Source organism: Pelophylax lessonae, assembly GCF_965119305.1.
Source record: "Pelophylax lessonae genome assembly, chromosome: 4".
Taxonomy (NCBI): Eukaryota; Metazoa; Chordata; class Amphibia; order Anura; family Ranidae; genus Pelophylax; species Pelophylax lessonae.
The window spans coordinates 501,456,677-501,600,855 of record NC_138771.1 but is presented as its reverse complement, the minus strand read 5'-3'; the positions used below and the strand labels follow the sequence as shown (position 1 = coordinate 501,600,855).

Below are 144,179 nucleotides of genomic sequence, written 5' to 3'. Positions count from 1 at the left end.
CCAATGCTGATTTTTTTTAATACTAATTTTGATATGTATGATATGTTAATAACCTTTTTGTGGAGGTAATTTAAGGTATTAAGGTGTGTATATCCTTTCTTTTTTTGTTTTATTATTTTTTATGATGTCTGAATTTTGATTATACACCCCCTGTATTATTGGTGGAGTACCTTGCTCTTGTTTGATTGCCCAGAGCTCCCAGATTCATCTTTTTTCCTTTGTCACACATAGTTTAATAACCCTCAATTTCCACTGGGGATGGAAATCAGAGGTTTTCAATGATGGCTGGAGAGAGGGTTGTATAGGATCGGGCATTTCTTTACCTCTAATGGCTCGCTCTCCCTGAGCTTTTTTGAACAAACTTTGGAGATGTTGTCTACAGAGTGCTTTCATTTTTCCTAAATTTCCCATTACTGGCACTCTCTTTGGGATGTTAAAGCGGAGTTCCACCCTCAGAATAATTTTTTTAACAAAAATAGCACATTAATATTAATACATCTCGCTTCACAAAACCGCTATTTGCATATTTATGAGTTGAACAGTGTATTTGTTTAGTGAAAATCTTACTTTTAAAACTGCTGCCTGTGCATTGTCATCTTTAATAAGGGCGTCTGAAGCAGCAGTGTAAGACTTCCTGACCTTCTTCCTCATTGCTGTTCATTCTGGCTACCCAGAATGCAGCAGGAAATCCCGCACATGGGCAGTAATGCAATCTCTGCTGCCTCTATCAGTGTACATTCCAGCGCTGCATAAATCACAATTGTGACATGTCATTCACCCACCCATCCATCCACATTGCTTGCTGCAAAGCGCTGATCGATCAGCAAATCACTCCAATCCGATATTTGGGACGAAAAGGGTAACACTGGCAAAAAATAGCAGTGTTTCCCTTATTAAAGATGGCGCCGGACGCGCTTTACTCCGCCTCTCTCGCGTAATTTCCTGTTTTGAAAAAACGTGAGATGAGGAGAGGCTGATTGCCCATTGCCTTCTGGGAGTTATTACAAACAGCTCCCATGAGGCAATGCGAACCAGGAAGTGACGACAGAGGCCACGGCCGAGGAGGGGGGAGGAAGGAAGAAGAAGGAGGAAGTGGACATTATCATGAAGTGAATATAAGGTAAGAAACTCCTAAAAAAAAAAAAAAAAAATGCCCAATTGATCTTGAGAATGCACAGCCCGAACTAAAACTGTAAAGTTGTGAAACAGGGTGGAACTCCACTTTAAATCCACACCCCCTAGTCCTACGGTTTGTGAATAGTGGTGTGCTCAAGATGCAGATTAGGGGGGAATCTCCCTTATCTATTAATTGTTAATGGAGGATCAGGATAAACTCCCTTACATGGTGGATTGGGAGAAGGATTTATCCAAAGAATGGGATTTAGATACACTGGACAATGGTTTTGCTCACTCCTACAAGGGGATCATGAATGAATGTGCTGATGGAAGCAAGTTTAAAATTAAACACTAGATGGTACCTGGTTTCCATTCAGTTAGTCAAAATGTACTCATCCTTCTCTCCTCTATGTTTTAGGGGGTGTAGACTCCTGGGATCTATGTTTTGTGATTCATAGGAGCACCCTAGGTTACAATCTTCTGGAACTGGATTTTTGCTTTGCTGCGGAGAGTGACTGGGGCAACAATTCCCAAATCCCCACAGTTGGCTCTACTTAATGACAATCCTACATGTACCCAAGCACACGCAACGACTGGCTACATTTATTTTTTGGGGGGGCCAAATTGTCTATTGCCTGATGCTGGAAGAAGCAGACTGTCTCTCTAGTCATAATGAGCAAAAAATCTCCTGGATCATGATGCAGGAGCGGATGAGCAGTATTTTGCAGTATTCGGTCAATAAATTTGAACTAACTGGGAGCCCTGGGCGAAATACATGAATATCTCCCTGTGTGACAGGAAGTCAGGTAAATCTGTGGGTGTTGTCACAGACGGGAGATACATTTCTGCCTTGTTTAGACAATTCACCAATTACTATCAGGTGTCGGCTGCAGAGGTAGCCAGAAAGGTTTAAGGACGTTGGAAAGCTTCAGCTATTCAGAATGAGGCAATTAAGGCCTCTATAAGTTATCCAGAGGATGACTACTGATTGCTGCATCCTGAGGCTTTGTGCGTTAAGGAGAGCAGTGAGCTGAGAGACTTCTGAAGGTGAGGTGGTGTTGACTTTTTCCGTGTGAAAAGAAAACAAATAGACTATTGGTTTTCTGCTGTATGACCAGCAGTGTCTGCCCAGCAGTAGGTTGGGACAGACACCATAGGTAGCTTCCTGTGTTGTGAAGGTAGACGCCCCAAGTGGCCAGGGTTTATTTTATGTTTGTTTGATTTATGCTGTTTGGATGCTTGCACTTTGTTTCCAGCAAATTGGAAGAATAAACCATAGACCGTTGTTTTCAACCACTCCTCGGCTGTCTCTCTGTGTAACGAACCCACCCAAGGGGTCACCCACACCCGCTACTGAGCCAACCCCTTACACCTGATTTAACGGGGGGGGGGGGGCATATTTGTCCTTGTGATTGACTGGATCAGACCTTTTCTATGTCCTTGATATTTAGATCCTAGTTTCTTCTTTCCTACTTTTCTACTCTTTTCTTTCTCAGACCTAATGTGTTTATGCAGCCAACCTGGTGTGCTTAGAGGGAGGGGTTAGTTGGGGTCTTTTTATTGTCTCCTTTCTGCAATTATGGCCGTGGTACTTAGTAGTTTGCTTTGTTTACGGTACGATTTGACCACTTCTGGTTTCCATACAAAGGCGATGGACTATAGGCCCTTTATATAACTTGCTTGATAATGGACAATTCCTTGTACCAAGCTGTTATAACACTTTATATTTCTATAATACATATTCTGTACCTACGCATTCAGAATGTCTTTTGTATATTCTTTATAATACCAATAAAAAACAATTGAAAAAGAAAAATGTATTTGGAAGGTGTGGTTTTTTTTCACTCTTTTTTTGTGTGTATTTAATCGTTAGTTTTACACTATCACTTTAAATAGGTACACAGTCACATTTTACTTTTGTCACTATCTTTTTTTTCTTTTTCTGTAAAAAATATTGTAAAATTATGAGGCCAATGAGCGGCCATTTTATCCACAAGAATAGGTCCAATATAGAAGCTTCTGTAACCCTTCATAGCCCATTGCACTCTTCAAAAACACCAGAAGTGTATCTAAATCCTTTGTTTTTGCAAATCTCAGACATGAAATATGAACAAAGCATATCCTCTATAGTGAGTATTTGTCTCAATTAAGATCACTAAGTGTCACTTTTGTCTGCTGCCTCCTTCCTCTGCTATTAGCATGAATCACTTCTGCCAGGTTTTCCTGACACCAAGAGAAAAAAGGTGACAGGGGAGGTAAAAAAAAAAACGCACTGGTCTGCATGTGGTGTGAACTGGCCCATAGGCTTTTTGTATACATTTTCTCCTGCTGCTGATCACATGTTCATGTGAAATAGGGAGGATCCCCACCCCTCATATTAGGTGAGTTGGTACTCCTAATGTGCTCGTACATTACTAACCTTAGCAGTGAGATCCCGATGATTTGCTTTTATCGCAATTACTAAAGGGGGTAGTGTCCCTACCCTGCTATCAGCGGTCAGAACTCTCCTCACTGAGCTCTGCAGAGTATAACTTTAGCTCTCTGCCCCCTTTTTCATGACAGCTCAGACAACCTTTATAAATCCTGGGCTTTTAAGGATGTAGAGAAGAGAAGACTGCAGATGAACAGGTACAACTTATGCAGGAGAATTTGTTTCATCTCTGTGTATCACCTGATGTCAGTCACTGGGTATATGTAAGGGGTTACAACAACTTTAAAATGTAAACCGCTGCTGTGTCTCAGTCAATTAGGAGGGAGAATCTACGATGGCTGAGACATTCGTGGATGTTGTTTGACAGAGAGGGACCTCAGGTAAGTGTTAGGGGGGCTGCTGCACACAGAAGGTTTTCAAGAAGCTATATACAATACCCTGCCAGCCCCTCCCACCAGCGATGAGGTGCTTTCACTGCATAGAGAAGACCTGAGACCCAGTAATGATCACTGGGTCTAAGATAAAGCATTTCATCATAATATAAATATTTCCTTTAAACATGTCATAAACATGTTGTTGAGGGTGGAGGGAGGAATCATGGAAGGCAAAATATAAGTAGATTAGATTAGCCTATTTGTCAGTGTTTGCACCTAAGTTTCACACAAGGTACAGAATGGGAGCTACCCCTTGAGTGCCATAATCCTAATAGTTACAGAAAAGAAAAAGGATGAATGGTGCAACCTGGGTTGCCCAGACATGTGTTGGCGGACTTTAAAGGCACAGGCTGAGTAAGCACAATCAATAGTTTAAAATTGTTACATTTATTGAAAAATTTAAAAAGAACATAAACAACAACATATGAATAAATATTTCCATGTAAATTCAAAAGAAGTATGCAAGCATTGTATATAATTGATTAGTGAGAGTTACAGCTGTTGTACGAATCTGGTAAGGTCAACGCGTTTCGCATTACGCTTCCTCAGGACCCCAGATGATTGGGTAACCTCTTAATAAAACAAAAATACATGCAATACATTACTTTTTTATGCATACAGCGTCTCCGGCGATGGCCTTTCCTGTCATTTTCCGCACGTCCTCCTCTGGCTCCGCTACATAGACGATGTGTTTATGTTGTGGTCGGGGCCAGAGGAGGACCTGCGGAAATTCCTAGGTACACTAAACACAAACCAATACAACCTCAAATTTACCAACCAATGGAACTATACATCTATACCCTTTTTGGATATTACAATATCAATCACAAATACTGGGAAAATAGAGACAACTTTATACCGCAAGCCAACGGCAGAAAATACTGTGTTACATGCACAGAGCTTCCACCCAAAACAATTGCTGAGAAGCATACCATATTCCCAGTATTTGCGATTACGGCGCATCTGCTCAAGTGAGGAGCAATTCCGCCTTGAGGCCAACAATCTACGCACTAGATTGTTGGCAAGAGGTTACACAACTACCACATTACGCAAAGCATTTAATAGGGCATGCCAAAAAACTAGGGAGGAAATTCTTTTTGACAAAAAAACAAAGAACACAGAGGAAAATGTCCGTATTATCACTCCATATCATAGACAGCATCAAACAGTCCGAAATATTTTGCAACAACATTGGTATCTATTAAAAAATGACAACATTTTAAGTAAATACCTAAAAGATTACCCAGAAATAATGTTTAAAAAGGCAAAATCAATTAGAGACCAAGTAATTAAAAGCCATTTTGTGGATAAAAGGGACATAGAGGAAGAAAATATAACAGGCACATGGCGATGTGGCAGTTATGATTTTTGTGAATGGATATATGAAAATCAATCCTTATATTTACCCAATGACCAATTACACGCGATAAAACATTATGCTTTGCGAATGCGGTGCCTATTATATAGGTAAGACCAAGAGACAATTTTGGCGCCGCATAAAAGAACATATAGGCTATGGGAAGAACAATCTCCTCTCAACGCCCATTGGAAGACACCTGGGTGTCTATCACAAAAACAATACCAAGGTGGTCAAATTCGCTGCCCTCGAACGGATCTTAGAAGATCCCAGGGGTGGAGAATTTGACAAAACCATACTCCAACGAGAGGCCAGATGGATCTATATCCTTCGAGCCACATCAAGCCCAGGCCTAAATGAGGCCCTCAGCTTTAAACCTTTTCTCTGAGAACCACAAATTTTGGTAGCTGTCATAAAAATCGGGGATATTACAGAGGACTAATGTAATGTCTAATGACAACCTCAAAAAAATGACTAATGACAACCTCAAAAAACCTATCCCCGTCTGCCCCTCTAAAAGATTGCCCTTATTACATTTTATAACTCTATATCATGGGGGGGGGACCCTTCTTGATTGACTTCCTTGTCTCCCTAAATGTATCCATTCGGCTTATCCTGTTCTTTGGCCAAGGTCGCAATACTAGATACATGATGCGACATTTGAGCATTTTTCTCTAATAACCCTTTATAGGCAGGTACTCCTTTCCGAATAGGTATCTTTTCCAGTCGACTACACATATAGGTATCATACCCCAACTAGGGCCTATAATACGTCCGCCCAAATGCTCATAGCATGAGCATTTTTTATTTATTTTATTTTATTTCTTTTGAAGAAACATAACTTATTGTATACCTTCAATAAAAGAAGTTTATGATATAGATGAAATTAAAATGAAACACATGCATAAATGACAGGATTGTAATGTTATGACTCCTGTCCCCTTTTTTATGACATGTAGGATAATGTATCATTGTACAGCAGTGGAGGCTTTTGTTTGCATAGATCCTCACTCTTGCAGCAGTGTGCGATACCTCTGCTGGGTACACTCAGCAATACCGAAATCGGGGAGGGCCCATTTGGAGGTGACAGGGCGGCGATGACCCACCCCTTCCGGGTTGATGGTGAGCACCCAGCACTTCCTTTAGGCCCCTTCCGCTTCCGGTTGAGATGCGCTCTGACGAACGTCATCTCCGGCGAAGGCCGATGACGCACTTCCGGTGCGCCGTGGCCGACGTGTAAACACCTGTGCTGATTAGCAGCCAGTGTGTGGGGCCTGTTTAGGCCACTATACCACCAAGGAAAAAATAGGATGGCTGGGATGCGAGGACAGACAGAGCCACATGTGAGTACACCGCCTTTCTGTGAAGATAGCCAACACATAGCATGACTGAGGATAAATTTAAAGCTCCACAGGATACTTAATATCTATATGCTATCTCTCTACCTTCTACCCCCAGCATTAGAGGATTACCTCACCATCAATAGTGGGACACGGGTTTGCCCATTCTCTGTTACAATAAACCTTTGGTGATATTCCAAAACAAGGACATCTTATATTGTCTAAGTGGGATCATACAAGCTAATTGTAAGTATCTGGGACATAATAACCCCCTAAAAAAGAGGGCTTAAGGGGGACATGCACTTAGATGCAAGTAATATTCTTACATGCTATTTTTCTATAATTCCCCTATTATAGATCTCACGGAGACAAATATCCTAAAGAATACACTTATGTAATACCGTTTGTCTGTGGCTACATATATACACACCTGTCACCCTTTCCCCCCTTTTTTCCCCTCCCTTTCCTCCCTCTCCCCCTTTTCCTCCCCCCCTCCCCCTTTTCCCCTCCCCCATTTTTCCTACCCTTTTTCTTTTTTTCCCTTTCCCCTCCCGCTTTCCCTCAACATTCCTCCTTTTCCTTCCCTCTTATGGTGTGGCATATGTAACCCACAAAACAACTGCACCTTAATCCTCTTCTACGTAAATTTCAGGTAAATAAAAAAGATACATCACACTATGAGTAAATCTAAGAATTTGTGACAATAAAAGTTTACAAATATATTATCTATATTCAGGTGTAAAGCGCTCAACTGACCCAAACAACATCATCTGCTACCCAGCCGTCCCCTTTTTTCCTATATCCACCCAATTTTTTAGGTAATTACGATATTGCTACATATTACCATATATACCAGGGGTAATGAATTAAAATTCATGAAGGTCCAGTAGGTAAAATTTTCTTCCAACCGAGGTCCGAATCATATGTTTGGCTCTCAAGAACCTCTGCACAATGCGCAAACATGGCGCGTCTTTACGAGTGTCACATCACATGATGCCACAGTACCATGTAGCTTGGTACGGCGCAATTAAAAAGAAAAAAAAGGTCAGGGACTTATTTTTCTGCGTTTCTGCTTACAAGGCAGCCCACTGAAATAAATGGGCCGCCTACACGCGTTACGCAACAATGTGAACCTAGTCCACAATCCTTCACACCACAATCCTTTTTATTACATCAGTGTTCTCAGTCCCCCTGTACATCATCCCCCCTTCACATTACAGTCCTCAGCCCTTCACATTTTTGTCAGTGGCCCCCCTTTATATCACCCCCTACTTTAAATTGCAATTCTAAGCCCCTTTCATATCACCCACCCTTCACATTCCTGTTCTCGCCCCCTTTATAGTACCCCTCCTTCACATTGCAGTCCCCAGCCCCCCTTCACATTCCTGTCCTCATCCTCTTTATAGCACCCCCCTTCACATAACATTCCTCCCCCCTTTATAGCACCCCCTTCACATAATCATCCTCCCCCCCCTTTATAGCACCCCCCTTCGCATAACTGTCCTCACCCCCTTCATAGCACCCCCTTCACATAACTTTCCTCCCCCCCTTTATAGCACCCCCCTTCACATAACTGTCCTCACCCCCTTCATAGCACCCCCTTCACATAACTGTCCCCCCCTTTATAGCACCCCCTTCACATAACTGCCCTCACCCCCTTCATAGCACCCCCTTCACATAACTGTCCTCCCCCTTTATAGCACCCCCTTTACATAACTGTCCTCACCTCCTTCATAGCACCCCCTTCACATAACTGTCCCCCCCCCCTTCATAGCACCCCCTTCATATAACTGTCCTCATCCCCTTCATAGCACCCCCTTCACATAACTGTCCCCCCCCCCTTCATAGCACCCCCTTCATATAACTGTCCTCATCCCCTTCATAGCACCCCCTTCACATAACTGTCCCCCCCTTTATAGCACCCCCTTCACATAACTGCCCTCACCCCCTTCATAGCACCCCCTTCACATAACTGTCCTCCCCCTTTATAGCACCCCCTTTACATAACTGTCCTCACCTCCTTCATAGCACCCCCTTCACATAACTGTCCCCCCCCCTTCATAGCACCCCCTTCATATAACTGTCCTCATCCCCTTCATGGCACCCCCTTCACATAACTGTCCCCCCCTTTATAGCACCCCCTTCACATAACTGCCCTCACCCCCTTCATAGCACCCCCTTCACATAACTGTCCTCCCCCTTTATAGCACCCCCTTTACATAACTGTCCTCACCTCCTTCATAGCACCCCCTTCACATAACTGTCCCCCCCCCCCTTCATAGCACCCCCTTCATATAACTGTCCTCATCCCCTTCATAGCACCCCCTTCACATAACTGTCCCCCCCTTTATAGCACCCCCTTCACATAACTGCCCTCACCCCCTTCATAGCACCCCCTTCACATAACTGTCCTCCCCCTTTATAGCACCCCCTTTACATAACTGTCCTCACCTCCTTCATAGCACCCCCTTCACATAACTGTCCCCCCCCCCTTCATAGCACCCCCTTCATATAACTGTCCTCATCCCCTTCATAGCACCCCCTTCACATAACTGTCCTCCCCCATTTTATTGTGCCCCTCCTTCACACTGCAGTCCCCAGCCCCCCATTAACATTCCTGTCCTCACCCCCTTTATAGCACCCTCAGACATTCCTGTGCTCATCTCCTTTTTTTTAAAACCCCCCTTCACACTGCAGTCTCCAGCCCCCCTTCACATTCTAATCCTCACCCCCTTTGTAGAACCCCATCCCCCTTCATTCCGTATCACTCCTTTACTTTTCTGCCTCTTTGATATCACCCCTCTTTCCCCCTTTACATTATTAGTGCCTCTTCCCTGTCCTACCTTAAACAGGGCAGCGTGGCTGACATCGGAGGCACAGCAGCTTACATCGGAAGTGCTCAAAGGGATTCACGGAGGGCGGGACCTGCCCCAGGTAACTGATTGGTTGCTACAATACAGGGCAGATCTAGCTACCAATCAGTTAACTGTACCAGCCCCCGTCCTCCGTGAATCACTGCGCTGCTCCTCCGATGTCAGCTCTGTAAAGACAGAACTGCAGCGGCGGCGGCAGAGGGAAAAAACAGATCCTAAATGGCGTGACCGCTGCGGGGCCGGACGGAACACTGATTGGGTCCGGACTTGGCCCGCGGGCCGCCATTTAGTGATGCCTGATATATACTATATGTTAGAAGTTACTGAACCAAAATAATCTAGAAAACTTACATAGTTTAAATAATATTTACTAACCTAGGTGGTTTTGGTCTGCCCCCCATCGAGCACAGCTCCCGGTGGACAGTACGGCGCACTGCATTGTGAGGAGGTGGGTTTATGCACTCTTTTAGTTGCCTCCACGGCTACAAAATATAAAGAATGTTTATCTATGTAACTATTACCATAAATGTATGCATAAAAAAGTAACGTATTGCATGTATTTTTGTTTTATTAAGAGGTTACTCAATCATCTGGGGTCCTGAGGAAGCGTAATGGGAAACGCGTTGACCTTACCAGATTCGTACAACAGCTGTAACTCTCACTAATCAATTATATACAATGCTTGCATACTTCTTTTGAATTTACATGGAAATATTTATTCATATGTTGTTGTTTATGTTCTTTTTAAATTTTTCAATAAATGTAACAATTTTAAACTATTGATTGTGCTTACTCAGCCTGTGCCTTCAAAGTCCGCCAACACATGTCTGGGCAACCCAGGTTGCACCATTCATCCTTTTTCTTTTCTAAGTTTCACACAAATTTCAGCCAAGATTCAATAAAAAAATGTATGATTCTTGGACGAAAACATTGACACTAAAGGCCCGTACACACGTACCGATCGTCGGCATACAAACGTCGGCGGACGAAAGATCTGCCGATTGTACGCTTGTTAGTATGGTGCCTCCGACAGCTGTCTGCGCACATTCTGCGGACAAGAGTCTTTCTTGCAAGCGTTTACATTTTTGTATGCCGACACCAGAACGGACGATTGTTCGCCAGTCAGTACAGAATTCTGCCGACAGACCGCAGATTTGCAAGACTGGCCATGCTCAGAGAAGAAAAAACACAGGGAAAGTTAACCATTACATGACATCACTTCTGCAGTCAGCTGTAGTCAGCGGACAAAATTCTTGGGCAGTCTTTGCACTTTTCAACAGACACCGACATCCCGGGGAGAAAAGACGAACGTTTGTATGCCGACGATCGGTACGTGTGTACGGGGCTTAAGGCTGGGTTCACACTGATGAGATGCGATAACCACAGCGATTCCTGTGCGGGTTCCCACACTCGCTGGCAGTTCTGAACATGAGTCTAAACACCCATGAGATCCTTTACCAGTGGGGACCAAAAAAAAAGGTCCTGCACAATTTTGGCTTGCATGCAATGTGATTTCAGCCAATTTGTATGGCTGAATTTGCATCGCTCGTGATGTGCACAGCAATACAGTGCGGTGCGCATCACTTGCAATGTCTGGCATCGCATTAGTGTGAACCCAGCCTTAGGCTCGGTTCAAACTGCCGCAACTTGGGATCCAACTTGTGAGACCCTAAGTCGCGTGACATGTGAAATCTCATGTTAGCCAATGAGAGCTGTCTTAATTAGTACTAATGAAGTCTCTTCGACTTTAGAAAAGGTTCCTGTACTACTTCAAGGCTACTTCTATCCTTGTCTTGTGGCCATAGACATTTCCCTCTTGATGTTATGATGTTATGCTGAGTAAATAGATACTCAACATGTCATGCTTTAAAATTGTGCACAAATGTGGAATGGCGACAAACTGCTTGCCGACCGCCGCACGACTATTTACGGCGGCGGTCAGCCCCTCACAGGCAAAGTAACATAGTACTACGTCGCTTGCCTGTGAGGCTCCCGCCCCCGCTCGTTCCCTAAGCAGTCCGCGCGAGTGATCGGTCCCCCCCCCCCCGTGGAGAGGGAGAAAGGCGCAGGCCGCTAATGTAAACAACGCCGCCTGTCATTCTCCCCTGTGTAAGAACACAGATCATACGGTCCTGCTATGTAGGATCGTATGTCTCTGTTGTTGCACCACTAGCCACACCCCTTTACAGTTCAAAGCATGCCCCTAGGGACACACTTAACCCCTTGATCACAAATAAAGTTAACCCCTTCCCTGCCAGTGTCATTTTTTACAGTAACAGTGCATATGTATAGCACTGATTACTGTAGTAATGTCACTGGTAACCCCAAAAGTGTCAAAAATGTCAGTCAAGGGTCCGATCTGTCCGCCACAATGTCGCAGTTTCGCAAAAAAAATCGCAGATCGCCGCCATTACTCGTTAAAAAAACCCACCAAAAATGACAAATCTTTCCCTTAGTTAGAAAACGCAATAACTTTTGCGCAAAACAATCAAAATACGCTTATTGCGATTTTTTTTTTTACCAAACATATGTAGCAGAAAACAAAAATGTTAAAAAATTTGATTTTTACATTTTTTTTTGGGGAATTTCATATAAAAAATGTGAAAAATATTGTTATTTTTTCAAAATTTACGCTCTTTTTTAGGTAGGTGCTAGAGAGAAAGTATGGTTTTGAGTCCTATTTGCTTACCAGAGAGATTGCAGGTAAATCTATATTGTTCTCTGCCTACCAGAGAGCAGGATCTGTTAGTGAGGTCTGCTCATTGTGCTCAGGTGCAACTCGTTCTGTCTGCAGAGTGTTTCACACTGGTCCAATAGGGAGGCATATTGGACAGTGGGAGGAAACCTGACAAATCAGTGCACAGGCGTTTCATACAGCCCTGGTGATTTGGCAGAGGAAAAGTGCCTCGGTGCATGCTGGGATAGTGCTATTAAAGCCAGGAGCACATGTGCTCGGGGTCTTTTGGCTGGATAGCGGAGTCCCGGAGAGGGGACGGCTGCCTCCTGCTCTGTAGAGGTGCCATGTGGCCTCGGGTAGTCAACCTGAGAGCCTAGAGAGTGCTAGTGAGGAACTGAACCCAGAGGTCCGGTGAAGCTGACTGGAAGGGGAGACACTGGAGGATCTGATTCTGCAGTACAGATCTATGTCAAGGGGCCTGACCTGATGGGGGCCACCCCTGCAGCTAGAAGAGTCAGTGGACGGGTGTCAGTAAAGGGGATGCTAGTGAGTGTCCTGAAGATAATGTAGTTCACAAAGTTTATTGCTGGAGAGAAAGAGCAAGGAGACTTAACCCTTTCTATGCATGTGGCAGTATGGATTAAGCAATGCAGCTACTTCCACATGCAATTTGGGGAGGCCAAGTGAGAATCGTCCTTATCCATTGAGAATAGGTACAGTTGGAGTATCCCACTATTCCCATCCAAGTTCCAAAATAAACACTAAAATCCAATACCTTTGGACTGTTTATTGAGTGATGAGCCATTGGGAGTGAGGAGGGATGTGTGAACTGTACCCTAAGTGACTGTTTGCTGGTAATCAGAGGAGGCCCAACAAGTCATCATGCAGCAAGCCCTACAGGGACAGTGCTACATGTGGGTTGCTCCCCGTGCAGTGGCGTATTTAGGTTTTGTGCTGCCCTAGGCCTGACTAAACTTGTGTACCCCCTAATTTAAATATGACCCACCCCTTCCTGTTTATGACACGCCCTGTCATCTGTAAACCACAGACCACAACCAGTCTATTAATGCAGCCTCATCAGTTCCCATAAGTTCAGCCTCATCAGTGCCCATCGGTGCAGCATATCAATGCTGCCTTATCAGTGAAGCCTTGTTAGTGCAGTTTATCAGTACCCACCATTGCCGCCTCATCAGTGGACATTAAAGCAGCCTATTAGCACCCATCAGTGCAGCATATGAGCGCCAATCAGTGCCTGGGGGCGGAGGAGGGTAGGCAGAGCATTTGGCTGCAGTGCCACACTTATCAGCATTGGCGGCCGTCAGGCCAGTTGTATTAAGTGTGGTCGGCGGCCTGCGGTCTGTCTGAATGTCCTCACCGGCCGGTATTATCATACTGGTAGGTAGCAGTGTGACCGCTTTATGGGGGTACCAGACTGATTTGCCTCCTGGACCCTGCCCTCCAGCCCAATTCACCACATAAGACTGGCACTATACAAAAAGTGTAGCGTAAACCGGCGGGGACCCTTTTCGTGCCGCGAGGAGACTGTTTTTTTTCGTGCAGGGTGCAGCTTTTTGCTGCCCCCCCTGCAAAGTGCCGCCCTAGGCCTGGGCCTTGTTGGCCTAGACCAAGATACAGCACTGTCCCCGTGCATGTCCTTCTTAGCCAACTGCCTGCAGCCGTGTGTAGCCAACATGCTCTGAGCCAGAACTGGATTACCGGGGATTAGGACAGGACTGTGCACTCCTCTCTGCCCCGCACTCTTCAGGAGAAACTTCCATCGACTGCGTGTCTTTGCAGCTGTGCAAGTCCTGCAGGCTCTGCACATACAAACTTTATCATAGACAAATGCTGGGCTGGGTGCACAGGGGCAAGAGGCATGGAACAATCACAGCACACTTCTTCTAGGGGCTTTCTAAGGCTTTGATTGTCCCTAAAAGATAGGAGCTGTCACCTGCAGCCCTTCAGTCCCGGTTCACATATGTGCAATGACAGACATCGCATGTGATCCAGATCGCACTGCTCTACAAATCACATGCGATGTCTGTGCGATGCAAATTCAGCCATATAGATTTTATGGCTGAATTTGCATCACATTCGGACACAACTCGCACAGGACCCCTTTTTGGGTCCGCACCAGAATCGGATTGCATGGGTGTTCACACCTATGTGATCCAATTCATACCCGAACTGAAAGTTCGCACTGCAATATGCAAACTGATCTGGGAGTGTCGTTAACTTTGTATTGACACCCCCAGCGATTCCGATATGGCAGTGTGAACTGCCTGCGAGTTGAATGCGATGCGGGAACCCGCAGTGGATTTGCAGGGAACCTGCATCACATATATGTGAACCGGCACTCACTGAAGTCCTATCTCCATGAAGAGATTCTTTTCTTCGATTAACAATGCAAACCCTTTCCTTTGGAAAATGTATTGGCGCTTAAGAATGTATTATTAGCCTTGTGTTATTCAATTTTCTACATTGTTATGTTTCTGTGAAAACTTTCAATAAAAAAATATTGAAACAGACCTTCACTGAAGGCTTTCCTTTCACTTTAGGCTATGCAGTGCCCTGCTGAAGTCCACGCACACCCATGGCTAGTTCTCCTTAGTTTTTTTGCACTGGGTTTTTTATTTGTTGAGATAAAATTATATCATTTTTTTTACACAAATAGAGCTTTCTTTTGGTAGTATTTGATGACCACTGGGTTTTTAAGCCAAAAAGTATTCTGCTACATGTCTTTGGTACAAAAAATCCCAATAAGTGTAAACTGGCGATAGGGGTATCGGTAATTGGTATTGGTGAGTATTTAAAAAAATATATCAGTACTCGTACTCAGTTTTAAAAAAAATGGTATCGGTGCATCCCTACTTCAAAGTCACATCAAGTTGTACTCAAGTCCCCAGAAAATCGCCTAGAAGTCGCCTGGCAAAGTCACACCGTAAGTCGCGGCAGGGTGAACTGAGCCTTAAGCCTCGTACACACGATCAGATTATCGAGCGATCTGCCATCCGTTTTTTGTTGCATGCTAGTCTCATATAGAAAGTGAAGAGGTTACTTTCATACAATAATTCCCGTACGACAAAATTAAACTTCAGAAGTGATGTCATGTGTTGGATTGCTTTGTGTGTGTTCTTTCATCTCTGAGCATGCCTAGTCTTGCTATTACGATTTTTTTCGGACGAAAACTGAACTGTTTGAACGAAAATCGGACGTCATGTTGACGTACGATAAAAATTTTATAGCCTGCACATCCAGTTTTTGTCGTCCCAAAATTCGTAATCGGCTGTCGAAAGCACTATACTAACAATCCAAAATTCGGCAGATCGTCCATCGGATGAAATTTTACTTCCGATTTTCGTATAGTGTGTACGGGCCTTTAGGGGGAAATTTACTAAAACTGTGAACTCAGAATCTGGTGCAGCTGTGCATGGTAGCCAATCAGCTTCTGATTTTAGCTTGTTCAATTAACCTTTTGCAATAAAACATGGAAGCTGATTGGTTACTATGCACAGCTGCACCAGATTTTGCACTCTACAATAAACACCCCCCATAAACACTTAGGCCCCTTTCACACTATCTGTCCGTCGGATGGACTCCGTTTTTCTCAGCGGGGGATCGATCCGCCGATCCCCCGCTGAGCAGGAGAATGACAGCTGTTCTCCGCGCTGTGTGCAGAGACACAGCTGTCAGTTCCCAATGCATCCCTATGGGGGAATCGGATGGGAACGGACATCGGTCCGTTCTCATCCGATCCCATCAGATCCACGGGACGGATGGAAAATAGGGTTTCCACCCGTTCAGATTTGACGGATCGGATCGGATTTCAGCAGACATGTCTCCGCTGACATCCGATGCCCCATAGGGATGCATGGGGGGGACCATTCAGATCCGTCAAAAAAACGGACAGGCGGATCTGAACAGTCCACCTGTGTGAAAGAGCCCTTAGGTGTATCCTTTGCACTTCCAGAGTGATTTACTAGTACCTATTCTTTTGCCTCTATCTTTTCTTTTACCGGTACTTCTATTGCCGGCACTGGGTATAGGTTTTCTGGCCGCCACTTATGGATGCAATTTTTTCTTTATATACAGTGGGTACGGAAAGTATTCAGACCCCCTTAAATTTTTCACTCTTTGTTATATTGCAGCCATTTGCTAAAACCATTTAAGTTCATTCTTCTTCCTCATGAATGTACACATAGCACCCCATACTGACAGAAAAACACAGAATTGTTGACATTGTTGCAGATTTATTAAAAAAGAAAAACTGAAATATCACATGGTCCTAAGTATTCAGACCCTTTGCTCAGTATTTAGTAGAACCCCCCTTTTGATCTAATACAGCCAGGAGTCTTTATGGGAAAGATGCAACAAGTCTTTCACACCTGGATTTGGGGATCCTCTGCCATTCCTCCTTGCAGATCCTCTCCAGTTCTGTCAGGTTGGATGGTAAATGTTGGTGGACAGCCATTTTTAGGTCTCTCCAGAGATGCTCAATTGGGTTTAAGTCAGGGCTCTGGCTGGGCCATTCAAGAACAGTCACGGAGTTGTTGTGAAGCCACTCCTTTGTTATTTTAGCTGTGTGCTTAGGGTCATTGTCTTGTTGGAAGGTAAACCTTCGGCCCAGTCTGAGGTCCAGAGCACTCTGGAGAAGGTTTTTGTCCAGGATATCCCTGTACTTGGCCGCATTCATCTTTCCCTCGATTGCAACCAGTCTTCCTGTCCCTGCAGCTGAAAAACACCCCCACAGCATGATGCTGCCACCACCATGCTTCACTGTTGGGACTGTATTGGACAGGTGATGAGCAGTGCCTGGTTTTCTCCACACATACCGCTTAGAATTAAGGCCAAAAAGTTCTATTTTGGTCTCATCAGACCAGAGAATCTTATTTCTCACCATCTTGGAGTCCTTCAGGTGTTTTTTAGCAAACTCCATGCAGGCTTTCATGTGTCTTACACTGAGAAGAGGCTTCCGTCGGGCCACTCTGCCATAAAGCCCCGACTGGTGGAGGGCTGCAGTGATGGTTGACTTTCTACAACTTTCTCCCATCTCCTGACTGCATCTCTGGAGCTCAGCCACAGTGATCTTTGGGTTCTTCTTTACCTCTCTCACCAAGGCTCTTCTCCCCCGATAGCTCAGTTTGGCCGCACGGCCAGCTCTAGGAAGGGTTCTGGTCGTCCCAAACGTCTTCCATTTGAGGATTATGGAGGCCACTGTGCTCTTAGGAACCTTAAGTGCAGCAGAAATCTTTTTGTAACCTTGGCCAGATCTGTGCCTTGCCCTTGCCACAATTCTGTCTCTGAGCTCTTCAGGCAGTTCCTTTGACCTCATGATTCTCATTTGCTCTGACATGCATTGTGATCTGGAAGGTCTTATATAGACAGGTGTGTGGCTTTCCTAATCAAGTCCAATCAGTATAATCAAACACAGCTGGACTCAAATGAAGGTGTAGAACCATCTCAAGGATGATCAGAAGAAATGGAAAGCACCTGAGTTAAATATATGAGTGTCATAGCAAAGGGTCTGAATACTTAGGACCATGTGATATTTCAGTTTTTCTTTTTTAATAAATCTGCAACAATGTCAGCAATTCTGTGTTTTTCTGTCAGTATGGGGTGCTATGTGTACATTCATGAGGAAGAAGAATGAACTTAAATGATTTTAGCAAATGGCTGCAATATAACAAAGAGTGAAAAATTTAAGGGGGTCTGAATACTTTCCGTACCCACTGTATGACGTTGGGTCCATCAATATGTAGGAAGGGCGATATCCAAAATTTCTAAACTGTTTGCCATTCTATTCCTTTGAAAAACAGAAGATTTTCTTAAGGCCCGTACACACGTACCGATCGTCGGCCGAAAAGCTTCGGCCGACGACCGATCTGCCGATTGTAGGCTTGTTAGTATGATGCCTCCGACAGCCGACAGCGCACATTCGGCTGAAAATAATCTGTCATGCAAGCATTAAAATTTTTGTATGCCGACACCAGAGCGGCCGATTGTTCGCCAGTCAGTACAGAATTCGGCCGACAGACCGCAGATTTGCAAGACTGGGCATGCTCAGAAAAGGAAAAACACAGGGAAAGTTAACCATTACATGACATCACTTCTGCAGTCGGCTGTAGTCGGCAGACAAAATTCTTGTGCAGTCTTTTGCACTTTTCAACAGACACCGACAGCCCTGGACAAAAGACGGCCGATCGTTCGGCCGACGATCGGTACGTGTGTACGGGGCTTTAACAGCAGAACAGCATATTAATTCTGCACTGACAGGTACTCTTGACATTGGCTCATGTCACCCTTTGCAATAAGCACTGAGTAACAGTTTGATCTCACATATCTGCTCTACCGGAAAGGGGTCAGACAGACATCATAACAATGTAACTACAAGCGCCCTGACCACCAAAGAACACAAACACGGAGATCGGTCATTATTACGTTTGTCAAAACAGCCGGAGTTTGGCAGCCCCTCTGCGCTTCTTCTAGGAAACCTGGCGAAGATATTCGATAACATTCGCCTACCGCGTCTCCTGGAGGACGCTCTTCCAGATGTGAGAGGAGCAAGGCCGCAAAATCAAACTTCTCCCTAACAGATGCTGCGTGGTTCACCCAGAAAAAGAAAAAAAAAAAAAGTAGACGCTGAATAAAACAGAGAGAATTGGAAACATGTCGGTGTAATATTCATGACTGGTCAGGAAAAACAAGAGGCCCGCGGGGATTCCGCCTGACAGTAATCCACGGCGAAAGTCATAAAACATGGGATCGCGTTACATATGCGGACGGGTCCGGCCGTGGTTGCGCCCGGTGATTTTTTGAGAGATACATTTATTAAAGTGGAAATAATCTAGTTAGAATGAAAAATAGGAATTTAAAGCTGTATATAAGAAGTCCTGATGTAGATTAGGATAATAAATCCGGTGATGTGTTCTGACAGATGTCAGTTCTAGGATATCCGGACGCTGTTATGGCGATTCCTTTCCTCATGCAGAGACTAGAGATGAGAGCAATTCTATTGTCAATACAGTTTAACCACTTTAGGACCGGAGGATTTTCCTGCTTTACATCCAGGCCACTTTTTGCAACTTGACACTGTGCGACTTTAACTGACAATTGCGTAGTCATGAAGCGCCGTACCCAAACTAAATTTACGTCCTTTTTTCCCCACAAACAGAGCTTTCTTTTGGTGGTATTCGATCACCTCTGCGCTTTTCATTTTTTGCGATATTAATTAAAAAAACGATAATTTTGAAAAAATAACAATATTTTTCTACTTTGACAGTTAAAAAATATCCAATATATTAAATTTTTGTCATATATTTAAGCCAAAATTAATTTAGCTACATGTCTTTGACAAAAAAATTCTCAATGAGCGTATTTTTAACCGCTTTAAGACCGGAAGATTTTACCCCATTCCTGACCAGGCCATATTTTGCGATTCGGCACTGTGTTATTTTAACGGACAATTGCGTGGTCGTGCGATGCTGTACCCAAATTAAATGTATGTCCTTTTTTTCCCCACAAATAGAGCTTTCTTTTGGTGGTATTTGATCACCTGTGCGATTTTTTACTTTTTGCGCTATAAACAAAAAAAGAGCGACAATTTTGAAAAAATAACAATATTTTTCACATTTTTTATATGAAATTCCCCAAAAAAGAAAATGTAAAAATCAAAATTTTTTAACATTTTAGGCCAATTTGTTTTCTGCTACATATGTTTGGTAAAAAAAATCACAATAAGCGTATTTTGTTTGGTTTGCGCAAAAGTTATCGCAGCTACTAACTACGGGAAATTTATGTCATTTTTATTGTTTTTTTTTTTTTTAACTAGTAATGGCGGCGATCTGGTGGCGATCTGCGATTTTTTTGCGGTACTGCGACATTGTGGCGGACAGATCGGACCCCTAACTGACATTTTTTACACTTTTGGGGGTACCAGTGACATTACTACAGTAATCAGTGCTATAAAAACAAAAAACAAAGTGGGCGGATCTCCTCACTTGATCCCCGACGATCAGGGAAGAGCGGCGGTGATCACCGCCTCTCCACCCCTGGCCCGACTCCCGCTGTGTCTGAATACAGGGGGAGCGAACCTCCGGCGGCGCGCGCGCGCCACCCACAAGGGAAGGAGTCCAGCGACGTAGGTCTACGTCGCTGGACGATAACGAGCCACTTTGCCGCAGTACGCTCCATGTGAGCGGTCGCCAAGTGGTTAAAGTGGACCCAATGCACACACATGCATCAGTACAACATGTGTTAGCACTACCAAGGGACAAAAATAAAGAATAGGTCCTCCCATGATAAAAGAAACATCTCACTCATTTGACCTAAAGTCTAGGCAGCGCCTAATCCCATAACTGATTTACTAAAACTAGAGAATGCAAAATATCGTGCAGCTGTGCATAGTAGCAAATCAACTTCTAACTTCAGTTTGTTCGATTAAGCTTTGAAGAAAAAAAAATATGGAAGCAGATTGGTTTCCACACAGAGCTGCACCAGATTTTGCACTCCTCAGTTTTAGTAAATCAACATAGTCTCTGACTACAGTGTCTTGAAAAAGTATTCATTCCCTTTGAAATTTTCCACATTCTGTCATTTGTTACAACCAAAAACATACATTTTTTTTGTTGGGATTTTATGTGATAGGCCAACACACAGTGGCATATAATTGTGAAGTGGAAGGAAAATGATAAATGGTTATCAAATTTTTTTACAAATAAATATATGAAAAGTGTGGTGTGAATTTGTATTCAGCCCCTTTTACTCTGATACCCCTAACTAAAATCTTGTGGACCCAATTTCCTTCAGAATTTACCTAATTCGTAAATAGAGTCCACTTGTGTGTCATTTAATCTCAGTACAAATACAGCTGTTCTGTGAAGCCCTCAGAGGTTTGTTAGAGAACCTTAGTGAAGAAACAGCATCATGAAGGCCAAGGAACACACCAGACAGGTCAGGGATAAAGTTGTGGAGAAGTTTAGAGCAGGGTTAGGCTCCATGTACACGGGACGTTAGAAAAAACGTCCTGCAAAGCTATTTCTGACGCCGGAAAAAAGCAGCTGTTAAACATGCTTTCAGTAGCTTTTTCCATTTGCGTTATTGCACGTTTTGCCACGTTGCTTTTAGCAGCGTTTTTCTGCCTCCATTCAAAATCAATGGTTCCCTATGGGAGCCTATTGATTTGAATGGAAGTCTCACCGCAAGTCGGATCCGACTTGCGGCGCGACCTGCACTGTGAGAATCTTGAGGGGGAACTCCACGCCAAAAATGGGAAAAAATCCGCGTGGGGGTCCCCCCCAAGTTCCAAACCAGGCCCTTCGGGTCCGGTATGGAATTTGAGGGTAGCCCCACGCCGAAAAAACGACTTGGGGTCCCCCCCAAAATCCATACCAGACCCTTATCCGAGCATGCAGCCCGGCAGGCCAGGAAAGGGGAGGGGACAAGCGAGCGGCCCCACCCCCCCTGGACCACACCAGGCCACATGCCCTCAACATAGGGGGATGTTGGTGCTTTGGAGCAGGGGGAGCTCTGCACCCCCCACCTCAAAGCACCTTGCCCCCATGTTGATGAGGACAAGGGCCTCATCCCCACAACCCTGGCCGGTAGTTGTGGGGGTCTGCGGGCAGGGGGCTCATCGGAATCTGGAAGCCCCCTTTAACAAGGGGGCCCCCAGATCCAGGACCCCCTCCCTATGTGAATGGGTATGGGGTACACTGTACCCCTACTCATTCACCACATAAAAGGCAGTGTATGGAAATAATGACAGGAGACGTTTTGGAAAGTTTATTAAAAATCTTCATCCGGCTCTTCTTGTGTTCTCCTCTCCGGGGTCTTCTGCTTTTTTGCTGTCCGCTCTTCTTGTGTTCTCCTCTCTGGGGTCGTCTGCTCTTTTGCTGTCCGCTCTTCTGCTGTCCTCTCTTCTTTTCTTCTCCTCTCCGGTCTTCTGATCTTTTGCTGTCGGCTCTTCTTCTTCCTCCGGTCCTCCTCCTCCGACGTCTCTGGTGATTATGCCGGTCTCCGGTCTCTGCAGCTTATTATATAGCCATTAGGGGCGTGGCCCCGATGACGTCATCGGGAGGCCACGTCCCCTCGTGTCACAGATGACGTCATCAGTGACATGAGGGGCGGGGGCCTCCCGATGACGTCACCGGGGCCACGCCCCTTATGGCTATATAATAAGCTGCAGAGACCGGAGACCGGCATAATCACCGGAGACGTCGGAGGAGGAGGACCGGAGGAAGAAGAAGAGCCGACAGCAAAAGAGCAGAAGACCGGAGAGGAGAAGAAAAGAAGAGAGGACAGCAGAAGAGCGGACAGCAAAAGAGCAGAAGACCCCGGAGAGGAGAACACAAGAAGAGCGGACAGCAAAAGAGCAGAAGACCCCGGAGAAGACAAGAAGAGCCGGATGAAGATTTTTAATAAACTTTCCAAAACGTCTCCTGTCATTATTTCCATACACTGCCTTTTATGTGGTGAATGAGTAGGGGTACAGTGTACCCCATACTCATTTACATAGGGAGGGGGTCCGGGATCTGGGGGGCCCCCTTGTTAAAGGGGGCTTCCAGATTCCGATGAGCCCCCTGCCCGCAGACCCCCACAACCACCGGCCAGGGTTGTGGGGATGAGGCCCTTGTTCTCATCAACATGGGGGCAAGGTGCTTTGAGGTGGGGGGTGCAGAGCTCCGCCTGCCCCAAAGCACCAACACCCCCCCATGTTGAGGGCATGTGGCCTGGTGTGGTCCAGGGGGGGTGGGGCCGCTCGCTCTTCCCCTCCCCTTTCCTGGCCTGCCGGGCTGCATGCTCGGATAAGGTTCTGGTATGGATTTTGGGGGGGACCCCAAGCCGTTTTTTCGGCGTGGGGTTACCCTCAAATTCCATACCAGACCCAAAGGGCCTGGTTTGGAACCTGGGGGGGACCCCCACGCAGTTTTTTTCTCATTTTTTTGCGTGGAGTTCCCCCTCAAGATTCTCACAGTGCAGGTCGCGCCGCAAGTCGGATCCGACTTACGGTGCGACTTCCGTTCAAATCAGTAGGCTCCCATAGGGAACCATTGATTTTGAATGGAAGAAAAAAAACTTATAACGTTCATCACATTCAGTCACGTTTAGTCATGTTCGGCCGCGTTTCTGCGCCGGGAAACACACGTTCGAACGCAAATAATTGCGTTCTAAAAAAAGTCCCTGAACGCAACTGCCTGCAAATGACTGTAAACGACCATGTGTAGATGGACAGATAAGATAACATGGAGTTGCGTTCAGGGGCTTCTGAAAAAAAAACGCCCAACTGCTCCTAAACGGCCAATTCCAGCGTCCCGTGTACATGGACCCTTAGGTTATAAAAAAAATATCTCAAGCTTTGAACATCTCACGGAACACTGTTCAATCCATCATCTGAAAATGGAAAGAGTATGGCACAACTACAAACCTACCAAGACATGGCTGTCCACCTAAACTGACAGGCCGGGTAAGAGGCCCATTGTAATTTTGGAGAAGCTGCAGAGATCCACAGCTCAAGTGGGAGAATCTGTCCACAGGACAACTATTAGTTGTGCCATCTACAAATCCGGCCTTTATTATGTAGCACTGCCCCCTAGCGGACTGCTGAGAATTGCACTTTTTTGGATTCCCCTGGGTTACCCTTAACAACTGATAGCAGACATATAGCATTAAAAGTCCTTGGCTCAGTCAATAATCAATCCAGGGGATGTTGTTTTTTTTGTGTTTTTATTTAGAACTGGGATATGAGAAGGGATGAGTGGGATACTCCAACTATGAACTATGCACAATCTTGAGGACAACTAGCTGTAGTGTGCTGCAAGGCCGCTGCTTCACCTTGCCACAGAAATGAAGATAGATAATGTGATCCTGTTTGAGTTATTCTTCAGGGTTCTAACTTGGCACCCCCTTTCTCACTTGCTATGTGCACTGACACCTGTCCACTGACTCTCCACTGGAGCGGTCCCCTTTCCTGGTCAGACCCCTGGCAAGCTTCCCGGTACTCACGGACACTGTTTTTCCCAAGGTTGCTCTGCCTCCAACTCCACTTGTCAGCTTCCTGGACCTCCTGCCTCTGTATTACAATTTTGGCTCACTAGGCCGACTGCCTGTGACCACCTTCCACAACAGACAGGAGGAGAGACAGCTGTCACCCTCCTCCTGGGACCTGGCTTCCCGCCCAAAGACACCCTGTCACATGTGCCCGTGGCTTTTATAACACATCCCAGGATGCACCACTGTTTGTGCCAACCCACTCGGATAGTCATAAAAGCCTGTGTGTCACTGGCTGGGTTTCCTCCGCTGTACAACAGGCTCCCCTATTGGATACAGTGGGGACACTCCCTCAGACCAGATGAATCACACCCTGAGCACATATAACAGGCCTAACTACTGATTAGGCTCCCCTGATAAGCAGATGGAACAGACTATGATTTGCCTGCTACTCCCCTTTTAAGCAGGCAGAGCAAACTATTCTCCCTGCATAGCACCTATCTAGGAGGGTGCTACAGTTAAGAAGAAAGCCATTGTTGCAAGAAAGCCATAAGAAATTCTATTTGCAGTTTGTGGGAAGCCATGTGGGGGGTACAGCAAACATGTGGAAGAAGGTGCTCTGGTCAGATGAGACCAAAATGTAAATTTTTGGCCTAAAAGAAAGATGTTATGTGTGGCGGAAAACTAACACTGCACATCACCCTGTACACACCAACCCCACTGTGAAACATGGTGGTGGTAGCATCATGTTGTGGGGATGCTTTTCTTCAGCAGGGACAGGGAAGATGGTCAGAGTTGATGAGAAGATGGAGGGAGCCAAATACAGGGCAGTCTTAGAAGAAAACCTGTTAAGAGTCTGCAAAAGACTTGAGACTGGGCTGGAGGTTCAACTTCTAACAGGACAATGACCCTAATAATACATCCAGAGCCACATTGGAATGGTTTAGATCAAAGCCTAGTTATGTGTTATAATGGCCCAGTCAAAGTCCAGACCTAAATCCAATTGAGAATCTGTGGCAAGACTTGAAAATTGCTGTTCACAGACACTCTCCATCCAATCTGGCAGAGCTTGAGCTATTTTGCAAAGAAGAATGGGCAAAAATTTCCCTCTCTAGATGTGTAAGGCTGGTAGAGACATAACCAAAAAGACTTGCAGCTGTAATTGCAGCGAAAAGGGGGTTCTACAAAGTATTGACTCAGAGGGGCTGAATACAAATACATGCTATACTTTTCACATATTTATTTGTAAAAAATGTTGAAAACCATTTATCATTTATCTTCCACTTTACAATGATGTGCCACTTTGTGTTGGTCTATCACATAAAATCCCAATAAAATACATTTACGTTTTTGGTTTTAACATGACAAAATGTGGAAATTTTTAAGGGGTGTGAATACTTTTTTAAGGCGCTGTACTTGGAGCCTTGTTAGTGCTTCAGGCCATTAGAGCTTTTGCTTTAAATTAGACACACCCAACAAAGAAGACTTGTAACATAAAAAGGACCTGCATATGTAATCATTTAATATGGCTTCTCCCCCATGTAAATGTATAATTACTGTGTGGAAAACAAACCCACGCTGATAATTTTTTAGCTAAACCTTTTTTAATACATTAATTCCAGATATGTTTTTTTTTTTTTGCATTGTTACATTGGTTCAGCTTGAACCAGTGCATGTATGCATAGTCTATATCTGACTGACCCCTGTGGAAGTGGAGAATCATTGTAGTAACAGCTACTGCTTCAGTGATTCACGCTGTCTTCCGGGTCTTGGTTGCTCTAATGCAAAGTAACCACAGGGGGGCGCTGGCTTGTAACCAGCACTATTCAGGGAACACCTTGCATTTTTCTACATGAATGAAAAACATTCTCTGATTGGACAAGATGGAGAGGCGGAAAGGTGACTCCATGGTTCAATCAAAGAATGCTTTGCATTCATTGAGAAAAATGCAAGGCGTTCTCTGAATGGCTTCTGTGCCAAGCGAGCAACCTCCTGTGGATACTTAGCAGCATGGGATCCAAAAGAGACAGCAATTATCACTATAGTAGCAGAGGCTAGCTACTACCGCGATTCTTCACTTCTACAGGTATTGGCCAGGTATAAAATATACATACTTACATTGGTCCATCTTGGATGGACCAAAAAAAATACATACCTGGAACTCAGCTTCAAAGGAGATCTATGGTCACATACATTTTCCCTCTATAACATCAGCATTGTAATATTATTGTTATTATTATTATTATAATACATATCACAAACAATAGTTAGTTAGTCAGAGCCGGTTCACATAGGCGCGACCCGACTTGCCGGGGCGACCTGTGAAGTCGCGGTGCGCAGCTCGCACCGCAACCTCGGAGCGGCATGCACGGACTTTATATCATTGAAGTCAATGCAGGTCGCTCCAGGTCGCCCCAAAGTAGTACACTTGTGTCGCTCCTATTAGAACGGGTCCTGTGCTAATCTATGGCAGGCGACCCACGGCAACTTGTCAGGCGACCAGGTCGCCTGACAAGTCGCCCCAGTGTGAACCGGCTCTTAGTTAGTTAGTTAGTTTAGTTTAATCTGCAAAACTTGCACAGAGCAAGTAAGTATAACATGTTTATTATTATTATTTTTTTTCCCCTTTATTATCACTTTAATAGGAGTAGGCTAGAAATGATGGAAATACAATGTGGAAATTAATGAATGATTTTACATTTTGACCAAAGATGCATTTTAAAATAACAACGCTGCCGTTTCTCTGGGCAACATAAAGAAGCATTTTATTGTTATATTTAATGTTCACCTTGCCGAGTAATTAACAGTGGAGTTTACATTCTTATACATGAAGTTTAAGAATTAGTCTTCTATCTATCTATCTATCTATCTATCTATCTATCTATCTATCTATCTATCTATCTATCTATCTATCTATCTATCTATCTATCTATCTATCTATCTATCTATCTATCTATCTATCTATCTATCTATCTATCTATCTATCTATCTATCTATCTATCTATCTATCTATCTATCTATCTATCTATCTATCTATCTATCTATCTATCTATCCATCCCCTTCATTTCTTTCTTTCAAGCTTTTTAATAATTTCAGAACAGAAAGGCACTGATGGGTTGGATAAATCTGGAAATATGTGTGAAATAAAATAGATAAATATATAGAGATAGATAGATAGATAGATAGATAGATAGATAGATAGATAGATAGATAGATAGATAGATAGATAGATAGATAGATAGATAGATAAACACTATTATCAGCGTCGGATATTGACATACAGTAAATGCCGCTGCCAAACCGCTTACCAGCGGTGAGTAAGCACACGGTCATGACAAGGGTGGGGAACTCAGAATTATTCTGAGACAAACATCACTTGAGGGCGTAAGAAAGTTCAGTTCATCAAGGGTAAATGAGAAAGAAGAGGAAACTGGGGATTGTGGAAAAAATAAAACAATTCAAAGGAAATTGAAAGGGACTTTATCTTAAACTGAGATGGGGAAGAAAATATTAAAATCACAAAAATAGGGCAGCAAAAGGAAATGACAGCAAGGGTGGGAACTGAGAAACCAAGATACAGAATATTCATCAGAGTTTGTATGAGGAGCAGGGGGGCTCTGCAGCACTGGGGTCCAAGGTCTACTTCCCAACATGTCTACATATGTATAGAGTTTGTATTCACTTCCTACCAAAAACATACAAGTATGTGAGAGATTGAATTTAACCACTTAAGCCCCGGAAGATTTTACCCCCATTCCGACCAGGGGGTATTTTGCGATTCGGCATTGCGTGACTTTAACGGACAATTGCGCGGTCGTGCGACGCTGTACCTAAACGAATTTGGCGTCCTTTTTTTCCCACAAACAGAGCTTTCTTTTGGTGGTATTTGATCACCTGTGCGATTTTTTGATCACGCGCTATAAACAAAAAAAGAGCGTCAATTTTGCAAAAATAACAATATTTTTCACATTTTTTTATATGAAATTCCCCCCAAAAAAAAATGTAAAAATCAAAATTTTTTAACATTTTCGGCCAATTTGTTTTATGCTACCTATGTTTGGTAAAAAAAAATCGCAAAAAGCGTATTTTGATTGGTTTGCGCAAAAGTTATCGCCTTTACTAACAAAGGGAAAGATTTTTGTCATTTTTGTTGTTTTTTTTTTTAACGCGTAATGGCGGCGATCTGCGATTTTTTTTGCGGTACTGCGACATTGCGGCGGACAGATCGGACCCTTGACTGACATTTTTGACACTTTTGGGGTTACCAGTGACATTTCTACAGTAATCAGTGCTATATATATGCACTGTTACTGTAAAAATACACTGGTAGTGAAGGGGTTAACTTTATTTGGGAGGGAGGGGCTGTGTGTGTCCCTAGGGGCGTGCTTTCTACTGTGATTGGCTGTGGCTTCAGCTGTAAGGACACTGATCAACGGATCTACATAGTAGATCCATGTGATCAGTGTCTTTGCAGCGAGGAGAATGACAGGCAGCTTGTTTACACAAGCTGCCTGACATTCTCCCTCTCCCCCGCCGATCGCCGAGTGGCCGGCGGACATCGGGTCCGCTGGTCACACGCGCGGGGGGGTCCGTGACCACGCGGGAGCGCGCCTCCGGGGGCGCGCGCTCGCTCCCTAGACCCTCACAAGCAAGCAACGTAGCCCTACGTTAGTTTGCCTGTGAGGGGCTGACCGCCGACGTAGATAGTCGTGCGGCGGTCGGCAAGTGGTTAAGATGTAACAGAATTAAACTGTACTCAAGAACTGATGTGAAAGGAGAATGTATTATCAGTATAGTGTTGTGGATTATATCTAAACTCAGTATGTAATTTGGGAAGCACTTTTATTTTTATATTTGAGGGCAAGTGAGCTTCTTTGAGATCCTCATAGACTAAGACAGTGGTCTCCAAACTGAGGCCTGCGGGCTAGATGTGGCCCTTTGCTTTCCTTTATCTGGCCCTTGGGGCACTATTTTACCAATAGACACCAATAATGGGGCACCATTCCCAGTTACCCATCAACATATTCTTCCATTCTTCTTCCATTAATACCAACAATGGTGCACTATTTCTCCCAGTAAAAACTATGATGGGGCAGTGATGTTGGGGCATTTTCTACTCCCACTGGCCACATTCCAGCCCCCCTAAAGCGATAAAGCCATTAAACTGGCACTTTGCTTAGAAAGTTTGGAGACCCCTGGACTAAGACATCGGTCCACTTTAAGCTGCACCCATATACTACCATGTACCGGAAATACTCTCAGATGAGGGTTGGGTGGTATTTATTTTGCTTGCTGGGTTTCACCTGTTAAAGCAGAACTTTAGCCAACATTAACAAGATACAATGAATAGTACAAAACAAAACAAAAAAAACAGCTTTTGTTGCAATAGTCAATTTGAATCTGGAGCTCTCCCCTGCAGTACTTCTTTTCCTCCACAAGATGCCCCCAGTCTGATAGCCAGAATCATTCCTTACTCTGAACCTAGCCTGTCCTGGGCCTGCTCCTTATCTGTGACTTGACAGTGAAGGCAGGGGGTGAACAGTGATGAGCTCATATCTCTGTCACTCTGCTCCTTTCTCCTATCAGCATGCTTCTTGTCAATTCAGCTAATTGGCTACTTGTGCTGCTTTTCCCTCTTTCACTCCAGGCGTGCTGAACAGGGGCTGCAAGAGGCTGATACCAGGTCACATTCAGGTACCTACACTTAAAGCGGTAGTAAGCTGCAGCATTTGACAAAAAAAAAACCACGCCATTTAAAAAAAAAAAAACCTCTGCATGGCAATGGCATAATGTGGTCATATGCATTCTGATTGGGGGTGCTATTTAAGTGGAAGTAAACTCTCCCCCACAACTTTATCACATTTCAATCTGCAAAAAAAAACCCTAATGATCCCTGCTTGTAGATATCTCCTTACTTGCTTTGTTTTCTTGTCTGTCCCGTCTTGTGAAGTGACGTCACCAGCGCATGCTCATCTCTCCCGTTTTTCAGGGCACGCTCTGAGTGCGGGCTATTCATTGACAGGATGCCGTAGATGTGATTTCCTTTCCCAGACTGCAGATTATCTCTGAACTTCCTGCTGCATCCCATGTGACCGTGTGATGTCACACGGGGTGTAACCTTCGTCGTTCGGTTGCATACAATGGCAGTGATTAGTTGCAGCATACAGCACACAATACAAGAACGGCAAAACAATGTGTAATTCTGCACTGTCAGGTCGGCTATAAGCAGCGGAGCACGGTCGCCTTTGAAATGTTAGATGGAAAACGAGGCTTGGTTAAGACACCATCGCTCATGCACGAGAATACAGCAAGATACATGAAAGGGCGGAAGTATTATGCAGTGCAAGCTTGGGATACAATACCTAAAATGGCACAGCCTGATCCCTGGAGACACAATTTATACGTTTTTTTAAAAAAAAGTAAGTAGTATGTGAGGCTTTTTACAATGGGTAATGTTTGCTAACAACTTAATATAATGGACTAAATAAAAAGTGGCAACGGAGTGGGAAAGTTTAATTCCTTTATAGGAAGTAAACATGTCCCGCATTCAAATGGCCTACGTGCTACTAAGGGCTGATTCATACCATTGTGTTGTGGTAACACATGGTAAATGCCTGGTAGCAGCACACCCCAACCCATTCCCAAAACACAGTTATGTTCCAGCTCACCACAATGCAAACATTGTCCCTCTTTCCCAACTCAGAAGGTTGGGAATAATGATATTTGCATATGTAGCACTGTCCCCATAGGGCTTGCTATGTGTTGACTTCTTGGGTCTCCCTCTGATTATCTGCAGTCACACATCCATCCTTACTCCCAGTTGCTCGTCCAGGGGATTTGGTTTTATATTTATTGTGGAACTTGGATGGGAGGAGTGGGATACTCCAACTGAACTATTCACAGACGATGAGGACCACTCTCACTCGGCTCCACCAAGTTATTTGTGGAAGCAGACACACTGCTTTAACCATAGTGCCACTTGTATGGAATAATTAAATCTTCTTGCTCTCTTCAGCAGTAGACTTAATACAAACTCCTTGACTGCTGAGGCGCATAGGCCCAGAAACAAAGTTAATGTAGTAGCCAACATCCCCTTGCCCATTCACCATATAAAAAATCATGCTTACCACGATAAAGTTGGAAAGGGCAAGGCCACAGCTTTTATTTATTTTCCAATAACAAACCAGAATACGTCTAGACCAGTGCCAGTCACAGTTGTACTGTGAGCATTCTTAGTCCTTAACTTAACTTCCAAAAAGGGGTAAGGGGGAAGGGTCTGTCCTTACCATCAGTGCCAGACAGACAGCCTACCCCCAATTAACAAACAAGGGTGTAACCCATTACTGGAACTTTAGCTGCTGGCAAGGTCAAAAGCCGCCACCCGCACGTTAGGATTTAACTGACGTGCGCCCCACCGAAGCCAGCTCCTGCTCCACACCTTGTTAAACGCCAAGGTCGAAAATGTCCAGGCCAATATCATTAAGGTGCACCCCGTCCGGGCGTAACAAATCACTATTATCACCCTCCAGGTCCCTGTGTCGTACCACAACTCCTCCCAGTTGCCGAACAAACTTTGACACCTGGGCATTAATCTTCCGACGGGAACCTTCCAAGCAAGGGCCCGGAATGTCATGGGCCCAAATTAGGCGAGGCACAATCTCGGACCAAACGAGAACCAAATTGGTGAAGATCACGTAACAATGAGCCATATCCTGTTTAACATCCGAGATGAGGTCAACCGACCGGTAATAACATCTTTACCAACCGCATGCAGGATCAGAATAATAGGGCTGGAAACATGCGAGCGAAGCTTCAGACACTCCGGGGGGACTTGGGATCAGCATAATCCACGTAAACCACGCAAACTGATTCTGGCAACGGGGTTCAGCTCCTCTCGGACTCCGGTCCTCAGGTCGACAACCTGAGGCCGCATGACAACTCTTACAGAGGAGGGGCAGCCACCCCCTCCCTCTGAGACCCTGCTCTCCAGCTGAAAAACCCCAAGAACATGTGCCCTTGGCATTTATACAGTATCCCAGCATGCTCCGAGGCACTTTCCTCTGCCAATTACCAGGGCTGTGACAATGCCTGTGACCTCACTTGTCCGGTTTCCTCCCACTGTCCAATATACCTCCCTATTGGACCCGTGTAAAACATTTTAGACAAGCTGAGCTGCACCTGCGCACCATGAGCAGACCCTACCAATGGACCCTGCTCTCTGGTAGGCAAAGAGCAACATAAATATACCTGGCAATTTCTCTGATAAGCAGAAAGACCCATAAACTATATTCTCTCTTCTAGCACCTACCTAGGAGGATGCTACATCAACCCCCACCAAACTGGGCCATGTCCTCACTGGCTCTAGGCATCTTCTACAAAAGTACCTTTACAAAAATTTACAAGGAGTATCCCACAAACTTGGAAAATGGGAAAAGAGAAACAACATATCTACAGGGCCATGGGGCATACCCCATATGTGGGCAGTAAGCAAAATATGTTACGTAGAAAAAATATAAACATCTGCTGTGCAAGAATTTACAAAATGACATGGAAATATCCACCAAGTGCATTGTATCAATGCATCCCCCACCAAACAACAACTGCTGGACAGGAAAAGGTGAAACATTCTGACTAACTACACTACAAAGAACATTTGTACACATATACACGGAAATGAGTAATAGACAATCTCTCAAACGGCATGGAAAACCCTTGCAAGCCTGCAAAGAAAAAGGTGAACATGTTAGCAAATTCACATCCTATGTACTCAGTGAGACTGTCTTCTCCGCAGAGGCAACCTTCTCACCTGACAAATCTCTAACACTAGCTTTCACGTAAAGACATCCGATGCTTCCAGCCCCCTAAGGGTAACTCTTGACTCTTGATTTGACCACAAGTTGGGCTAAAGAAGTGCGGAGTCCATCTGACTGGTGTTCACAGTGTCCTTCTTTCTGCAACACCAAGGCAACACATCTTTTCCTGACGGCATGCTGTCAATGCTGGAGCCTTAGCAATAGCTTGCCTACTTGTGAGTGTCTGTAAGAACTCTTCAAGAACTCACTCCCACTGTCCAATATGCCTCCCTATTGGACCAGTGTAAAACATTTTCAGACCAGCTGAGCTGCACCTAATTACCATGAGCAGCCCCTACCAGTGGATCCTGCTCTCTGGTAGGCAGAGAGTAATATGAATTTACCTGGCAATCTCTCTAATAAGCAGAAAGACCTAAAAACTATACTCTCTCTTCTAGCACCTACCTGGGAGGGTGCTACACTTACTAACCTGAACTCCAGCCTTTCCTTTAGTCTTGCACACTTTTACAGGTCGTTCTCTTGTACTGAAATTGCTTACTCTGATTTCACTGCACACTTTGAGCTTTGGCGCATTGGTATCTGCAGCAAGTCAAATAGAGCCCTTCTCATTTCCTGGCTAGAGGACATAAAACATTACCTAGCACTTTTCTCCCTAGCCTGACTGTTGCTGGCCTACCCCATTTCACATCTTCCAATCCCGGAGGCTCAGAATCACATGTGGGTATTTCCTAGGGTGGTCTGTCCACCTCCATTCCTTTATTGGATTTCACTTCTTCCAATCATGAAGGCTCAGCATCACATCTGGGCCTTAAATAGGGGGGTCTGCAAATACAGTCTGCTTAGGAACACCCACTCCTCCAGACTAACACATGCCCATGAAAGCATTTTGATATTTGCATTACTCCTCCCCAGAGCCAGTCCACTGCTGAGTACTGGGGCAGGGTGCTTCGATGTTTTCAGGAAGCTATGTATAGCACCCTGCTGGCCCCTCCTACCCTCCTACTAGCCATTATATGCCTGCATCCAATGGGAAAGCACATAGGCCTAGTGAGGACAACACCAGGTCTAAAACAAGATATCGAATAAGAACAGAAAGGCTCTATTTAAACATGTAATTTGCAATTTGTTGGGGTGTGTGTGGGTGGGTTGGGGGATATCAAGGAAAGTCAAAATATAAGCAGATTAACCTTCTTCTTTAATAATAGTCAATTAGGAGTTAAAGTGGAAGCAAAGGCAAAACCTAACTAACTGTAAACCATCCCCCAACCTCATTCTAAAGGAAAATAGAAAACTAGTGGGACTTTAAAGGCGGTGAACCTCCTCTCAGTATAATTATCAGTACACAATCATTGATTAAAATAAGTCTTTATTGTACAAATCTTAAAAGTTGTAAAGCTGGAGATTTAAATATCCCCCTTAAAAATAATAGAAAACATAATGATAATACATCATCATAACCCAAATGCACCCCAGAAGATAGAGACCCCTCCTTATGTATGTAAACAGTGTAATTACAATGATGATTTAGGATAACCTCATATATATATAAATATATCACACAAGGAGGGCAAGACTCATCTTGAAGCTTTTCGCCTTTGTCGGCTTCTTCGGGGGCTAAGAGGGGTGCAGTAACAGGGGGTAAGTTGTAAAACAGCAAAATAAAAGATGGAAATATCTGTGCTCAGAATCTAAACAGGAAAGTATATGTAATGAAACTAATAGGCAGCCAGCTGAATAGGTAAATTACACACCCGATGACAAATCAAAATAAAAGAGCAGCGCCAAATATTTAAAATAACAACACAGTCCCAAGATAGAGTCTCTGAAAGAGGTGAAATAAAAATTAGGTCCTCCAATCACCGGTGCACAGAAGTGGAAGAAGATGTTCAAAACCACCATGTGACAGTTCAAAAAGGCTGCTTACCAAAAGCTCTGACCCTCCTTTCACAGAGCGGTCAGAAATAGCAGGGGTACCACTTGAAAAAGGTGACTGGCAACAAAGCTGATCGAACCTTCCTCCTCCTTTAGAGACACATCTCCAGACAAAACGCGTAAGGCGGACCCATCAGCTGGGCATTCGGACCACTAGCACGCTTCCTGTACCGCTGTGCTTACTCTACATATATATGCCTTCACCATTCCTGTTTTATGTGAGTGCAATTCTTTTAATAAATTTAAGTTTTATTGAACATACTGCACTATTTGGAATCCCTTTTTTTCTGAGGTGGCATCCTTGCTATTAAGGAAGAGGAGGGTTCATAGTTGTCTGTATGCCTATTTCCTGCTGTTTCTGACCTCTCTGTTCAGGGAGGTTCAGATTGTCTGGAGATGTGTCTATAAAGGAGGAGGAAGGTTCGATCAGCTTTGTTGAGGGCTTTTAAGATTTGTACAATAAAGACTTTAATCAATGATTGTGTGAAATAATTATACTGAGAGGAGGTTCAACACCTTTAAAGTCCCATAGTTTTCTGTTTTCTTTACAATTGTCCCTTTCTGGGATGTAGTGTTAACTTGGTCAACCAGGACCTGAGCGTTTTCTTTAACCCCATTATAAGCCTAATCTATCGAACCTTGTAAAGAAAAGATCGCTATACTTACCTATTCTGAAGCTGGTCCTGTCCCAGGCTGAACTATCAGCGGTGGCTTCAATGGTAAGGAGAGGCAGCCGACAATAGAAGTCCCATAGTAAATCTTTGGGTGACATCACTTTAACGGCATTTTCCAGTCGTTGTCAGCTTTCTCCTGTACACAAAGGGCTGCATTGGAGACTGGACCGTTTTGAGCGGCTTCAGAATAGCAAGTATAGCGATCTTTTCTTTACAGGGTTAGATAGATTAGGCTTAGCATGTGGATGTTTGAAGTAGGTTTAGAGACAGAGTTAGATTTTGCCTTTACTTCCAATTTAACCTAAAAGTCCTATTACATCTACTAATTGGTCCCGTAGTTGGTCTGCAATGAATAACGTTCTATTGTTTGACCTTCCCAGAATTAGAGATCACTGCAACTTGCCAAGAAGCATCGCTGGGTGTTTTCTGTATGCAAGGAAGTACCTGGCAGCACAAGAAAGACCGGGCAATGGCCTTTCTTTCACCACGGCAGCTAATATCCTGACATGCCACTGATAGGTCAGGAACAGCGTTTGATTCCACTGCCAGCCTCTATATTCCTTATCTTCATTAACACTCATACCTTTCCTTCACTCTGCAGTAGAGACCAGAAGAAACAACCTTATCTCCAGCTTTTTAAAGCCATCGGCATCAATGTGTGCTGTATAGCAGGAAGCTGCCCTGCGTGCTATCTCCCCATAAAAGTGACATGTCTGTGACCTTTAGATCATGAGCCCCCTTGGCCTATTGGTTGGCTGACAAACATTATTTCCAATACCTGTTGAAATTAAAAATGCTTGGATACTTTCCACCGCTGCAAAATATTTATATCCTTGTAAACGCCAAGCTTGGAGACAGAAGATAACACCCACCTATAACATTAACCTAACAAGACAGTAAACTTTTATATGACAATAAACCTCACACGTGCAACGAAGCTGTGAAATTTTTTGACAACATAAATTAGTTGTGACACGTGTCAAAGAAAGGTGAAAGTTTTTAAAAAAGGTCTCCTCTTAATCTTGGTCTTTCCATTTGTAGTGGAGAAAAAGGCAGGATTATGCTCTGCTGGGTCTTCAATGGTCTTTCCCCACAATTGGCATGGCTTTGCAGCTAATCGTTGATTGTCATCTGCTGAAGTGAGTTCAACATGTATTCCTAGGGGGAATCCACTGGAGGGTGCTGCATGGGGAAATGTCGCATCATCTATCTTCTTAATGGACTCTACTTTGGAATATACTGTACACAGAGAACTGTGGTGGACATTAATATGAACAGTTGTCCTGATTTTTAGATATCAAAGGGGCTTAGAAAAGTGAAAATTTTCAAACATAGATGCATACAAATGGAGTTTGAGTAGGATTTTTTGGGGTTAATTCACTAAAACTGGTGCAGCTGTGCATGGTAGCCACTAAGCTTCTATCTTCAGCATGTTCAGATAAAGTGATTGTAAAGTCTCAATTTTTTTTCTATTAAAATAACAAACATGCCATACTTACCTGCTCTGTGAAGTGGTTTTGCACAGGGAAGCCCGGACCCTTCTCTTCTGGGGTCCCTGGATGGAGCTCCTGGCCCCTCCCTCCTGTTGAGTGCCCTCACAGGAAGCAACTTGCTATAAGGGCACCCGAGCCAAGCCACAGCTCTGTGTATTTATTTAGAAACAGAGCCGCAGTTCCGACCTGCCCCCTCTCTCCTCTTGGCTAACTGAGTTTGATTGAGAGCAGCAGGAGCCAATGGCGCCGCTGCTGTGTCTCAGCCAATCAGAAGGGAGAGTCCCAGACAGCCGAGGTATTCGTGGACATCGCTGAGGGGGCTCAGGTGAGTATTGGGGGGCGAAGGGGGGCTGCAACTACTTTAAGCTTTGACAAAAACCTGGAAGTTGATTGGTTTGTATGCAGAGCTGTACTAGATTTTGCATCCTCCAGTTTTAGTAAATCCTCCCGAGTATTTTGCTATTTTAAAGGCTTTTTTTTCTAAAATCCAACTTCCCTATGTAACAATATTCAATTAATGTACCTCTGTTGCAGAAAAATACAAGCTTTCTTTGATTTTGAGAACAAGGCCTTACCTTAGCCCTTGCTGTATTACTTAACCACTTAAGCCCCGCAGGATTTGGCTGCTCAAAGACCAGGCCCTATTTTGCGATTCGGCACTGCGTGATTTTAACGGAAAATTGCGCGGTCGTGCGACGCTGTACCCAAACGAAATTGACGTCCTTTTTTTCCCCACAAACAGAGCTTTATTTTGGTGGTATTTGATCACCTGTGCGATTTTTATTTTTTGCGCTATAAACAAAAAAAGAGCGACATTTTTAAAAAAAATAACAATATTTTTCACATCTTTTTATATGAAATTCTCAAAAAAAAAAAAAAAAATGTAAAAATCTAAATTTTTTAACATTTTAGGCCAATATGTTTTCTGTTACATACTTTTGGTAAAAAAAAACGCAATAAGCGTATTTTGATTGGTTATTGCGTTTACTAACTACGGGAAAGATTTATGTCATTTTTATTGTTTTTTTTTTTAACTAGTAATGGCAGCGATCTGCTATTTTTTTTTTTGCGGGACTGCGACATTGCGACATTGCGAAGCTTTAACTGAGGACGCGCGCTCTTTCATCAGGTTCAGGTACACCTGATGAAAGAGCGCGTGTGCTCAGTTAGAGCTTCGCGCCCGCTCAGAAACGCGTCATGTTGCCATAGCTCCCCGATGACGTCATACACTTCTCTTCCGTGTATTGTATCCCTTCACTGCCTCCGTCTGGGACCCGGATGTTCTACAGGAGATTGCTGGCATTTCTTCCTTGCTTGACTATGGTGCCCCCCCCCCCCTCACCAGGAGAAACTATATCATCATAGTAATTCCATAGCCTGTTGCCTGCGGGCGTTTGTGAGTTGCCACTTATTATTTTTACATTGTTACAATAAAAAGTCTACTCTCAGACGCGCTTTTCTGTTCTTTCTGTATTGTAAAGAAGAAGGTGTGGTCCAGAGTGGTTAACACACCCTATCACATCCTCTTCTGTGATGCAACAAGGAAGTGAGGGCTTCTGGGAGATGACCTACAGGAAGTAAATGCTGGGAGACAATCGATATGAAGTGATGGAATCTGAAAATCATTTTAAAAATTCAAATAAACTGACAAGATTTTAAACCTCCTGTGGATAAGATAAGTCAGAGAAAAGCACATTGGGATTGCTGGGCCAGAAATATAATTGGAAAATGCTCCTATTTATTATAAAAAGTAAAATTCTCTCTGAAAAAGTGAAGTTATCCTTTAAGATAAGAGTCAAAAAATGGATAAAGACACCAGGGATGAAAATGTTTTGGAAAAAAAAAACCTGCTGAATAAGTTTTTAATAATCCCTGGTGATCCTCCCTTGAAGTTCCTTGTGTAGACAGTGCTATGAGGTGACAATGCTCCATCCTTGTGTACCAATTGTGCTTCTGTATTGTCAGCCTATCACATGTGCCCCTGGTGGAGATTATGTGAAGGAATGTGATGAACACTTGTGAATTAAGCAAAATGTCTATTTTTCTATATCTGTTTCTCTGTACATGTACATATCTTTTCTGTCTTCCTTACTCAAAATGGCCATTACTAGATACTCCCCACCACCGACAATGGAATGTGAGAAAAAGATGGAGCCTTGGCACAGTGCCTTCAAAAGAAGATAACATTCATGAACTCGAAGGGGACCACCTTATAACGGACCTGACTAATCAGAAAGCTGCAAATAATCAGTATTATGCTAATATTATGCTTATGACGTACTAACATATGACACCGCCTACTAACTATATAATAGACTGTCCATTAGAAATAAACAGGAAGTATTATTTATCTGAACAATGCGTCAGTCTATGATATCCTCGTGCATGCACTCTAATTACCTATTTAATCAGATCCAGCAGCAAGAAATCTATTTTGAACCTGATTGAGGTTCGCTAACCATTACAAATGGCACCCAACGTGGGGCCCTCAGGTGTTCGTCTGACGAAAAAGCCGCATAGGAGGTTTGGCGACTGGATGAGACAGACCAAGAGGGAATTGCGCACCCCTGAGAGTACGGTAGGTACTTTTACCTTACCACTGTACGACTTGTTTCTGTCTTATCTTAATCGCAGATCTCAAGTGCTTTTCGAAAGACGTATCAGAGGTGGGTAATTTTAATCCTCACCTGGGGCTGTTTTTATTAACCTGCCGTAAGATTTCTGCTGGCTGTATATTGTTTGTTCAGCGTCTGCCACCCTGGCTGGTTGGGACTCTGCAGACTGAAAGACAGTCGATCCTGAGTGATTGGGACTCTGCAGACTGAAAGACAGACCACCCTGGGTGATTGGGACTCAAAAGGAGGTTGCCCGACACTAGGGTGGATGTACGTCCTTCGGGACGGGTTACTCAGGGGGTTGCTGGTTAAAGTGACCGCCTGAGGGATAAGCTCAGTTGCAGTAGGTTGCCCGACACTAGGGTGGATGTACGTCCTTTGGGACGGGTTACTCAGGGGGTTGACTGGTTACAGTGACCTCCTGAGGGGTAAGCTCAGCTGCAAGTGGATACCCGACAACAAGGGAGGCAGGAGTAATGTCTCAGTGTCTGTCGTTTTGTTTGAAGTGTGTCTCTACAGACTGAAAGGTTGCATTTGTGTGTCCTGAGAGGGCGGATATTTGCAACGTCCTTCGGGACGGTTACTCGGGAGAGTTGACTGGTTAAAGGTACCCCTGAGGGTTAAGCTCACCTGTTGAGGTCACATGACAAGAGAGAGACGACAGGAGTTATGTTTTGTTCTGTGTGTGTTGTGAAATGAAACGTACATTATTGCACAGATAAATCCAGTCAGGTTTGAGGTTGCTACGGGCAACAGAGAGAGAGACAGAGAGAGGAAGGGGTTACATTTTGAGTTTTTCTTTTTTTCAGTTCAACCCCCTTCTCTTCTGTGTGTCCCTGACAGTTTTTTTTTCTGAGCCTTGCACTGAGCTGTTATCAAAATACACCCCCCCGCTCGCAGCTGGCATACCTTTTTTTTCTCCTCGTGAGAAAGCGGGAGGGGGTCACTCCTTGCGAAGCTTGGAGGACAATCGGTCTCAGCATTACCACATATATGCAATTATTACTTTTTTAATGGAATTTTTGGAGTTTTGCCATTTAAACATTTGTGTATAAAGTGTAGGAACCGCTGGCAAGAGTGCTAATCGTGATAAAAACAGTTTTTACCAGGAGACGCAGTTTGCCGTAGTTGGCTGGATGTTTTGTGGCTATTTTTTTTATAGAATTAGAGATAATGAGAACTTACATTTTGCAAATGGGTCCCTTATGTAAAAGGGAGCTCTGGGGCAAAATTTTGAAAATTGGTACTTGCCAAGGGGGGGGGGTTCAACTGTGAATATCTTTGTTCTTGTAATAGTTATAGAATTTATTTTTGGACAGAAAGGGTTACCGCAATTAGTGTAACCATTGAACCCTATTGGCACTGAGCCAAAAGTTTTAACTTAGATTAACTTTTTATCTGATTACAATATTTAAGAGATATTTAGGGGGCATCCTCTATTGCAGGAGGGGAACCTCTGGTCAGCTCTAGTCACCCCTGGTCTGAGTTTTGAAAATTGGCACACAGCCAAAAGTTTTAAATCAAGTTCAGCGATTGGTTACCAGTACTGACCCCTCCGGCCGTCAGCTGAGACAGCGGCAGGAGAACAGAAAAGAGTAAAGGACCTTGCATTTGAGCTGGGTGGCCCAGAAAAGGGGGGGGGAAGAGGAATATGGATCAGCATATTAGCAAACCAGAGAAGGGAAAGTTTGTGAGTTCAAACAAACAAAAGTGCTGACAGGCTGCAGAGCAACCGTAGGAGTAGCAGCATACGCTGATAACAGAACAGAAAGGAATGTTGTGTGAGAACAGCTAAGAAATTGCATAACGAATGATGGATCGTAGAAGCTAAGAAAGATGACGATCAAGGTTGTAAATTGCATCATGTATGAGTATTATTAAGTCGATCGTAAAGCCAATAAGCCTCCACCCTATCATGGCGTCTGGAGAGATAACGGGGAGGGTCCTTACTCTCCGCCTACCGCCCATTATCCTCACACCACTCCTACTCAAACGCAACCCACAGGGACAGTTCCTGCAAACGGCCATCTTGGTGCAGTCAAGTCTTCACTTCCTGCCCCGCCCAGTACAGTTCCTGCAGGCGGCCATTTTGGTATACCAGGAAGGCCTAACAAAGGCCTATAACCAATTCTCCCTGTTCTAACACTCCCATCCTCCCTGGATTACAGGTCCAATATACTAGTGATGAAGACACATCCGACTGGGACGACCAACTGCACGTGACAAGCACACCCAAAGATTTAACCCCATCATAAACAGCGACCTTAATGACAAGTCTGCCTGACCCAGAAACACAGCCAATGCCCCTATACCACAGGATAGTGCAGCTACAAGAAATTTACCTAGTCCCCTTACTGAGCCAATCCAAGTGGGGGCATTTCCTGATTTGCTTGCCAGATTTGTAGTGTCTTCTACATGCCCCTTGAATCTGCTAGGAGCTGATTCGCTGTCCGGACTACAGGCCTCAATTATTTTTACGCCCGAAGGAGGAGTGAAACTACATACTCCCCTATCCTTAGAAGACTCATCTGCCTTGTGTTCTCTGGCTCTCATGAAGACACTCCGTGAAGCGACAATTCCAAGCTCAGTACCTGTCACGTACCTGGTCCTGAAGCCGAAATGCCGAGAGGGCTCTCCTTGCGGCTGAGTGCTTGGTGTCCCTGAAGGTGGTAACAGGAAGCACGAAGCCCAAAGTAGCAGGGATTGCCAGCTGTGCCCCAGATGAGGGTTGATGGTAGGAATATATCTCTGCAGGTGAACACCAGAGGAGGTGAGCACTAGGACCCAGGAGTGCTGTGGTAGTTGCAGACTGCACACGGCTGGAAGTAGTTTGTAATGGAGAGTGCAGCTGGCAGGATCAACAGGTAAGTACTGGAAGCAGGTTCTGCAGGCTGGGTACAGCAGGTGGGCACCAAGGCAGATCACATCAGACAAGGCACAGCCAAAGGCGTAGTCGGGGACAGAAGCAGAGGTCAGTAAGCCAGAGGTCAGCAGATCAGATAGCAGAGTCGTGGTTAGGCAAGCCGGGGTCATACACAGGGCAGATGACAAGAGAAGATCCGTGAACAATCCTAGGTCAGAGCTGGGAGCGAGACAAGAGGAATCCAAGAACAAGCCGGGTTGTCAACAGGTGATCAGAAACAGCAACAAACACAGGAAGCAGGAAACAGGAAACAGGAAGCTGAAGACCAGTCAGCAATGTTCATGTGCCACAGATATCCTTTTAAAGGCCAGAGGGTGCTGGGATTGGACATCCACTTTGTGGGCCAGCACGCACACGTCTTCGCCCTAGCGGACGTGCGTTTGCAATACGTGCGTGCGTATTCATGCGGCTAGTTCCCTGACAGTGCCCCCCCCTTATGGGCAGCCTCCGGATGCCCAAACGTGACACCTTCTCAGGGTTTCTGTTGAAGAATTCTTGCAGTAACCTGGGGGCATGAATATTTACCTCAGGCTCCCATGAATTTTCTTCAGGTGGATATCCCTTCCACTTAACAAGATACTGAATATGTCTTCCTCGCTTTCTGCAATCCAGTATTGCTTCCACCTCAAATTCAGTTTCCTCGCCAATAGTAATTGGAGGTGGCGGTGGGTTCTCCCTTCCTGGGAAACGATCTGGAACAGCAGGTTTAAGAAGAGACACATGGAAGACTGGGTGAATTTTGTAAGATTGCGGAAGAGAAAGTTTGAAAGCCACAGGATTGATGATTCTTTTAATTCCGAAAGGTCCGATGAACCTTGGTCCCAGCTTACGAGAAGGACAGGGGAGTTTTAGGTTGGCCGTAGACAGCCACACTCTGTCACCAACCTTGAAGGCCGGGTTCTCCCTTCTCTTCTTATCATAATTCCTTTTATAGTCATCCTGGGCCTTTTGTATTGCCTCCTGCAGGGTCTGGTAATTCGTAAAGATGGAGGTTAATCTATCTTGTACTGCGGGCACATCAGTTTCTGGCAGAGAATCTGGAAAAAAGCATGGATGAAAGCCATAGTTAGCCCAGAATGGGGTTTGGTTGGTGGCCGCGTGCACTGAGTTATTGTAGGCAAATTCAGCACAGGGGAGCAGAGATACCCAGTTGTCCTGTGAAAAGGTGGAGAAACACCGAAGATACTGCTCTAAGGTCTGGTTGGTCCTCTCTGTCTGACCATTGCTTTGTGGGTGGTAGGCTGAGGACAAGCAGACATCAATATTTAAAGCTTTGCAAAGGGTTCTCCAGAATTTGGAGGTAAATTGCACACCTCTGTCTGATACAATGCTTTTGGGCAAGCCGTGAAGTCTCACTACTTCTTTAATAAAAGCCTGAGCCGTGTCTGTGGCTGAAGGTGTGCCCACCATAGGCACAAAATGCGACATCTTAGATAATCGATCAATGACTACAAAGATGGATGTGAATCCCTCAGCCGGAGGCAAGTCCACTATAAAGTCCATTGACAACATCTTCCAGGGCAAATCAGGAATTGGTAACGGCCTTAGCAGGCCCCAGGCTCTGGTGTTACTTCCCTTATTACGAAGGCACGTAGTACAGGAGCCAACATAATCCTTACAGTCCTGACTCAGGCCTGGCCACCAAAAAGATCGTTGAATGAGCTCAATGGTCTTGTGTACTCCGAAATGACCCGCTAATTGATGGTCATGACATGCCTTCAGGACTAGGGTCCTTGCTTCTTGTGGAACGAAGATCTTGTTATTTTGCCAGAAAAAATTGTCTTGTTTTTTCAAGGAACGAACTTCAGACTCCGGACACTGAGTGGAAGCTTGCTGGATGGCTGATTTTAAATCAGGTTGCAACAACAAAAAGTTTTGTGGTGAAAGGATGGTACTGGAGGAGGCTATTTCAGGGGTCTCTGGAAACATTCGTGAAAGTGCATCGGCCTTGCCGTTTTTTGACCCTGGCCTGTAGGTGATATGAAAATTAAATCGGGAGAAGAACAAAGCCCACCGTGCTTGCCGAGGCCTAAGGCGTTTAGCAGTCCTAAGATATTCCAGATTCTTGTGATCTGTAAATATCATCACTGGATGGGCAGCTCCTTCCAAAAGATATCGCCATTCTTCTAAGGCTGTTTTGATAGCCAGTAGCTCCCGATCACCGACATCAAAATTCCTTTCTGCTTGACTCAGCTTCCGAGAAAAAAAAGCTATCGGATGGAGCAAGGCTTTAGGCCCCATACGTTGTGACAAGATTGCCCCAGTGGCGACCTCGGAGGCATCAACCTCCAAGACATAAGGCAGAGCAGGGTCTGGGTGCCGAAGTATTGGAGCGGAGGTGAAAAGAGCTTTCAGTTTATTGAAGGCCGCCTGGGCTTCCTGGGACCACTGAAATCGGGAATGTTGACGTGTGAGCTGGGTAATGGGAGCAATAATGGATGAGAACCCTTTAATAAATCTCCTGTAAAAGTTGGCGAACCCCACAAATCTTTGGATTCCTTTTTTATCCACTGGGGCAGGCCATTCCAGGATGGAAGACACCTTTTGGGGGTCCATAGCGATACCATCAGTGGATATGATCAATCCTAGGAACTGGATGGTTTGTCTCTCAAATTCGCATTTCTCTGCCTTGGCGTAGAGTCCATGTTTCCTGAGGGTAGACAAGACTTTCTTTACGTGCACACGATGCAATTCAAGAGATGCAGAGAAAATGAGAATATCATCAAGATAGACTATAAGGAAGTAATCCAGAAATTCTCTAAAGATGTCATTTACAAGGTGTTGGAAAGTGGCTGGGGCATTGCAAAGTCCAAAAGGCATCACAAGGTATTCAAAATGTCCGAAACGGGTTCGGAAGGCCGTTTTCCACTCGTCGCCTTCTCTAATTCGGACTAAATTGTATGCACCTCGTAGATCCAGTTTAGTGAAAACTCGAGCAGCTCGAAATCGTTGAAACAGTTCTGGTATGAGAGGTAGCGGGTAGCGGTTCTTGACCGTAATTTTATTCAATTCCCTGTAATCTACACAAGGTCTGAGTGTATGATCCTTCTTTTGAACAAAGAAGATTCCTGCTCCTGCAGGGGAAGAGGATGGACGGATAAATCCCTTTTCCAGATTCTCGTTTATGTAGAGTCGTAGAGCCTCCAGCTCTATTTCTGATAATGGAAAAATCCGACCAAAAGGAATTTCTGCACCTGGAAGTAGTTCAATAGGACAGTCATAAGAGCGATGAGGTGGCAACACTTCAGCTTTCTTCTTATCGAACACATCCAGGAAGTCATGATAGCTAGTAGGCACATACTGACCGATATCTGAGACTGCCTGAACGGTCAGGCAGCTGGGAGAGTCCAATGGTTCAGGAGCGAAACAATGCTGCTGGCAGTAGGCTGAAGGGAACATGATCTCCCCTTTAGACCAGTCAATCTTGGGATTATGGGCCCTCAACCAGGGAAGGCCGAGTATTACCGGAAACAAGGGGGAGTAGAGGACATCGAAACATAGGAACTCTTGATGTCCAGAGTCAGTAATCGTTAGAATTGGTTCTGTCTCTTGGGTAATGGGCCCCGACTTGGGAATGGTGCCGTCTGCCAGGTGAACAGTAAGACTCAGTCTTTTAGGTCTAAGTGGAATCTGTAATTTCTTAGCTAATGTAAGATCCAGAAAACAACTGCAGGCGCCTGAATCAACAATGGCTCGGAATTTGACTTCCCCTTCTGCCACTTGCAGTGAGACAGGCAAGATGATATGAGCGGGGGAGGATCCAGCGACCGAGGCATATGTGGGACGAGAGGACAGGAACTTACTGGGTCTCACAGGGCAGTTTTGAAGGAAATGTCCCGTACCGCCACAGTATAGACAAAGGTTGGCTTGCCGCCGGCGGATCCTCTCTTCAGGGGTCAGGGAAGGCCGCAACAGGCTGAATTGCATGGGTGTAGTGGTGGTTACTGGAGGTTTGTAAGATTGAGTCCGTTCAAAGCGCCGCTCCCATAATCGGCGGTCAAGCTGTATAGCCAACTGTATAAGGCGTTCAAGGGTAGTGGGAGCTTCCACCCGGGCCAGTTCATCTTTGAGCGCCTCGGACAGACCAAGCCGGAACTGGTACTTGAGTGCGGCTTCATTCCAGTCTGTATCTGCTGACCATTTGCGGAATTCAACCGTATAGTCCTCTACAGGCCGATTCCCTTGCTGGAGTGTGTGCAGGGCCGCTTCGGCCGAAGCCATTCGCTGGGTGTCATCATACAGCTGTGTCATGGCTTCAAAAAAGGCTGAAACTGAGTCTAGGACTGGGTTACTTTGTTCCATAAGATGATGGGCCCAGGATTGAGGTTCTTCTGTCAGCAAGGAGATGATGAAACCGACTTTGACAGTTTCAAGGGAGAAAGTCCGTGGCTGCAGAGCTAGGTATAACTGACAAGCATTTTTAAACGCTCTGAATTTTCTTCGGTCCCCAGAGAAACGTTCGGGTATGGGGACCCTTGGTTCAGGTGGAGGTACCACTACTGTGGGTATGACAGCGGTGCGTTCAAAAACAGCAGAGGCTGGAGCAGAGACCTCATGTGCGGTATTCTGGCAAGCAGAAAAGGACGTAGAGGGTATGCTGTGCAGGCGACCTTCTAGTTGCATATAGCCTTCTTGTAAATTCTGTACGGCTTGTGTGAGGGCTGTAACTTGTTGGCACAAAGCCTCTAGCGGAGACGCACCTCTGTCGGCTTCAGACATTTTATGGCTGACTGGTACTGTCACGTACCTGGTCCTGAAGCCGAAATGCCGAGAGGGCTCTCCTTGCGGCTGAGTGCTTGGTGTCCCTGAAGGTGGTAACAGGAAGCACGAAGCCCAAAGTAGCAGGGATTGCCAGCTGTGCCCCAGATGAGGGTTGATGGTAGGAATATATCTCTGCAGGTGAACACCAGAGGAGGTGAGCACTAGGACCCAGGAGTGCTGTGGTAGTTGCAGACTGCACACGGCTGGAAGTAGTTTGTAATGGAGAGTGCAGCTGGCAGGATCAACAGGTAAGTACTGGAAGCAGGTTCTGCAGGCTGGGTACAGCAGGTGGGCACCAAGGCAGATCACATCAGACAAGGCACAGCCAAAGGCGTAGTCGGGGACAGAAGCAGAGGTCAGTAAGCCAGAGGTCAGCAGATCAGATAGCAGAGTCGTGGTTAGGCAAGCCGGGGTCATACACAGGGCAGATGACAAGAGAAGATCCGTGAACAATCCTAGGTCAGAGCTGGGAGCGAGACAAGAGGAATCCAAGAACAAGCCGGGTTGTCAACAGGTGATCAGAAACAGCAACAAACACAGGAAGCAGGAAACAGGAAACAGGAAGCTGAAGACCAGTCAGCAATGTTCATGTGCCACAGATATCCTTTTAAAGGCCAGAGGGTGCTGGGATTGGACATCCACTTTGTGGGCCAGCACGCACACGTCTTCGCCCTAGCGGACGTGCGTTTGCAATACGTGCGTGCGTATTCATGCGGCTAGTTCCCTGACAGTACCACTGAAGTACTTGGCAGGATCCCTGCATGCCTATGGTCCACAGAACCGGAAGACATTGATCACTTAAAAGTACCACCAGTCATGGTGCAACTAAAACCTGCGGCACTCCTACCTAGAAAACCACGCCTCCAGAGAGACTGGACCCCTTGAAGCCAGCTCAATCCGAAGCTATCTCAAAACAGGTTGAGACCCTTGTGACTAATGGTGCTTTGATACCCTGTACTTCTGAATGAAACACACCTTTGTTCCCAGTGAAGAAACGGATCCCAAAAAGGTGAAATACAGAATGGTCCAAGATTTCCAAGCCAATTTGCCAAAGCCATAATCCCCGTCCTTGATACCTGGCAACAGGAACACCCTACAGTGACTCTTTTCCTCTTTGCAGATGCCTACCCCGCTGCTGAAGAAAATTCAGAAAGTCTACTATGCTACCTTGCAGAACAAGGCTGTAAGGCCTCCAAAGAGAAAATACAGTGGTGTTCCAGACTGTCACCTTTTTAGGCCACTGCATTTCTAAAAGGCACAAGACATATCACATCAGACCGAGTAGCCGCAATCCAGAATATTCTTCAACCGAAAGCAGCTAAACAACTGCATGCCTTTCTTGGTCTCATCTTACTGCAAGGCATGGATCCCTGATGCATCAATCCTCCTGCAACCACTCTATGATGCTCTCAAGTCCGTGCCATTTACCCTGTCAAACGAGACCTTGGACAATTTTATTCTGCTGAAGCAAGCAATATCCCCAGCTCCTGCTTTGGGCCTTCCAGATTATGAGAAACTATTCAAACTGTTTGTGTCGGAGAAGAATGGCCACGCCACAGGGGTCCTGGCTCAGGAACATGGAGGACGGACTAGACCCATTGGTTACTACTCTTGCCGCCTGGACCCCGTGGCTAGAGGTGGTCCTTCCTGTCTAAGGGCTGTCTTTGCTGCCCAAGCACTCCTAGACAAAACTTCAGACCTTGTCTTAGCACACCCCCTGCTTCTTCTGGCACCACATGACATTGCTGCCATCATAAATCAGGTCCAACTCTGACACCTGTCCACGGCCAGACATCTACGGCTGCAAATCTCCCTCCTACTTCCGGACAACGTGACCCTCCAAAGGTGTCTCACTCTCAACCCGGCCACCCTTCTGCCGTTTTTCGAGGGGGGAGAAGGAGAAGGTGAAGAAGGAGACCCCTATGACACTCCACATGACTGCCTTGAAATGATGCGCTTGGAAACCTCATATCTCCCTACAGTGAGTGAAATTCCTCTGGAAAACCCTGACTACATGCTTTTTGTGGATGGCTCTAGATATGCAGATGAAGGAGGCAAGTACCACACAGGTTATGCTGTGACTTCTGAATTTGAAATCCTACAAGCAGAAGCATTATCACCAACTGTATCTGCCCAGGAAGCAGAGCTTCAAGCCCTCACTGCAGCGTTCAAGATAGCAGAAGGCAAAAGAGCCAACATTTACACAGACTCAAGATACGCCCTTGGAGTAGCTCATGATTTTGGTATCATCTGGAGAGCTAGAGGGTTCCTGACAGCGGCCGGAACACCGGTGAAATATTGTCCTGCCATCAAAGATTTAATGGATGCACTACTTCTACCGGAACAAGTGGCTGTCTTGAAGGTTAAAGCACATGGCAAGCTGAATTCTCAAGAAGCTAGGGGAAACCACTTGGCGGATAAAGCGGCTAAACAAGCAGCAACAAACCAACGAAAAACGGCCGAAGCGGCTGAAGAGCAGAGTGAATCCCCAGTGCAGATGCCTTTGGCAGTGCATGTGCCATCTGACAGACTATACCTAGCTTCTATGCAAAGGCAGCCTACACAGATGAAAAGCTGGAATGGATCGACAAAGGAGAAGAATACGAAAGACAGGGAGGACAGAAAAGACACCGCAGAAACATTTGGAAAAACCCTTACGCAGTCACAAACATGACAACTAAAACCACGGCTAAAAAGAAAAAAAAACTACTTATTGAGATAGTACGTAGATTTGGGGTCCCAGAGGTGATAGAGAGCGATCAGGGCCCAGCTTTTACAGACACCCTAATAAAAGAGATTTGGGCAGCACTGGGAGTTTAGTTGGTTTTACACACCCCATACCACCCTCAAAGTAGTGGGAAGGTAGAAAGGATGAATGGGATTCTAAAGAACAGGATGTTAAAGATGGCCCAAGAGACTAACATGAGTTGACCAGACAGTTTGCCTATGGCCCTGTTCAGTGTCAGGCACACCCCCCGGGGGGGGAAACATGCCCTGTCTCCCTATGAAATTTTGTTTGGTTCAGCCCCCAGACTTGGCTGTTACTCCCCACAGCAGTCGCAGTTACAATCTGATATGTTAACTTGTTATGTTACATATTTGTCTAAAGCCTTAACTAATATCCATTCTCGAGTATTTTCCTCCATTCCAGATCCAGAAACAGACTCGGGAACCCACAGTCTTCAGCCAGGAGATTGGGTGTTAGTGAAGAAATTCACAAGGAAAAATTCACTTGATCCCCGATACGAAGCACCTGGATACACGCCTTTCACTGCAAGAAAGCCCAATCTCCTGAAGACAAGATCCTGCTGGCAGCACAATGATTGTGCTGTATATCCATTTTTTTCTTATAAGTTTGATAAAAGCTCAGCAGGTGATTACCAACAAAACAGGTACTCAACAGGCGGCCATTACTAAGACAAATGGTGTCTCTATATTTTAGTACAATTCATCCAGCACATAAGTGGTTACGTTTATTTATTTATTTATTTTTTGATCTTTGTAGTATAATACCCCTGATAAATACACTGACTCAGCACCCAACCACAGGAGGAAACGAGCAGCTCCTGCTGGATGCTTTGATCCTCATGTGTACATAGATGCCATAGGGGTCCCAAGGGGGGTCCCAGATGAATTCCAAGCTAGGGATCAGGTAAAAGCTGGTTTTGAGTCTTTGCTCCCCATAATAACCTTCCTGACAACACTGGTCCAAATGGTAAGGTTACTCTAGCTATAAAGAAATTGGAAGATCTGTCGTTTGAGTTGAAGAAGAACTCCGGTATTACAGACCCTTGGGATCAATATTTTAGCTGGATGAGTGGGTGGCAGAAGGTGCTCGCCCAGATAGGAGTAACAGTACTGATAATCCTAGTTCTTTTAGCCCTGATTGTATGCTGTATTCTACCATTTATAAAGAAGCTAATGAGCAAAGCTGTAGACAATAGCACACCTACATTTTTCCACCAAGAAGAAGAAGACCGCCTTATGATGGAAGAGGACAAACCCTTCACCCCTCTACAGTCACTCCCTGTTCATAACTTCACAGTTCTATAGGGTTGTAGGGATAGATAGCACCTGACTGCCCTCTCCAGACTGTATCGAGGGGGTTAGTGAACTAGTTACTGCTCTTCTCTATGTACAGCCCTAAAAAAGTTCCGGAGGAGTTTGGGCCAGGTGAGTAGGCACTTTAGTATGAGGGACAGAAGAAAAATAGCCATTTTAGGGGGGCTTGTGAAGGAATGTGATGAAAACTTGTGAATTAAGCAAAATGTCTATTTTTCTATATCTGTTTCTCTGTACATGTACATTTCTTTTCTGTCTTCCTTACTCAAAATGGCCGCTACTAGATACTCCCCACCACCGACAATGGAATGTGAGAAAAAGATGGAGCCTTGGCACAGTGCCTTCAAAAGAAGATAACACTCATGAACTCGAAGGGGACCACCTTATAACGGACCTGACTAATCAGAAAGCTGCAAATAATCAGTATTATGCTAATATTATGCTTATGACGTACTAACATATGACACCGCCTACTAACTATATAATAGACTGTCCATTAGAAATAAACAGGAATATCATTTATCTGAACAATGCGTCAGTCTATGATATCCTCGTGCATGCACTCTAATTACCTATTTAATCAGATCCAGCAGCAAGAAATCTATTTTGAACCTGATTGAGGTTCGCTAACCATTACAATTACAAGAGGTGATGCCAACATATATTGCACAGGCTGGCTCTGCCATTGTCCCTATAAGTAAGCCAGTCCAGAGCAATGATGTGGACGCAGACAAGTTGTGGCGGAAAGATTTTGGAGGTGATCAGCAGCCTTGAGATGGAGAAGGGTTACTAAAAATAAAAAAAAAAGTAATATTATGAAAAATGTATTTTTTTTAATATGCAGTGCATATAACAAATAAATTGTCAACGAGTTACTGTTTACATCTACTTTAACCACTTGCCGACCAGTCACATTGACTGTACTGCGGCAAAGTGGCTCAATTCTGTCCAGCGATGTAGACCTTCGTCGCTGGACTCCTCCCCCTGTAGGCGGCACTCGCGCGCCGCCGGAGGCACGCTTCCGCTGTTTTCAGTCACAGCGGGAGTCGGGCCAGGGGCAGGGCCGGATTAGGAGTATCATGGGCTTGGTGCTGAGGATATTGGAGGGCCATTTTTATGCTTAATAAATAAAATTTAACACAAACAAATATTTTTATAAAACAAATAAGCATTTAAAACCGCTCATTCATACTGTATGCCCAAGATACCTGTGTAAATGAGCCCACTTTTTTATACTTTTCTTTTTAGATTTTTTAAATTATTTATTTTTTACATGCTATTTATTTATATATATAGTTTTTAATTATTTTTTTAAATTTTATTTTTGATTTTTTTTTTCAAAATGTGTTGGGGGGGGGGGATTAGGCAGTGTATGGCATCAGTAGGGCAATGGCAATGCCAAATTGGTCAGTCCAACCCTGCTGGGCCTATATCAAGTTAGGGGCCTGGAGCTGCAGCTCCAATAGCCCCTACGTTAATCTGGCCCTGGCCAGGGGAGGAGTCGGAGAATCGAGTTTGGAGATCCGCCCGCTTGTGTAAACAGAGCGGGCGGATCTCCTAAATGACAAGGAGTGACAGATTGCAGTGTTCAGCATAGCTGAACATGCGATCTGTCCTTGTGTCGCTCAGTCACCTCTCCCCACACACGTTAGTAAGCACCAGGCATACATTAACCCCTCCCTCTCCAATAAAGTTAACCCCTTCCCTGCCAGTGTCATTTTTACAGTAACAGTGCATATTTATAGCACTGATTACTGTAGAAATGTCACTGGTACCCCCAAAAGTGTCAAAAATGTCAGTCAAGGGTCTGATCTGTCCACCGCAATGTCGCAGTCCCGCAAAAAAAAAATCGCAGATCGCCTCCATTACGCGTTAAAAAAAAAAACACCAAAAATTGCAGAAATCTTTACCTTAGTTAGTAAACGCAATAACTTTTGTGCAAACCAATCAAAATACGCTTATTGTGATTTTTTTACCAAACATAGGTAGCAGAAAACAAATTGGGCAAAAATTTAAAAAAATTTTGATTTTTACAATTTTTTGGGGGGGGGGGGGGGAATTTCATATAAAAAAATGTTAAAAATATTGTAATTTTTTCAAAATAAATGCTATTTTTTTGTTTATAGCGCAAAAAGTAAAAATCGCACAGGTGATCAAATACCACCAAAAGAAAGCTCTGTTTGTGGGGAAAAAAAGGACGTAAATTTCGTTTGGGTACGGCGTCGCATGACCGCGCAATTGTCAGTTAAATTTGCACAGCGCAGAATCGCAAAAAGTGGCCTGGACGTAAGACAGCAAAATCCTCTGGTGGTAAAGTGGTTAAAACAGCACCTGCAGTTCCCAGCTGACTGCTATTGTTAAAGTTAGGTGAGTTTTCTTTTGGCTCAGATCATGCTACCTGTAAAGGCTATGGTGGTCCTAAAAGTCTCCAGAAATTGTTTGTTGTGGACAAACCTGTAGACTTTATGGTAGGCTGAATGTTGAAGTAGATTGTTAGCTCTTTGACCAGACTATGCACTCAAGGACAAAAAAAAAGAGACTGATAATTAAATAATCTTAATGAATGCTGTGTTTTTCCTAGTGTTCTTGGTCAGACTGCAGAAGAAGTCTTTTGACCTGCCACCATCAGATACAAAGCAATCCCTGGTTAGAAATTTTTGGAGTGAAAGGCCAGATATTGACAAGTTGTAAGTGGTAGGGGGGGACAATGAGTGGCACACTGATGGGAGAACACACGCGGCTTTTGCGTCAGAGCTGCTTATAGCGAAGGGCCCTGTCATCTCACAGCTCCAAGTCACTCTGAAGGCTTCATGACATTAATGTGTGCTAATATATGACCTTTCCCATGACAGATGCGAATGGTGCAATTGTCGCACTCCCCAACTACTGCTACGCCTCATCTCTCGGATGATAAACTGATTCTAATTATAAATGATTAACCTACTTTGTTGGATGTTACAAGGAACAGAAGAAGGTTCTCCTGTACATTGCGGCTTGTAGCGAATAAAATAGCTTTATTTATGTCTTGCGTCCCCTATTTTGTCACACCAATATGATGACATCACATACAAGTTTCTTTCTATTTCATCGGTAAAAAAAAAACTCCTTAAAATATAATCTGCGGCTAGCCATGACTTCCTACACATATCAAATAAATGTCATATTTACTTGTATCATGGCAACAGACTACACTTTGAAGTAATTTCCCCTGGACCTTCTTACCCCTCTCTTTCACAAAGATTTGCAATAGGGAACATTATGGTGTATTAGACATGTGCATGACGAAAAAAATTTGTTTCGTTTGGTTAATCTACTTATTTTGTTTAGTTAAATTTGGTTGATTCATTCAATTAATATTGGGCATTCATTTACAGCTGGAATTCGATGTAAAATTCGATGTAAAATTTGATTCTAATTTCAATTTGAATTTCCGAAATTCAGACGAATTTTGTTTCGTTATTCGGAGCATTCTGTAAACTTCATTTATACTGCAATTCGGGTATTCAGATATATACAAATCTCCGAATAATGAACAATTTGTCCGAATATTTATTCGGAACGAAACGAACCACACATGTATAGGCTTGTGACGATATCAGATTTCCATGCTGCGATTAATTGATTAGGGTTTTGTCACGGTATTTGTATACGGTATTATCACGGTATTCAATTATTAAACTTAAATTATTAAATTTCTACCTCACTTCAATTTCATTGCTGAATTTAGGGACTTTGGTTCACTTTTGCACATTATTATATAGTCAGTCAGTACAGACTCTGAACCAGGCCTAAAATAAGCCATCAAGCAGTGTCTGGCCTACCTGGTGATGACTGGTCCTGGCGCTCTGATCCGATGGCCTGGTCATTAGGGGCTAAATCCTTGCGGCCCAGAAGTGGTTAAACCTGCAGGAGGACTGGTGTTTTTATCTATGAATGACTTTACTATTGCTTTAGGCCTGGTTCACATGTATGCGGGTTGGCGGTTCACATGTATGCGGGTTGGCGGCCCACATTTGCACAGGCATAGCAGCCCATTGATTTGAATGGGCTGCTATGCCGTCATTTTACGCAGAAAAAAGGTGCATGCAGCATTTAAAAAAAATGCAGTGGCCTTTAAATCCATCCTACTTCTGCACCTTGCGACTTACATGCAGTTCCTGCTCTGGCAAGCTTTCTGCGTTTTTAAATACATGGGCCCAGCATTTAAAAACACAGTTTGCGTGTGCAGGAACTGCAAGTAAGTCGCATGGTGCAAAAGCAGGATGGGGTTCACGGCCACTGCATTTTTTAAAATTCTGCATGCGGCTTTTTTCAGCTGAAAACGCAGGCATAGCAGCCCAACCCCATTCAAATCAATGGGCTGCTATCCCTATCCCTGTTCAAATATGGGCCGCCAACCCACATACATGTGAACCGCTAACCCGCATACATGTGAACCGCCAACCCACATACATGTGAACCGCTAACCCGCATACATGTGAATCAGGCCTAAAGCAATAGTAAAGTAATTTACAAATAAAAACACCGCTCCTCCTGCAGGTTTAACCACTTCTGGGCCGCAAGGATTTGCCGCCTTAATGACCAGACTATCAGAGCTGAGCGCCAGAACCAGTCATCATCACCAGGTAGGCCAGACACTGCTTGATGGCTATATACTAATGTAATGTGGGCTGCTATGCCTGTGCATCTATATATATGCTGCTATGCCCGTGTATGTATTTCTATCTATCTATCTATCTATATCTCCATCTCTATCTATCTATATCTCCATCTATCTATCTCTCCATCTGTATATCTGTCTGTATATCTATCTGTATATCTATCTCTCCATCTATCTGTATATCTATCTCTCCATCTATCTGTATATCTATCTGTATATCTATCTCTCTCTCCATCTATCTGTATATCTATCTCTCCATCTATCTATCTAGTGACAGTGTATGGTAAAAGTACTTGCAGACACTTGCTTGTAGAAGGCACTGTGTCTCTCACTGTGTCTCTGAGCCCGGGAAGGAAGCATGTGGGTGTGTGCTGAGTGGGAGTCGTCTGATTGGTTACAGGGAGGAGCTAAGTCTCTCACTCTAGGATCATATTACCAGAGCTGTTTTCTATTGAGTGAGTGACCTGCTGAGTGAGGAATGAGTCATCCAAATGTATCAATTCACAAGTCAGACTGAGGAGCAGAGAAACTCTGTATTTTAAAAATGCCACAATAACAATACCGTGGGTATGCAATACCGCGATATATCGAATTACCGAAAACCGGCATATGTCTACACATGTATATGGTGTATTCATTATGGGGTGTTGTTTAGGAGGATGTATATATAATATAGTGTGGGAAGAATGTTCCATGTGTTGTGTTTTAAAGGAGGAGGTTAATACTATATTGTATAGGGTTTGTGCAGAAGATGTATTCAGTTTGAGGTGTTGTGTTTTGTAGGAGGAGGTGTAATCAATATAGGGTTTGTGCAAAAGGTATATTCGGTGTGGGGTGTTGTGTAGCAAGAGGTGTATATATATATATATATATATATATATAGTATAGGGTTTGTGCGGGAATAGATTCAGAGTGGAGTGTGTTTTGTAGCAAGAGGTATATATATTATAAGGTTTGTGCGCGAAATGTATTCAGATTGGGGTGTTTTGTAGAAGATGGTCTTTATAGTTTAGTGTTTGGCCAGGAGATATGTTCAAAATGAGGTGTTATGATAAAGGAACTATATACTGTAGTACAGGTTTTTGTGAAAGAGGTGTATCCAGCATGGGTTTTTGTATAGGAGAAGGTAGATAAAATATTGGGTTTTTGTGTGAGGGGTATTTGAGTTTGGTATTTTGCAGAAGGAGATATATAGCCACTTGTCCACTGCGCACCGTAGATATACTGTAACAGTGTGGGCCGGTTGTGCAGAATCACACATATATATATACGAGATTCTGCATCTCTGGCTAGGGGGTGCGGGCGCCAGTGCTCTGATTCGTCACAGCACATGGGGATCACCAGGTGATCAGCTCTGCGTCTCACGGAGCAGCTCTGTAAGTGTAAACAGCACAGAGCTGTGCTCTGTGACACGGTATTTGGTTGTTTTTTACCACTAGATCCCCAGAAAAAGCAGCACACATTACACACACAAACATTTGTTAGGCACATATTTAACCCCTTGATCGCCCTAGATGGTAACTTTTTCCTGCCCAGTGTCATTAGTAGTGACAGTGCAATATATTAGCACTGATCACTGTAATAATGTAATTGATGATGTCAGTGGCAGTTAGTTAGTTCCTGTAAAGTGTCAGTTGGTGTCCAATTGTGCACCGTCCTGCTATAAGTTGCTGATAACCATTACTAGTATAACAAAAAAAATAAATTTAAAAAAATTCCAGTATATAACCCATAGTTTGTAGATGCTTTAACTTTCACACAAACCAATCAATATACACTTATTGGCATTTTTTTTTTCACCGAAGACATGTAGAAAAAAAGTATTTTGGCCAAATTTTATTAAGAAATTTGATTTTTGAAAAACATTTTATGGGATATGTTTTATAGCAGAAATTAAAAAAATATAGTTTTTTTTTTTCAAAATAGTCAGTCTTTTATAGTGCAAAAAAACCCAGAGGTGATTAAATACCACTAAAAGAAAGCTCTATTTATGGGGGAAAAAATATACAAATTTCATTAGTGTACAGCCATGCATGATCAGGCAATAGTCAGTTAATGTAACGCAGTGTCAAAAAGCAAAAAATGGACTGGTCGTAAAGGGGGGTAAATCTTCCAGAGGTCAAGTGGATAGTATAGGGTTTGTTTGTTAGGTGTATTTAAATGGATTCACTAAAAAGAAATGTACAACGCTCCAGGTAAGGACAATCCAACCCCCAAACAACTAGGTGCAAGTCCAGTCGGTGGTCTAAATCCACTCAATGAAAACAAAAAGGGGTTTGAACACACTCTGGTGGATGAAGATAAAATTATCCTTTATCAAGATTGTCTTGTTTTGTTGCATTTACAATCGAGCCACAGACAGTTGACGCGTTTCACGATTCAAGATTGCTTAATCATAACTTTCCAGTTATGATTAAGCGATCTTGAATCGTAAAACGGGTCAGCTGTCTGTGGCTCGATTGTCTTGTTTTGTTGAATTTACAATCTTAATAAGGGATCATTTTATCTTCATCCCCCTGGAGTGCGGTCAAACCTCTTTTTGTTTAAATGGGTTGTTTTGTAGAAACAGGTATCTTAAAGTTTAGGTCTTTGTGCAGTAGGTATATTCAGACTTTCTTTGCAGGAGGTACATCTAATATAGAGTTTTTGGTCTATTCAATGTGGGGTGTTGTGTAGAAGAATATATATAATACACGGCTTGTTCCAGAGGTGCTTTTAGTATTGGGTGTGTTGTCGGAGGAAGTAAATATATGTATAAAGCATAGGGTTTGTGCAGGAGATATATTCAGTATTAGGTGTTACGTAGAAAAATATTTGCAATATACAGTATATGGTCTGTGGGAGATGTATTCATTGGTGGTAAGGTTGAATAAAGAAACCAGTCCATTCAGTTTAACCTAAGTTTTTTATGTGTTTTTTTACGTCACTACCATTTTCCATATCCCTCTACAGTGCATTTGCTATGCAATACATCTGAAAGGTTTTTTAATTTATCTACAATCCCCGCTGACACCACCAACTGGGGAAGGGAGGTCCACATTCTTACCACTCTTATGGTAAAGAACCTCTTACTAGGTTTAAGATTCTTCTTGTTCAACTTTATTGTGTGGCCGCGTGTCTTCTTTAGAGACCTTAGGTTAAATAGTTTCCTCCCAATGCTAGAGTCACCATTTAAATGTATGTAGCCCTGCCCCCTGGGGAGTGGCCAAGTGAATTTGCATATTCCTCACTTCGGTTGCCATGAACATTGTCCAACCCACCAGACACTATAGGTTTAGAAATGCTGAATGATCATTAGACACTACCAGGTTTCAATAAAAAGTTCAGGTTTACTGTCTTTAGTTAGAATTAGGAGAATGAACAAGCAACTTCAATAAAACAAATAACGTAGAAGATCAGAAATACTAAGAGATAAGAATAAAAAGAGAGATCCTGAAGCCTCAACCCAAAGTTGTATAGGATTCAGCACTCAGGATCTAATAAAGCAACCCAAATGCACATGTATAGTATGCTATTTTGATTGAGGATTAATGTATCAATAATCTGTCAATAAATCATCCCTCAAAGGAAATGTGAGAGTGACCGCAAGAAATAGTGCTTTAACTGTAATAAAGAATAACACTACAAGTTGTCTAACTTATATCAGTGACTCTATTAACCTGAGGCTAGGCTATATGTATCAGAGTGCACTCTGTATTCTACAGGGGGCCCCCTTTACTTTAGATTGCAAGAGTCTCCTGAATGAGCAAGGCCTTGCTAGTCTTCGCCGGCAAAGGGATCCTTAGTCATCCAAGGAAAAGTATTTGTAATCCACTGTAAAGGTAACGATCAATTGTAATCCACTGTAAAAGTAACAATAAACTGTAATCCACTGTAAAGGAAAATAGGCTTCTGTACTCAGTCAAACGGTACACAATCTAGGGGAACTAAAGATATGAAGTAAGGCCTTATAATCTGCCACACACTAATAAGTACTACAGTGTCCTGTGGCAACCGCTCTGTGACGAGTGCAGTTCTCTGTTCAAACTAAACTGCGTCACAGGTCTACTCTGGCTCCGTCCAGTAATTACTGTATCAACTTCAAAATGGATCTCTCTCACCCAATGTGATGAACTTTTGTCCGTATCACCAGCCTTCAACTCTCCTCAGAAGCACCCGCAGTCTCTCTGAGTGTCCTTCCTCTTGGCCCGTGACCAAGCTCCGTCCGCACACCGCTCTCTCACTCCGGTGTGTCTCCACTAGGCCTCTGGCCTATTCTCCTCTGCACTCCGCAGCAGCTCTTTTCCTCCTCAAAGCGCGCTTTCCTCGAGGCAAGAGAGCTAATCTTTGTCCCACTCCCTTTTTCTAGACACTCCCATCTGCCCCTGTGAGTCTCAATGCTCCCTGGGAGAATAGTCCGATCAGACAGGTGAGCCACAGTTTCCATTCCTTTCCGGGACTACATTTCCCATAATCCATTGTTCCATCACTTTGCAGAAGCTTTAATAATAACAACCCCGAACAGATTTAGATGAGTCCTGTGACCAGGCTACATGTATGTTGCGGTTAAATACCTTGTTATGTGCTTCTTCTTCAGGGAGAATACATTCAATTTTTGTAGTTGTTCCTCATAACTGAGGTCCTCCAACCTCCAGTTTAGGGGCATCCTTCCTCAGGACTGATGACCAGAACTTAAAGCGGAGTTCCACCCTCGGAAAGTTTTTTTTTAATAAAAATACCCCCGGGACAGTCAGGGCTAGTGCATTCCACAATATATAGCCTCTGAACTCTCCCAGGTCGCACTTACCTTTAAGAAGAAATACTTACCTTGAAAATGTCTTGTCCAGCGCTGCCATCTCAGGTGTGGGCAGCTGAAGCCAGCGCATCCTCTTCGGCGTCCTCTTCTGTGTCCTCTTCATCCCAGAATGCCCTGCACCGGCCCCGCTCATCATGTCCGGTGCAGGCACGTCATTCCTGCACAGCTTCTGGGCATGCCCAGAAGCTGTTTAGCAGTGAATGACGTAGTCTCTGTATCAACACTTGAAAAAAGAGCGCGCATTCTCTCTGCGAGCTTGGCGCATGCTCTGAAACGCGGTGTGTACTCCTCTGACCTTGGTGACGTCATGCGGCATACGCTGCGTCCCAGCCTGACAGGCGGAAATCAGACGGTTTCGGAAGACAGCAGCCGGCTTGTTCTGTCCTCCACCTCCATCTACCGGCCTTGACCATCTCCTCTCCTGGACTCAGGACTCTGGATTTCACGTTCACCGAGGGACTTCTGATTGAGCCCATTTATTCTTATCCCATGTGAGTTGCTTTATCTTGTGTGCCTTAACTTCAATAAACGTACTGCACTTAGAGGCGCTTCGCCTGTTTGTTTTCTAGCTATTCTTGCATTGACCATGCATATATCTATCACCAATTTGTTCCACAGCTGTGTTCTGCTTCCATTCTCACAGTGCCTTAGTCTGATCAAGACCCTGTTTTAGTTACATGCAGTTCTACTAAAGTGATTGTAAAGTCTCATTTTTTTCAATAAAAATAACAAACATGTTATACTTACCTACTGTGTGCGGTGGTTTTGCATAGAGCATCCCCGGATCCTCCTTTTCTCTGGTGCCTTTTCTGTGCTACTGGCACCTCCCTCCTTTTGAGTGCCTCCACCCTCAGCAGCTTGCTATGGGGGCACCCGAACAGAGTCACATCTCTCTGTATCCATTCAGACACAGAGCTGTGGCACGGCCCTGGCCCCGCCTCCTCTCTCTTGGACAGCGCTGGATAGAGAGGGGGCTCAGGTAAGTATTAGGGGGTGCTGGGCAGGCTGCTGCACACAGAAGGCTTTTTATCTTAATGCACAGAATATATTAAAGCAGAGTTCCACCCAAAAATGGAACTTCTGCTTTAAGGCTTCCTGACCCCCTGACATGCCACATTTGGCATGTCATTTTTTTTTTGGGGGGGGGGGGGTATCTAGATTTGACAGGTACCCGCTCCAACTTCTGCTTGGGCCGTCTAGGTGGCTCAAGTGGAAGTTCTACGCTCCCCCTCCGTCCCTGCAATGTTCTGGGACACGTCACAGGTCCCAGAAAATTGCCCGTCCACTCAGGATGCGCAGCGCTACACTTTTTCTAGCTGCTGACTTTTAATAAACACAAAAACGGGTTTAGGACAAAAAACTTCTGCCTTTACAACTCCTTTAATCTCAAACCACCGGCTTCCTCGTGAAGCTTAAACGATTCTATGCTCTCCCATACTCCTACAAAGGAATTTAAAGCGGAGTTCCACCTAAAAAAAAAAAAACATAAAAATACCCCCGGGACAGTCAGGGCTAGTACATTCCACAATGGATAGCCTCTGATCTGTCCCGGGTTCCACTTACCTTTTAGAAGAAATACTTACCTTGAAAATGTCTTGTCCAGCGCTGCCATCTCAGGTGTGGGCAGCTTGAAGCCAGCGCGATCCTCTTCTGCGTCCTCTTCTGTGATCTTCGGTCCCACGATGCACTGCACTGGCCCCGCCGTCACTTCCGGGGCTGCAGCGTCATCCCTGCACAGCTTCTGGGCATGCCCAGAAGCTGTTTAGCAAGGTATGACGGCGCCTGCACCGGAACTGACGTCGGGACCGGTGCAGGCGCATTGATTCCTGGGAGCGATGACGTTCATCTCCCAGGAATCATTGCAAGCAAGGAAGTGACGACTCGCCGTGGCTGCCGAGGGGAGGAAGAGGAAGTAAGGTAAGTATACTTTCTTCTAAAACAAGGTAAGTAAAAAAAAAAAAAATTGCGATTATCCATTTGTGTTTCAGGTGACCCGCAGCTAGAAGATGGTCCGAACTTCAATTTTAGGGTGGAACTCCACTTTAAGTAACATCCTACGAAACAAGCTAACGCAATACTCAATCGCATTTGGGCCAACCTGGATCTCTGTGTGATTAAGAGGGAAGAGTGACAACAAGGTGCGCAAAACAAAAAAGGGTGGGCTCTGCGCCCCGTGCCCATCGTGTTTTAAAGCCTATTAGAGCCTCTGGCTCTAATCGCTGGCTTAAAAAAAAAAACCCCCATTGAACTCCATGCGTCCGGCGCCCTGTATGTAGATTAGGGGGCCGGAAGCATGGATGGGGGGGCGGCGCCCCCAATGGACAGGCCGCCCCTGAAACTTACATTTTTTGCTGCTAAGGAGTCCCCCATCACTCTCAGAGTGAGATTCCAGGTCCTAACCTCCAATCCTAAAAATGTTTTAAATGAATTCATATATCACCTAGGGAAATTTTTTTTACCTCATGGGAGCAACCCTCGATCGACCTATAGACTTTTCTAAATGAATCCTCTCTACTGTTGAAGCGGAACAATGTAAAGCTTTGGGTGCGGATGTGATGGAGCAGGAGGTTGGACAGGTAATAAAGGAACTAAAAACCCATAAACGCCCGGGTCCAGATGGATTATTGGCCCTTTATAAAAAAAAAATCCCTGATATTGAGGCTCCACACTTGGCGACTATGTTTGATAGGTGGACAATATTCGGCTGACGATATTTGGCAGGCAATCTCAGTCACACACATGGTAAAACAAAAAACCCAGCAGCTATAATTGGTGTTGCTGTATATATGTAAAGTAATTGACACGTTATCAAAGTCCTGTGTGCAGCTTTACGACATAGAGGGCTAGGAGATTCCTTTTTTACCTGAATTGACTCTTTACAGTGCACCTTCTGCATCTGTAAAGTACTATGGCTATGAGTCCCCCTCATTCCCCATAACTAGAGGGATAGCTAATGCTGCCCTTTATCGGCACTATTGTTTATCATAGCTTTAGAACCTTCAGTGGCGCATATTCAATCCCATGTGAATAGATCAGGGGTGGACCTGATGGGTGTGTCACACAAGGCAGCCCTATTCGCAGATGACACCCTACTCTTTGTCACCTTCCCTCACACTTCATTTCCCAACTTGTTTTCCCTTTTGCTGATCTTCATGTCAAGCAGGCAAAATCGCAGGTGCTTGATGTGTCCTTACTGGATACCGTACGCACCGTCATACAGGCACAGTTCTCGTTTAAATGGTCTAATCCACTCTTGTATCTAGGAATCAATCTCTCTCCTTCAAACCACACTTTATACAAAATGAATTACCCATTTCTTATCAAATTCCTAACCCAAATGCCTAAATCTTACAATATACCTAGTATTTCTTGGCTGGGCTATATACATGCAATTAAGATGTCATTCCTGCCGAAACTTCTCTGCCTGTTTAGAATTCCTCCAATCCTTGTCCCCCCAGCTACACTTCTCTCTCTTCACCGACTAATCTTGAAATTTATTTGGGCTCCAATAGACCACGATTGCATAGAAGGATAATATACTGACAGAAGACTAAGGGAGGTTTGGGAGTCCCTAATCTCCCATTATTATAAAGTGGTGAAAATTGTCCCCTTAGTTCAAATACATGCTTGTCTATTCCTTCTAACAGCTTCAAGATTCTTATGACTTGCCGGGTTCTGAAAGATTCCGCTATCTTCAGACTTGTCATTTGGTTGAACCCTCAAAAATGACCATAGAACCTGACCTTCGACAGCTTTTGAGTCAAGTTGTCAGTTAAACCCTATAACTCGAGGCCTAATTTCTTTTCTTTATTCAGGGTAATATTGGCGTTCAGGTCCCGATATATTGTACACACTGGGAGCGTGACTTTGAGACACTTTGCCTCCCGAAACCTGGAACAAATGTGGGATGCCCTATATAATCCCTACGCAATGTCCTTGTTTTGGAGAATTCTTTTAAAGCAGGGGTGATCAACATGTGACCCTCGGAGCCCTCTGATGTGGCCCTCCACCTCAAACCATAGAAGCACATGCCCATGCTCTCAGATGGTGGGTTGGCTAGACCAGATCACAATCAAGGGGTTGCCAACCTACGATCCCAAAGCATCAGAGTGCATAAATCCGGTGCCAGCAGCAGTGAAGGCAGGCAGCTGTGGAGGGAGCATAAGCCGCATAAGCCAATGCTTCTTCTGTAGCCACGGCTCCTGTCCCAGTCAGAGTAACACCAAGTGCACTTCGCCTGGGACCTTTCTAGCGACCTGAAGAGTGATGCCAGCAGAACCTAGAAGAGAAAAAGGTCAGTGTATTAAATAATATGTATGGTTTTTTTTTTGGTTTTTTTTTACTCATACTTACCTAGGTGGATGCAGCATCAGTCCGATGCTGCGTCTGTCCCCTGGCGCCTCTAACACTTTAGGCCTTTGGCCTTTGATAACGCCTATGCAGGACGAAACACGTCAGACACGCTAGCCCCCATGCAGACACGCTGTTCGAGCCGCGGCCATCCAATTGATTTTTGACATGCCTGTATCAAGCAGTAACATGTGAGTGCTTTACCTTTATTTGTGAATAAAATTTTGTACATACTTCACTATGTGCGCCCCCATTTGCATTCTTGGAGGTTTATCCTTGGTGTACTCCTGGGGTTTATGAGGTCTACTGAATCCATGGTCCTGCCCGGTTATTCCGTGGACGATTGGAGGAGAATTGGGTGCATCGTTTGTTCCTGGTGATCGATATCGCAAGCTTGTTTGACCTTCCATAACAGGGGGTCCAACTTTCCGGTAAGGGTACATCCTTTATTGCCTTTGTGTGATTATTGCCAGAAGCTTCCTTTGCAAGATTGATGTTGGATTTACGGCTACATTTTCTGCATCTGAACCAATTCTCCTATGTGGACTCTATGGACTCTAGTTTACCTCTGCAAGTTTAGTTAGTTTATTTATTTAGTGGTGCTGTACCTCCTTTTTCATTTATTCATGGTTTGATATACTATTGTACGAGCAGCCTTTGTTTTTAGTGTACTCTTTTGTGCGCAGCTTTCTTCCAATTATTGTATTACACTCCTGCCAGGATAGCGCGTTGCCTTCCCACTTATCCCTCCTCTTGTTTCCGAGGCTGTCAAGAATTGGGAGACATGAAACACATCTGGTGGACTTGTCCTAAAGTTATGAGATTGTGGATACGGGTATACGCTATGGTCAGTACGATACTCCATACCAATTTATGAAAGAATCCTTGGGAGGTGCTCCTGCACCAACTGATGGAACATATTACTCGCCGAGAACGTACCTTAATCACCCATATCTTCATGGCGACTAAACAGATGATAGCAAAGGCGTGGAAATCACTGATCCTCAGATTCAATGAGGTAAAAAACCACATACACATTACATTGATTAAAAAAAAGGCTTACAGCGATTCTCAACGATACCCACACCAAATTCCTACTTACCTGGCAGCCTTGGTTCGACCATTTTCCACCGACGCAATGGACTATGCACGTTTCTGAGCATTGATTTTATGCTATTTTTATACAACAGCTGGCACAGGCCTCTAGGGTTTCTCTCTTTACCCTCTCACTTTTCTCCTATTTCCCCCTCTTTTTCTTCCATTTATTTTCTTTCTTGGTTGATTATTGTAGGCTCCCTCTGCTGGACTGGTGGGCCTTTTTCCACCTCAATGCCCCTTTTTTCTACTCATTTGCAGGTGAGCACAGGCCAGCAGTTATATTCTCCCAATCATTCCACTTATATATCGGTTTTGTGATATATTATAGCTTTATTTGCTAATATGCCTATGACGTTTCGTGTGATATTATTTTACCAGTTACTATGGGTTATAGTGCCTTAGGATGACTGTAATCATGTTGGCCCTTATTATCCAATGGGTTATTTACCTTCAATCGCCTGCCTCCATGGCTCTTGGTCAACTATGCTGGCAAGTAAAGTCTGTAAAATAAAGAATAAAGAGAGGGCACACCAACCTTACCAATTACCCAAGTGGTGCCTTTAAGAATGCATAAAAAGAAGGGTACTCACAAAACCTTAAAGCGGAGTTCCACCCAAAAGTGGAATTTCCCCTCATTTGCTTCCTCTCCCCCCCCCCCTCCGGTGCCCCGCATTTGGCACCTTTAAGGGGGGAGGGGGGAACGGGTACCTGTTTTTGACAGGTACCCTTCCCCACTTCCGGGATACGGCGCCGCGGTGCCGTCCCTCGGAAGTTTGGCCCCCTCCTCCTTCCCCCTGCCGCCGAGCCAATCTGAATGCGTAGCGCGCTTCACACATGCACAGTAGGGACCCGCCCGTGAAGCGACAAGGCTTCACTGCCGGGTTCCCTTACCGGAAATGGCAGTGGCAGCACCCAACAGCCGATGGAAACATCGGCTGCGGTGCCGACATCGCTGGACTCCAGGACAGGTAAGTGTCCTAATATTAAAAGTCAGCATCTACAGTATGTGTAGCTGCTGACTTTTAATTATTGGGGGGGGGGGACTCCACTTTAACGATAAAAGCATATCAAGGTCCATAAGAGACACAAAGCGACGAGGTCACCGAGACTGTCCCGGCAAGTCAGAGGACCTTCCAGATGACACGTTTTGAGGGGGGATCCCCTCTTCTTCAGAGCCAAATCACAGTCTTGGTGACCTGTTTGCTTTGTGTATTTTATATTACCTTGATATGCTTTTATTATTAAGGTATTTGTGAGTATACTTCTTTTTATACATTATCAAAAACACCACTTGGGTACTGTGCAAGGCTGGTGCGCCCTCTATTTTTTCTTTTTTTTACAGTGCTTCCATTGGGTTTCTCCTGAGAGGGCAGCAAAACCTGTGCTTTCCATTTGAACCACCAAGATTTTATCATACACCATTACACTGCCCTTGAGTGCAGGAGAATACTATTGGCGAGTAAAGTCTGTTATGATTAAGCATTTCAGTTATGTTGTTGATATAATGTTCATTTACATTGACTACCTTACACCAAAAGCCAATGCGTACTGTTATGTTGTGTAATGTTTTTACTTTCCCAATCTTTTTCAATAAAATACGTGAAAGAATACATGGCATGGAACGTGGTTTAGGAGATGTAATCTGATGTAATCTGTATAGGGCATTTTGTAGGAGGAAGTATACATAGTCCGGGATTGTACGGGAGGTAAATTTAGTGTGGGATGTTTTGTAGGAGGAGTTGTTTATATAGTATAGGGCAGTGTTTTCTCAACCTTTTTTTAGTCAAGGCACCCTTTAAAATGATGGACAATCTTGAGGCACCCTCCAAAATTATGGACAGTCTTAAGGCGCCCCATTCTAAAATGTAAAAACTATTCTGATAGTTTTACATAATGCAGCAACATCAATACACGTAGGACACCCAACGTTAAAGGTGATTTATTCTTCCAAAGCAAATACACTTTTGCAAACTGGTACTGACTAGTATTCCAATGTTTCTCTTCTCCCTCAGTTATTCTCTATCACTTAGCTAATGAGACCCCAAAGCTGATATAGAGAGGCAAGAGAGGGTCAAACAAGGATTATATGCAGGCAACTGACATTCTCCATATTAAATTATGATGTCATTGGTCGTTAGGAGGTTGGCAGCTAGAAGGGTTTAATGGTGTACAATGAAAACATGTGGCTTTGTGTAACTAAAAGGCAGGTTTCATCCACCCACCAGCTTGTATACAATTTTTGGGCAATTTTTAGGCATTTTGCAAAGGCACCCCTGAAGAAACCTCAAGGCACCCCAGGGTGCCTGGGCACACTGGTTGAAAAAGGCTGTTATAGGGTTCATGCGGGAGGAATATTCAATGTGGTGTTTTTATTTAAGTGAAGGTGTGTATAGTATTGGGTTTGTGCGGGAGGTGTATTTAAAGGGGGGTTGTTTCTTAGGAAGAGATACACATAGTATAGGGATTGTGCGGAAGGTGTATTTATTGTGGGAGGTGTAATCGGTATAGGGTGTTGTCCAGGCAGAGGTGTTTTCAGTTTATATTTGTCATGCTAAAACAACATACAGGGGTGGTTTGGTTTACAAAAACTGTGTATTTTTTATGTATTTAGTAGGAGATTTTCTATACAAGGCATTTCAGATACTGCGAATGAACTACCCACCAAGTCTTATAAAAAAAAGCTTCCTCTAAATACGATTTCACAAGCCGCGTTATTCAAGCCCTTTTAACACTGCACTGCGGCTCCGTACGTTAAGTATCGGGGGGCTCTCTAGCAAGTATTGGGGAGCCAGTCTCCCACACAGCCTCCCAGCACGGCGCTCTCTCCCTCCCGTCTGCACTTTCACAGAAAGGCCGCTTGTTCTACTTTTGGTTTTTTCCATTTTCTGGCTCAGCCTGGAATCACTTCTGAGGAATTTCTCTCTCTTGGGCCGAGAAGGAGTTTTTTCTGGGAGCTGCGAGTGTTTGTGCTGTGTCCGGATGTGCAAATCGCAGGACCACCGGGCAGGGAAAGAAGTGAGGAGAGACCCGACACAGGGACATGAAAGAGAGGGCAGCTTAGGGACAGGAGAGGAAGAGCCAGATGAAATGGATACAGGGAGAGAAGAAGAGATTAAATTGAGGAAAAAAGAAGAAAAGATGATGGGGATATACTGTAAACTGTAATAAAAATACTGCAAATAAATTGGTGAGAGGACAAGGTCAATCAATTGATAGAGAACATAAGAAATGAAAATCTATAACTTTGTAATGCAAAATAGTACAGTATATCTTTCCTATCTCTATTGCTAATAGCTTTTTCTAAGTTCTGGATTGAGCAGAAAAAGTTTAGAATTTCTGCGAGATGTTTATCGTTTAGGCCTATTTTCTTCACTTTCTGTTTCGCAGACACAACAGGAAGAAAAGGAAAATCTTTCCAAAGTAAGAGGACAGGTGTCGCAAAAGCTCCCTCCGTTCTGTCCTCGTTTTCTGCCCTCGCTGTTTCCAAGAACACATTTGCACTACAGCATGTGCTTGAAGGCGTGGGAAACGCATGAGCAATGACATGCACTTTTTAAATATTTTTTCATTTAAATGTAAGTAAATTATATAATTTTTTTGTCTTTCACTGTGATTTACTCTTGTGTTTTTTTTTTTTTTTCCCACAACCAACACAGGGCATCGGTGTGAAATGAAGACGTTTACCATTGAAAACAAAGCTTATTGGCTTGTCCTTGCTTTGGGACTACGTTGAACAATGCAGGCCAATGCAGGTAATGGAAACCAGCCCTTACACCTACTTGTAAAGGAGAAATGATAGACACACAATCAAGAAAAGGGTTACGCAGGGAAGCAGTATTAGGTCAGCTCAGAGCTCAAGGACGCCTTCTTAAAGAGGAGTTCCAGCTGTGAAAAAGAAACTAAAAGTCAGCAGCTACAAATACTGTAGCTTCTGACCAGTGCTTTAAGTGGCCAAAAAGAGGTGCTGGTACTTTATTATAGCCTATAAATTTTTTTGCCCCCCCCCCCCCACATCAGGGTTCCCACAGAGCACCCCCCCTGGCCTGGGCTGGGACTCCGGAGCAGGGGGACTCACTGGTGGTGACTGGTCTGGCTCTGGAGTGGGAAATATTCTTGGGGGGGGGGGGGATTGAGGGCGCAGATGTCCAAAATGAGCGTACTGGTACGCTAAGGCACACGGAGAGGTGGCGGTATGCTCAAGAGCCATATTTGGAAGTGGCGGTACTGAGTACCAGTGCATACCGGCCCACTTAAAGCACTGCTTCTGACTTGTAATATATAGACACTTACCTGTCCAGGGAGCCCACGATGTCAGCACCCCAGCCGATTTTCGGATCGGCTGCCGGGTGCTGCTGCCACCATTTACTGTAAGGAAAACGTGCAATGAAGCCTTTCAGCTTCACAGCCGGCTCCCTACTACGCATGCTAGCTTTGTGGCGGGGGAAGGAGAAATTGGATGGAACTTCCAAGGGACACTGTCTCTCGGAAGTGGGGGAAAAACAGGTACCCATTCCCCCCTCTCCCCTGAAAGGTGCCAAATGTGGCACCAAAGGGGGGGGGGGGAGCAAATGAGTGGAATTCCACTTTTTAGGCATCAATTGTGTCTAGTAATGTAACATTACAGATCACATAACCAAGCAGAGGGGATGCATGGTAAAGCATACATTTCTAAATGAGGCAAATAACACTTCCCTGCACAGCTCTTCTCCAGATCATGTTACCAGCATCTCGTTACTCAGCTCATCAGAAAGACGTATGAATGCAATAAAGAGGTCCAGATTTCCCAGAACAAAGACCGAGTTGCAGATGCAGCTACTGCAGCTCTTGTTCCTACGACATTAAGGGCCAGTTCACACCACATGCAGTCCAGTGCGTTTTTTTTTCTGCATCAAAAACGCATGGAATAGTAGGTTATATGGTCTTTAACGGCATCGTTCACATCAGTGCTTGCAGTTCCAGTGAGTTCCAGGTCCAGAAAAAAAGTAGAACATGCTGCATTTTTCCTGCACTGGACTGTACTGGAACGCTGCAATCATGCATCAAAAACGGACTAGAATGCACTTCTTAAATGCACCATTTATTTATTTAGGGTTAAAAAAAAGAGGGGGGCACTGGACTGTATCAAAAATGCATCAAAATTGCGCATGCAGAAAAGCATCTGGAACGCATCTGGACTGCGTTTCTATGGTGTGAACTGGCCCTTAATAAGTGTGTTCAAGTGTGTTTTTGGTGCATTCCGGTGCATTCCAGTGTGTTTTTGATGTGTTTTACAGCGTTCCAGTACAGTTCAGTGCAGGAAAAATGCAGCATGTTCTACTTTTTTTCTGGAACGCACTGGAACTGCAAGCACTGGTGTGAAGTATGCCATTAGAAACCATATAACCATGTGTTTTTGATGCAGAAAAAAAAATGCACTGGACTGCATGTGGTGTGAACTGGCCCTTAAAGTGGTTGTAAACCTTTAATAAGGCTTACCTATAGGTACTGTAAATAGCTCCTAAACTTGCACCGTTTAGGAGATATTTACATTGCATGCAGCCGATGACGTCATCGGTGCATGCGCTCTGAAAACGGCTGCCCGTGACATTTCTTCAGAGCCCTGTGTCGTGATCGGGGGCTCCCGTGCAGATGCACGGGAGTGACGTCACGCGGCTCCGGCCTGTAATACAGCCAGAGTCCATGGACCCGGAAGGAAGACAGGTGAAGATGGATGCGGCCGGCAGTGGGAGACAACGTGGGCTTTGTTGCAGGTAAGTGTCATGGAATGTGCTAGTATGCGATGCATACTAGCACATTATGCATTTACTTTGTAGGGGAAAGAAAAAGAAAAAAAAAGGAAGAGTTTACTTTTTTTTTAATGTTTTCATTAACATTTAATGATGTCTTGTGTTTCCGAGCATGCGTGGTCCTGATCTTCCAATTTTTTTGCTGACGAATACTGTCCTTAACCCCCTTACACCAACGGAATGCAAATATGCGGCCTCGGATTCAGGGGGTTGTACCGGAGTGATGCCTTCAGCTAGAGGCATCACCCTGGTACTGTTGTTTAGAGCCAACGTTCAGCTTTCTTGTAATAACAACCAATGCGGCTGAGCAGCCGCACGATTGTCATTACAAAGAGCGTGACGGGATGCCCCCTCCTGCCGCCCCCAGTGGCTCGCTCGGGTCTCCCATCCCAGCGGGAAACCCGAGCAACCAGCCAGCACGTCCGTCGGCTGGCCGAAGACCCGAACAAAGCCGCATTCAACTCTGATTGGGTCTCCGGTAAAAAAAAACCCTTAAAGCAGACAGATTTTTTAAAAAATGACAGCATTTAAAACTGCCAAACTTGGCATTTTGAATGCTTTTAAGTGCAAATAGACTGGAACTCTGGCCTGACAAGAGGATTCTCCACCTTGCCAATGCTCCTGCACATGATGCATTAAGTGTTCAAGAGTTCCTGGTCCAGATATCCATTTCAAAACATGACCAAACACCTTATTCCCCTGAACTAGCACTCTGCGACTTTTGACTGTTTCCAAAATTAAAAAATGCCCTAAAAAGACACAGACTTGATGGCATTCTGGACGTTCAGCGCTCCACAACAAAGATAGTGGACAACATTCCGGAAAACGAATTTCAGGAATGTTTCCAGCGGTGGCTCCATTAGAGAGTATTCCCATCAAAGTGACAATGGATTAACCAGACAGAAAGTAACAACAGCAACACATAAAAATGTTGTTTCTTAGTCGAGCAGGGAAAGTCTTTCAGCATTTCAATGTTAGGAATAGAAAAAACAGCACTCCAAGATGTTTAACATGATGTTTTTTTTTTGTTTAATTTCTGTTTATTGAAAATTTTTTCAAGAAGACAAAGAAAAACAGAACATAGACCATACAATCCGACATTAAATACGGCAAATAGCCATGGAACAGTATCAATGAGTGCATGAACATTTCAGTGCGCGTCAAGCACGCCCAGTCATGAAAAGTCTGAGAAAACATACTGATAGCACAACATCTTGTATCATAAAACCAATGTCAGAGAGAGCCTATAGGAAAGTGAAAGGATAGAAAAAAGTAGGAAAGAAAGAGAAAGGAGAGGAGAGAGCAGCATGGAGAAAAGAAAGAAAAAAACAAAAGGAGGGGGTAAGAGGGGGGGAGAGGAGGGTGGGAAAGTAGGCCACGGTGACTTATGTACCGAATAATAAAAACTTTAATCAGATAGGATTATATTAGAAGGTGATAAACCAAGGGGGGGGGGTGTCCTCAGTGAGTAGGGCCACATAGGAAGAAGTGTTTTTAAAAGAAGACCAAGGTTGCCAGGCAGAGTGAAAACGGTCTAGTTTGTCGCGGGCTATGAAAGTAAGTTCCTCTAATTGGTATGTCGTATCAATTTTCCGTAGCCAGTGACGTATCGTGGGAATGGTCGTGATCTCCAGAGGGCGGGGATCAGGGCTTTGGCTGCATTAAGCATATGGGGGATCATTGATCTTTTGTACTTAGAGAGCGGCATGTTAGTTCCATGCAGCAGGACAACCCAAGGATCTGATGGGATCGTAACTTCCGTGATCACTTGTATAAGCCGAAGAACTTCCGTCCAGAATGGTTGTATTATTGAACAGTGCCACCAGATGTGTGCGTGTGATGCAGTATCTCCGCATCCCCTCCAACATAACGGGGAGATGGCCGGAGAAATAATGTGCATTTTCCGCGGAGTATAGTACCAACGGGACAATAACTTGTAGTTGGATTCCGCCACCTTGGTGGAGAGAGAGGAAATGTGAGCCAATGCAAGAATTTTGTCCTTCCGGTTATCGGAAATTTGAGATCCAATATCCAGTTCCCACTTGTGTAAGAAATCCGGGTAGGGTTGGCCTTGCAATGATATAAGTGCCTTGTAAAACTGCGAGGTGGAGTGAAGGGGGGGGGGTCCCGAGGGGCCAATATTGCCTCAATAGGGTTCAAGTCCTTGGAGTCACACGGCGGATGTGGAAGAGCGGCTATGAACCTGGATAACTGTCTGTGTCTCCAACGGTCCATGTCCGTTGCGGAGTTGGGTCTCAAAATGTGGCTAAGTGGCTTCACAGTATTGGAGTGGGTTACGTGGGACAACAAGAGGGGAGTCTTAGGAGACCATTTTTTAAATCCAGCATCCAGTTTGCCAGGCATGAAATGGTTGTGATTCAACAGAGGCATTAAAGGAGAGTTGTAGTTCCAGGAGAACTTTGTATGCATGGAGTCCCAGACAGACAAGGTTGATAGAGTCAGGGGAGAAGTGTTTGGAGAGAGGGCCCTGGCAGACCTTGGAATCCATGGTACTGCAGACAAGTCTCTGTCACATAGATCGTATTCCAGTTGTACCCATAATTTAGAACTAATAGAGTACTTCCAATCAGCCACACGGGTTAGTGAAACCGCTCGGAAATAGTCCCTGATACTAGGGAGAGCAATTTAACATGATGTTTTACTCATGCTTCTTAGGAAAGAATATTTAGGGACATGCAGGTCTCCTTTCCTAAGGTGACAGACATTTTTGGAGCATCAGGAGCAATCATATATGTATCCCTTGGAATCCCTCCTATTATACCTGTTGAGAAGCCCTGATGAAGAGGGGCTCTTTGAATCTCAGAAAACATGTTGGCTTTTCATAATATACGATTCTAAATAAAATTGAATAACACTAAAAACCCAACAGAGGTTCTAATCCTTCCTTACTTTATCTAAAACTAGAAGAAAAGCTATTAAGGTTACAATCCTCATTTGCAGGGCATTAAATGAGTGACAAGTGTGCACAATTGAGGATAAAGGTTTACTTAGGACTCAGTGTTGCATCATTCATAACAAAATTATTATTTTTTTTTTAAATTGGTAAATATTCACATGATTTGGGGTTATTATAGCTAACATTCCAATGATCATTCTCTTTGAAAATAAACCCCAGTATATCCAGTTTTGAGCAACCCCCTCCAATCTCCATTGCACTTGCTCCACGTCTCACGTTCCCCCTCCTCGCACTCTGTGCCACACCATGCTTCGTTTATTTCCCTTTTCTAACTTGGGATTTCGTTTGTTTTGTTCTCACCCTGACAGGAATTTCTATTAATCCAAAATAGTCTCAGATAGGTTTCCGGCAGATAAAGGCGGTAACCAGATCTGAGTAGGACGCAGGTGTGGGACTCTAGAGTGCTGACAGTGGATCTGGAGCCGGTGACGATGTGTCAGGTGCACTGCGGTGGATTGCTGGTCACCAGGATTTGGACAGAGGGGGCAAAGAGTTCAGAATGGAAATTTACTGAACTACAACCTGTTAGAGTTGTTCCCAACATGCACGTTTTTAGTGCCTGCACTGCTTGAAATGCAGCAATTCATATTCTTTTTGTATTTGTCCCAAAATATGGTTTTCCATAAAACTTCTATTTGTTATAGTGTAGAGTTGTGTCATGATTTACTTTTTTAGAAGTAAAAATATACTATTTTGTGAAGCCCATGTTAAGATATGCTGTGCAGGTGTGATATATACAATGACAGGTAAAGATACACTGTACAGAGCACAGAGACCGGTAGAGGGGATACTGCACAGGTGTGATATAGACAAAGACAGGTAGAAGATTCACCTTAGTTAGGAATTTCAAATGTTTCATAGAATTTTTTTTTTTTTCATGCAATTTCAAGAGGGTTATAAAAATAAACAATGACAAATATCTTATTGTTAAAAGTGTAAACTTTCTGGTATTGGACAAATAATACTGAAGAAGATACACTGTACAAGTATGATATATACAGTGCCTTGCGAAAGTATTCGGCCCCCTTGAACTTTGCAACCTTTTGCCACATTTCAGGCTTCAAACGTAAAGATATAAAACTGTAATTTTTTGTGAATAATCAACAACAAGTGGGACACAATCATGAAGTGGAACGAAATTTATTGGATATTTTAAACTTTTTTAACAAATAAAAAACTGAAAAATTGGGCGTGCAAAATTATTCAGCCCCCTTAAGTTAATACTTTGTAGTGCCACCTTTTGCTGCGATTAAAGCTGTAAGTCGCTTGGGGTATGTCTCTATCAGTTTTGCACATCGAGAGACTGAAATTTTTGCCCATTCCTTGCAAAACAGCTCGAGCTCAGTGAGGTTGGATGGAGAGCATTTGTGAACAGCAGTTTATAAGTTCTTTCCACAGATTCTCGATTGGATTCAGCTCTGGACTTTGACTTGGCCATTCTAACACCTGGATATATTTGTGAACCATTCCAATGTAGATTTTGCTTTATGTTTTGGATCATTGTCTTGTTGGAAGACAAATCTCCGTCCCAGTCTCAGGTCTTTTGCAGACTCCATCAGGTTTTCTTCCAGAATGGTCCTATATTTGGCTCCATCCATCTTCCCATCAATTTTAACCAACTTCATAGTCCTTCACCACATCACGTGCAGCCTCTCCCAATGGTCACACACTCACCGGAACGTAATGGGTTAAAAGCCTGTCATTTCCACGTGATGTTACTTGGAAATCACTGGCTGGACCCTGGAGTGAAATACACTCGACAGGATGGGATACACTCTCCTGGACTTAACACCGATCTCCAAACAATCCCCTTCAAGCGGGTAGATTAAAGAAGGGCCCCAAGACCTTTATCCCCAAGCTGGATCACACACTCCACCAAACAGCACGGATCATATAGCATACAAAAAGGGGAGGGAACAGCTCATAGTGTAGTAAGCATGAACTTTATTAATTCCCAAGTAACCCCCCTTCATACAATGCACTTACACAGATCATAAAATCAAAACACTTTAAAATAGCCGTAGTGTCGGCGGGACCTAAATCCCCCGCATCTCTCACCCAGCCACAGGCCCGCAGTGTACTGATGAGGAGAAGGTGATCCTGAACGATCCGTAGGTATAACTAGAGCCACGTAGTCACGCCCTTAGGCGTATCATCACGGACTTCATCAGACTACGCGGCTCTAGTTACACCTACGGACCGTTCAGGATCACCTTCTCCAATTATACCAGTCCGGCTGCACCTTATCCATCATGACTGCCTGAACTGAAGCTGTATCCCCAAGCAGGAGTGCCCATCAAATCTTTTTCTTTCTCCAGTATATTCGAATATAGTTGATAATATTGGTTAAATTACAATAGTTAACTAAATATTTCATATTCTACTGTACACTACAAAGCTTGTCATTTATTTTAGTAAAAATATGCTGGGTGTAACATTGATTTTCTTCTTATTATACATGTATACATAGACATTTCATGAAACATTAGGTCATGAATATTTACTTGAAGTCCTGGAAAAGTCATGGAAAAGTCATGGAATTTTATTGGTAAAAATGTGTATGAACCCTGTGTGGAGACTGAGGGGAGCTGGAGAACTGAGAGAAGAAGTCCTACAAGTTAATTTTCACTTAGCGAAGAAAAACGGAAGCAGCGGTCGTTCGTATGAGGTGTGCAAGGAATCCAGGGTTCTGTAAGGCCTATGCTACAAGGGTCCCAGACCTATCCCCACCCCGCACAAATGCTAAGGCCCAAGCACCGAACAATGCTTATTCTACGCTGATCTCTAAAGTGGAGACCCCATGTGCCTCACCTCGGAGAGGAGATAGGCAGAAACTTCCCAGGTTCTCTGGTTTTCAACAACTCATACAGAGGAAGGTGGCCATGGAATACGGATATGATTATCCATATGTCCCATGCGAGGTATTGGAGGAAATCAAAAGCAAGAGGGAGGCTTTGTGTTAGGAAGCTGTTTGGGGCTTTCTATATGTCCCCAAGCAGCATTGAAATCCATCCAGGCCTCAGCTGTGGGAAACCTTCCTATCCATTAAAGAAAATCTGAATCTGGGGCGGTCAATATAATGTACATCGATCTGGTGGAAGTTAACCATCTAGATAAGAAAGATCAAGCTTGGGCCAACACCATCTTGAGTCCTGAAGGCAAGATGGTTTGCATACCTCATCCTGACTAGGGATGATCGAACGGTTCGGGTCCACCATTGGTTCGACCCGAACATTGGGTGTTCGAGGTTCGGCCGAATTTAGAACTTTTTGCCCAAAAAGTTCGGAATTCGGCAACCAGAACCGCCCAAAATGCAATGCTTCAGGAAACGGGCTTTAAAAGCCCGTGATTGGACCAGAACCATTAGCAAAAGCCAATTGAGGGGGCAGGAGAATGCTAGGAATGTGATTGGAGTGACTAGGGGGTCCCTAGACCAATCATTAGTGCATACGCCCCCCAGTATATAAGATTGCCCCCGCCATATTCCTAGCATTGTTATACTGGACATGGAAGAGAATGGAAGCAGTCCTGTTAATTTTACTTTAAAAGTGTCATTTAGCTATTTTTAGTGTGAGGAAAGGGATATTTAGTGTAGTTAGAGTGATCCTTTACACTTAAGTTAGCTTCAAAAATTGAGTTTCTGTAGGGAAAGTGTTAAGTGTAAGGGGACCGTAGTGTAGTGTAGGGTTAACTGGCAGTGACTGCTATGGCAGGGTGACAAAACCCTTCCATAGCAGGGTGACCGCTATAGAGAAATGATCATTTCTCTGAATAGCTTCGTAACTGGAATATGGCTTCTCACCAGCCAAGCATTTTTTATGCTGCAGGGGCTGCCACTGCCAGTGCTTTTTTGAGGACATGATTGATGTCAGACATGACATCTGAACATGTGTATAGGGGGTATATATAGACATATATGTCTGAATATATACCCCTAGACATATATAGGTGTGATAGTAGCAGAAATAAATGCTTACGCTAATGAAATCATTTACAGGAATATATTTCTGCTACTATCACACCTATATATGTCTAGGGGTATATATTCAGACATATATGTCTATATATACCCCCTATACACATGTTCAGATGTTTTGCCTGCCTCAAAAGAACCCAAAAAAATGCCAAAAAAACGCTAGCGTCAAAAAAAAAAAAAAATGCCCAGGTGTGTTTTTGCTGGCATTTTTTGGGGGGTTTTGGAGGCAGGCAAAACATCAGAACTTGTGCACAGTACCACTATACACATGTTCAGATGTTTTTCCTGACTGCAAAGAACCCCAAAAAATGCCTGCTATTAAACAGGAAGAGAAGCTAACTACCTGTGTTTAAAGTGTTCTAATACAAACAATCCTTTTTTTTTTTCTGGTTCTGGACATGCTACAGAGCTGAAACTTTACAGGTACACCTTTTAGACCACCCAGACACCAAATCACACAAAAAAAAGTTCTTAAAAATTGTAATTTTTGATAAAAAAGCCAATTATTGAAAAAAAAAAAAAAAAAAAGAGATTTTTTGATTTTTACTTTGGATTTCGTATCTGGGGGGTCTAAAAGGTGTACATGTGAAGTTTCAGCTCTGTAGCATGTCCAGAACCAGAAAAAAAAAGATTGTTTGTATTAGAAAACTTTCTTTCAGGACAGGTAGTTAGTTTCTCTCCCAGTTTAATAGCAGGCATTTTTTTGGGTTCTTTGCAGTCAGGAAAAACATCTGAACTTGTGTATAGTGGTACTGTGCACAAGTTCTGATGTTTTGCCTGCCTCCAAAAACTCCCAAAAAATGGCAACAAAAACACACCTGGGCATTTTTTTTTTCGACGCTAGCGTTTTTTTTTGGCATTTTTTTGGGTTCTTTTGAGGCAGGCAAAACATCTGAACTTGTCTATAGTGGTGTATATACACATAAATTTATATACACACCTAGACATATATAGGTGTGATAGTAGCAGAAATATATGCTTGCGCTAATGAAATCATTTACACTAATATATTTCTGCTACTATCACACCTATATATGTCTAGGTGTGTATAAACATATAAGTATGTGTGTATATATACCTTGTGTGTATATATACCACTATAGACAAGTTCAGATGTTTTGCCTGCCTCAAAAGAACCCAAAAAAATGCCAAAAAAAACGCTAGCGTCCAAAAAAAAAATGCCCAGGTGTGTTTTTGCTGCCATTTTTTGGGGGTTTTTGGGGACAGGCAAAACATCTGAACTTGTGCACAGTACCACTCTTGCATTGGGAGACTGTCCATAGCCCATTTCTGAGTATATGTGCACAAATTGTATTTGTAGTATAGTTAGGATACCTAACCATTTACCGTCAATCAGTTTTTGCTTGGTGTGGGGTGCATTAATATAATGCCCTTGGTGGATACTTCTGTGTAAATTCTTGTTCAGCAGATGTCTATATTTTTTCACGTAAATTATTGTGCTCACTGGCCACATATGAGGTATGCCCCATGGCCCTGTACATATGTTATTTTCCTTTTTTCCCTTTTCCAAGTTTGCAGGATACTCTTGTATATTTTTGTACAGGTATTTTTGTAGGGGCAGATACTCAGAGCCAATGAGGACATGGCTCAGTTTGGCGGGGGGTAGATATAGCACCCTCCTAAGTAGGTGCTAGAAGGGAGTATAGTTTTTGGGTCTTTCTGCTTACCAGAGAGATTGCCAGGTAAATTTAGATTTGCTCTCTGCCTACCAGAGAGCAGGATCCATTAATAGGGTCTGCTCATGGTGTGCAGGTGCAGCTCAGCTTGTCTGAAATATTTCACACTGGTCCAATAGGGAGGCTTATTGGACAGTGAGGGAACAAACATCAAGCCCTGGTGATTTGCAGAGGGAAGTGCCTCAGTGCATGCTGGTTGACTGTATAAATGCCAAGGGGACATGTGCTTGGGGGTCTTTGACTGGAGAGTGGGGTCCCAGAGGGAGGGAGCAGCTGCCCCTCCTGTGTAGAAGCTGCAACCTGAGGGCCTAACATTCAGATAGGAATCGTACCCAGATGTCCTACAGAGCTGACACTGGAAAGGATCTGATTCTGCCTACAGTGGGTACAGATCTTTGTCATGGGGCCTGTCATGTGAGGGCCACCCCTTCAGTGGAAAAGTCAGTGGATGGGTGTCAGTCAAGGGGATGCTAGAGAGCATCCTGAAGATAAAGTAGTTGCATCAAGTTTGGACTTAATTCATCCATACAAGTGGCAGCAGAGATGTATAGTAACGAAGTAGAACTACTTAAGTACTGTACTTAAGTACCGAAATGCGGTATCTGTACTTTCCTAGAGTAGAATTTTTTTCTCCTACTTCTACTTTTACTTCACTACATTTTTTCGATGATTTCAATACTTCTACTCCGATATTTTTTTTTTGTGCTGCATAGTTACTCGTTACTTTTAAAAAAATTACCACTGCCAGAACAGTAGATGGCAGGTTGCATAAAGCTCAAAAAAATGTGTATAATGTCATTTGTAAATCAGCGCATACGAAAATAAAGGCTGTGTATAATAAAAGCTGCTATACCAAATCTTTCCAATAAAAAGAAAATATAAAACAAACAAATAAATGGTGCTACAGCGCTTAAAGTGCATCAAGAAACTACTAACAAACACAGGTTAATCATTTGAATAAATCATTTGAAATAATAAAAAACAATATGATGTTCAAACTTTTGACTTCTTTCTTTAATAACTACATAACACAGTACTTGTACTTCTACTTTCAGTACTTGAGTAGAATTTTTTTTTCAAAACTACTGGTACTTTTTACTTTTAGTACTTAAGTAGCAAATTTTTTGAAAAAACTACTTGCAATACTTAAGTAAAAAAAATGTTGAATACTTTAGTACTTCTACTTAAGTAACTTTTTCTGCAAGCACTTCTACTTCTACTCAAGTCACTTTTTGATCGAGCACTTGTACTTTTACTCAAGTAGAAATTTCGAGTACTTTATACAAGTCTGAGTGGCAGTATAGTTAAAGCAGTGTGACTGCTTCCACAAGTAATCCAGTGAGGCCAAGTGAGAGTTGTCCTTGTCTACTGTGAATAGTTCAGTTGAAGTATCCCACTATTTCCCTTCTCTCATCCAAGTTCCACAATAATTATAAAAAAACAAGCACCCTGGACTTTTTATTGAGTAATGAGCAAACGGGAGTAAGGATGCATGTGTGACAAACCCCCTAGAGACAGTCTGCAGGTAATCAGAGGGAGATGCATATTTACAGAGAATAGCGCACACATGCAAAAGAAATTACTATCAAATATAAAGGCAATCAATAAATAAAAATAGGGATTTAGTCCCACCATATGGCCATATCGTGCTCAAGCCCACCACTACGTCAAAGTACCCCATTGTCAGTGGGTCCTACACTATCCATAAAAAGAAGGATGAATCCAGCCTCTCTAAACCATTGGAGATACTTACTCCTTACTGTGAGAGATGTACAACTGCACTATAAGGGACTCCTCCTATATCTACTTGCTAGTGGACTCTGATATAAATTTGCATGTTGCTTGGTTCATAGCTGCACCAGCTTTAGAAATGCAGGTTCAGGGTGTGCCCCCCCCCCCCCCAGCTCTTTGTTTGTTTGTTAATCAGAGGGAGACCCAAGTAGTCATCGCATAGGTATTAGATACACATATAAATAGAAAGGTAGAAGATACACTGTACAGGTATCACATACATAGTGACAGGTAAATGATGCACTGTACAGTACAGATATGATATAAACAGTGAGAGGTAGAAGATACACCATACAGGTGTGTTATTCACGGGCAGGTAGAAGATATGTTGTACAGGCATAGTATACAGAGAAACAGGAGACAGGTAGCACATACAGTATACATGTGTAATATACACACTGACAGGTAAAATATTCACTGTACATATGATCTATAAAGAGACAGGTAGAAGGTACATTGTAAAGGCGAGCTAAAAACAATGTCATGTAGAGGCTACACTGTACCATAAATTCAAAAATAGGTAGCAGATACCTTGTACAGGTGTGATATATACAGAGAAAGGTGGAAGGTACACTGGACAGGTGTGATTTATACAGAGACAAAGAAGACACACTGTACAGGTGTGATATATACAGAGACATGTAGAAGATACATTGTATACAGTAATCCCCCGCTCCATCGCGGTTCAGTGTTTGCGGTCCCGGTAATTCGCAGTTTTTTTTGTAATGTTATTTTACTATATAAATCATTAAAAATGAAATATTTTTGTGTTTTCCATAGCTCTTGCTCTGTCTCTTAGTATCTTTTATGTGTTTAACCACTTCCATACCGAGTCATGTAAAATGACGTCGGCAAAGTGGTTGTAAGGATCCGGGCCGCCGTCATATGACGTCGCCCGGATCTCCCCTCTACTGCGCGCCCCCGCGGCGATCGGGGGTGAGGCTCGTCCCTCGGACATAGCCCATCCCTGATCAAGGTAAACAGCCAATAGAAATTGGCTGTTTACCATGTGATCGGCTGTGTCAATCACAGCCGATCACATGAGCGGCTCCAGCACGAGCCGCTCGTTCTCTCTGCAATGCGCGCCCCCGGGGGCGCGCAGAGCAGCGATCGGGGACGAGGCTCGTCCCTCGGACAGAATCGATCCCCCATCTAGGTAAAGAGCCAATGAAATTGGCTCTTTACCACGTGACCGGCTGTGTCCAATCACAGCCGGTCACAAATGTCAACAGAGAACACGGTAACTAGCTGTCACCGTGTTCTCCTCCTCACACACTGATCCTGTGTGAGGAAGAGAGTGTGGTAACAGCTAGTTACCAATTACAGTGCACCCCAAACTCACTGATTGCCCCCCCCCCAATAAAGAGCACCTGTCACTAGCCCATCAAAGTACCCGAGTACCTGTCACCAGCCCATCAGGTACTCAGATGACAGGTACTCGGGTACTCTGATGGGCTGGTGACAGGTACTCGGGTACTCTGATGACAGGTACTCGGGTACTCTGATGACGGGTACTCGGGTACTCTGATGACGGGTACTCGGGTACTCTGATGACAGGTGCTCGGGTACTCTGATGACGGGTACTCAGGTACTCTGATGACGGGTACTCGGGTACTCTGATGACGGGTACTCGGGTACTCTGATGACGGGTACTCGGGTACTCTGATGACAGGTACTCGGGTACTCTGATGACGGGTACTCTGATGACAGGTACTCGGGTACTCTGATGACGGGTACTCGGGTACTCTGATGACAGGTACTCGGGTACTCTGATGACAGGTACTCGGGTACTTTGAGTACCTGTCAACGGAGTACCCGTCATCAGAGTACCTGAGTACCTGTCACCTACCCATCAGAGTACCCGAGTACCTTCCACCTGCTCATCAGAGTACCTGACGCCTGAAGTACCCGAGTACTTGCCGCCTGCTCATCAGTACCCATCACTACTCATCAGTACTCATCAGTACCTATCACGTATTAGTACTGATCATCAGTACCCATCAGTACAGTATCACCAATCAGTATCAGTACTACTCATCAGTACCTATCACCTGCCTGTCACCTGCCCATCAGAGTACCCGAGTACCTGTCACCTGCCTATCGGAGTACCCGAGTACCTGCCACCTGCTCATCAGTACCAGAGTACCTGTCACCTGCCCAACAAAGTACCCGAGTACCTGTCACCCTTCATACAGCCACCATGTCCAAGTCCAAAAAGGTTTATATACGTCCTCCGTTTAAACCTAAATACCGGTGTTATGGCAGCAGATAGCTGCCATAACCCTGGTATTTTTTTAAACGGTGGACGGTTGGCTTTCCGATAAGGGTGGTCCCAGCGGCGGATTCACCGTGGGATCACCCTTCCGGGATGGCGGAAGAGGCGACCCCCCCCCCTCCCTCCGCGTTCCGGTCCTTTTCCCCGCTTACCGGACCCGCCGGCAGCAGGGAAAACGATCCGGTCCCAGATCCTCACAGACAGGATGTCGAGTGAGGGCAAGCTTGCCCTCACTTGACTCTATGGTCTTGGAGGACCGGAGCTACGGAAAATGTTGTTGCCTAGCAACGGGTTTAAAGGTCCTTTTTTTTTTTTCATTTTATATAATAATTTTTTTTTTTTTTCTATCTTTTAGTGTACTTGTGAGATCTGAGGACTTTTTGACCCCAGATCTCACAAAAAAGAGGTCCTGTCGTGCCTATTTCTATTACGAGGAATGTTTACATTCCTTTTAATAGAAATAAAAATGAGCAATTTTTTTTTTTTTAAACAGTGTAAAAATAAAAAATAATAAATAAAATAAATAGTAAAAAAAAAAAAAAAAATTAAAGCGCCCTGTCCCCGTGAGCTCGCGCGCAGAAGCGAACGCATACAGAAACCACATATGTAAACGGTGTTCAAACCACACATGTGAGGTATCGCCGCGATCGTTAGAGCAAGGGGAATAATTTGAGCCCTGTAACTCAAAGATGGCAACCTGTAGAAATTTTTAAATTGTCGCCTGTGGGGATTTTTAAGTACCAAAGTTTGTCGCCATTCCGTGAGCGTGCGCAATTTTGAAACATGACATGTTGGGTATCTATTTACTCGGCGTAACATTATCTTTCACATTATGGAAAAAAATTGGGCTAACTTTACTGGTTTCTTATTTTTTAATTAAAAAAAGTGAATTTTTTCCAAAAAAATTGCGTTTGGAAGACCGTTGCGCAAATACGGTGTGATAAAAAATATTGCAATAATCTCCATTTTATTCTCTAGGGTCTCTGCTAAAAAAAAATATATAATGTTTGGGGGTTCTAAGCAGTTTTCTAGCAAAACAACTGATTTTAGCTTGTAAACACCAAATGTCAAAAATAGGCCTAGGCAAGTGGCTAGGATGCATGATGATGCTCCTTGGATGTTAGGCCCCTCTATATGGCTAGGCTGTGAAAAAGTCTCACACAGGTGGTATTGCCATACTCAGGAGGAGTGGCAGAATGTATTTTGGGGTGTAATTTTTGCTATTTACATGCTATGTGTTAGAAATATCCTATAAATTGACAACTTTGTGTAAAAAAAAAAAAGGTTTTCATTTGTTTCCCACATTTTCCAAAAACTTGTGGAAAAAAATGACACGTTCAAACGACCCATAATGCCTCATAGAATATACGTTGGAGTGTTTGCTTTCCAAAATGGGTCATTTTGTGGACTTTTCCATTGTATTGGTGCTCTAGGGCCTTGAAAAGTGTGATAGGTAGTAAGAAAGTTTTATGTGTATTTATGCTCCTAGAACGCCTGAAGGTGCTTCTTGGACGTGGAGTCTCTTTTTGTGGCCAGGCTGTGTAAAAGTCTCACACATGTGGTATCACCATACTCGGAAGGAGTAGCAGAATGTATTTTTGGGTGTCGTTTTTGCTGTGTACATGCTATGTGTTAGAAATAGCTTATAAATTGACAACTTTGTGGGAAAAAAAAGAAAAAAAAATTTTTCTTCATTTTCCCAAGAATTGTGGGAAAAAATTACAACTTCAAAAAACCCACCATGCCTCTTACTAAATACCTTGGACTGACTACTTTACAAAAAGGGGTCATTTGGGCGGTATTTGTACTGTCCTGACATTTCAGCGCCTCAAGAAAGGAGATAGGCAGTCAGTACATCTGGTGTGATCAATTTTCAGTAATTGGTACCATAGCTTCTAGACTCAATAACTTTCACACAGACTAAATAATATACACTAATTTGGGTTAATTTTACCAGAGACATGTAGCAGTATACATTTTGGCCCAAATGTATGAAGAAAAATTAATTTTTTGCAAAATTTTATAATTGAAACTAAAAAAAAGTGTTTTTTTTTCAAAATTTTTGCTCTTTATTTGCATATATCACGAAAAAAAAAAAAACCCCAGTTGTGATCAAATACCACCAAAAGAAAGCTCTATTTGTGTGAAAAAAATGATAAAAATTTTGTTTGGTTACAGTGTAGCATGACTGAGCAATTGTCATTCAAATTGTGAGAGTACTGAAGGCTGAAAATTGGTCTGGGCAGGAAGGGTGTCTAACTGCTCTGTATGGAAGTGGTTAAATGAGTTTCTATTGTTTTAAAAGTGTGTTTAAAGACCTTAAAATGCTTCTACATGTACAGTGACAGTAAAATAAACATGCCTACAATGCATTTTAATAGGGTTTTTCTATTTCACGAAATTTCACTTTTCGCGTCTGGGTCCGGAACGTAACACCCGCAATGGAGGGGGGTTTACTGTAGTTGTAATATACACAGAAACAGGAAGAAGATACATTGTACAGTTGTGATATATACAGAGACAGGTAGTACACAGTATATAAGTGTAATATACATAGAGACAGGTAGAATATACACTGTATATGTGAGATATACAGAGACAGGTAGAAGATACGATGTACAAGTGTGATATATACAATGACAGGTAGAAAATACACTGTACAGGTGTGATATACTGTATACTGAGACTGCACAGGTGTGATAAACAAAGTGACAGATAGAAGATACACTGTACAGGTGTGATAAAAAAAGTGACAGAAGATACACTACAGGTGTGAGACATATCAACTGGTAGAAGATAAACTTTACAGCTGTGATTTATACAGTGACAGGTAGAAACTTTACTGTACAGGTATGTTTATCCACAAGACAGGTAGAAGATACATTGTACAGGTGTGATACAGTATCTCACAAAAGTGAGTACACCCCTCACATTTTAGTAAATATTTTATTTTATCTTTTCATGTGACAACACTGAAGAAATTACATTTTGCTACAATGCAAAGTAGTGAGTGACAGCTTGTATAACAGTGTCAATTTGCTGTCCCCTCAAAATAACCCAACACACAGCCATTATTGTGTAAACCGCTGGCATCAAAAGTGAGTACACCCCTAAGTGAAAATGTCCACATTGGGCCCAAAGTGTCAATATTTTGTGTGGCCACCATTATTTTCCAGCACTGCCTTAACCCTCTTGGGCATGAAGTTCACAGGTTGCCACTGGAGTCCTCTTCCACTCCTCCATGATGACATCACAGAACTGGTGGATGTTAGAGACCTTGCACTCCTCCACCTTCCGTTTGAGATCCCACAGATGCTCAATAGGGTTTAGGTCTGGAGACATGCTTGGTCAGTCCATCACCTTTACCTTCAGCTTCTTTAGCAAGGCAGTGGCCATCTTGGAGGTGTGTTTAGGGTCGTTATAATGTTGGAATACTGCCCTGCGGCCCAGTCTCTGAAGGGAGGGGATCATGCTCTGCTTCAGTATGTCACAGTACATGTTGGCATTCATGGTTCCCTCAATGAACTGTAGCTCCCCAGTGCCGGCAGCACTCATGCAGCCCCAGAGCATGACACTCCCACCAACATGCTTGACTGTAGGCATAACACACTTGTCTTAGTACTCTAGTCTTCACCTGGCTGCCACCACACACGCTTGACACCATCTGAACCAAATACGTTTATCTTGGTCTCATCAGACCACAGGACATGGTTCCAGTAATCCATGTCCGTAGTCTGCTTGTCTTCAGCAAACTGTTTGCGGGCTTTCTTGTGCATCATCTTTAGAAGAGACTTCCTTCTGGGACAAAAGCCATGCAGACCAATTTGATGCTGTGTGCAGCGTATGGTCTGAGCACTGACAGGCTGACCACCCCACCCCTTCAACCTCTGCAGCAATGCTGGCAGCACTTATGCGTCTATTCCCCAAGGACAACCTCTGTATAGGACGCTGAGCACATGCACTTAACTTCTTTGGTCGACCATGGTGAGACATGTTCTGAGTGGAACCTGTTCTGTTAAACCGCTGTATGGTCTTGGCCACTGTGCTGCAGCTCAGTTTCAGGTTCTTGGCAATCTTCTTATAGCCTAGGCCATCTTTATGTGTCACAACAATTCTTTTTGTTCAGATTTTCAGAGTTCTTTGCCGTGAGGTGCCATGTTGAACTTCCAGTGACCAGTATGAGAGAGTGAGAGTGATAACACCAAATTTAACACAGCTGCTCCCCATTCATACCTGAGACCTTGTAACACTAATGAGTCACATGACACCCCCTGAGGGGAAATGGCTTATTGGGCCCAATTTGGACATTTTCATTTAGGGGTGTACTCACTTTGGTTGCCAGCGGTTTAGCCATTAATGGTTGTGTGTTGAGTTATTTTGAGGGGACAGAAAATGTACACTGTTATTCATGCTGTACACTCACAACTTTACATTGTAGCAAAGTGTCATTTCTTCAGTGTTGTCACATGAAAAGATATAATAAAATATTTACAAAAATGTGAGGGGTGTACTCACTTTTGTGAGATACTGTATATACAGTAACAGGAAGAAGACACATTGTACAATAGTGATATATACAGAGACAAGTAGAACATACATTGTAAAGGTGTTATATAAACAAAGACAAGTATAAGGTACACCTAGGTATACACAGAATACTGTATGTAATATATAGAGGGATCAGTATAAGGCACAGGTTGTACAGGTGTAATAATAAACAATGACAGGTAGAAGATACTCTGCACATGTGTGTAATTTGCAGACCAAGTAGAAGATGCATTGTACCTGTGTGACATGCATAGAGACAGGTAGAAGATACACTGCACAGGTGTATTATACTGCATCTATAATACACAGTACAGGTATTATATACATAGAGATGGGTAGCAGATTTACTGTGCAGGTGTGATTTATACAGATACATAAAAGATACACTGTACAGGTGTGTTATTCACAGGGCAGACAAAAGATACCTTGTACAGGAGTAATATATATACAGAAATAGATAGAAGATATATTGTACAGGTGTGATAAATACAGAGAAAGAAGATACACTGTACAGTTAAGTTAATCAAATGACAGTAGAGGCTACATATCAAAGTCACCTGTATGTAAGTCACCTGAACAATAACACCTTTATTTCTGAAACTTTTCAGCGCTGATATAACACCTGAAACATTTATATATATAGAACTGTGAGTATTATACGTCTTTGGTAAAAGCACAATTGTAAATTCTGTCTGTGTTGCCTTTAAATACTAATCCAAGTTACTGCAGACAGAGTAGGCTATAATGGAGTGCCGCAGAGTAATAAGGATTGAATTCTTTGGCTGATACCCAGCATCACTGGGTGATAACAGAGAGGAAAAACATGTCACTCTTCAGGTTATACTTCTTCCTGTGCGGTGTTGGGAGAGGAGCAGGTGACAGGGGAAGGTGTGGGATAGCTGAGCTGGTTAGCCGGTTCTCTGAGTGCGAGGTCAGGTTTAGTCCGTCCAGGAACAGACTCAGCACCGATCCTGAAAACACATCAATGTTTGGAGAGCAAACAGCGGGAGAAGCTGTGTTTTCCGAGCACTTTTCTTTATTGCTCTTGGGGTTCAAATGGCTCAGCTCTCAGGTCTTGGAGGAATAGGGGAGATAAATGCTTTGATGCGGACTCAGATATAAACATAGAGATCTACTCCATGCTTTCTGTGAAAACACTGAGTGTAGAACCGCCGCTTTGTATGGTAAATCGAGACTGTGAGAGTCCTTTCAAAGAAAATCTTTTTTGGTCCTCACAAACCTGTTTTGATCATCACAATACACCTAAACAACACAGGCAACTACCTGTGAAAACATACCCCTCTTGAGTCTACAGCCCAACCACCACACACTACCCCAATCTACACTGTGACTGTAGACAACACCAGTACCTACATCCAGGGCTGTATTTATCACAATAAATCGCATTTTCCTTGTGTTTTCCCTGTTTTGGCCACCCCTCTCCATTGATGTAGATGTGTGAGGTAGTGCTGGACTTCGAGTGAGAGTTTTCACTGTTCATCTCATGGAAAATCATCAAAGCGTCTGTGCCTTTAAAGGTATGGCTGAAATGGTAGATAAAGGTGCCCTATAAAGGACAGTCAACTGCAAAACTATAGGAATTTTTTGAAAACTTTACACAACACGTTTCAACATTCTTGGGTGTTAAACTACCTTGTCATGTGATGAATAAGGAACAGCTCCCTGCAAGAGAGAGCCGCCAACTCAGAGACATGTCTCACAGGCATGTTAGCAACTAAGTAGGCCACTTTGCAAAAGAGGTAATCTAGGGGGATATCCCTGATGGGTCTAAAGGATAGTTTCTGGAAGGAAGAGAGAACCAAGCTGAGATCCCAAGAAAGCACAAGGCTTGCATTGGTGCTTAATGTGAGATACAGCTCAAATAAATCCAGAAGTTTTTGAAAAAGAAATTAACAAGTCCGAAAACTGTCCTTTCTGAGTGTTTAACCTCCTTAGCGGTATTCCCGATTGTGGCTCGGGGTGAAATTTCAGAGCCATTAGCAGTAACCCTGAGCCACACTCGGGGTACTGCCAGGGAGCATCGCTGGATCCTGGTAGAGGTTACTTACCTTGTCACAGGGATCCCACGGTGTGTCCCTGCAGCATACGGTGGCCGGATCTTCCGCCCGATGCTGTGAGCCCCGACTTCAGTCTCCTGCGACGTGACACTCGCAGGGGGGGGTCGAATCGGCGGCAAATTCAAATAGTAAAACACACAAACACACTGATTACAATACAAAATAAAAAAAAAATGCCCCCCAGTGCCCTTTCCCACAGTTTTACTGTACTTTATATATATATATATATATATATATATATATATATATCTATCTATATCTATATCTATATCTATATATATATATATTGTAAGGGGTTAGCTCGGTAGCGGGTGTGGGTGACCCCTTGGGTGGGTTCGCTACACAGAGAGACAGCCGAGGAGTGGTTGAAAACAACGGTCTATGATTTATTCTTCCAATTTGCTGGAAACAAGTGCAAGCATCCAAACAGCATAAATCAAACAAACATAAAATAAACCCTGGCCACTTGGGGCGTCTACCTTCACAACACAGGAAGCTACCTATGGAGTCTGTCCCAACCTACTGCTGGGCAGACACTGCTGGTAATACAGCAGAAAACCAATAGTCTTTGTTTTCTTTTCACACAGAAAAAGTCAAACACCACCTCACCTTCAGAAGTCTCTCAGCTCACTGCTCTCCTTAACGCACAAAGCCTCAGGATGCAGCAATCAGTAGTCATCCTCTGGATAACTTATAGAGGCCTTAATTGCCTCATTCTGAATAGCTGAAGCTTTCCAACATCCTTAAACCTTTCTGGCTACCTTCGCAGCCGACACCTGATAGTAATTGGTGAATTGTTTAAACAAGGCAGAAATGTATCTCCGTCTGCGACAACACCCACAGATTTATCTGACTTCCTGCCACAATATATATATATATATATATATATATATATATATATATATATATATATACTGTAGGGGATCAGACTCAAGGCAGGGACACACTCACAGTTTCTTTAGAAAATGACAGGTTTAATGCACTCTCAAAAGTTCATAACAAAAGAAACTGGCTCCTGGCCAAACAAACTAAATAAACTTCCGCTCAACTGAGCCTTACTGTGTTTGTAGTCCTTTTAAAGTCCTTGCTCAGGTAAGTGTCCTTTCTGGCACAAACGATAATATCCCAGGTTTCAGAGACAAGCAGCCATGCTCCCATTTGCTTCCTGTAATGGAGACATCCACACTCTCTTCCTGAGATCCAGGTCCAGCTGCCTTAATCAAGGCCTAGCCAGAGACCAACAAACTGTGGTCCACGGAATTGGGAATCTGTCCCACCCAGAGCACTATCAGATTCCCAGTAAAACCAGCCCCGGAACAGACCTTACTAATAAAGGGTAAAGACTAGCACTCTTTACCATACTGTCTTTGCTGATTTTACCTTAGATTGAAAAATCTAAGAAACCGTGGAGGAACATAGATCCCATCAACCACTTCCCCAGCCATTTGGAGCTGTTTTACCAGCACCCTGCTACAATACGTATATATATATATATATATATATATATATATATATATATATATATATATATACGTATATATATATATATATATATATATATATATACATTGCCTTGCGAAAGTATTCGGCCCCCTTGAACTTTGCGACCTTTTGCCACATTTCAGGCTTCAAACATGAAGATATAAGACTGTAATTTTTGTGAAGAATCAACAACAAGTGGGACACAATCATGAAGTGGAACGAAATTTATTGGATATTTCAAACTTTTTTAACAAATAAAAAACTGAAAAATTGGGCGTGCAAAATTATTCCGTCCCCTTAAATTTATACTTTGTAGCACCACCTTTTGCTGCGATTACAGCTGAAAGTCGCTTGGGGTATGTCTCTATCAGTTTTAAACATCGAGAGACTGAAATTTTTGCCCATTGCTCCTTGCAAAACAGCTCGAGCTCAGTGAGGTTGGATGGAGAGTGTTTGTGAACAGCAGTTTTCAGTTCTTTCCACAGATTCTCGATTGGATTCAGGTCTGGACTTTGACTTGGCCATTCTAACACCTGGATATGTTTATTTGTGAACCATTCCATTGTAGATTTTTCTTTATGTTTTGGATCATTGTCTTGTTGGAAGACAAATCTCCGTCCCAGTCTCAGGTCTTTTGCAGACTGTATTTGGCTCCATCCATCTTCCCATCAATTTTAACCATCTTCCCTGTCCCTGCTGAAGAAAAGCAGGCCCAAACCATGATGCTGCCACCACCATGTTTGACAGTGGGGATGGTGTGTTCAGGGTGATGAGCTGTGTTGCCTTTACGCCAAACATAACGTTTTGCATTGTTGCCAAAAAGTTCGATTTTGGTTTCATCTGATCAGAGGACCTTCTTCCACATGTTTGGTGTGTCTCCCAGGTGGCTTGTGGCAAACTTTAAACAACACTTTTTATGGATATCTTTAAGAAATGGCTTTCGTCTTGCCACTCTTCCATAAAGGCCAGATTTGTGCAGTATACGACTGATTGTTGTCCTATGGACAGAGTCTCCCACCTCAGCTGTAGATCTCTGCAGTTCATCCAGAGTGATCATGGGCCTTTTGGCTGCATCTCTGATCAGTCTTCTCCTTGTATGAGCTGAAAGTTTAGAGGGACGGCCAGGTCTTCGTAGATTTGCAGTGGTCTGATACTCCTTCCATTTCAATATTATCGCTTGCACAGTGCTCCTTGGGATGTTGAAAGCTTAACAAATCTTTTTGTATCCAAATCCGGCTTTAAACTTCTCCACAACAGTATCTTGGACCTGCCTGGTGCGTTCCCTGTTCTTCATGATGCTCTCTGCGCTTTAAACGGACCTCTGAGACTATCACAGTGCAGGTGCATTTATACGGAGGCTTGATTACACACAGGTGGATTCTATTTATCATCATTAGTCATTTAGGTCAACATTGGATCATTCAGAGATCCTCACTGAACTTCTGGAGAGAGTTTGCTGCACTGAAAGTAAAGGGGCGGAATAATTTTGCACGCCCAATTTTTCAGTTTTTTATTTGTTAACAAAGTTTGAAATATCCAATAAATTTCGTTCCACTTCATGATTGTGTCCCACATGTTGTTGATTCTTCACAAAAAATTACAGTTTTATATCTTTATGTTTGAAGCCTGAAATGTGGCAAAAGGTTGCAAAGTTCAAGGGGGCTGAATGCTTTCGCAAGGCACTGTATATGTATGTATATTGTACAAAATATCTTTTTTTTTAATAAGTGATCACATAATCTCTGTGCTCGGCTGCAAAGTGGGTTTAGCTGGGCTGGGGGTGGAGAAACTGATCTTCTGGCTGTGCAGGGGGTGGGGACAGGGGCACAAGTCTGATCATTGGAGGATAGGCAGGCTGTTCTCCCAGCACAGCTAGAAAACTGACCACACTGGGATAGATTGTTTGGGGTTTAATACTGCTTTAATGCCAAGTTCTGGGCATGACTTGATTGTAGGAAAGTCAGAATGTGAGGCACAGAGTAATATCTAGGATTGAAGTACCTTTGTTAACACCAGGCAAAGACGCAATTCCAGGTATGATAGAAGATCTTTCTCGAAGCAGCTTTTCTTGCTTTTAGACTGATTTAATACCTGGATTGGATGGTTCCTCCTATTTTCTGCGTTCCTTGTGACCACCACCAGGGTACTGTCATACGGAGGTGAACAATAGTTCCCAGCTCTCGCTGGGTTCACCCACCATCGGAGTTTTCCTCCTTTATAAATTCTTGTGGTTATAACAACATACACTGGGCCTATTCACATTTACATTGGACTAAATATCTACCCTTTGGCTGAGTTGCATGTGTGGACATATCTTGCTTTGTGATATAATTGTGATGGTTATATGTTCTACCTATATTTCCCTGAAGAAGGAATCATTGTTAGATTCCAAAACATGTTGGGATGTTCCTACTGCATGAAGAGCTAGTGATTCCACCTATGACACTGGTCTACATGCGATGGATTTGAACATATCTTCCTGATTATGTCCTTTTTATTCATTAATTGCTGTTAGTCTTGTGTTTTTTGAATACATTTAAACAATTTGGTTAATAAATTACACATTTTATCCTACTCATCTTCATCTTTTATACTCATTATACTGATTAACTCAGCCTTGTCCATTAACATTCCCCTGGGACACTCCTCCTTTGCCATTTCTATACAGCGGTTTAACAGGACAGGTTCCACTCAGAACAGGCCTCGCCATGGTCAACCAAAGATGTTGAGTGCACATGCTCAGCGTTATATCCAGAGGTTGTCTTTGAAAAATAGACGTATGAGTGCTGCAGAGGTTGAAGGGGTGTGTGGGGGGGGGGGGTCAGCCTGTCAGTGCTCAGATCATACACCGCACACTGCATCAAATTAGTCTGCATGACTGTCGTCCCAGAAGGAAGCTTCTTCTAAAGATGATGCACTAGAAAGCCCGCAGTTTGCTGAAGACAAGCAGACTAAGGACATGGATTACTTGAACCATGTCCTGTGGTCCGATGAGACCAAGATAAACATATTTTGTTCAGATGGTGTTAAGCGCATGTGGCGGCAACCAGGAAAGGAGTACATAGACAAGTGCGTCTTGCCTACAGGCAAGCATGGTGGTGGGAGTGTCATGGTCTGGGGCTGCATGAGTGCTGCTGGCACTGGGGAGCTACAGTTCATTGAGGGAACCATGAATGCCAACATGTACTGTGACATACTGAAGCAGAGCATGATCCCTTCCCTTCGGAGACTGGGCCGCAGGGCAGTATTCCAACATAATAACGACCCCAAACACACCTCCAAGACAACCACTGCCTTGCTAAAGAAGCTGAGCGTAAAGGTGATGGACTGGCCAAGCATGTCTCCAAACCTAAACCCTATTGAGCATCTGTGGGGCATCCTCAAATGGAAGGTATTAGCCAAATTCCTACATCTACAAGCGCAAGCATGAATAAGCCTGTGAAGAGGCACCGAAGTCTATCTAGAGCAGAGGTCTCCAAACTGTGGCCCGTGGGCTGAATGTGGCCATTTGCTTGCCTTTATATGGCCCTTGGGGCACTATTCCTCTCACTGACTCCAACAAGGAGGCACCAATTTCTCCACTGACATCAAACAATGGGGAACTTGTCATTTCACTGTCACTGTCAAAAACGAATGATGGGCCACTATTCCTCCTTCTACTGGCTACAAGCACTATGTAATATTTGTTCTCCAGCTAACACTAGAGCACTTTCCACTCCCACTTGCCACTCCGGCTCCCCTAAAGTCTGAAGGATAGTAAACTGAACCTTTGTTTAGATAGTTTGGTGGTTCCTGGTCTAGAGGAACCATGTTGTCTACTGGCATGCTCTTCCTGACAGACAGTAGTACTTGGGGAGATACAAGGAAACACAGGAACACGAAGCAAGGCAGTAGAAGAGCTGGAAGAGAGACCAGTGGGATCTGTTAAAGTTTTTAGAAGAAATGCTTGTGGTGGCACACCCGGAAAAAAGATGTGGGAAGGTTTCCGTAAAGGCCATAGCGGAGTGTCAGCAGGGCATAGACACCGGACAGAGTTCCCCTGTAGGGAAAAAAGAAATAAGGTCAGACAAAAGTGGACCCTAGTAGAAAATCTGCCGAAAATTCCTGTCCGAGGTAAAATCGTACGATTTTCGGCTTGTGTGTACACAACTTTCAACAGCCGATGCCGACATTTTCAACGAAAAAAAACACCAACATTTTTATTGTCCGTCCCCAGACGACCAATTTTTGTTTACTGTGTATGCAGTAAGTCCGCGAAAAATCGCATACGAAAGACCGCGCAATCTGAAGTTGCTAAAAACGATTATGACCGCTGAGCATGAGAGAGAAAAATCGGAGGATATCGTCCGATTTTCATCAAGTGTGTACAAGCCTTTACAAAGGTTCTACAACCCAGGGTCCAGATCACCAGAGGGCTGAGCGTGCAGGTGTTCGTAGTTTTTATAATCTAGGACCTGACCATAGTTTAGGATTTCACCCTCCTGACGAGATTGTGTGTGTGGTTGTAAGGTGCAGCCAGAGAAGTGTGCACGTCTGCACAGTGCTGTCTGTGACAGGACAGACAGAGGCCCGAACCTGAGCAACGGAGCTGTTAAAGAGAGCCAGGATGCTGAACAGTTCTGAATTTTGTGTTGATGGTGGAAATCCTTGCGAGGGAAACTGATTGCTGTGAACATTTTCTTTCTCTTTTAAATAAAAGTGGGCCTACAAGCTCTAAAAAGGCTTATCTGGCATGGACTGAACTCACTGTTAAGAGCTACATTTGAGTTACAAAGTTTTTCACACCATGCTATTATGATTCCTGGCTTCATAAATTCCGTGAAAGAAATCTTCCACAAATTTTTAACTGCAGCGTGAGCTGTCATCCCTTGCCTAGATCTCTACCTTAAGAGAATGGGCATTGGCTCTATCATGGACCTAGAACATCTTTGGCAATTGAATACAAAAGGCTAGATAAATACATATTCACCTGGGCCTCTAGGAATGTATTGTGCAAATTCTGTGGAATTCCAACTTATGGCATCTTTATAAATACAACTCCTCATTGTCTCAGCCATGTTGGAACCTCTCAACTGTTTCTCCTTCCAGTCCCAAACCACCATCCTAACACTTTTCCTACACTCCCTTCTTTTAAACTGGCCATAGATGTATCAAAATTTGGTCGGTTGAGCAGGGATCGGCCAAATTTCGATCCATGTATGGCCGCCCCTGTTCGACAAAAGCGGATCGTTTAATTTACTTCTGTTGAATGAACAAGCTAAAAGTTTTGTCAATCAGCAGCTGTAACCACTTAACAGTGTATTCTGACAGTGGAAAGTCCTGCTGTCAGATTACAATATCCCTGCAGGGGTGATTCCTCCATCGATCTCATTTGTGTGGATGAAGGAATCAGTTATTTTCATTCAGCCATCTAGCTCAATGAAAATAAAATGAACCATCTATGTCCACTTTTTACTATCTTCCTTTGTTCTCTAATCATTTTCCATACCCCTTAACTACTTCTACCCTGTGCAAAACATGCTATGGCGAATTGACAAGATAGATTAAAGCGGAGCTCCAGTCTCCAAAGTGAAAATTAAAAATCAGCAGCTACAAAAACAGTCAATCACTTGTCCCACGATCCAGGGGTGTGCTCACCCGAGTCGTGTTCTCCCTGTGTCCTCCCTCGCTGACACCGGCATCTTCACTATGGGCAACCGGCTATGACAGCTTATGTCTTCACAGCCGGGTGCCCACTGCGTATGTGCAAGCTCTGTGACTGGTCCCGAAGTCTTTTCGGACCTGTCATATGTCTCAGAAGACCTGGGGAGGAAGGGTGAAGGAGAACTTCCTCTTCGATGGCCTAAGGTGATCGAAGCAAAAGTGGGAGTGGGTACCTGTGAAAATCAAGTACCCGCTCCCCTCTCCTCCCCAAAAGCCCCATTTCACAAACAGGAGCCGGGAAGGAGGCCTTAAAGCATAACTTTCCCTTTTGGGTGGAGCTCCACTTTAATACATTATCAAAGATTGTTGGGCAGGTAAAGAGATGGGGAGAACCGACAGCTTACTAATACTAACTAATTGAAGTAAATGTACTTAGATACATTTGTTTTACATGTCTGTTCTTAGATCACATATTTGTATCTAAGTGTCTTTTGAAGACAGAAGTGGTGTCCAACCTTTCCTGGGCCACATTAGTAGAATAGGAAATGTCTTGGGCCACACATTGAATACACTAACAATAAGTATATGGCCTGGAGCTGAGTGAAACTAGGAGGAGGGCCAGCATGACTGGGGCCTGCAGAAGAGGCGGCGTATTAGTGGGGTGATTTAGAATAAAAATAAAATGGGCTCAATAGCCCATTTTGTTTATGGGGCTGTGGCAGGCGTAGTGTTAAAACAGTCATGGCTCCTAGCTGGAGCTTGTTGTCAGGCAGTTTCAATAATAAAGATGAATTTAAAATGATTGGCTGTTATCATAACATTATAGGTCACTGTATCTGGGGAGAATAACTCCTTTACTTGCCTAAACCGGTTTTTCCCGCCGGGAGGCCAGGATTTCGATTGGCCGTGGGTCTCCAGCCAGGTCATTTAAGGAATCTCCTCAGGAACAGATCTTCACACTTCACCTACAGAAGAAGAAAAGAAGACTTCTCAACTTCCCCAGAGAGGACGTCGGTGCGGTCAAGACTGAGGGACATCGGTCAAGCCATCCTGTTCAGCGGTGTCGGTCAAGCCATCTAGTCCCCACAGTCGGGTCAGCGGTGTCGGTCAAGCCTCCTTTGGAATCGGGTCATCGGTCCGGCAACTGGAGTCAGGGGATCTGCGGCATCGGTCAAGCCTCGGAGTTCGTGGGAAGACTGCAGTCCTTACCTGTGAAGATGAGCCTCCTCAGGAGATTAATCGAGCGCGCCGGGGAAGCGGGAAGCGATGAGTGGCTCCGGAGGTGCCTCGAGCTGCCGCTCGCCGCAGAGGACGGAGGATCGTCGGGCGGAGTCCGGACCGGGATCTCTTCGCACGAAGAAGCCGGCGGAAGCGGAGGACGCGGATCGGGTGACGCAACGGCTGCAGCAGGAAGTTCGTCATCGGCTGCGGGACCGGAGAACGTCAGCGGACGGGGTGTGCGCACGCGCGCCATACCCGGAAGAGCCGGTACGGACGCGAGACCGGCGAAGAGGAGGCGCACTCCGCGCCATCGATACTCCCCGCCGGTTGACACCGGGCGCACCGGGGGTGCCCAGGTTCCCCCCGCAACACATCGTGCGGCCAGGAGGCCGGCATCTGCAGCAGTATCCGGGTCGCAGGCGGCGACCGAGCGGAGTGACCGAAGGATCCCGGACCAGAGGGACCAGGGGACAGGTGAGAGGGATGTATGTCACCCTGTCCCGGCCCCTTCAGTTGTCCTTCAACCCTCTGTACCCTCCCTGGGAGCCCCCCCTCTTGCCAGGGATTTAAATTTGGAGGGTGGGCAGCCAGCTGGGAGCTCCCGAAGGGGGGATGTTTTGTTTACTGCCCAACCCACTGAGCCCCCTATGTTAGCTACAGCTGTCGCCGAGGCTGCACTCCAGCCATTAGCTGGATTGCTCCATGGCTTCATTCATGAGTTTAAATCCTTGTTTGATAGACATGCTGTTTCCTCTCAGCCTGCTCCTGATGTTCCCACTACTCCTATTCATCTTTCTCCTTCCCCAAGGGATGTGTGGGCCCCCTCTGTAGATGTTCTGGAAATTCAGAACCCCACTAGACCTCAGAGCTTGCATTCTGAGGGGTCCAATGCATACCTGCTGGCGAAGTCGCAGAATCTGCCTGAAACTTCTCTGCGGGAGGCAATTGCTTGTGAAGTCTCCCCTTTGGGGTTTCATTTGTCTGAGTCCGTCAAGGAGAGGATCTGGCAGGGCAACTTTGTTGACCTATTGTCGCTATTGCCATCTGCCAGAGACTTTATGGCTAAGTCAGACAAAAAGGATGAGGATGAGAGGAAACGCCCCATCTCCAGATCAATTAACAATTTGGCTTCAGGGATTCTTTATTTTTGCTTCTGTGCTGTGTGAGAAATTCCCCGAGAGAAGCATCGGGCTTTTTAGACATGCAGATATGATTCTGGAGGCTTATAAGAACTTTGGGGGATCTGCTTGGTTTCAATATGACGTGGCCTTCCGCCAGAAACTGGCGGTTCAGCCAGCGTTAAAATGGGGAGTGAAGGATGTCGGCCTTTGGTTGGATCTTTTTCTTCCTCAAAGGTCGATATTCTCCAAACAGCCCTTTACAAATCAGCAGACCCAACAGTCATCCGCCACAGGCCTCCAACTGCGCAAAGGCGTCTGTTTCAACTACAACGAATCTGTGTGTAGGTGGCCTGGATCGTGCAAGTACAGGCACGAATGCGCCTTTTGCTCTGGGTCTCACCCCATTGCAAAATGCTTCAAAAGGCATGGGAACCTGCCCGCGGGTACTGTGCCAAAAAGCGGTAACCCCAGTGAAGCTCACCGCCATGCTCCCGTGGCTCCAGCGTTATCCAGACAGGGGGAGGGCCACCCTCCTAATTGAGGGTTTTCGGGGTGGCTTCCCCTTGCCTAGATTTGGCGGCCAGGGTTGCACATTGGTTGATAATTTGAAATCGGTTTCTGGCCTTGAATCGGTTGTGGCGGATAAGGTAAGTAAGGAGTTGGAATTGGGAAGGTTTGCAGGCCCTTTTGATTTTCCACCTTTTTGGGATTTTAGGATCTCTCCTTTGGGCATTGTCCAAAAGAGGGAGCCTAATACTTATAGACTCATCCATCATTTGTCATTCCCTTTTGGGGAGTCGCTGAATGACGAGATAAGTCACGATTTGGCCACCGTACAGTATTCGTCGTTCGATGATGCCTTGGGTAAGTTGCGGAAGCTCGGGAGAGGAGCCCTGATGGCCAAGACGGACATTAAATCTGCTTTCCGCTTGTTGCCAGTGCATCCGGACGCCTTCAATTCCCTAGGGTTTGTATTCGCAGGTAAGTTTTACTTTGACAGATGCCTCCCTATGGGCTGCTCTCTGTCATGTTTTTATTTTGAGTGCTTTGCCACTTTTTTAGAATGGGTCATCTCCGATTTTTGTGCCTCTCATGACGTTGTCCATTATTTGGACGACTTTTTATTCCTAGGGACGGCCAATTCCCCAAACTGTTTGCGCCTTTTGGAAAGTTTTCTCACGATGTGCAAAGAGTTTGGTATCCCTTTAGCCCAAGAAAAGACGGTTTTTCCGTCAACTTGCGTCCAATTTTTAGGTATCACGATTGACTCTGCAGCAATGGAGTTCAGGCTCCCCTTGGAGAAGATTGTCAAGCTCAAGGTATGTCTTCTGAACTTGATCCGTAAACGTAAGGTTACCTTGCGGGAGATGCAATCGCTGCTGGGTTTGCTGGCATTTGCTTCCAGGGTCATACCTCTGGGAAAGTTATTTTCCAGGAAACTGTATGCAGCGATTTCAGGCCTTAAGTCTCCCTCTTCCCATGTCCGTTTGAATGCCGAAATCAGGGAGGATATGTTGGTGTGGTACCAATTCTTACTTGATTTCAATGGGAAAAGTATTTGGCAGGAGGAGTTCATCCTGGACAAGGATTTCTGTCTTTTTACGGATTCGGCTGGTTCAGTCGGCTTCGCAGCTATCTGGCGCACACATTGGTGTGCTGATCGTTGGTGCCAGCGTTGGGTGGAGTTGGGCTACACGCGCAATAGCGTGTTGCTGGAACTGTTTCCCGTAGTTCTGGCTCTGGAGATCTGGGGGGACTGCTTCCGGAACAAGCGTTTAATGGTTAGAACGGATAACAAAGGGGTGCTTTTTGCGATAAATTGTCTGTCGTCAAAGTCCCCCCCTGTTATCGCTTTGCTGAGATACTTAGTGTCTAAGTGTTTGTCACTGAACATTTGGATAAAGGCGTCTTTCGTCCCTGGCAGAGATAATGTATTGGCCGATGCTTTGTCTCGCTTGCAGATGGAGCGCTTTTTCGCGTTGTTCCCGGAGGCAGACGAGTCGAGCTGGCCGTATCCGGCCCATCTGTGGACCATTGCTTAGACTTAGTCGCGAGAAATATCGTTAATTCTTTAGCTCCTTCGACCATGGCAGGATACCAATCGGCATGGTCGCTTTGGTTAGCACACTTGCGATTTTTGAACGAACCTGCGGATAATTTTTCCGAAGATTTAGTATTGTCTTTTTTGAATTATTTATTTCAAAGGAGGTATGCTTGGACGCACGTAAATAAGATTCTGGCGGGTGTGTCCTTTTTCGTCAAATTAAAGAATTTCCCTTCCTGCCTGTCATTTTTTGCAGTACGCCAAGCCTTGAAGGGCTACCGAAAATCCACCTTCCGCACCGATTCAAGGAAACCAATTACGATTTCTCTTTTGACCAGGTTATGTGCTATTACAGTTTCCGTTTGTTTTTCGGTTTACGAGTCCGTTCTTTTTCAAGCAGCTTTTTCGCTAATGTTTTTTGCGGCGTTGCGCATTTCCGAGTTAGTTCCCTCGAGTAGATCGTCGACATCGGGTTTACTTTTTTCGGACGTCGTTTTATCGGCTGAGAGCTGCAGTGTGCTGATTCGTTTTTCTAAAACGGACCAGTTGGGCGCAGGGAAGCGTCTTCGTTTATGCAGGTTCCGGAGCTCGGCGGTTTGTCCAGTTCGCCTGTTGAACGATTTCTTGTCCATTCGCTCAGCTGGTTCCGATTTTTTGTTTGTTCACACCGATGGTAGGCCATTGACTGGCTATCAGTTTACTGCTGTGTTTAAAAAGTGCCTGTCTAGTTTGGGCCTTGCTGATGAAAAGTTTACGTCTCATTCATTTCGGATCGGCGCCGCTACTGAAGCGGCGAGGTTGGGTTTGAATGACCAGGTGCTCAAAAGAATTGGTAGGTGGAAGTCAGGGGCTTTCCAGTCCTATATTCGTCCTCATTTTGTTTGTTGATGTTTTTAGGGCGAAAACTGGACACTTGGATCATCGGGCATTCCTTCGTGCACTGGGCTCGTGCACGCGCCAGGAGAAGACCTTATGGCGAACATGTTGGCCTGAATCCTGCTCATTTTAGTGTCCAGTGGTTCAGCAAAAGAGGGATGCTCTGGTCCGAGTTCAGACCAGAGGTATTTAGGTTGTTGCAGTTTCTTCCCCCCCCAGATGTACTAGTCGTCCATCTCGGGGGGAACGATGTGGGCAGGGCGAAAACGCTCGACCTCATTTTCGCGATTAGGGACGATTTGCAGCTGTTGAAGTTATCCTATCCAAATATGATAGTGGTTTTTTCGGAAATAATTCCCAGGCTTGCCTGGTTCAAGCACTGTTTTTTAAAACCGTTGGAAAGAATCCGTAAACGAGTTAACAGGGCTCTGGCGAAACTCTTGCGATCGGCGGGTGTTCTCTCTTTTCGGCATAGAGAATTGGAAGGTGGTACCAGCGGTTTGTACCGTTTTGATGACACCCATTTGTCCGACATTGGTCTGGACATTTTCAATGTTAATCTGGGGACCTGTGTGGAAGAGGCCGCGCGTTGGGGTTGTGCCAGGCGGGCGTGAGCCGCCTGCCTTTTGGATGATTTATTTCAATATTGAATTCTGATATGACAACCTGGGTCGTGCTGACCGGGTTGTTTTTGTGGTTTTTACGATGTTATTAAAGTTTAAAGTGTTTCTGATTTTATGATTATTTAAATAATAAACGGCCGCGGCCTCTTTCATTCCAAAATTATACAAATGGGTGGTCTCTTTTCTTATAGTTAGTAAGTTTTAAGGGGAACAGTCCGGCCTACTGCCCCATAAAAATAAAATGGGCTCAATAGCCCATTTTGTTTATGGGGCTGTGGCAGGCGTAGTGTTAAAACAGTCATGGCTCCTAGCTGGAGCTTGTTGTCAGGCAGTTTCAATAATAAAGATGAATTTAAAATGATTGGCTGTTATCATAACATTATAGGTCACTGTATCTGGGGAGAATAACTCCTTTACTTGCCTAAACCGGTTTTTCCCGCCGGGAGGCCAGGATTTCGATTGGCCGTGGGTCTCCAGCCAGGTCATTTAAGGAATCTCCTCAGGAACAGATCTTCACACTTCACCTACAGAAGAAGAAAAGAAGACTTCTCAACTTCCCCCCCCCCCCCCTCCCATGTTATTGTCGCGGTCAGTTTGTTATTTTAGGGTCCCCTTCTTCTGAAGGGGGACGTTTATGGTTATGAGTTTGGATGATTTATTTCAATATTGAATTCTGATATGACAACCTGGGTCGTGCTGACCGGGTTGTTTTTGTGGTTTTTACGATGTTATTAAAGTTTAAAGTGTTTCTGATTTTATGATTATTTAAATAATAAACGGCCGCGGCCTCTTTCATTCCAAAATTATACAAATGGGTGGTCTCTTTTCTTATAGTTAGTAAGTTTTAAGGGGAACAGTCCGGCCTACTGCCCCATGATGCATTCTGTGTGTCCTGTTGTGGGTAGAGAGGAGGGGGGATCGTGTCAGAGCTCAGTCAGAGCTCATCACAGCATCAGACAGTTTTCTTCTGCATTCCTGAGCTTCACCTGTATGAAGAACAAAAGATGGGTGACTTGGACAACATGTTGTCCCAGCTTAGAGCTGCGGCTGTGGCCAGAGGCCCTGAGTGGCTACAAGACAAACTATCACACCTATTGCAGGAGCCCAGGCAGGTCTCTTCTGGGCCCTCCTCTTTCTAGTCGCCCACATGCTAGGAGGTCTAGGCCTTCTGAGTGCTTCAGTCCTGTGGCGACATCTCGGGTTCGGTGCCATTCTGTAAGCCCCTCAAGGAACCCTCTGACCCCACCAGCCAAGCGTACACCTGCTTCCCCTGGTTTGAGAGGCGGGAGGAATCCCCGTCTACAGTGAACATAGGGCAGGAGTTTTTTTCATCTGCCACCCACTCCCCTGCCCTCTAACCTCGCAGTGCGGATGGTGCGGCTGGCTACACAGGCTCCTTGCCTGTGTTTAGTGTGGCCTGTCGTGGGAGTGGCTGAGCGGCGGGTGCTGGCTATGTTCTGGGAGCATCTGGAGCCTCCAGTGACAGAATACGCGGGTGGCAGCTTTCCCCTGTGTATGGCATTGCAGAGCGGGCGACACGGATGGAAGGAGCAGGGTGTCAGCTGGCGAGGCTTCCACCATCCCTCACAGCATGAGAGTAGGAGAGGGAGCGCCCAGGGTTCTGGTGTGACTAGGCTGCTGATGTCATCAGCGGGCGCCCGCTGGGCTCTGAAGCCGGCAACTGCACCATGGAGCCTGCTGAGGGAAGAGCGACGGTGTGGATTGGTGAGCAGAGCCGGTCTGAAGGGGTGATCAGTGGCTCTGAAGATGGTGAACTCCCGCATGCTGGGATCCGGATCTGCGGTTGGATGTCCTAAGGGGCAGAGGCAGCCAGGGGAGCCTTCTGTTTCATGTCTTCTTTCTTGTTCTTATTCTCTCTCTGTTCAAAGGGGCTCCAGGGCTTAGTTGACAGCTCAGCAGGGATTGGAGCAATGGGGGGTTGGCTGGAGTTTTGGGGGGTAGTCCTGGGTCCTCAGTCCCTTCTTTGGAGGGGGGGCCCCTGGTGCAGATGGTGTTGAATACACCCCGTTAGCAGGTCCTAGGGAGGTCCTCTTTGATATCTGCATGGTCCACAGCACAAGCTGCCACCTCCAGTGTCAGTGGTCAGGCAATCAGGGTTCCATCTGAGGCCTCAGCTCACCCTCTTGGTGCTGGTGTGGACCATCAGATTCCTCTCGTCAACGGCTTGTGGCGTATGTTGTAACTACGGCCAGGAAGTCTTCGCATGACAAAGCGGATGACGAAGAAGTCGCCGGGGTTGATGGGATATGTCCGGCAAATGCTGCAAAAATGCAAAGTGTTTTAAAAGGGGCTTTGGGTGCGCATCAAAAAACGGAAGTGAAGGAGCATATATGGAAGGGTGAGTATGTGAAAGTTTTTCGTTGTTGCCGTTGGAGAAATTTTACTTTAAAGTTAAACCAGATGAAAGTAAGAAGGAGGTATGAGAAAAACAGCAGTAGCGGTTGATTCCCCGTACTTTCGCAAACTGGTTGTAGGCGTATGCAGTTTTAGCTAGTGTCATTGGGGAAAAGACCCTTGAGAATTGCTCCCCTTTTTTTTCATTATTTGAACCTATCAGCGAAGGCCAGCGAGTCTATGGTGGGGTTGCTTGGTTTTGCTATTAAAAGCAATTTCGTCAGTGCAAGGCAGTCCAGCCTTCCTTACAGTGGGACAACAAGAACATCAGTCTCTGGATGAAACAGAGGTAGCCTCCACGAAGTTTGGTTCCTTCCTTTCAGGGTGGGGCCAGGGAGTGCAGCAGTTTCTTCACAACCAGCCACAAAACGCAGGGGGTTATGTTGGCAATTCAATGCATGTTTGGCACCGCATGCTATTTCTGTCAATGACTGATCAGGGTGTGGAGGGTCTATTTCGCTGTCCTTATGCTTCAAGCAAGGAAAAGAAAAAAGAGGCGGCGCTGGAAAGAGGGAAGACGCCGGTGAGCATAGAAAAGATGGTCTTTGGGTTCTTCTTTACCTCTCTCACCAAGGCTCTTCTCCCCCGATAGCTCAGTTTGGCCGGATGGCCAGCTCTAGGAAGGGTTCTGGTCGTCCCAAACGTCTTCCATTTGAGGATTATGGAGGCCACTGTGCTCTTAGGAACCTTAAGTGCAGCAGAAATCTTTTTGTAACCTTGGCCAGATCTGTGCCTTGCCACAATTCTGTCTCTGAGCTCTTCAGGCAGTTCCTTTGACCTCATGATTCTCATTTGCTCTGACATGCATTGTGATCTGGAAGGTCTTATATAGACAGGTGTGTGGCTTTCCTAATCAAGTCCAATCAGTATAATCAAACACAGCTGGACTCAAATGAAGGTGTAGAACCATCTCAAGGATGATCAGAAGAAATGGAAAGCACCTGAGTTAAATATATGAGTGTCACAGCAAAGGGTCTGAATACTTAGGACCATGTGATATTTCAGTTTTTCTTTTTTAATAAATCTGCAACAATGTCAACAATTCTGTGTTTTTCTGTCAGTATGGGGTGCTATGTGTACATTCATGAGGAAGAAGAATGAACTTAAATGATTTTAGCAAATGGCTGCAATATAACAAAGAGTGAAAAATTTAAGGGGGTCTGAATACTTTCCGTACCCACTGTATATGCATCTAACGACCTAAAGTGGATCCATGGTTCCCATAGCTTTTTAAACCCTCTTGTATTCTCCCTAGCTACCGCTACCAATTCCTCTAAGTCATAAATTGAATTCACCCCTCCCACCCATTCCCTCAAAATAGGTATTCTCGTCGACTTCCAATATTTAGGAATAATAGATTTCGCAGCATTCAACATATGCCTTACCAACGACTTTTTATTCTCGCTAAGTGGCCGACCTATTATATTCAAAAGGCAACATTCAGGGGTAAGATCGACCAGAATATTAATTATTAATTGGATCTGCCTCGACACTTCTTTCCAAAATTTTTGTATGTTAATACAGCTCCACCATATATGTACCATTGTGCCCCGCTCCTCGCCACATCTCCAACACAAATCTGATATTTCCGGAAACCACGCATGTAGCTTAACAGGTGTATAATACCACATTGTCAAAATTTTATATGCCGTCTCTTGTATATTTGAACTTATCGAGCATTGGTGCGCCAAGGTACAAGCATTAGACCACTGGGTGTCAGAGAATGAGGTTTGTAATGCTAATTCCCACTCCACCTTATATTTAGAGCCCAGATCCAAAACCTGCGTTTGTATCCGATCATACATTTTAGATGTTAATTTCTCGACCGGCTTACCCTCAAAACACATGACCTCAAATTGTGTAAATTTTCTTGAAAAATTTGACCGATTGATCGGGCTCCCAACATAGCTATGAAGTCTAAAATATTGCCAGTATGTAAACTGGTTTCCAACTACCTGCGTTCGCAGCTGGGTGTACGGCCTAAGTCTTCCTGCCTCCATACAGTGAAATATCGTCAAGGGCACTGTCGATTCTCCACCTCCCGGTTCTATCACCTTCTTATTTTGTGCCCAGTCCATCTCGCCTTCCAGGGGGGTCAATGGACCCGGGACAGAAACCAAATCCCTATGCTTAACTGCCTTATGAAATATCTCTAATGTGGGTCCGATGGTTGGATGTATTCTAACTTCCATCGGAAGTGATTTATATGGGAACCATGGTAAAAATCTTAATGGTAATGTAGATTGCAAGCTTTCCATATTCACCCAATCTTTACATTTAGAGCGACAATTCCAATCAACGACCCTTACAAGATGTGTAGCATAGTGATAATGCAGAAAATTTGGTAAATTTATACCTCCCGCCTCTTTAGGTCTGGATAATATCTGAAAGCTTATTCTCGGCTTTTTATCCGCCCATATAAATTTCCCTATAATGGAATTCAAGGATAGAAAAAAACCCCTAGGTAGTTTAATTGGCAAGCTCCTTAGGAGATACAGTACCTTTGGGAGGACCGTCATCTTTACGGCCGCTGCGCGCCCAAACCATGAGAGCGGTTTTGCCCTCCAGTTTTTAAGATCCCCCTTCAATTTTTTAAATAGCAGAAGAAAATTTTGTGTATAAATACCTGCCATATCCCCCGGTAGTATAATTCCCAAGTATTTTAAATGGGATGCCACCCACCTAAATGGACAATTTATTTGAGTCTGCTGTAGTGATTTTTTGTTTAAGGAGATATTAAGCGCCTCCGATTTATGAATATTAATTTTAAAATTAGATATATAGCTAAATATCTCAAACTCTTTCATTAAGTTCGGTATTGTAACCAGGGGCTGTGTCAAGGCAAAAAGGAGGTCGTCCGCATATGCCGCAAGCTTGTAACTTTGCCCTTTTATATTAATGCCATTGATAGAGGGATTCTTATTAATAGTTCGCAAAAAAGGCTCCAAAGTAAGGATAAATAAAATAGGTGAAAGCGGACACCCCTGCCTAGTGCCATTATTAATTTTAACAGGATTCGACAAAATTCCATTAACTTTCAGTCTCGCAGTTGGGGATTGGTAAAGCGCCTCAATCAATGCCAATATGTTGGATTGAAGTCCAATATGTCTACAAACCGAGAACATAAAATCCCATGATATCCTGTCGAAGGCCTTCTCCGCATCAGTTGATAGGAGAAGACCTTCTTCGCAACCTCTTTTAAGCTCATGAATAAAATTCATTGCTTTTATAATATTATCCCTTGTTTCCCCTCCCAGTGTGAACCTAACCTGTTCCGGACCAATAAGTTTGGGCAGATAATGCCCCAATCTCATGGCCAGAATTTTCGCTAATAACTTAATATCCGAGTTCATTAATGATATTGGCCTATAATTTGAACATTCAACAGCGTCCTTTCCGGGTTTATGAAGTACAGTAATATAAGCCAAATTAAATAAGGGTGGTGCTTTTTGAGAATTTTGTAAGGAATTCAATGGTTTTAACAAATGTGTTGCCAAAAGTGGAGCAAATGTTTTATAATAAATTCCTGAAAAGCCGTCCGGGCCTGGGCTCTTTCCAGGTTTAAGAGACTCAATTGCATTTTTAAGTTCCCCAGTATCAATTGGTTGATCCAATGCAGAGATTTCCTGAGCAGACAATTTAGGCATTCCACTGCTTTCCAAATATTGCTGCATTGACTTTTTTGAGGTGCCATTGGCCCCTGACCAGACGAAGGGCTCTGCAACTGCGTTGTGGTTTCTAAGTATTTTCATAGACCCCGTGACAATGGAATGCTGTTTGCCTTTGGACAAACTTGAAGATCTAAAGGGGACTTTTTGTAGACGACTGACAGCTGCTATAGTTGGCATTAAGGGGCCACATCCTTAAATTCGGCTTAGGCAGGATCAGGGTGAGGACATGCGAGCATGGGATTATTTTCTGGTTTGTTACAATGATCGTTCTCTTTGGCAGGAGCAGGTGATTTTCAATTTTGATCTAAAACTGTTCACTGACGCAGTGGGCTCTGCTGGTTATGGAACACACTGTCAGGGCCGTTGAAGGGCTGAAAGTTTGCCAGTGAAATGGAGAGAGGTTGGTTTAGTGCGTAATTTGGCTGTTCTGGAACTATTTCCCAATGTATTGTCCATGGAATTGTGCACATTCCAGGAGTTGATAACTTTTGTGTTGGGCCACATTCATAGCCGTCTTGGGTCACAGGTTGGATACACCTGCCTTACAGTGTACGCCACTATGTGACTATGAAGACTACTGCAATTGTTTATTTTGTATTGTATATGAAAAACCTAATACATTCTGACTAAACTAGAATTTTAACAATACAGAAGAAGTAGAACATTCCTCCAGGCACCTGAAGACCCCTAGTGTGTGTTTGAACCAAATCTATATCCACTTGTTTTGCTGCTCATGCGCACTTTTTTTTTTTTTTTTTCTAGAATATAAACTGATTTGAGTGGTTGCCATTGTTGCTTTGCCCTGTTTTAGCTCATTTGTTGACCTTCAACAAAAATGGTGACACTCCCTGAAACCAAGCACTCCCTGACAATCTATACCCAGATGGCACAACCAGATCAACAGTACACCCCCAGACTAACAGATTGGCTTACAATGATACCTTCCTAGACTTTTGTAGGGACTGCAGAAACTACAAACATCCTGCTGAACAAATAAGAAAGGAAAATAATGAGAAAGGAACTCTAGTTGAACTTTTACAAATGACATCAACCCCTCCTAAAATATGATTTTAGTCCTGATAACTTTCAGCTGTTTTGGGATCAAGACCAAAGATCTTGCATATCTCGGGTACACACAGCCAGCGGAGAGTGGCTCGGATTGATGTTTAGGTAGTTGACGGATTAGTACCAATCTAATCACAGAAAGGTCAATAAGGTTTTATGCAGAGCAAAAATGATTCTTTGTGGTTTGTCTAAGTAGCTGAGGTAACGGCTTATTGAGCTGAGATAATGAGTTTATTGACCTGGTTACTGTATTGAGGATTTAATGAGTGGGTAGGTGGTCACAATTAGTGGTTGATAAAGGGTACAGATGGATCTCAGTTTATATAGAGCTTGTGGGCTAGATTTTCCTGATTTGCCACATTAGTATCTGCAATGGCCTCTGGCTCTAAATTACTTTTATTTGTTTACATGAGGGCAACACCTCCTTTAAAAGACATTTTAACAGCAGTCTTAGTTGGCCCAGGTGCCTGGTTCTGTTTAAAGCAAAACTGTAGCCTAAAAAAAGACCTAAATGAACAACCTACGCAAAGATACAGTAAATAAAAAAAAGCAGATATTGATACAAAATTCACCTTCAATCCACAGGTAGTAACAATAGATGTTTTCAAGCATATGTTAAAAAGAGCCACTGCTCCACTCATAATATTCGTTCACCAGCCACTCAGCACCAGGTGTTGGCTTTTATCATGGTTTGTCACATATTTCATGCACGTTTACATGTTTCACGATTCTACAATTAAAGTGGTTGTAAAGCTTATTTTTTTTTATAAAAATAACAAACATGCCTATACTTACGTGTTCTGTGCAATGGTTTTGCACAGAGCAGCCCAATCCTCTTCTTCTGGGTTCCCCTGCTGGCACTCTGCTTTCCCTGGGGGCACCTGGGCTTGCTTGTTCCTGGGGGTCCGCTACTGCATCTATTGACACAAACAGTGGGACCCAGAGTCACCCCCCGTTCCTGTGTCACTGGATTTAATTGACAGCAGCGGGAGCGATTGCTATCACTCTGCCCAATGAAGAGAGAGACAGCGGCAGGAGCCGCTAGGCTCGTGCACATCGCTGGATCGGATGGGCTTAGGTAAGGAAAAAAGGGGGATCTTGGGGGCAGCTGCAGCAGAGAAGGTTTTTCATCTTAATACATAGAATGCATTATGATGAAAAACCTTAAGGCTTTACAACCACTTTAAGCTCTCTTTGTTTAAAATGAGTCAAAGTTGGATAGTCCACGTACCAGGTAGTTGATAAAATTATACATGTGTAGCACCCTTCTAGGTAGATGCTAGGAAAAAGCATATATATGGCCCTGTCTGCTTATCAGGAGGGCCTGATCATTTAGTTAGGCGGTCACATGTTTCCAGGTGTGGTCTGTTGAGTTTGGGAGTCTCCCCACTGTATCCAATGAGGGCTCTTGTTGGACAGTGGAGGAAACCTGGCCAATAGCGCACCCGGGCTTATAGCTGTCTCAGTGGGCAGAGGTTGCCACAATGCACCCTGGGATCAGATATAAGTCTGGGGGGAGCATGTGACAGGTCATCTTTGGCAGGAAGCAGAGTCCCAGGAGGAGGCTGACGGCTGTCTCTCCTCCTGTCAGAGCAAGTGAGGGTGTACTGGGCGGTGGGTCTAGAGAACCGGAGGCTGAGCTGGGCTACAGGAAGGATCAGGAGTGCTGTGGACCGAGTGGAGCTGGTGGGCAGAAGTTTCCTGGAAAAACAGTGTTGTAAGTACTCAAAACTGCCCAGGGGTCTGCCTGAGAGAGGGGACCACTCCAAAAGGTCAAAGGGATCTGGGAACCAGCCAGCCAGTAGTGGTGGCTTAGAAAGGGGGTGCCAGTATCTAAGCCCTGAAGATTAGAGAGAGAAAAGGGGCGCCGATGCGGGCCCTGAAGTGTTCAGCAGTGCAGCAGTTTATTCAAGTAGCTACCTCAGCAGGAGTGCTTAGGGGAGCTTGAAGAGGACTTCTTTTGTCAGATCCAAGTCAATTCAGCGTTAACAGGCATCCGGCCAGCCTTAACCAGCGTCAAGTCAGCGTTGATAGGCATTCAGCCAGCGTCAAGTCACCGCCAAACAGCAATATTTAAGTGTCTCCGCCAAATGTGTCTAGTTTAGTTCCAGGAGTATCCCACTTATCCCTTCTCCCATCCAAGTTACTAAATAAATACAAAAAACGTGAAGGTACTGGACTGGTCATTGTCTCAGAGCTCACACTTGGAGAACATGCTTAAATGTGCTGTTGTTGGTAGCGATAACCCAGGGGGACCCATATCCAGTAAAATGGCTGGGAATTGTGCTACACATGATTTTAAACTTTGGGCATGCAACAAATATTCAGGCAGCAGTGAACAGTGGGTGTGCCAAAATTGCACAGTGTGAGGGGGTTTTTAAATTTGAGCCTACTCACTGTGAACCTGGTAACATATACTGTTCCAAAAAAACATGCTTCAACCACTTGCTTACTGCGCACCCCCCCTTTGAACGACAATTGTGCAGTCATGCAAAACTGTACCCATATGAAATACTTATCTTTTTTTTCTTTAGACAGATAGAGCTTTATTTTGGTGGTATTTAATCATCACATGTTTTTTTATTCTTAGCGAGACGGAAAAACTTTTTTTAAATTTGTTATAAAATGTTACAAATAAATAATTTTTCTCCTTCACTGATGTGCGCTGATGAGGCTGCACTGATATGCGGCACTCATGGACACTGATTAGGAGGCACTAATGGGCACTTATAGGTGACACTGATGAGGAGGCACTGATAGTGGGACCTAATTGGCACTGATGGGACTGCACTGATGATCAGTGCCCTGATTATCTGTTTACATGTCCCCTTTCAGGATTGGCGGTTACTGGCTCTACTTTCTTCTCACTGTGACAGTGTGAGAGGAAAGTACTGCCGATAACCAGCAAGCCTGTTTACACTGTTATCAGATGTGATTCAACACAGCTGATCACGTAGTAAAGGGCCGCTGTGACTGGCCCTTTACTATGATCTGTAATCAGCTGTGTCCAAAGAAGGGGAGTGGTTCTGGGAGGAGGTCTGGGACACCCTGCCAGAATAACAGAGCCATGCTGTAGCTGTCTTTTGGCTATAGTGCGATCAGGAAGTGGTTAATTACTATGCCACAAGTAAGAGTCTAAAAGACATGTACAGATCCTTGGCACAATAATTTGTAAAAAATAAAACCCTTTAATTACAGATGCTTTCTGCACACAGCCTACCATAAAGAAGAACGTTTGTCAGTAGTCGTATAGTCCATGGTCAAGAGTATATCATATACAGCCCAATGTACAGAGTGAAAAATGCAGCATAGTGTATATAGTGCATGGTTTAGAAGTGCATAATGCACATTGCCCAGCGATTGCAATACGTTAACGCACAAAGTGCAGGGTGTCAAGAAAGTACAATGCACAGGCCATTAGACAGGGTACAACAAAATTACCTCCCTCCCCTAGCCAAGCAAGTACATATCTCCCCCATTACGGCTTTCCCCACAATCCAGAACCCCCCCACACACACACACACACACACACACACACACACACACGCACACATACTTTGTCAGATCCCCTCAGTACAGTTCTCCCACTGATACGGATCTCTATCCCCATCCCCAGTAAAATCTCTCTCCCCAGTAAAGATTGCCCCCACCATTACAAATCCCCCCCCACACTTAGTATAAATCTCTCCTCCAGTACAGATTTCTACTTCCCGGTACAAATCAATTCCCAGTACAGATCTCTATCCCCCAGTACAGATCTCTATCTCCTAGTACAGATCTCTCCCCAAAAAAAGATCTCCCTCCCCTCTCAGTACAGATCTCTCCCCCCAGTACATAGCTCCTCCCCAGTAATTTACATGCCCTATCCCTGCAGTATATGTACCATCCTTTTTATGATAGCAGACACTAATCACATCTTGAAGCATGTTCATATGGTTGTTACGTTCACTTTAAATGAAAGGACGCCTATGGTTCAACTTTATAAGATATCTCTAGGCAAAAACTTCTCTACTTTATCCAAAACTTAAAAAATGCTTTGTAAATACATACACTTGATAGTATTTATAAAATTATTTTCATATTATAAATGTTTGGGGATCGGTAAACAACTTGAAATGTCATGAAGTAGTCGATGAGACGAAGAGTTTGGGACCCCTGATCTAGATGATGAGAACAAACAAGGATTTGGTGTGGGAGTGTTTCTTCCTTTTGCAGTACATGAAGCAGATTCTCCCATTCTGATGGGAACCCCGATCAAATGATGGTGAGCTGCCATTCCGTTATTACCGGAACTGTTTGTATAATTATCTGAAATTATTAGTGAAATTATCCACCAGTCACCTGCATGCACTGACCAATCCAAGTGTTATTGATTGCTGCATTCCTCTGTTTCACTGTTCTGTCATTCCTGGTGTTTCAAGTTGCATAATCAAGTAAGGCATGCCAGCTTTTGTGCCCTTAAGGATTTCAGATTTCCTCCATGCTATGCTCTCTTCGCTAGTATATCATGGAAGTCATTGTGCCTCATTACGCAGGACAAGCCTAGCCTTGCTCACTCAGAGTTGCTCATACCTGAATTGGCTAGACGTTGATACAGCATGTCCAGCCTATCGTCTTAGGCATATTACAGTACTTAGCAGAGTGGGGGACACAGGAGACTGGGATTCCCGGAAGTGCGGATTTCAGAAGACTCGGTCTGAAAATTACTCTGCATTGGCAGTAGTTGGCAATGCAAGCAGTGTGAATTCAAAAAGTGAAGGTTTGCAATGTTATAGGGAACATCTATAAATATTATCTGTGGTCATACAAAGCTCCCCTTGTCTGAATTTCTCCTGAAGAATAGTAATACACTTCCTGGTATCAAAGGGTGCCTAGGCATTCCTGTGTCTTAAGCCTCAGTGTGAGATCTAAAGCTGGCCATACACTAGTAGAATTTCTGTTGAAAACCTTTTGTTTTTGAAAAGATCGTTTGATTTTCTAATAGATTATGATATCAAATTGACTATTGTTTTCGTACTTATTGTAATGCGCATGAGCATAAGAGAAGAAGGAGGAGGGGGGGATGAGAGAACCTCACGGATCAGTGGAGTCTCTCGGCCCCTCAAATATTTTGGGACTTTGTAGGCAACTAGTAAATGCTGATCTCAGTGGGAATAAACATAGCAATCACTTAGTAAAAATAAAAATAACATTTATTTGACACGAGCATACAAAAATGCAACAATAGACATGTGTTCAGTATAACATGGTATAAACATGCACATAAATAGTAAGACATACTCCTATACCACTGGAACCCTGATGCCTCATAATCCAAGGCGGTTCATATGGATATGTTGCAGATCATGATAAATCATGATGAAAAGTCATAAAAATGTAGGGTTCACTTGTGGTGGGTGTGGAATCGCGACGCGTTTTGCTTAATCGCTTCCTCAGGCAATTCCTGAAAGGTTGTCTAAAAACGGACAGTTTTTATTAACCCCTAAATCAGAATAGGGTGTCCAATTTGTATGTAAGCATGTCTCATATGGCTCCACCGTTTTGTCCTCTATTGACCCCCAAAAAGGACGCTGATGATCACAAGCATGGTCATAGGGAACATCCACTTGTTACAGAGGAGTCGGAATATCCAAGGCTCCCTTCACTCTTAAGCAAATGCTCAAGAGATATATGTAAAGAAGAGAAACCGGTCCTGTGTGGAGATATCGTCAGCCTCTCCTCGGAAAGCTAGCACGGGCATCCTGAAATCGATTGAAGGATTCCAAACAATGGCGTGGCATTTAAAAAAAAATGTTCAGGGTTTCCATACACATATGTTGAGTCTATAATGGTACTATTGAATGCTCTAATAAATGATTTTTCTAAATTTCCATTCGAATGTTTGAACAAAATTCTGCTGGTGTATGGCCAACCTAAGGTACAGTTGCCTTTGACTGGTAATTTTAAGGGATATGGAGTGAAATTGTGTGATGTCATTACTGTGCTACTTGCTGTTTTCCTTGCTGGAGGCTCTGACGTGAGAAAGCAAAGCCCTGCCTCTACAAAGATGCCCACTTCTACATAGAAAGAAAGTATTGTACGTCAATGATGGGAAAAAAGATCAGCTTCTTTTTAAAGAAGTAAACCTGACTGTGGAAGCAGTGACCCCCAAAAAATGTGCAGTGTCTTCTACTGAGCCCGAAAGCTCCCTGGGGGGGAAGTCATTCTTGCCTAATAAGAAGCATGAGCTGCACTCTCCATAAAAGGTATTTAGCCCGAAGATGAACAATTATGTGAGAATTCCTGGAAGGGAGAATAATATTATGTAAAGTAGAAAATGGAAGGGAGGGTCTGCTTTAAGAAACTTTTTTTTTAAGCAACAGTTGGTTTCACTGGTCACATTCACATACATGTCTAAAAAAAAAAAAAAAAAAAGACCTAACGTTCTTTTAATCATGATCATTTAAGATATTACACAACTCTCTCTATCAGGTCCGATTCCCGGAGCTCATCACACTTTGCGGTGGATTGGCTGTGGGTGGCGTCATCTGTTTTTGTAAGATGAGGAAGAGCCTCTTTGATCTAGTGAGTAATGCTTTTTCTTCACAGGCGATGAACGCATCTTGTGGCAGACAGGTAATTATGTGTTGTACATTTTATAAGATGAGATGTAGACATGGCTCACATGGCTCAGCATCCTATTTTTTTTTTTTACCCTCTTTTTGTCTCTTAATAATCCCATGCACGTGGAAGTATCTGCAGAAACATCCCAGATCTATGCGTGTTTTCAGAGGTGCTGAGAAAATGATGTGTGTGTGTGTATAAAAACCTCTTCACTGTGATAATGGGCTTCTGTTTTCACCTATGGCTCAGGATAATGTGCTGAGGTCATATATTTACATGGTTGTTTGAGGAGACATGGGCTAAAGTGCCTCAATCAACAACAATCACATATTAATGTCAATTGCTGCAAGTACATTATAGTGTTACTGAAAACCTTTCACATCGCACATCCTCAATCACGGCTTTGTGTATGCAAACTCCCTATAACCACATATTCCGAAGGAACTGACTGTTTATTGGCTTCGTCATAACACTTAAAATGGAAACTTTGGATACAATTTTTTTGTATCAAAGTCTCGCCACTTGAATCTTAACTAATGATATTACACACTACTGTATTTATATTATATACAAAAAGTGCAGCACGCCACCTAAATGAAATCAATACTTACTCAAATGATGTAATGTGCTACATACAATAGTGAATATGAAATTCATAACAGATAATAAATATATAAAATACGTTACATAACAATGTGCAACTCCAAAATCGAAGCAATAAAGTTATGGTCTAAAATCAATACCAAAATAAAAGCATAAGTACCATCTTTTAAATCTGCACACACATTGCTTCACCCAAAACTGTGAAATAATCTTAACGAGTTGCACTCTCCTATTGAAAAGCATTGGTTGGTGGAAAAGTGTTGGTTCTTCAGTTTCCTTATCCTTAGACCAACTCCGCCCTACACATTGTGTCACCATGGACTTCATCAGGGTGCCCATGCTACGGCCTAGAAGCTTAAGGCTCCATGTACACGGGACGTTGTTAAAAGTCCCTTTGAATGCTGGAATTTTTAGGACGTTTGAAACGTCCGTTCGGTCGCGTTTGTACCCGCGTTTAGCGGGGGTTTAGCAGGTGTTTGCGTTTAGAACCGTTCCCAGAGGTCAAAAAAATTATTCCCCTTTAAAATGGAAAAGCGAGAACGCTAAACGCGGGTCATCGCGTTCGGACGCGTTCGGACGCGTTCAGACGCATTCAGACGCGTTCGGTCGCGTTCTTGCATTTGAAACGCCGGGAAACCCACGTTCGAACGCAAATAATTGCATTCTAAAAAACATCCCTGAACGCAACTGCCTGCAAATGACTGTAAACAACCATGTGTACAAGGATAGATAAGATAAAATGTAGATGGGTTCAGGGGCTTCTGAAAAAAACGCCCAACTGCTCCTAAACGGCCATTTCCAGCGTCCCGTGTACATGGAGCCTAATGCAGACGGTTGATGCTTATTGTGTAACCTTAGGTTGTCCTGCAGACAGTAGTTTTCCTTACCTATGTACTTACTCAGGCCACTGAAAAAAAAAAAAATACTTTAGATCGGGTGTTAAAAGTTAAATGGTTTGGCCTATTACTTACATGCTATCTTACTGTTTTCTGTGCTGTCCATCCCTTTTCTCTTGATATGGTTTTCTTTCCTCTGATCTTTCATAGTAGATCTTGATGTGGCAAAAGTCATTTAAAAGTCTTTTTAAAGGCAAGATTTTTTTATTTTTTTTGTACAATAATAACAAACATGTCATACTTACCTGCTCTGTGCAGCCACAATCCTCTTTTTTTTGGGTCCTCCCGTCGGCGGTCTGGGCTCCTCCCCCTGCTGCATGTCCCCAATAGCAAGCCTCTTGCTATGGGGGCGCTCGAGTAGGCTTGCTCCCAAACCACACTCCTGTGAATGGACACTGTCCATTCACACATTGAATGCGGCCCCGCCTTCAATCTCTTCTCATCAGCTCACTCTTTTCCAATGGCTCCCACTGCTGTGTGAGCCAATGGGGAGAGAGAGACCCCGGAGAGCCGCTGCTCCCATGCAAATCAGTGGATCGAGATGGGGCTCAGGAAATTATAAGGGGGGAGCTGCACCGGAAGGTTTTTTACCTTAATGCATACAATGTATTAAGGTAAAATAAAACCTTCAGCCTTTAGTAAACTTTTAAGTGGGCTGTAGGAAGCACAGTTTAGGAAGCAGATATTTATCAAGGGGCTGTAATAGCAGTGATCTCTGTCAATCTCCTGTAATGTGCCTTTAGCTTATGACTGTCTCCTGAAGAATTTCTTTAGTCCCCCAAAACTCCTTCAGCTTGTTCACAGTCTCTTGTTATCTTCTGTTCCAAGTCTGTCGTCTCTGAAAGTTTTCAGTATTATTGCATGTGTTTGAAAATTATGTGTGTCCCTTTGGTGATTAAGCCCCTTTATATCAAGAAAGTTGACCACCGCTGATACAGTACATAGGCCACTACCTCTATGAGATGGCCCAACGACTGGATATGAACACAACTCTATTTCCCCTAATTATGTAAATGCAAAAGATAGGGTTTGGTGGTGCGAAAGGGCTAGATCCCTCAGACCAGATGCACATTTTCAGATGTGAATGCTGCGAATCTGTTTCTATATTTCTAGCAACATTTGTATTTCTTTCCATATTCTCCTGTTAGAGTGAACATGGAAATGGTCCAGCTGAGTCACATGAATTTGTACTGGTTAAATATGTGCATAAAACCTAAATTCATCCAAAACATTATTATTAGATTTGGTTTGTTTCGGGAACATACTCTCTATCAGACTGTAATTTGCCTGAGATTGGCCTTCAGAAAGACTAGAAAAATGTATGCATCTAGCATGTACTTTAAGAGGCATTTGCTTGTCTAAAGCCTCGTACACACGCACCGATTGTTGGCCGACCGATCGGCCGTCTTTTGTCCAGTGTTGTTGTGTTGGTTGAAAAGTGCTCTAGACTGCACAAGAATTTTGTCGGCCAACAACAACCAACTGCAGAAGTGACGTCATGTTCTGGTCTACTTTTCGTGTGTTTTTTCTTCTCTGAGCATGCCCAGTCTTGATCATCACATTTTTGTCAGCCGAAATCTGTACTGACTGAGGAACAATCGGCCGTTCTGCTGACGGCCAACAAAAATTTTATAGCATGCACACCAGATTTTGTTCGGCCGAAAAGTCGCAGTCGGTTGTCGGAAGCATCATACTAACAAGCCGACAATCGGCTGATCGGACGTTGGCCGAAAATTTACGGCCAACAATCGGTGCGTGTGTACGGGGCTTTAGTTGTCAAATCTGATCACCAAGGCATTTCTAGGGACAAAAACCTGAAAGTCCAGCTCTTGAAAGCCCAGTCTGTCCCTAGAAAATATTCTTGACATTCTCTGCTCCATTTCTGTGCTTTCCTGTACTCTTTCCATCTTTCCTTCCTTGGAACCAAAAGGATTGTTTTCCAGCAGATCTCTGTTCACTTTGAGGAATTTATACCTCCCTTAGTGGAATCCTTCCTGTCAACCTGGATGGAGCCCCATGAAGCAGAAGACCCCACAGCTCCAGGCCTTTGGAGCTGATAAAGATCGAGGTGTTTTATTACATGTCATTCCAGTTTCTTGTTAAACCCCATAGGCAGTAGGTTCTAAGAATTTTCTAGGATATCGGAGCTGGACACATGTCAGCGCACTCTTTAAAGTGTATTACATGAGCCACAGTGCAGCCATTGTGCATGGCTGGTTCCTTTTGTTGGTGTTGACGTTCCGCAGAACAGGATCCTGTCACGTACTGGCAAACGGAAAAAACTCTGACCAGTGTGAGCAAACTTTGGGGGTGGCTCTTCTCTTGTTTACGGAGCTGGGATTATTTTTGGGGTAAGTGGTTTGTTTTCAAAGTGTCAGTCTCTAATTGGACGAGGACCTCTGCGGCTATATACTGATGCAACCTCAATTTACTGACTGACTGCAGGTTTAACCTTTGGACCATTTTCAAGGTATGCATGAAGAGAAGCAGAGTGTTTTTGCCGAATGCTAATTCATTCAATGGAAAATATTCCTTGTGATGAAGGAAAATTTTATTTCCCCTTATGTAAGCGCTTACAGATAAAGTATGCTGTATTGTGTTTTTCTGCACGCAATCGCTGAGTATATATAACCTTTACACATACAAATTTTCTTTAAAGAAGCGAAAATGTTGTAGATAACATAAAGACAGGTAATAATAACTTGGTAATGCAAAAAGGCTGGGAAAAAAATGTAATACAGTTATGTTATGATATGGCAAGATCCCATTTTCAGTGTTTTTTTTTTTTTTTTTTTGTTTTGCTTGATAACTTTATTCATCCACTAGGGAGCATTGCTGTTAAAATGTGTTATTTTTAACTGTATTGGCTACTATTCACCGAAGAAACAAAATTGAACAAGCACAGGAACAAGACCATAAGACCCCATTCACACTAGCGCGACTTGTCAGGCGACTTGGTCGCCTGACAAGTCGCGGTGGGTCGCTCGCCATTGATTAGCACAGGACCCGTTCTAATAGGAGCGACACAAGTCGCTCCAACTTAGAAAAAGGGTCCTGTACTACTTTGGGGCGACCTGGAGGCAACTTGCATTGACTTCAATGATATGAAGTCTGTGCAAGCCGCGCCGAGGTAGCGGTGCACGCTGTGCACCGCGACTTCACAGGTCGCCCCATCAAGTCGTGTCGCCCCTGTCTGAACGGGGTCTTAGAATCCCCCCCGAATCCCACAGTCCAGGTATTACTAAAATATCAGTTCGATTCAGTTATGCCTGAATTTAAGACCCTAATATATAGACATGGTGGACCTAGGCCAATTTTCACCCAGGATTTTTTTTTTTTTTTTTACAGAAGAGAAGACCTGAAGCAATATGCATAAAGCAAGAAAATCCCAGATAGTTTTTGTTATTTTGTATTAAAGTGCTGAAGGTTTGGAGGGAGTTTTTATGACTACGGTATATGGAAAAAATATATGTTTAAATAAAATTACCTAAAATGACAACTTTACTGTTAAAAATTACATTATGAAATCGCAGTTATCAACACTGCTTAACCACTTAAGCCCCGGAAGATTTTACCCCCTTTCTGACCAGGGGGTATTTTGCGATTCGGCACTGCGTGATTTTAACGGACAATTGCGCGGTCGTGCGACACTGTACCTAAACGAATTTGACGTCCTTTTTTCCCCCACAAATAGAGCTTTCTTTTGGTGGTATTTGATCACCTGTGCGATTTTTTGATCAGTCGCTATAATCAAAAAAATAGCGACAATTTTGCAAAAATAACAATATTTTTCACATTTTTTTATATGAAGTTCCCAAAAAAAATGTAAAAATCAAAATTTTTTTATATTTTTGGCCAATTTGTTTTCTGCTACCTATGTTTGGTAAAAAAAAAAAATCACAATAAGCGTATTTCGATTGGTTTGCCCAAGTTATTGCGTTTACTAACTAAGGGAAAGATTTTTGTCATTTTTGTTGTTTTTTTTTTTAACGAGTAATGGCGGCGATCTGCGATTTTTTTTGCGGGACTGCGACATTGCGGCGGACAGATCGGACCCTTGACTGACATTTTTTACACTTTTGGGGGTACCAGTGACATTACTACAGTAATCAGTGCTATACATATGCACTGTAAAAATGACACTGGCAGGGAAGGGGTTAACTTTATTAGAGATGCAGTGACTATGTGTGTCCCTAGGGGCGTGCTTCTTACTGTGCAGGGATGTGGCTGTGTGTGTAACAACACAGATCAAGGGTCCTACTTAGCAGGACCGTTAGATCAGTGCTTTTACACAGGGAAGAATGACAGGCGGCTTTGTTTACATTAGCCGCCTGCCTTTCTCCCTTCACAGCGGACGATCACGAGTGACCGGCGGACATCAGGTCCGCCGGTCACACGCACGGAGGTGTCCGTGAACGAGGCGGGAGCGCGCCTCCGGCGGCGCGCGCTCGCCCGCTATTGGTTCCCAGGCTAGTGACGTAACAGTACGTCACTTTGCCTGGCCGGGGCTGACCGCCGCAGTATATGTACTTGCGGCGGTAGGCAACCGGTTAAAACTAAAAAAAGGGAAAAAACAGTGAATCTTCTAGGACATATAGAGAAAACTATACAGTGTAGCCCAACCTTTAGTAAATCTGTGAATCAAAGCTCACAATATAATAAAACAATGTGCCAGTAAGCAAATACAAAATACATTTTATCAATCTCCGTATGACAAAAATAAATAAATATAATATAACTGAGGTGAAAAATGCAAAATAAAATAGATAATAATAATAGTTAGTTTGTAAAATTAAATAATCTACCACCAAGTGACAGTTCTTGCAATGTTCAGTGTCTTCCACCGCTCATACTCCACTAGATGCTTACCTCAATGTCATGACCCCTGCATTACCAGTCAGTTCACAACAAGCAGTGTTTCCCTTTAAGGGATTAAGTGGTGGGAATATGGCGTCCTCAATCCTCCAAATCTCCTCTAGCTCAGTGACAACTTCCAAGTAAGCCGAGCCCAAGTTCCAAGACACTGAGGTTGTGCTACACTAAAACTGTGTAGTTTTCTTAATAATACTTTGAAGTGTTGTGAAATCACTTTTGTTTTGTGGCAGCAGCAATCTCAAAAGTAAAGAGTATTTAGAGGGATATTGTGCTGATTGTCTTTTTAATTTTTTTATTTTCTAGGACACACTCAACAATATGAACAGGGAGGTATTGGAAAAAAACGTGCAGGTCCTAGGAGTCTAAGATTTTTTATTTTCCCATAGAAATCCAAATCAGGAATAATGATGCTCCCCTTTTCTCTGGGTTATTAAGATTTAAAACAATCAGTATGTAATTAATAACACTAAGGCTGGCCATACATGGGTCGAATTTCGAAAGAATTTTGCTTTCGAAAATCAGAAATTGTGTGTGTTTTGTGATTCGATGATGCCACCATTGATTTTGAAATTCGACCAACCCTTCAATTTCACCTAATATTGCAACAGAAAAGAATTTTCGTGGCTGGGAATTTTTCTTTCTTTCTGGGAATTTTCTTTTCTTGCACTAATTTCTTTTTTGATTATAAACTGCACGAAAATGGTCCGTTGCTGCAGCTCACTAATGGTGTGAAATTCGAAGGAATATTCTTAAATAGAATTTTCAAAAGAAAATTCTTTCGAAATTCGACTCATGTATGGCCAGCCTAAGATAATTTGCAAACAGATTTTTTTTATCATCCTTATAGCCCTGACTAAGGGAGAAAGTATTGCTTTGAAAAGCTTTGGTTTATTCTAATGCTTGCCATACACTAGCCGAAAAATCGTTCAAACTAATTTTCGAATAACGAACACTGATTGAATTTTGATCGATAAATCGTTCAATGGACATAAATGAATCAGTTTTTCATTTGTTTTGTCACATATGCCTAGTGCAAACAGTTCGGGCGAGAAACACATTAACCTTTCAATTTATTATTTGTTTGGTGGAATTTTCCAAACTGTGCCTTCAATTTTTCAGCTCTGAAAAGTTAAAACCGATTTTCTATTTGTGCCCATGAATTGGACGAAAAAGGAATGGACCAAATGACAGATTTTCGAACAATTTTTCGGCTAGTGCATGGCCAGCATTAGACATCTTTATTAAAAAAAATATTCTTGGGCTCCTATATCCTTGGTGTGGTGCTTTTGGTTTTCCCATTACCTTCTGGTATTCACCAAAGGCCCTACTAAAGAGCAGCCTAACCTATAGTATATACCTGTTTTCTATTGCATAGTGTGCTAAAAAGGGTGTAGCAGTGTGCAGAAGGTCCATCCAGAATTTGTAGCGTTAACCCCCGTACACACGTACCGATTGTCGGCCGTAAATATTTGGCCGACAACCGATCGGCCGATTGTAGGCTTGTTAGTATGATGCTTCCGACAGCCAACAGCGCATTTTTGGCCGAACAGAATCTGTCGTGCAGGCATTAAAATTTTTGTTGGCCAACACCAGAACGGCCGATTGTTCGCCAGTCTGTACAGATTTCGGCCGACAGACAGCAGATTTGCAAGACTGGGCATGCTCAGAAAAGAAAAAAGACAAGGAAAGTTAACCATCACATGACATCACTTCTGCAGTCGGCTGTTGATGGCCGACAAAATTCATGTGCAGTCTTTTGCAGTTTTCAACAGACACGACAGCCCTGGACAAAAGACGGCCGATCGTTCAGCCGACGATCAGTACGTGTGTACGGGGCTTTACTATGTGGTCACACCCATTTACCACCTGATAGTTCAAATACATGAACAAGCTATTGGGATTTGAGCACAGATATATCTCTTCTTTGTTGTAACACAGGTCAGTGACCAGATCTGAACCTAGCTGCTCTCCCCACCTTGGATCTTTATGCCCCATGTTGGCATGGTGTCCACCAGAGCATTAGCAGTGGCAAGGCAGTGTAGGACTTGCCAGAAGAGGGATTACTTTGACGCAGTTGGTCAGCTTAAACATATATCGCAATATATGTGAACTAAATATCCCTGTTTTTCATTGCATAGTTTGCTGGAAAGGGTGTAGCAGTATGCAGAGGGTCCATCCAGAATATGTTGTGTTACTATGTGGTCACACCCCTTTAGCACCTGGTAGTTCAAATACAAGAACAAGCTATTGGGATTTGCGCACAGGTATATCTCTTCTTTGTTGTAACGCAGGTCAGCGACCAGATCTGAACCTAGTTGCTCTCCCCCACCTTGGGTCTTTATGCCTTATGTTGGCATGGTGTCCACCAGAGCATTAGCAGTGGCAAGGCAGTGTAGGACTGGCCAGAAGAGGAATTAATTTGACGCAGTTGGTCAGCCTAAACATGTATTGCAATATATGTGAATTAAATATCCCTGTTTTTCATTGCATAGTTTGCTGGAAAGGGTGTAGAGCAGGGATCCTCAAACTACGACCCTCCAGCTGTTGCAGAACTACACATCCCATGAGGCATTGTAAAACTCTGACATTCACAGACATGACTAGCCATAATGGGAATTGTAGTTCCTGAACAACTGGAGGGCCATAGTTTGAAGACCCCTGGTGTAGAGGGTCCATCCAGAATTTGTAGTAACCTACAGTGTGGACTTACTGAAACTACATTTGCATTCAGTTCCTCCGACCCACTTTGAAAGCATAAGAACATGACAAAAGTCTTAAATAATTCCTACTGAAAAATGTATTTTACATATTTTATGCTTTCTGTGTCTTTTAGAGAGACGGGAGTCCCCATTGCACAATGACAGGATATCTCTCACTGGAGACGCAGATGGTGATTCAATGCACGATTCCACCCAATGTAAAAAAAAAAAAAATGTTTTGAACTATGGAATGTCATTTCAAATACATTTTAATTCATTTTCTAGGATATAAAAATGCAAATAAATAAAGGAAAAATGTATTGTACAGAATTTTTTTTTATTCTTAAAACTCATAAATTCCCTTCGTAAAGTGCCTTGTGTGAACAATCCTCTAGGTAACACTTAATGCTCAAAGCCTTCTGTTATCTAATGGGGTCTGTCTGTGTTTCAATGATACATTTCCTTTAGCGGGAAAGAGCTGCGATCGCAAAGTGACACCGTCCAATGTGACACATAGCAATGAGCAAGAGATGAGCTTGTAAGGAGAGCTGTCCTATCCCTCACCTGATGCGTTGTGTCATAGCTATTTGGCTATAATAAGACTTCCAGCTTGGCAGGACGCTGGGAGAGCATGAGGTCACTATTCAGGGAGACTGATGGCTGACAGATCAACAGGTGAAAGACAAGAGGGACAAAAAAGGGGGACTCCACTGGGTGCCCCCTTGTTTTCAAACAATCTAAATTAAAAAATAAAAATACGAATGTGCAATAAATATATGCTGGAAAGCAAAACTAAACTAAGAATTTAGGTCTACTTTACAGAAAAGGCAGAGGTACAGTAAAAATCATATAAACTATAAAGAAAACTAGCAACATTTTCTGAGCCTGGTGTTTACCTGTGTTTTTATTTGGCTCAGGCCTAGAAATATTCTCATGGGAACAGGACCTTTAGGAGTTTTTCTTATATTTTAACATTCCTTGTCTCCTCCACTGAAAGGCGGTCACATCTGGCTCTAATGGGTTTTTTTGGGCAACTTTTTGACCATTTTTGAGGTAATATGCACTTTTGTAATACCGGGCTTGTATTATTATTCTGAAGTGACCCTTAAGTGGCAATTCTGTTTGACTTCTGCATGCTATGTCATTATGCTACTGGTACCTGTTTCCATTTTTGTATCTACTGTTAAAACTTTTTTTTTTTAAACCAGGATTGCTTTTATTAACCGCTTAAGGACTAACCCACATACATATTGTAACTAATGTGGGAACAACAAAAATTATAATGAAGGTTACTAGATACTGGGCAGCCACTGAAATATCTAGTAAAAAATTAAAATGAACAGACACACCAAGAGCAGTTTTGATAAAAAAAACAAAACTTTATTGGACATCAAAATACATAAAGCTTCTTTCACATAAAAGTTACCATAAACATTAACAAGACTCAAACATACACTTCAATTCCCAATATTCCAAAGAAAGGTAAAAAAATAACTTAGCTCTGGTAGTTGAATGTCAACAGCTTAAGCTGGATACACACTATACAATTTTCTTTAGCTTTTTTTCCTTTAGACTTACGAAAACCATATAATATGAGGTCAGACCTAAACACTTTCAATTTGTATGCAATCAGATATGCCCTTACGCAACATATTTGAAGATAAATCTAAAGGAAATCTACCAACAAAAGAATTACACTGGATAGCTGGAGGAACAGGGCAATAAGAAATCCTGGCTGCATGCTTGGTCTTTCTACAGGTCCAAAAAAACAGACTATTCCTTATGCTATTGACTCTTTTTATAGTCCTGTATACCAGAGACCACCCACAGGATGTAATCATTTCTCTTGACCACTCACAGATCATTTTGTGAGTGAGGTGTCAGCAACACAAGGTTGCACTTCCCCCTCAAAACCACATGTTCAATTGGATATGCGGCAGCCGTCTTTAACCGCTTGCCGACCGCCGCAAGTAGATTTACTGCGGCGGTCAGCCCCTGCCAGGCAGAGTGACGTTAATTAACGTCACTAGCCTGGGAGGGTCTGGGGAGCGAGCGCGCGCCCGCGGAGGCGCGCTCCGGCTCCCGCTCGGTCACGGACCCCCCCGCGCGTGTGACCAGCGGACCCGATGTCCGCCGGTCACTCGGCGATCGTCGGGGGAGAGGGAGAATGTCAGGCAGCTTGTGTAAACAAGCCACCTGTCATTCTCCTCGGTGTAAAGACACTGATCACACGGATCTACTATGTAGATCCGTTGATCAGTGTCCTTACAGCTCAAGCCACAGCCAATCACAGTAGAAAGCACGCCCCTAGGGACACACACAGCCCCTCCCTCCCAAATAAAGTTAACCCCTTCACTACCAGTGTATTTTTACAGTAACAGTGCATATGTATAGCACTGATTACTGTAGAAATGTCACTGGTAACCCCAAAAGTGTCAAAAATGTCAGTCAAGGGTCCGATCTGTCCGCCGCAATGTCGCAGTACCGCAAAAAAAATCGCAGATCGCCGCCATTACGCGTTAAAAAAAAAAAACAACAAAAATGACAAAAATCTTTCCCTTTGTTAGTAAACGCGATAACTTTTGCGCAAACCAATAAAAATACGCTTTTTGCATTTTTTTTTACCAAACATAGGTAGGATAAAACAAATTGGCTGAAAATGTTAAAAAATTTAGATTTTTACATTTTTTTGGGGGGAATTTCATATAAACAAATGTGAAAAATATTGCTATTTTTGCAAAATTGTCGCTCTTTTTTTGTTTATAGCGCGTGATCAAAAAATCGCACAGGTGATCAAATACCACCAAAAGAAAGCTCTGTTTGTGGGAAAAAAAGGACATCAAATTCGTTTAGGTACAGCGTCGCACGACTGCGCAATTGTCCGTTAAAGTCACGCAGTGCCGAATCGCAAAATACCCCCTGGTCTTTTAGCAGGAAAATCCTCCGGGGCTTAAGTGGTTAAATACACGACATCAAAAGCTCACTAAACCACCTATGGGTGAGAGATATTATTACACGTGTATGGGAACATTTGTCATGAATGAGTTCAAAATATCAATAACTGATACACATATACTGCAGCAGGGCAGCACTTTAGTGGGAAACCCGATGCCTGCCATCGGAAAATAGATATCTTTCACAATTACTTTCCCCACACTATTCCACCAATAGAGTCACCCATGTGCCCTATAAGCAAAAAAGTTGGGACTAAAGGGCCCAACCAACCTGGGAAGGGAAAAGGAGGGGAAAAAACAGGGAGGGAAGGGGGAAGTAGGGAGAGGGAAAAAGGGGAAAGGGAGGGGGGAAGGGAAGGGAGGGTTGTGGAGATTTCAATGGTACCATACGAATCACTGTAGAAATTGGTAAAAAATCATTTTTATTGAGAAATTAAGAAAATATATTAAAATAGCAAAAGAATTTGCACATACATATACAGCTATTATATACAAGATCTCTTCACAGTTGGGCCAGAAAGACAGAAAACTGTATTGAGGCCTTGCCTGACATGTTTCGCGGTCCAAATACAGCTTCTTCAAGAGCATAGATTGGAGAAACATCAGAATCGCCCTGTTAAGGACATATATAAAAAACAAATCACCAAAACATATATATTCTTCATTGCAAGTTTTTTGATGGCAATAAGAGAACACCCGGACAGCACCCACACCAAGTGTGATAACGCCAGAGGGCGAATGTGGGAGTGAAACAAAAGTCAGATACATGCGAAGATTTTGTGCATAATAACCAAGAATGTATTTAGGAAAAGCAGACCCAAGAACATAAAACGCCAAAAGAAAAACAAGTTTAATTCAGCTAAATATAAAGTGCCCACAATTGTGATCTTATGGTGGGACTAAATATGTGATTAAATACAGACCACATACCACAGAGGGGCAAACAGTATAGGCTAGGGGGGTTCAATGAAGAACCTCAGTACTGTATGTAGATAATCCAGTGGTTTAAACAACCATTCAAAAAATAGGCTGTTCCTGGGTTTAAAGATATAAAGAAATAGTATAACTATATAATTTGTAATAAAGAAAAAAAAAAGCAGATATTAGCTATATTGGCTCAAACTGTATCTAAGACAGGGATAGCCAAAAAAAGAGAGGGGCAGCTCAAAAAAAGAGGGTATGACTTTGTGTGGGAGATTCCCTTACCTGTTTCGAATCTCCCAGGTTGGTTGGGCCCTTTAGTCCCAACTTTTTTGCTAGTACCATTGGGATGAAGGTACCTTATTAGATAGTTTTTACATTATGACACAACCAATTCCTTTTTCATGTGCCCTATAAGATGTCTCCTCACTTGATGAGATGGACCTCACAGCTGATAAAGGAGGACATAAAGCGCTTAATAAATGTATCAGATCAGCAGCACCCAGGTCTCCTCTCCAGCACTCCAAAGATCCACATCATTGCGTCAGTTAAAAAAGGTATAAAAAAGTTCTTATAGTGCAAAACAAATTTTACATTTGTTAAAAATAGGAATATTAAATACATTTACAGAAAATAAGACACATAATTGTGTCAGACAACAGCATGAGCTATCATAGTATCAGAATCTGAACTGGCAAGATGGTGCCCGATCACTGCCCAGCATGATGACGTCACAGAGTCCCACCTGCCTGATGTTTTTGGGTCCTTCCTAGCTTTCTGAAAGACTACTCAGGTAGCCTTCGAGAAAGCCTGAAGGGGCGCAGTTGGGACTCTGTGACGTCATCATGCTGGGAGATGACTGGGCACCATCTTGCCAAAAGAGATGCAAGAACATTTTTGGTGGAATAGTTTGGTGGAAGAAATTGTGGAAGATATTTATTTTCTATTGAACATGGATATTTGTGTTCACTTTGTCACTGAAATATATCAAGTATTTATTGGAATATGTTTAGGACTTTATGCAGGTTTTAACTGGTGGTTGCACTAGTGCACTTTGAGGTATCTGTTTAAAGATTTTTCATAGTATTTCCCTTTTAGTGGAGCTCTTCACTGTAATATATATTTATTTGTTTATGTACTATTTTTTTTTTAGTTTCAATTTGGTTTTATTTAGATTTTAAATTTTTTGTTCATGAATAGCATGGGATTATTATACACTTTTTATTTTGCAAAGACTGCATGACCTAATTCCTAACAAGCCACATTTATCAGCAACAGTAACATTTACCAAAAATCTCTACCTTTTGTCACCCAAAAAGCCAACTTTAAGCTCCATTCACACCTTGGCACTCCAGATCGCGGGACACGCTTGCGATCCTATTACTTTTAATAACACCCCAATCACGGCACGATTTTGCCGCTATTGTCATACGACAAATTGCGTCAAAATGGTGCAAACAGAATCGTGGGACACCTATCGCCCAAGAGAAGTCCTGGAATTTCTTTTGGGCAACAGGCGTCCTGTAATTCTGTTTGCTCGATTTTGCAGCGATTTGGCAGGCAAAAATAAGGGCAAAAGCATGCTGCAATTGGGGTGCCATTGAAAGTAATGGGATCCCAAGTGTGTCCCCTGATTTGTGGCAATTCTGGAATCGCGGGCAGAATGATGGGTGATCTGGAATGCCAAGGTGTGAACGGAGCCTTAAGGTCCAATCAAATGACTTTGCCTTAACTGAGATGGGTTTGTCCATTGGCCACCAGCAGGAGAAGACATTTCCTCTTCTCCCCCAATGATCAGACTGAAAAATTGCAGCTTTGTAGTAGGGATCGACCGATTATCGGCAACACCAATAAATCGGGGGCCGATATGCACTTTCCCCGATATATCACAATCGGCCCCTGAGGTTACCGATATTGCCGATATTTAGAGAAAGTGCTTGTACCGTGGTGATGCCTGCAGCTAGAGGCATCACCCCAGTACCGGTGTCCATAGCCAACGGTCGGCTGACTTGTAATGACAACCCATGTGGCTAAGAAGCCACTCGGCTGTCATTACAAGGAGCGGGAAGGGACTCCCGCCCCCCTCCCACCGCCTTCCCGCGGCTCGCCCTGGTCTCCCATCCCACAAGGAGACCCGGGCATCCTATCTCCACCGCCGCCGCCGCCGAAGAGAAGACCCGGGTCTCCATGTAAAAAACCCGGAAGTGATGTCATGACATCACTTCCGGGTACTCGGCGCCAGATTAAAAAATCTGACAACATTCAAAACACCCAAACTTGGCGTTTTGAATGCTTTTTGGTGCCGAGGAGGGGTTTGGGGTCTTTTAGACCCCCAGATCCCTCCACGAGGCGTACGTTTAGCAAAATAAAAAATCATAAACCATTTTTTTTTACATGTCCGTAAATATCGGCAGATATCAGCCGATACCGATATCCAATGACCAAAATATCGGTATCGGCATTAAAAAAACTATATCGGTCAATCACTACTTTGTAGCAAGTCGCAAGGTCAGAGACCGCAGCAGGGGCTGATCTCTGTCAGAGGTTTGTGAACACAGCCAAAAACTACAAAGGCACCAAGATTTACATGATTGTATATTCTCTGAGCCAGCATCTTGGTCCAGGAGGTAGATGGTGACCTTGGATGATGCCCAAATAAAGATGTAGCCTTCCTACTAGCGAAAAAAGCAGATGAAGGCACTGTCAGGGGAAGTACTGTGATTTCTGTGAGCGCTAATAAATACCTGGAAGGGTTCCAATCACACATTATTTAGTATTAAAAAGTATATCTGATGCTAGGCCTATGTTATACAGTAAATTGGCACATTGATATCAATAAAAATGGAGGTCAGCGCTAAAGAAAATAAATGGGCAGGTTGCAATAGTTATATATACAATACCCAAACAAACCAACAAAGAAAATAATGCAGCGTCTCCAAATATAGAATACTACAAACCTAAAGCATGTGCTATCAACACAGCATTCATAATGTGCAAAAAGCATTCGCAATATTCAGAAAATGATAATAAAAATAAATCAATGTGAGTAAAGTCCGATGCAAAAAAGTCCAAAATATGAGATAAATATCACAGCAAAGAAAGGTCTTCCACCAGCTAATGAAAATCCTCTCCACCATGGGTAAGCAACAGAACTAAAATGCACTTACCAACATTAAAGCTGCCTGAGCAAAGCAGCAACATGTGTGTTTGTGTCAACAGGATCCTTCACAAGTGGTCTATAAGCTACATTCTCGCAACGGGGACACCCTGCAGTACCACATCTCACCACTGGGGACAGTCAGACAGTTTTCTTGATACTGTCTGGGAAAAAAGTGCTCACCATACGGAGCCACAAGCAGGGGACCACATTTAGTGTAGTATATTTATTAAAAGGTATAGATTCCACATAAAAAAGTGAGTACTGTCCGTGATACTTTTTTTATTTGCACTAACATACAATTTTTCAGGACGAGTTTTTGGGGTTTGTCCCCTTCTTCAAGATCTACACAGCACCCCGAAAGGTTAGTCTGAAAGATTGTATGTTAGTGCAAATAAAAAAAGTATCACTGACAGTAATCAATTGTTGCTGTCGCAAGTGCACTAATACGGCTACAATCACCTCAATCATAAACAAGTAAAAGGCTTCATCCAAATGCCAGAAAAACGATTGTCATGACTAATGTACTACCCTCCTAGGTAGGTGCGAGAGAGAGAGTATAGTTTTGAGCTCTGTCTGCTTACCAGAGGGGCTGCAGGTAAATCTATATTGCTCTCTGCCTACCAGGGAGCAGGATCTGTTAGTGAGGTCTGCTCATTGTGCTCAGTATGCGATTCATGGAGAGTGTTTCACGCTGGTTCAATAGGGAGGCATGTTGGACAGTGGGAGAAAACCTGACAAAAGGGTGCATAGGCTTTTGATACAATCCTGATGATTGGCAGAGGGCAGGTCGATTCGGTGCATTCTGGAATACTGTAAAAAATCCAGGATCCCATGTGCTGTGGGGTCTTTGGCTGGAGTCCCGGAGGGAGGGGGCAGCTGTCTCCTTCTCTGTAGAGGTGCCATGCGGTCGCAGGAAGTCGTCCTGAGGGCTATAGGAGCGGTTGAGAGGAGCTGAACCCATATGTCCAGGGAAGCTGACTGAGAGGGGAGACCCTGGGACTACAGTATCGTGAGTACAGGGACTCGTGTCAAGGGGCCTGACCTGAGGGCGACCACCCCTGCTCGTAGGATAGTCAGTGGACGGGTGACAGCAGAGGAAGAGAGAGGATACTAGAGAGAGAGTGTTCTGAAGATAACTAATTGTTCATCAAGTCATCTTAAAGATAAGAGACTTCATCTATATTTATTCAAAGTGGCAGGATGAATCAACAGCCTGGCTGTTCCATACCTATTGCAAAGTAGAGAAGATAGGAGTCCTCAAACACCGTGAATAGTTAAAGTTGGAGTATCCCACTATTTCCTTCTCCTATCCCCATTCTACAATAAACAACAAAAACAACAAAATACCACTGGACTGATTATTAAAGTGTGAGGCAAGGAGAATTAAGGAAGTGCCTTTACTTAAAGCCGTGTGCTGGTAACCAGGAGGAACTCACCAAGTGAATATCAAGCGGTCCTTACAATGGCAGTGCTACACAAATAAAACAGTGCAGTTCCACATGGAAGAAAAATATATTTTAAATATATTTAAAAAAAAAAAATGCATTTTTCCCCCAAATATATTGGAAATATATTTGAAATGCTACAATTTTGGCCATATTCAATGTATTTCTAAAAAATGTTCCCTAAATATATTGGAAATATATTTGAAATGCTACAATTTTGGCCATATTCAATATATTTCTAAAAAAATTTCCCTAAATATATTGGAAATATATTTTTCCTCTATATGGGTCAGTGCGTAGCTCCTGTCCCAACGCGTTTCATGCAAATGCACATCTTCAGGGGACATTAGTACAGCACAGTTATGTATCAAAGAGTTTCCTCCCTAATGACCCTAAAAAGTATTAAACTATGTGAACAGCACTTTATTTTCTCCCTTTGTTAAAGTGGTTGTAAACCCTCTACATATACCCCGTGAAGCAACTTGTCTCAGATGATACACAGAGATTAAACAAATGCCCCCACAGTAGTTGCACCTGTTTATCTGCAGTCTTCTCTTCTCTACATCCATTCAAAGTGCTGAATTTATGAAGCTCGTCTGAGAGTTCAGAAAAAGGGGCAAAGAACTGAGCTCAGTAAGGAGAGATCTGACAGCTGATTGTAGGGAAGGGACACACCCCCTCTACATAGCACACAGGAACAGAACAGAGGCTGTCAATCAGCTGGTGATCCCTCCCTGTCACCTTTTTTCTCTTGGTGTCAGGAAAACTTGGCAGAAGTGATTCATGCTGATAGCAGAGGAACAAAGCAGCAGACAGAAATGATACTTGGCGCTCTTAATTAAGACAAGTACACACTATAGAGGGATATGCTTTGTTCATATTTCATATCTGAGGTTCACAACCACTTTAATTGCCTAGATTTTTTCATACCTATAAATTTCGCAACTTATTTCTTTCTCTGCCCCCCTTGTCACCCTCTCTGCCATCCTTCATCTCTCCTATATGCAGTATGCAATGTCACTCGCATAAACCAGGTCTACAAGCTGACAGAACTTATCCAGAGCCAGGAACACTTAAACTATCTATAAACACGCAGTCTTCTGATGTTTTCTACATTTCGTAAAAGTCATGTAACCCTGTATTCCGCCCCCCTCCCCACTTTTTTTTTTTTATTTAACACGTAGTGTTTAAACTAATATTTCTGCTTTTCCATTTCCAAACATTCGCAGAGACGGCAGTGAGGATGGAAAGGTTTTCGGAAAGGAATCGTAAACAGGTTGACAAAGAACAATTTTATGACTCTTGACAAGGAGTGAGAAGCTGATGGATTTGAGGAATTGGGGGGACAGAAATGTATTACAGTGAATCAGTGAATTTAAAGTGCACCTGTTTAGAGTCTGAAAAATGGGCTGGAATTTTTATTAATAAAAGTGGAATGAGGCAGTAGAACCATACATTGCCTAAAGAAATCAAAAGCCCAACCAATTTAGTGCATAGCACAATAAAGCCTTCTTAGAGCAGAAAGCATTCACGTGTATAGGTGTGCACAGAGGGTGTGCCAAGTGTGTCCCAATCACCTTGTGCAAAGCTAATTCCCCCTGCTGCCCATGCCCCCATGTCCCACAACCCCCCCCCCCCCCCCACAGCGCTGCCAGCTTCCGTCCTCTTCAGCCAGCTGCTGTGGGGGATGTGTCAGGATGGAGAGTGGGGGAAGGGCCCCTTAATTTCCTGAATGAATACTGTGTATGCTCGGTACCGATCGCTCCTGTGTCCATTCATAACTGAAGCAGAGTAAGTAAACCATGTGTTTGAATGAACAGGAAGCCTCAGCACAGAGCACTTCCCATTCATTCACTGTCTAGTGCAGCTGAGACTGCAGAGAAAGGGACTGGGGAATTTCTGTTCTCAGTCCCTTCCTGTGTCTCAAAAGTGAGACATCAGGAGCCTGTTTAGACCCCTAATATTGCACCAAAGTCCCCCAACATGCCTCCTAAAAAATAAAAAAATTCAATTATCAAAAAAAGATTTAAAAAATTTGTAAAAAATTATAACAAAAACAAAAAAACTACTTACACTTCCCACTGCCCTACTGATACCACCTACTGCTCTACTGACATTTTCCATGTTTTAATACATTTTAAAATGTTTGTATACATTAATTTATAATTGTGTGTGTGTGTGTTTGTGAACTTTGGGGTGCACACCCTAATCTGTGCACACCTATTTTTACATATTCCTTTCAACATATATTCCAAAAATAAGAGGATTATCCCTCATTTTAGTGTAGCACTATCCCCATAGGGCTTGCTGTATAATTACTTCTTGGGCTTCCTCTGATTACCTGCAGATTTTCACTTAGGGACAGTCCACGCATCCATCCTTACTCCCAGTTGCTCGTTGCTTAATAAACAGTCCAGGGGTTTTGGTTTTTGGTATACATTGTGGAACTTGAATGCGAGAAGGGAATAGTGGGATACTTCAACTGGAACTATCTACAGTTGATAAGGACAACTCTCATTTTTGGTATTTACTGTGTAACTTGGATGGGAGAAGGGAATAGTGAGATACTCCAACTGGAACTATCTACAGTTGATAAGGACAACTCTCACTTGGTCTCACCAGGTTATTAGTGGAAGCAGTCACACTTCTTTAACCATATTGTATGGAAGGATTAAGTCTTCTTGCTCTCCAGCAGCGTATTTGATGAAACTACTTTATCTTCAGGACACTTTCTAGCATCCCCTTGACTGATACCCATCCACTTACTCTTCTAGCTGAAGGAATGGCCCTCTCAGGACAGGCCCCCATGACACAGATCTGTACTCACTGTATACAGAAACAGATCCTTTCCAGTGTCTCCCTTCCAGTCAGCTCTGCAGGGCCTCTGGGTTCAGCTCCTCTCTGACTCACAGGCCTCAGGTCAACTACCTGAGGCTGAATGGCACTTCTACAGAGGAGGGACCCCGCTCTCCTGCAGAAAGACCCCGAGCACATGTGCCCTTGGCATTTATACAGTATCCAATCATGCACCGAAGCCCTTTCCTCTGCCAATCACCAGGGCTGTTCTAAATGCCTGTGCACTCATTTTTCAGGTTTCCTCCCACTGTCCAATAGGCCTCCCTATTGGACCAGTGTGAAACACTTCAGACAAACTGAGCTGCACCTGTGCACCATGAACAGACCTCACTATCAGATCCTGCTCTATTCTAGGTAGAGAACAATATAGATTTACCTGACAATCTCTCTGGTAAGCAGAAAAGATGTAAAACTATACTCGCTCTACAGCACCTACCTAGGAGGGTGCTACAGTAGGACAGTGGGCAGAGCCATGCAAATCACTTCTTTGTGCCCCCCTTAGCCATGCACTTTGTATACTGATAACATAGCCTGATATTATAGAGCAATGAATTCTAAAAAGCATACAGCTGGTTCAGGCTTTTAGCCATCATCAGTGCAGTGTATGGGTAGTGCTTGGGATCTAACAAGACAATCCAACCATAAAGGTTATGGTAAGAATGGGCTAAAGGAACCAAATCAGTGTGTAGCACATAAAGCTTTCTTAGTATAGAAAGTATTCACATGTCTCATTCCATCATATATCCCAAAAACAATAGGATTACTCTTCATTTCTGAACAGTGGGCAGAGCCATTCAAATGGCCATCAGCCAGATACGGAGCCATGAAAAAGCATTTTTACCCCTTGAAATTTTCCGCATTTTGTCATGTTACAACCAAAAACGTATGTATTTTGTTGGGATTTTATGTGATAGACCAACACATAGTGGCACATAATTTTGAAGTGGAAGGAAAATGATAAATTGTTTTCAAAATGTTTTACAAATAAATATCTGAAAAGCGTGGGAAGAATTTGTATTTAGCCCCCCTGAGTCAAAACTTTGTAGAACCACCTTTTGCTGCAATTACAGCTGCAAGTCTTTTTGGGTATCTCTCTACCAGCTTTGCACATCTAGAGAGTTACATTTTTGTCCATTCTTCTTTGCGAAATAGAAATTGAACAGCAATTTTCAAGTCTTGCTACAGATTCTCAATTGGATTTAGGTCTGGACTTTGACTGGGCCATTGAAAAATATAAATATGCTTTGATCTAAACCATTCCATTGTAGCTCTGGCTGTATCTTTAGGATCGTTGTCCTGCTGGAGGGTGAACCTCCGCCCTTCAAGTCTTTTGCAGACTCTAACAGGCTTTCTTCAAAGATTTCCCTGTATTTGGCTCCATCCATCTTCCCATCATCTTCCCATCAACTCTATCCAGCTTCCCTGTCCCTGCTGAAGAAAAGCATCCCCACAACATGATACTGCCACCACCATGTTTCACTGTTGGTATAGTATGTTCAGGATGATATACAGTGCTTGTTTCCAAATGTTTACGGTGTTCCCCACATGGGTTCTTGAAAACTGCAAACAGGACTTCTTATGGCTTTCTTTCAACAATGGCTTTCTTCTTGCCACTCTTCCATAAAGGCCAGATTTGTGAAGTGCACGACTAATAGTGTTCCTGTGGACAGATTGTCCCACCTGAGCTGTGGATCTCTGCAGCTCCTCCAGAGTTACCATGGGCGTTTGGCTGCTTCTTTGATTAATGCTCTCCTTGCCCCGACTTTCAGTTTAGTTGGACGGGCATGTGTTGGTAGGTTTGCAGTTGTGCCATATGTGACGGAACTGTCCCACACTCCACTTGAGTGTTTCCGTCAGTATACCGCTTCCTCCATTCTGAACATAGATATCAGATATTATAGCCGCATATTGCAACCAAGAACTAAACAGGCTAGCTCAGCTGAAAAACTGGAACTGTTTATTGAACAGGAGTACAGGCTTTTTATACACTTGAGAAGAAGGTCAATCACCACATGAACAATGACCCAAATATTTACTTAAAATATCACACAATGGTTAGATAACAAGGAACAGCTGATTTATGGCTAATCCCATCATAGAGGATCCTTAAGAGTTTAGTCAAATTAGACAACATATACTAGAACTATTCATTTGATTAAGCAACTAGCCACCTGGAGACTTAGAGGTCTCATTACAGGTCAGACTTACCGGCATCAAGCTCACAAAGCACAATACACATTAATAAGTATAAAGGCATTCCCATAGTATTTTTCTAGCAGACAATAGGTGTGTTAATTAGCACAATTAACCATACAAATAGTGATCTCACTCCTCCTCAGACTAGTAGGCAACAGACTATAGAGGGGGCCTACTTACAATAAAGACATGGCAGGGGACCCTAGTGGTTTGAGCAAATTACATTAACATCTACAGTCATTGCTGGTTTGAGACATAGAGGCCCCAAATATGGATATGGAACCTCCAATTTCCAGAGTCTGTGTGTTTTGGGGAGACATGAGCTTAAATTAGAAACAAGACCACTCCGCGGTTCCCCCAGGCATACACCTTCCAAAGAGTAACAAAAGGTGTATGGCTCTCGTGCTATCAAATAAAATAAAGAATGACAGCCTTCATACAGCAGGCAACACTGATATAGCAAACCCAAACTTTTATATTTGTATTAATTATTAATTTATTATTTCTTTATAAATTGATGTCACTTATTATTGATTTATTTGCCACATCACTTCATCAAAGCCTATTGTCACATCACTGAAGATTTATTCATGCCCCATTATTTTATTCATTATCATTTACTATCACAGCCACATAGCGCAGCACCTTTCCACTTCTTCTTACCTTCCAAAGAGTAGAGTTCCCTTAAATGCCAGGGCCCATAGTCAGTGGGTAAGAGGCTTGTTCCCAGTCCTCTCCAAAAGACCCTGTCCTGGCTAGGTTTGTCACACGTGGACGGCCATGTCTTGGTAGGTTTGCAGTTGTGCCATACTCTTTCCATCTTCTGAAGATGAATTGAACAGTGCTCCATGGGATGTTCAAAGCTTGGGATACTGTTTTATAACCTAACCCTGCGTCTGGTGTGTTCCTTGGCCTTCATGATGCTATTTGTTCACTAAGATTCTCTAACAATCCTCTGAGTGCTTCACAGAACAGCGGAGGGTGAGATGGACCATGGTAGGCCAGAGTTGTGTGTGAGAGCAGCAGTTTGACTCTCCAATGTGCTGCCAGCACAGGGTATTTTAAACCTTGCTTCACCTACCTCCTACCTCCATCTTCTCCAGTGTGGCGGCATGCGCCTCAGAACCTGCCTGAGGGAAGGGAACTGTTACTGAGAGATGCTCCACTGACAGAGGAGCACCTCTCTAGAGTCAACCTGCCTGAGGTGAGGTGGGGAGCCGTGAATGAATTAGAACATATGTGTCATGTTGAGCATGTGTGTCCTGGGAGCATAAGCTGGCAGTAGAGGAGGAGGTACACCCTTAGATCTCAGCCAGGGGTCATGCTGGGACCTGTAGCCCTTTACTTTTGGGAATGTGACCCCCCAAAAGTGAAGGACTACCGGTCCCAGCATGAACCCCTCAAAGCTCAGGATGTGTCACACACCCCCGCCCCTCCCAACTAGTGAATTACTACAGGTCCCACTGTCCCAGCTTAAACCCCTCAGAGTTGAGGACGTGTGTCCCCGGCCCTTCAACTAATGAAGGACTACAGGTCACAGCATGAACCTGGGAGATCTAAGGGGTCACATTTCTAAATCTCAGGGGTTCATGCTGGCACTTGCAGTCCTTCACTTTTGGGGAATGTGACCCTCCAAAAGTGAAGGAGTACAGGTCCCAGCATGAACCCCTTAGTGCTGAGGATGTGTCACCCCCCCCCCCGCCCAACTAGTGAAGGAGTGCAGGTCACAGCATGAACCGGTTAGATCTAAGGGGATCACATCTTTCGATCTCAGGGGTTCATGCTGGGACTTGTAGTCCTTCCCTTTTCAGGATGTGACCCCCCAAAAGTGAAGAACTACAGGTCCCAGCATGAACCCCTCAGAGCTCAGGATGTATCACACAACCCCGCCCCCCTCCCCCAACTAGTGAAGAGCTACAGGTCACAACATGAGCCTGTGAGATCTAAGGGGGTCACATCCTTAGATTTCAGGCGTTAATGATTGGACTTGTAGTCCTTCACTAGTTGCGGGGGGGAGGGGGGGGGAGGTCCTCAGCTCTAAGGGATTCATACAGGGACTCGTCTGCACTCTTTGCACACTAGTGCCCGGAGGCCATGGTGGTACAAAGTCCCCAGGGTCCCCAGAGGGCCACATTGTCCTCCCCCCACCTTTGTTGAGACAGAGACTGTTTTCACTGATCCATCACTTTGCCACCCAGTGGTGTATTTAGGTTTTAAGCTGCCCTAGGCCTGATTAAACTCATGCACCCCCTCATTTAAATATGACCCACCACTTCCTGCCAAGGCCACACCTGTTCCTGTTTAAGAGACCCCCCCCCTGTCATCTGCAAACCACGCCCTTTCCTCTTTAGGCTTCACCAACGCAGAGACTGGTGTGAATGGATCCTAAGCTGTGTTGAGAGGCTTTTGCTTGCTTTAAGCAGGTTTTCCATACCTGTGCAAGTCTATTGGAATGCAAAATCTGCATTAAGCACAGGTAAATTCAGATCAAAAGGAGGTCAAGTGCACCTGTCAATGAACTCTGAATGAATACTGAAACATCTCAAACTGATGTCAGAACAAATGCCAGTGTTAAGTGATAACACAAGCACTCCAGTGGTGGAAGTACTCATATTCACCTGCTAAAATACCCCTAAATTACACCACATTGGGCCAGCAGATAGGGTTGGGCTAAATCCATATTTGTGGATTATTGGGCATACAATGCTAATCTGACAACACAGGTACCGCTCTTGGCTGTTAGTGCCACTTATCCCAGGAGGAACACAGCCCAACTATGGTTCCATTTGAAGGTGGTAATGTGACATTCACAAACCAGGTTAATAGTCAAAGCATTAGGACTCAATCAGGCCAAAAATGACCCCAAAATATGTCAACACACAGACTGAAAGATTTTTTACCTGGGTATGTTTAATTACAATATATTTTGCTAAATAAAACAGGATTAACTGGCATTAAGATGTTCCTATAGGGAAAAACCTAAGACAAATCAGCAGGTTGCAAAAAACGAGAGCAAAAAAAGTATGTGTTCCAGCTTTACTTCTCATCTAGAATAGAAGACTACAAAAGCCCCGTATGCCACAGAGGAGGGTAGGCAGATCATTAGGCTGCTAAGACCTGCTGCCAGTGCCACACTTACTAGTATTGGTGGCCGCCAGTTGTATTAAGTGCGGCCGCTGGTCTGTCCAAACATCAGGCCAGTCATCGGCCACCAGCCAGTATTATCATACTGGCAGCAGTGTAGCCGCTTTATGGGGGCGCCAGATCGATTTGCCTCCTAGGCCCAGCCACC

General features: G+C 43.7%; 1 protein-coding gene across 1 annotated transcript; it reads left to right on the top strand.

Annotated features, from left to right (window-relative positions):
* Positions 1-49,213: 49,213 nt before the first annotated feature.
* Positions 49,214-101,030, top strand: LOC309552727 (uncharacterized protein; the record flags this gene model as incomplete). The annotated part of the gene is made up of 2 exons (XM_082253650.1): positions 49,214-49,940; positions 100,623-101,030. Exons 1-2 carry the CDS (start codon positions 49,374-49,376, stop codon positions 101,028-101,030), a joined length of 975 nt encoding a protein of 324 aa, XP_082109776.1. The 5' UTR covers positions 49,214-49,373.
* Between the last annotated feature and the right edge of the window lie 43,149 nt (positions 101,031-144,179).